This window comes from Xenopus tropicalis, chromosome 7, assembly GCF_000004195.4.
Source record: "Xenopus tropicalis strain Nigerian chromosome 7, UCB_Xtro_10.0, whole genome shotgun sequence".
In the NCBI taxonomy this organism is placed as follows: domain Eukaryota; kingdom Metazoa; phylum Chordata; class Amphibia; order Anura; family Pipidae; genus Xenopus; species Xenopus tropicalis.
Window position 1 is genome coordinate 110,776,914 of NC_030683.2, and position 144,179 is coordinate 110,921,092.

A 144,179-nucleotide genomic window follows, 5' to 3' on the forward strand; every position below is an offset into this window, starting at 1 on the left:
AAGCCCAGTTCAATGGCCAATTAGAGGCCATTTACAGTGAACACTTCTTTGTCTCTTTGATATATGATTGTTAAATGGCTTATATACAATTTACTTCTGTAACTGTGTTTTTAGCTAAAAGAAGCTCTGGAAAAATTTTGGACATCAAACGGGGTTTGAACCATTGCCTTAGAGCAGTTGTCCCCAACCAGTGGCTCAGAAGCAACACGTTGCTCACCAAACCTCTCGTAGGCTGCCAGTCAACACTGTGTTGCTCCCCAAATGGTTTAACAGTTGAATGTGGCTCGCCTCTAAAAAGGGTTGGGGACCTTTGCCTTGGAGGCTCTGTATCTTCAACAAAAAACTCTGCCCCCCTCCCCCCTATCTTTAAATCTTAGGGGCTAAACCATTGCAAAAACAGGAAAAAATCTAATCAAATCTCAGGGGTCCCCAAAAAAGTTACTCTCTTTTGAGCAAGAAGCCTCCAGGGGGATTGAATAACAAAGAAAGAAAAGAAGAAACCTCAACGAAGAGTTTATTCAGCCATGTCTAATGCAATCATGTATCCTGGTACTTATTCTGACAAACATAATATATGGATTAAATGCAAAGTAACAAGCAAGGGGGTAACTCCTTCAAAAAAGGGAATTCTCTTGGCCAAATCTGCCTCAATATTGTAAAGTAATAGAAACTGTTTCTGTATATCCCCTCAGCCCCATAAGCATTTCGCCATTGCTTTGTTAAGGGCTGCACAATCCTTACATATGTTTTTTTTTTACTAGGATTTCCATTTTTGAGCTTTGTTTATTGGGGCTCTAGCTTTCTTTGGAGTTTATTGTTTTACTTTGCTGAACCATTGCACCAGTGGTACCTAGACATTGCTATTGTAGGTTACTTTTAAGGAACATAAGGTCTTAAAATCTGAATAATAGGAACTACTTAGAAGTATGATCAAATTAAATTGATTGTTGACAATTGTGCCCCCTAACTGCAACCAAGGAACTTGCCTACCCCTGTTTCCAGCCCAAGGACACACCCGACATACACAGTATCTATCGAATACAAGCTGGTGGGTTGTTTCTTATTGTTAGGCCCAGACTGGCAATCTGTGGGTTCTGGCAAGTGCCAGAGGGCTGCTGTAAGGTGCCATAGTCACTATTTATTGGGCCTGTAGGGACTGTTTGGGCCTCTTTGTGCTTGAAATACCAGGGCCTATTTTAAATTCCAATCCTGCTGATTATTTCCCTGTTAGTATTTTTCTCATAAACTGTGCAGCATTGTGGCATAAACCATAATCCAGTTTAAAGTGGCCATACACTATAAGAGCCGCTTGTTTGGCAAGGTTGCTAAACAAGCGGTTCCTTCAACTGATATGCTCACCTATGAGCCAATGTGGTTCCTAATAAGACGTAAAAATCAAACCTGCCTGAATTTAGGCCAGATATCAGTCAGGTAAGCCTATTGGGGGTCCCCATACACAGGCAGATAAGATCCCAAATCAGTCTTAAGGAACTGAATCGGCAGCTTATAGGAGAAGGAAAGGCAAAGTCACTTGGGGGTGCCAAAATGTTACCTTTTCCCCCGGGCTGGTGCCCCTGTTAGGAGAAAACAGCACCAGCCCAGGGTAGCTGCAGCGCTTCCTACTTCCGGGTTCGCTCGCACGCATGCGCAGTAGAGTGAATAGTGGAACTTTAACAGAGAAGTCGGCTTTTCACTCTACTGCGCATGCGCCTGTCGTTTAGTCGCAGCTTAACGAAGCTGGAAGGAGGAAGCGCTGCGCTACAGGTACCCCGGGCTGGTGCTGTTTTCTCCTAACAGGGGCACCAGCCTGGGGCACAAGGTAAGCGATTAAAGTCACTTGGGGGTGCCTAACATTTTGGCACCCCCAAGTGACTTTGCCTTTCCTTGCCCTTTAAGGGCTCTGGCATATGGGGAGATAAGTCGCCTGCGAATTCACGGAAAACGAAGCCGCCGCGTATGCCATCCCACCGGCAATTTACATTTTTGCCGGTGGGATGGTATGTCGCGGACGACTAATCTCCCCGTGTGCCAGAGCCCTAAACCTGCCCTTAACATCATAAGAGGGTGGCAGATAGGCATAATTTCCTCCTACAGAGCATACCAGTTAAATCATATGTTGAACACTGATTGCTGGTGGTGAAGATGATGAATGATAGCCACAGCTATATGCTGAATAATCTACAGATTGCCTCCTATTAAGGGCATTTAAGTTTTTCCGCCTACTGAAAATATTTCATTCAACTCCCTTCCAGTCTGAGATTTAGGGATGTTAGCTGTCTGTGTAAACATCCTTATCTAACTCACCAATTATGAGCAGGCTCAAGAGATTAAAGCTAAATTATAATTATGTGCTTTTCTTTGTTTATCAATCTCCTCCTCATTTCTGGTTTTAACAAATAATTAGTTTGTAATATAAAACAAGGGAATTCAGACTATTGACTGGTTTTTAAGGGCTGTGACACACGGGGAGGTCAGTCTTGCCGCGACAAATCTCCCTTGTCGCAAGAGACTAATCTCCCTGCAATGTTATTCCACCGGCTAAAATGTAAATCGGCGGTGGGATGCAACACGCGGCACCGCGATTTGCCAAAGTTGATGAAGTTGCCTCGAGAGGAAACTTCGGTGACTTCAACAAATCACACCGCCGCATATGCCAGCCCACCAGTGATTTACATTCTAGCCGGTGGGATAACATTGCGGGGAGATTAGTCGCCCGCGACAAGGCAGATTTGTTGCGGCGCTACTAATCTCCCCGTGTGTCACAGCCCTAAGTGTAATCGCAAGCCATTTTGTTGTTCGGGCAATTTCCAGCCTGATGGTTAACAAACTGCTCCAGTTCATTTCTATGGCATTCACGTGGCCCAACCCTGAATTCCGAGATTTCTTATGTCAGAGAGATGCTTTATTGAATGGTTTTTAATAACAGACCTTGCCCGATGATATGGTCACTATAGGTTACTTTTTAACTAAAGGCAAATACCTTCCACATAAACACAACTGTACTACTTCACTAACATAATTCATAACTAAAATTCACTAACACGGGGTATTAATATACTGTGTCTCCAGCCCACAGTTTTAGCACATCCAAAGCTGCACTGTACATTCTAACCTAAAGCAATTAGAGAGGTGCTAGGCCTATAGAACTACATACCCTCACCGGTGTAGCTATAGCAGAATCAGACCCTGAGGCTGCTGCAGGGCCCAGGAGGCAGAGGAGGCCCAGTGGTGCACTGACTGCTAAACACTTTCAGTATATGTTCACAAAGTTCAAAGAAAGTTGCTTTTCACTATGTCACGCTTTGTGTAGCGTTGGGGGCAAGCTCCTCCCCACTGCCAGGGGCAATCGATAATTCACAATAAAATATGGAGCAGCTCTCCGAAATGGTGAAAACATGAATTTTATTTGTGCCAAAGACTAGGCAACGTTTTGTGTAACCACTCTTTATCAAGGTTACCTGAAACGTTGCCTATATTGTTTACAAGGCTGTCACTCATCACTCTGATGACCTATTTGTCTAGAATTTTTAAACTGTTCCACCAATCAGCACTTTAGATCTTTTCCACTAAATAACATTATTATTTGTCCATTTTTAAAATACAGTGTGACTTGCCTTTCAACAAAACCTGGATAACTGCAGGCTTAATTTCACAATACAACACATTGATATCATTTTCTCCCACCAGTGAGTCTCCTGACCCTATTCATATATAAATATATGTTTATCCATCTACAGTGTCAGACTGAGATGGCAGGGGCCCACCAGAAAACCCTGGACAATAGGCCCACTCTCACAACTTTAATTCCTCCTCTCCTCCCTCAAACTCTTTATTCCCCTAGTCTCTTTTCTCTACATACTTTATTCTATTCTTCCATCTATGAATCTTCCTTGTTTCCATACAGAAATAGGGAATGACCATGCAATTGGCCAAATAGTTAAAAGCAGGAGGGCCCACTGACACCTGGGCCCAGCGGGAGTTTTCCTGGTATCCTGGTGGGCCAGTCCGACACTGTCCATATATAGATATATATAATACGTATGTTTGCATGCATATATCTGCCTGCCCCCCCAGTACACAAAGGCCCAAACAGCCCAATAAATAGTGACTGTCTACTGCATCATACAGCAGCCCCTCTGGCATTTGCCAGAATCCACAGATTGCCAGTCAGGGCTTATCTCCCAGCATATGCAATCATACAGTTTATCAGCCTTGCACAAGTTGTACATGTAAGCTGCCCTTTATCTATGGCCCTGCATTCCATTCCCCTTCCAATCAGTGCCCTGTAGCTTTAATGACTGTGCAATGATTGCGCTGCAACCTCCCAACTTCCTCTCCGCAGCAACTTGACCCCGCCTCTTGGCCAGCGCGCAGCATTGTGGGAAAGGAATGCGCCGCCTTACTCTGCCTTTCGGCGGCTGTTTAAAAGAATTTCTGCAAAGACTACCGCTCCCACAATGCATTGCCACGTTCCTGAAAGGCAACTCCCCCCTCAAAATAGCGCAGTGGATTCTGGGATTTGAAGTGTTTAGAGCGTCTGCGAGCTCTCTGACGTGACGGATATTAGAACTACAATTCCCATCAGGCCGAACGCTCCCGTTAGACCCGCTGGAGCAGCGGGGTAAGATGGCGGCCACTGGAGGGCTAGGGAATCTCCTTTTGTTATAAGGCTGGGATATTAAGAAGAAATCCGCTAGTGCGAGTGCGGAGCAGGGCCGAAGCAGCGGATCCTAGCAGCCAGGAGCCTCTGTCAGTGGGTAGGTGCCCGCAGAGGGAGCGGCTATCGCTGGCCAACAGGCCGGGCCGGCGCTGGGAGGGGTTTTTCTTTTGGGGTAGCTGGGTGAGACTTTGGCTGTAGTGGGGGATACATAGCGTATGCGAGTCATAGGCAGCCCTAATTGCTGCTGCAACACCTTTTATATTATATGCATTTGTATCTGCTAATGGACTACATCTCCCAGCAACCCCAGGGCAACTTATGGCTGTCAGAACATGCAGGGAGCTGAGGGATCAGGGCATTAGTAATGTGTTCTACCCGTAATAATCAGCTGCGCAGTAGCAGGATTGCAGGCCTGTGATCCAATAGGATTTTACATTTGCTGTTAGATCTCTATAGTAGGACTCTGATTTGCAGAGGTTGCTGGGATCTGTCGCCTGTGCGTCCCTTTAAATGTCTGTTGCCAGTGTGGAAGGCAGATTGCAACAGTGGGTATGGGTAGGCCTGGGCATTTCATATCATTCTATGGATTTCTCTTTCAGAGTCTTGTTGTAAGTTCTTGGCTACTCTGGTGAGTGTGAGTACGCACTATACTCACTATACTCACTATACTCACTGTACTCACTATTATGTGCTCAGGGAGAGAGCAGCCATCATATCACCTGAGGTGGGAGCTTATTAGGATGTGCCCATATATCTGAGCCAGGCACTGTATGGCAGCCAGTGAGCTTGCAGTCTAGTGATGGGACTGGCGGCATTGGGGGGGTAGTGATGTGCTGTGTGTAACAAGGAACTGGGGCTGATATCAAAGTCAGAACAGCATTAGGGGCCCCCACTTTACTCTCGAACCCATTGTTTATCGCTGATACTCTCTTCTCATTGCTGTTATTATTTCTGCATGGCCCGTGTGTCCCATGATAGAGCTGCTCTGGCTCAGAACTTCTACAGCTTGGAATCTGCTTTGGGTTTCACTTTTAACCTCTAATCCTAAATCTCTTTGGGAAAATGAGGCTTAGGCTAAAGTTAGACTGTACTGCTGTACTCTGCCCTCTTAAGAATCACACACTCTATGTAACACAGTTGCACAGACCTCCTCCCTAGTCCTGAGCAGCACTGGTGGTGGTACCCAAAGTACTAGTTATGGACATATCATCCCATATGACAGTATGGAATGTAATACCTATGGGCTCACCAAACTTACTTGCAAACACATAAAAACAATATAATCTATCTGGTGTCATTTAGGACCACTGTGTCTGCTAACAAGCACTTCATTAGGTGTAGTATGATTCATTTTGGATAATTTGTTTGACGTTTAAAGGGGGTCTAGGAATAATTCAAAGTAAATATACACTTCCTTTTTTCCAAGTGTGCCTATAGTAGGAGTGGGACTGTGGCTGTGGGATAGCAGGTATAGTAGGGAGAGATGGTGCCTATAGTAGCAGTGGGGGAATAATAGCCTCTGGGAAGGGACTGTGGCTGTGGGATAGCAGGTATAGTAGGGAGAGATGGTGCCTATAGTAGCAGTGGGGGGATAATAGCCTCTGGGAAGGGACTGGGGCTGTGGGATAGCAGGTATAGTAGGGAGAGATGGTGCCTATAGTAGCAGTGGGATAATAGCCTCTGGGAAGGGACTGGGGCTGTGGGATAGCAGATATAGTAGGGAGAGATGGTGCCTATAGTAGCAGTGGGGGGATAATAGCCTCTGGGAAGGGACTGGGGCTGTGGGATAGCAGGTATAGTAGGGAGAGATGGTGCCTATAGTAGCAGTGGGGGGATAATAGACTCTGGGAAGGGACTGGGGCTGTGGGATAGCAGGTATAGTAGGGAGAGATGGTGCCTATAGTAGCAGTGGGATAATAGCCTCTGGGAAGGGACTGTGGCTGTGGGATAGCAGGTATAGTAGGGAGAGATGGTGCCTATAGTAGCAGTGGGGGGATAATAGACTCTGGGAAGGGACTGGGGCTGTGGGATAGCAGGTATAGTAGGGAGAGAAGGAAGAGCGGGTTATGAGAGGTGGATAGAAATATTTACACTGTTTTGTAGATAAAGTAACTGGAACTTCATCCACCCAATTTTACCTCCCAGCAGTACAGGACAAATAATTCAATTAAATTATGATAAAAAAATACTGCAGAGCTCCTTTTACTGTGTTAGGAAACCAGCGGGTGGTTTAATTTCATCTCATTCCAACTCATTGAGGTATCATCTACTGTTTGGTTCTTCATGTTTGTACTGCAGCGTAGCCAAATGCAGCGCTCTGCCACAGATGCACCAATTGCTCTATGAAAGAACTGCCGTCCCTCACCGTCCATGGCTACCACCCTGCCTCCCTTGCTGGGCACCCGTAATACAGGGAATGAGCAGTGGCAATTTGGGTATTGAGTGACGGCTTCTATGTTGCAGAGACACTCACTGCTGCTGTTTGGGGAAAAAGCATTGTGAATAAACAGTTTTTTTGTTCCCCCCCCCCCTTATGCTTTTGCCTATAAGGAGTTCAGGTGCCTACGTACGCTCAGACTACAGTGTTACACTCAACTGTACCAATGTAACACATTTGTTAATATGAATGTCTGTACATATATATGTGTATCCGTTAAAACATAGTCTCTTTGGTGGCACCATTGTTTTGACTGGATCATGTAATAATGCTTCAGGAAGCCGTATAACATCTTGCTTTTGCAGGATTATGCCATAAAAAAAGAAATGAGCAGATGTGAAGGGTTAGTTAATTAGCATTTAAAAGCAGAAGAGAGGGCCAGCCTGGGGCCCTGCAGGCAGATGACAGTGACCTGTTTCTATTGATCTGTGGGTCAGGCCTCGAGCTGTCAGTCATTCAGCTTATTTAGTGAACAAATAGAAGGGTCTGTACCTTCTCCAGGAGGCCTTGCTACTTCTAGGATCACATGCTATTCCAGTGATCCCCAAGCAGTGGCTCACCACCCCCAGTGGCCTCAAAGTAGGTGCCATTTTTACATTTCTGGCTTGGAGGCAAGTTTTGGAAGAGCAGAGACAGTTTTACTCCAAGCAAAGCCTCCTACTGGCCAGCAGTCCCCATGGGGCTACTAAATAGCCAATCACAGCCCTTTGGTATTCCCTAAGAATGGTTCTCATGCTTGTGTGACTCACCAATACTTTTCACATCTGAGTGAGGTGCACAAGTGAAAATGGTTGGGGATCCCTGCACTATACTATATAGAATAGAATGCCCTACACCTAGCAACTTTGCAATTAGTTTTCTTTATTTATTTTTGATAGTTTTCACATTATTTGCCTTCCACCTCTAGATTTTTCCAGCTTTCAAATGGGGGGTCGCTGACCCTGACGGCCAAAGACTACTGTTTTGTGAGCTTACAAATATAATAATATTATTACTTTTTTTTTTTTTTTACTTATCTTACTATTCAGGCCCTCTCCTATTCATATTCTAGTTTTTCATTTAAAGGAACAGTAACACTAAAAAATGAAAGAGCTTTAAAGTAATAAAAATATAATGCACTGTTGCCCTGCACTGGTAAAACTGGTGTGTTTGCTACAGTAACACTACTATAATTTATATAATAAGCTGCTGTGTAGCCCTGGGGGCAGCCATTCAAATTAATCCACTGCCTGGTTGTTAGGGTAAACAAGACCCTAGCAACAAGATAGTTACTGAAATTCCAAACTAGAGCTGCTGAACAAAAAGCTAAATAACTGAATCTACAAAACATAAAAAATGAACATCAGTTGCAAATTGGCTCATATTATCACTGTCTAGATCATATTAAAAGTTAATTTAAAGGTGAACAACCCCGTTAATTGATCTAACTACACAGTATGTTGAGTAAACATAGTAATATCTGTCATATTGGGGGAAACTCCTGCTTTTTTATCTGGGAAAGGCTGGATGAACCTTACTATGCAGGAATTGTTTCTTTATGTTTAGAGTTTGGGGTAGTCTGAAGGATATTTACTAAGACTGGTGTACTGTATTATAATTGTGCTGCCTAAGAAATAGGCACAGTGGGTTCAGCTTATTCTAATCAAAAGCATTGGAACTAAGCAACTAATGGCTCCCGTAAATGTACAGCCTTATTTGGGCAGTGTTTTGCCTCTTGTGCTCATTCTATTGAAAGATAATACATAGTTTATTCACTTTATCCCCATTCCCCTTAGGCCTGTTCCACCAGGTTGCAGTTATGGAAGAAGACAACCAAGATCCCAAACTTACTAGTCAGGATACCGATGAGGAGTCGACGGAAGAGTGCAACAGGCCATCGGAAGTTCCATCACCGCAGAAGAGCCAATCAGAAAGTACTACTCCTAACCAGCCTGCTAGACGTGGCGCTGAGGATGAGTCGTGCAAGGCTGAAGGCCTGTGCCCAGGAAGGATCTTCATTCTGGTAACTATCCTGTAACATTAAATTGGCCTTCCTCTCCTGTTGACACTACTACATCCTCTGCAGAGTACACAAGGCCCTTCTTTAGTGCCTCCATCTGTAATAAGCACACCCTAATGTGCCGTAGATTTACAGCATCACCTTGTGAGACACCCAGTGAGATTTGCAGTTTCACAAAAGCAGGACTGCCTCAGTGCGGGCAACTCTGGTTTTAGAATCTCACCTATTAAACCTTGAAAAGTAAAGCAAAGACTTTTTTTCACATTTGGCACATATGATTCATCTGTCTGATTTAATGTTTTCTACTTTTCTAGAAGGCTTTGCAGCAAGTTGTAGGAAGCAGCTTGCAAAATGAATCTAAGGTGGAGCTCTGTCAAACTACAGGTATGGCTCTCTCAATTAATTGACATATTTTTATTTTTTGTTACTTTGTGAAGGGAATGCTCATTTGTGCACCAAAAATTAATTTTTACAATGTGTCTTCTGGGTCGACTTGCTGATTAGGCATGTTTCAAAATGTTATCTGCCAGTGTGCCATCTCTTCCAGTGTATAGTACAATAGTGAGGAAGTGAAGAGGAGCAGCAGCTCTTCTTTGCTTTTTGCTGTTTCAGTTGCTCAGGCTGTCGACCCAATCAAGCAGAGCAATAGAGGTGGCAGTACCACATAAGGCCCCTGATACTTTATCTGTTCATTTGGCCTGTTGGATACTGAGAGTGGTCAGGTTGTGCATTTGCCACCTTTGCTCTCAAAGAGACAGCATTTGGGAATTTGTATTTGTAATAGTGAGCCCAGATGTATTCTGATCATGGGTTGAATGAGCATTCCCCTTCACACGTTTTAAAGTTATTATTATTTAATCCCTTTCCACCTATATAACTAAATCCAATAAATACTGAAATGTACACGTCTGTTTCTTTCAATGATCTTGGTACTGTTGCATCTACTTGAGGTGAGAATGACCACTTTTCTACTATGTCATTAGAAAATTAGTAGATATTACTAATTGAGGGGTCAGTGACCTCCAACAACCAGATATTACTAAAAACTAAGCTAAAAGCCAGAAGGGGGAGGCAAATAATTTAGAAAGCTAAAAAAAATGAACAAGTTGCTAAGAATAGAACATTCTAAATCATATGTAAAGTTAACCTAAAGAAAGGGGTTGTTCACCATTATATTATTATGGTGTAGAGCAGTGATCCCCAACCAGTGGTTCGTGAGCAACATGTTGCTCCCCAACCCCTTTGATGTTGCTCCCAGGGGCCTCAAGGCAGGTGCTTATTTTTGAATTCCAGGCTTTTGGGAAAGTTTTGGTTGCATAAAACCCAGTGTAAAGCCAAACAGAGTCTTCTATAGGCTGCCAGTCCACATAGGGGCTACCAAATAGCCAATAATAGCTCTTATGTGCACCACAAGGAACTTTTTCCATGCTTGTGTTGCTCCCCAACACCTTTTCCATTCAAATGTGGCTCATGAGTATAAAAGGTTGGGGATCCCTGGTGTGTAGAGAGTGCTATTCTAAAACAACTGGGCTTTTTTGTATTTGTGGTTTTTTAATTAAAATTTTTTGTTCAGCAGCTCTCCAGTTTGGAATTTTAGCAGTTATCTGGTTGCTAGGGTCAAAATTACCCTAGCAACCATGGAGTGGTTTGAATGAGAAACTAAATAGAAAGATTAGTAATACAAAATTACATTTTAGCCTAGCCAAGCTATTGTTTTTTTGACTGCTGAAGTCAGTGACCCCTGTTTGATAGCTGGAAAGAGGCAGAAGGCGGCAAATAATTCAAAAACTATAAAGAATGAGGACTAATCAAAGTTGATAAGACTTGGCTATTTTACAACGTACTTAAAGGTAAACTACCCCTTTTAAGAAATGCTTTAAATAATGGCAGTAAAATCGGACAGGTGGTTCAGCTGCAGGGGGGGGGGTTCTTTACTTAAGGCTTTGGCACATGGGGCAAATGGGGCACTTGTGCAAGAATTTAGATAAATGGAAGTTTCCATGAGATGCTGGTACAGGTATAGGACCCATTATCCAGAATGCTCGGGACCAAGGGTATTCCGGATAAGGGGTCTTTCCGTAATTTGAATCTCAATACCTTAAGTCTACTAAAAAATCAATAAAACATTAATTAAACCCAATAGGATTGTTTTGCATCCAATAAGGATTAATTATATCTTAGTTGGAATCAATTACAAGGTTCTGTTTTATTTCTACATAGAAAAAGGAAATCAGTTTTAAAATTCTGAATTATCTGATTAAAATGGAGTCTATGGGAGACGGGCATTCCGTAATTCGGAGCTTTCTGGATAACGGGTTTCCGGATAAGGGGTCCGATACCTGTACCTCTAATTGTCGACTGCCATGCCAGTTTCCTTTATGTAATATGCTTATTTTATTGTTTAGATTCAAAGCAGAAAGGCACAGAGCTGCCGAAGCCCTGTAGGAAAAGGAAAGTAAAGAAGCACAGCGGTGCTGGGAATGCAAAACCTCTCAGTGCAGAGAATGAAAATTCTGTATGTATCACATTTCCTACGCTCATCCCATTTACATGGCACTGTAATCATGTATAATAATAATTCTTAATTATCATCATCATTTATTTATGTAGCCCCAGTGCAGCTAAGCAGCACTTTACTAATAATGTATTACAAACAGGAGTCTTACAATCATTTAACAAACATGGGTTAGAAAATAAAAATGGCACCAGAGGGCCCTCACAAGAGCTTTAATCTGATCTTTATTTTCTCTAATCCTCTCAGATCCCTGAAACAGCAGGAAATCTCTTGGCCAGTTTTGCCGCTGCATTGGATTACATGGAAAAGACCAACACTACCATCACTGCAGGGTCTCATAGCCGCCCATATGAGGAACAAACTATCGAGTTGGGAGCCAGGTAGTAAGTAACAAATCACTTTTCTTTATTTTTCCCAACGTGTTTCATGTTGCAAAATAGCAACTTTTTAGTTGGACTTTATATTTCTTCTGCCACTTTCCAGCTTTCAATGACCCCTGCAGCCAAAAACCTATTGCTCTATGAGATCACAGTTTTAATGTTGTTACTCTTTATTACTTGGTTTATTAGTCAGCTCCTATCCTATTCATATAAGAAAAAATAAATAATGAAGACTAATTGCAGATTGCCTCGGTATTGACTGTGATATGTCAGATTTATTTATACAGTGAGGCCCAGTATACAGACCTCTAGTGTAATCCTTTCCCCTTATGAATATAGAACTGCCTCACTGAATAACTGCTGTGTTTTAAATCATCAGCGACGCAGAAGAGGTAGATGAATTTGAGCTTGTAGCTGAAATTCAGATCGGTGACATTGCATCTTATTGGAATACTCGTTCAGGGATCTCCAGGAGGGACAGACATTGGAGAATTCAGAAGTCAGGTGAGCCGGAAATAACATATCCTGTGCCTTAAGCATCGCCTAACCCCGCTTACTCATTATGTACATGCAAATGGCGTAAGATCAGGCTTGCATCTACAGACTCGCTTATTTTGTACATGCGACTTGCCCAACATGGCCACCTGCCATTATGGACAGTGAAGTATTCATTAAGGTTGTGTAGCTCCAGGTAAATAGAGCATCTGGGAGTTCACTAGTACTGCCTTGCTGTACTAGTTTTATCGATAGGGACTTCATTAAAAAATGAAGAAACTAGTAGTAAGTGTACAGTATATTTATTGGTAGTGGATGTCATTTTTTTAATTTTATATTTGTTCTTGAACCTGTTTTTGGGCTGGACTGTAATGATTGTGGTCGATGCTACTGAGCATAGGAACTAAATAATCTCTCCAGACCTTGTCAGTTGGCTCGACCTTTGTCCAATTTGGCCACCCATCTGCTAGGCCAAAACAGATTGTTTAGCTACTTGGCCAACAAGCGGATCCTAACAGACCCAATGTGCAAAGATGCCCCCATATTGCCTCCCTGTGCAGTTGTTGTACATTATAAAACTAACTGATAGGCATTTTTCTTTAATATCATGTTCTTTTCTGTTGCAGTGTGCCTAAGTACCTCAGGACTACATGTTACAAGTGGACAATCAGCCTCTGTCAGTGCAAAGGTTATGTGTAACCCAACAAGAATGGAAGGCTCATTGGAGCCTACCAGAAGTTCTTCAGTCATAAGACTGAATCCCCCACAGACATTTCACAGGAGTAGAAAACACACAGATAGAAATGCTCTACAGAATGTTTGCATTGCAGACAGAACGGACTTACAAACAAATTCACAGCTTCATACTTCTACCGAAACTGTGCTACCTGGACTTTCTTGGATTGTTCCTGATCCAAATAAATCTTTTAGAGGATCTAGAGGGAATAATGGCCTTTGTTCTGGCAGGACTACCCCAATACATGGCAATACACAAACAACTGAACCTAGTCCTGGTTCATTTATATCTTTGGGCCTTGCCCTTGGAAATGGAAAAGGGGTATCGAGTGGACAGCAGAGACCTGGTGGTTCAGAAAGCTCCACATCTAATCAGCATTCACAGCCTCCTAATTCTCTGGAAAAGGCAGATTCCAGCTCCTCTTCATCTTCCTCCTCTTCTCAAATGCCAATACTGTCTGGCAGTGGCAGTGGAGCACAATCTAACCAGTCCCAAGAACTTGATATTTATGATCCCTTTCACCCCACAGATGAGGAGAATGTAAACGGAGATTATTTATATGATGACACACCTGAGAAAGAAACAGATGAACAAGAGGATCAAAAATATGATCCCTTTGATCCTACTGGCTCCAATCCTAGCTCTTCTGAGAGCAGCCCTTCACCCTATGATGAGGACGAAGAGGATGAAGAGGCAGGCAGTGAATCACATGCTGAAGGCCGTATCTCAGAAGCTTTGGCTGGAATATACGATGAAAATAGTCTGAGCCAAGACTTTCCAGGTGGAGAGAAGGAGAAGGAAATTCAGTCCTGTGAATCAGATAAAGTCACAGGCAAGGATGGGAATGATGATAATAACGAATATGAAAATGAAAAACCCGACCAGAAACATTCCAGAGAATCCTCAGAATCCTCTGCAAAGGACAACACAAAGTCTGCTTTTGAGCCTTACAGCCCGAGTTCCAGCTTGGATTTAGACAGAGCTGATGAAGTAGAAGATGTTTCGAGGGAAGTATCAGAAGAGAAAAGTATAAAAGAACCACCACTGGCAGACTCGACTCTTAGTGATGGAAACACGTCAGAGGCAGTAGCAGAACCCAGAAGAAGGGTGTTTGCTGTGGATGTTGGCAATGATTATAGTAGAAAAGCAGAGTTTACAACAGAATCCGAATCAAAGTCCAAATTGGAGATAAAGGTTTCACTTGAATCCATTGCAAAACCTGATGTCAAGTCCTATTTGCGGATGGAAAAAATTGTCAAACTTGGAAGTGAGTCACGTAACCGCCACAAACGAAGGCATTCTTCTGAACGGAAAGAGCGTGGAGATGACTCTGACAATAAATATGATTCTGAAATTGAAGAAGGGGAAATTGTTCAGCCGGATGAAGATCGCTTTAGTCCCATGCCTTTGTTCCGTAGCCGGTGTAGGGTTTTGGACAGGCCATTGAGGATGGTTGAGGGCGATGATTTTCTTTCCCTACACGCAGACTCAGATGAGGAAGGAGCTCTGCAGATTGACTTTGGAGAAAATCAAATGGAAAACAGGTGGAAAGGGTTGGATCTAAGGAGGAAAATCACCAACCAGCGCAGGGAAAGGTATCGTAAAAAATCACAGTCGCCTCCAAAATCCAAAAGGCGTTCTAAGTCTCCATCTCCTTCCAGTTCTCAAAGTCGTAAAAAGGCTAAGCGTGAACGTAAGAGATCCAGGGAAAGAAAGAGGTCCAAAGAACCCAGGGCACCAAACGTTACATGGTCTGGTGCAAAGAAATTAAAGGATGGCAGAGATCACAAGCGCTCTCGTTCACGGTCTCACAACAAAGGGTCTCGTTCTCGTTCTAGAGATCGTAGAAGATCAAGATCATGGTCGCCCTCTATCAGTACCAGCATATCTGCCGTCGAGTCTTCCCGTACATCAGCTGAGAGGAGGAAGAACCAGAGATCAAAATCAAAGGAGAAAAGAAGAAGATGGTCTCGCTCTATCAGTACCGATCAATCTCGAAAAGATAAACATAAAGAGAAACACCGGACAGATGGGAAGAAAAAGAAGAAAAGGTCACGTTCCAAATCTAGAGATCGGGACAAGAAAACCTCCCATCACTCAAACGAGAGAAGGGACAAGGAGAAGGTGAGGTCAAGGCTTCCTGTGGATGAGCCTAAATTAGACAATCCACCTTTATTAGAGAGGAGAAGAAGAGACAGTCGGTCAGTGGTACCTCCATCAATACAAGACCTTAACAATGCTGATCTCTTTAGCATTAAAAGAACAATTACTGTGAATCCAGAAGAAAAGCTTGACGATCGAGAGGACTTGCTTAATACTCCTAGAAAAAGAGAGGTTCTTTATGACTCAGAAGGGCTTAGCTTTGATACGTTTTCTGACCGCGAAAATCTTGATGACCGTGACGGGAAGAGTAACAGAATATTTGAAAGACCCTCTGGAAAGTCAGAAACCTTAAAGAGAAGGACGCCTATAGATTTTGACAAGAAACGTGATGAAGATGATAGGGATAGACGGCTAAAATCTTCCAAAGATCGAGACAGAAAAAGAACATACACAGACGACAGTCATGAGCGATACAAGAAAAGGTTTAAAGATATTCCCGATCCAGAGCCTGAGCCTTTTAAGCTCGACAAAGATAAATTGCGCGTTGAGAAAGATAAAACTTCTAAAAAGCTAAAGATTGGTCATAAGGAAAGCAAGGGTGGATCTGGCAGGAAAGTCAAATTGCAGTCTAAAGTAGCTGTTCTCATTAGGGAAGGTGTAAGCAGCACCACCTCTGTGAAAGAGGCAGGTTCTATCGGAGTCAAATTCAGCCGTGACCGAGAAAGCCGCTCCCCATTTCTTAAATCTGAAGATAAGCTTCTCGATATAAAAACCACCCGGCCTAAGCTCGATTCAATTGATGTTAAAGAACCCATTCTAAAGCCCAAAAAAGTAAAGGGCTTGAAAACAAAGACTGGCGTCAAGAAAGTAAAAACTATTGGAGCTGCTGTGAAACCCAAAGGGCCACCTGAGAAGAAGAAGAAAAAGCTGAAAACAAAGGCTTCTTTAAAGAAGTCAAAAGCAGACAGTTGCAGTAAGGAAATACCCAGCCCAATCCAAGCCAAAGAGGAGCCTATATGGTCAGACACTGAGAATACAGAGACCAAGGTTAAACCTCCAAGCCCTCCCAAGCCAGCCATTGAGCAAGAACTCACACCTGACTCTCAAACGGTTGACAGCAGCTGTAAAACTCCTGATGTCTCTTTTATACCAGAGGAACCCCCACCAGAGCCTGAGAGAATCACTGACTTAGAGGTGGATAGTATATCTGAACCCAAGGAAGAGATACCAAGACCACCTCAAGCACCAAATCCATGGAATCTCCAATCAGGCGTGGACTGCACCACAAGTGGAGTGCTTGCACGTAAGTATTTGTATACTGGCCTTTTAATCCATGGACAGGGAACCTACAGCCTTCCAACTACAACTTTCATAGTCCCCATAGCAACCAGTCAATAGGGTAGCATTCAGAAATCTTGGGTTACCATCGGTTACAAGACCTGGAGCAGACTTTGCAAGTGTGATTACGTTATCCCTATGTACATCTATGGGCATATTTATAAAGTGTGAAGGGCCGGCAGTCATGTTCAGCATTTAAAAGGGAATTATGGCGATCTCTGAACAAATGTCAGATTTACTTGAACTCAATCTGTTCATGTAAAGGCCATGTTTCATTTACTGGATAAGAATATCTCTGTGTTTTGTCATAGTGACTGCACTGCTGTTTAAGATGGAAGAAGCCAATCTGGCAAGCAGGGCCAAGGCGCAGGAGCTGATTCAAGCCACCAATCAGGTACTTACACACAAATTCTTTGATTTAAGCCTTCGGGCCTAAATTCACCATAAAATAACAATCCAGTTGTATTTACCTAAGGTTAATGGCTTTATGCCAATCAGGTAACTGACATGAACATTTAAAAGTTCTTTTAAACCTTTAGTCCAGTGTGGGGCATCATACTCATGAAAGGGGCACAGCGACTGGGCCATAAGTGAAGGGGAGGTGTGGTGCAGGTCGGCTTCCACTAACCATAACAGTAGGGATATGGGGCACAATGATTCTGAAGGTGATTGGGAAACGCAAAGTATTCAACCGAGTACAGTAGTATTTTGTGATGTATCCCCTCTAACAGTTTTATTATTGATGCCAGTAGATTCTGCACTTCCACATAGTGGCAATAAAGGTGTTGTATTGCATAGTGTGGCAACCTCTACAGCTAAGGTAGGCGATTGGTCAATTTTACACAAATTGGAAGAGACAGAACATGGGTGGAACATGTACACGTCCATCCTTTGCATGTAGTCCAAGTGGTACCACACTGAGCGTCTGTAGGTACAACACTGAAAGGGTGGCCTGCACTGAGATTCCTGGTCAGGACAAACGTTCATTACAGTTGCACAATGATAGTAAGGTGCTGCTGGCAAATAAGGCAGGCAGAAAATGTTCTGATATCTGCCTTACAGTTTGTTTAATTTTCCTGGCCGGCTGGTTTACAGACCCAGCTGTGATTGACATGGGGGCTTTCAACCTTTCCTTCACTTAACGGTATGGCATCACTCATCATAAATAAAGAGGTAGAACAGGATACTTTTATATACTGAATGTTTTTTCTGTAGAAAGACGATAAACATTGTCTGTGTTTCCTCTCTTCTCTCAGATCCTCAGCCAGAGCAAGCCTTCTACCTCCCTGGTCTCCCAACCACCCCCACCACCTTCTATCATCACTACTCTTGGTCACTCTGCTCCATCCTACCCCCTGTACTCCGGTTTGCCTCTCAGTGGCAACTCAAGTCCCCCAACTCCAACTGGGGTATCGAACATAACCAGTCAGACCATCTCGGGGTCCACTTCAAGTTCATTCTTCAACACCTTGTCCTGCACGGAGCTGGGAAAGAGAGAAGGCAGCACAAGTTCAGAGGGCAGAGGTGAAACTGACAAGGTAAAGCTATGTACAATGTTCACAGGCACAGCCGGGGGAATTCAGCAGCCCAATAGCAGTACAAGCCAGGACACCAGCAAGGCCCCAACTGGGACCTTTTTAAAGAAAGCAAGTTCAGTTGCTGGAGGGAGGAGGTGCAGACAAATACATCTTATTTAGCAATGGCCAAAATTGGCATAACTTGGTTCCAATTGTAGAAGTGTAAGAAGTGGGATGGCTAATGGTTTGGGCCCATACATTGTCCAATATCTGTAACTCTTCTAGGGGTTGCTAAATTGGCACCTGGCGTTCGCTCATGACTGGCTAGATTTAATCTGGCAATACACGTAAAGATTTGCTCATTTGGTCAACAAAAGAGCTGATTTTTGGCCATTTGGATGCCCAAATGGGGCTCATCTGCTTGTTTGGCCTCCAGGCCAACAAATTGGTCATATTGTGGGTTTTTGGAGACCTATTGGGGACGGGCTACATCAGCACCAAAAAGCTTCTTAAAATAGATATCTGGTCAAGTTTCAACCAGATGTTGGCCAGGCTGGCCATTGTGAGGCTGCATATACAGGTTAGTAAGCTGCCAACTTTGGAGGGGCTCATTTGTCAGCCTTTGTATTGCCACCTTAAAAGATCAAGGAGCAAAAAGCCTTGGATACATGTGGAGGGCTAAATGACACCCCCTGATAGTTAGCCCTTTAGACCGGTTGATGATATAATACAGAGGATGCAGAAAGCAGTTATGACCCTGTCGCTTTTGGGTTAGTGACCTACGTGACAGCCAGTGGGATGCATGGTAGTCTTTACTTTTTATCCTGATTGGCTGCTGTCTGATGGGATCACATACAGTGGAGGAAATAATTATTTGACCCCTCACTGATTTTGTAAGTTTGTCCAATGACAAAGAAATGAAAAGTCTCAGAACAGTATCATTTCAATGGTAGGTTTATTTTAACAGTGGCAGATAGCACATCAAAAGGAAAATCGAAAAAATAACTTTAAATAAAAGATAGCAACTGATTTGCATTTCATTGAGTGTAATAAGTTTTTGAACCCTTACCAACCATTAAGAGTTCTGGCTCCCACAGAGTGGTTAGACACTTCTACTCAATTAGTCAACCTCATTAAGGACACCTGTCTTAACTAGTCACCTGTATAAAAGACACCTGTCCACAGAATCAATCAATCAAGCAGACTCCAAACTCTCCAACATGGGAAAGACCAAAGAGCTGTCCAAGGATGTCAGAGACAAAATTGTAGACCTGCACAAGGCTGGAATGGGCTACAAAACCATTAGCAAGAAGCTGGGAGAGAAGGTGACAACTGTTGGTGCGATTGTTGGAAAATGGAAGGAGCACAAAATGACCATCAATCGACCTCGCTCTGGGGCTCCACGCAAGATCTCACCTCGTGGGGTGTCAATGATTCTGAGAAAGGTGAAAAAGCATCCTAGAACTACACGGGAGGAGTTAATGACCTCAAATTAGCAGGGACCACAGTCACCAAGAAAACCATTGGAAACACATTACACCGCAATGGATTAAAATCCTGCAGGGCTCGCAAGGTCTCCCTGCTCAAGAAGGCACATGTGCAGGCCTGAAGTTTGCCAATGAACACCTGAATGATTCTGTGGGTGACTGGGAGAAGGTGCTGTGGTCTGATGAGACCAAAATAGAGCTCTTTGGCATTAACTCAACTCGCTGTGTTTGGAGGAAGAAAAATGCTGCCTATGACCCCCAAAACACCGTCCCCACCGTCAAGCATGGGGGTGGAAACATTTTGCTTTGGGGGTGTTTTTCTGCTAAGGGCACAGGACAACTTATTCGCATTAACGGGAAAATGGACGGAGCCATGTATCGTGAAATCCTGAACGACAACCTCCTTCCCTCTGCCAGGAAACTGAAAATGGGTCGTGGATGGGTGTTCCAGCACGACAATGACCCAAAACATACAGCAAAGGCAACAAAGGAGTGGCTCAAGAAGAAGCACATTAAGGTCATGGAGTGGCCTAGTCAGTCTCCGGACCTTAATCCAATAGAAAACCTATGGAGGGAGCTCAAGCTCAGAGTTGCACAGAGACAGCCTCGAAACCTTAGGGATTTAGAGATGATCTGCAAAGAGGAGTGGGACCAACATTCCTCCTAAAATGTGCGCAAACTTGGTCATCAATTACAAGAAACGTTTGACCTCTGTGCTTGCAAACAAGGGTTTTTCCACTAAGTATTAAGTCTTTTTTTGTTAGAGGGTTCAAAAACTTATTTCACTCAATGAAATGCAAATCAGTTGCTATCTTTTATTTAAAGTTATTTTTTCGATTTTCCTTTTGATGTGCTATCTGCCACTGTTAAAATAAACCTACCATTGAAATGATACTGTTCTGAGACTTTTCATTTCTTTGTCATTGGACAAACTTACAAAATCAATGAGGGGTCAAATAATTATTTCCTCCACTGTATCTGTTTGTCAAATCGCACCCTACTAGGGCATATTGGGCCAGTTAACAAACTGCTGAGTTTCAAACTATAAATGGATTTGGCACTATTTGTATTCTGATGACACTGGTGTCTTTGCAGTACCTGAAGAAGCTGCACACACAGGAGCGAGCGGTGGAGGAGGTGAAGTTGGCCATTAAACCTTACTATCAGAAAAAAGAAATCACCAAGGAAGATTACAAGGACATTCTGCGCAAGGCAGTACATAAGGTCAGCAAGAGTCAGCTCCTTAAATCAACTTCACTATTGCTTTTTATACTCTGATATTAAATGAGACTTATTCATATATCCCACAGCACGGGGTCTATATCTGGGGGGGCATTCATGTAAATGCATTGATCCTACTGTAGCAAAAACAGATTTATCATCCCGCACAACACTACATTAATTCTAAGATGCCTTTTAGCTAAAGAGTACTTGTGCTTTGGTTTATAAGGATCTTGCTTGGGTCCTAGGAGTATATCTAGAATTCCTGCTGCCATAAGGCAAGACTGGACTGCTGCTGTTGATGGAAAGGAAATATACAAATAGTTACAAGTCAAATGAACAAAAAAGAGGCTGTATATTTCAGAACTAAACCAGAATCTCATAAACGTTATATATTAAAGGGGAACTCAAGCTTAGTGTATGTTTTTAGAAATATAGACATGATTTTGCAATATAAAAAAATATGCAGCCTTTTCATGATTTTTAACAAATCATGAAATTTTGGTTCGGAAGCTGGAGTTCCCCTTTACGCACGTATTTATTCTAAGGAAAGTAAGAATGCTGTTTTTTCTTGCCCTTTATTCTCTATTTACATTACCAATTCTATCTTGTCCGGCCAAATGCAGATTTGCCACAGCAGAAGCGGCGAAATAAACCCGGTCAAAGTGAACAACTTGGTGAAAGCCTACGTCCAGCGCTACAAGTACTTCCGGAAACACGGCAAAAAGATGGAGGACGACGAAAGTAGCGGTTACCGCAGCGGCAAAGAGTCGGGGGCCATGGACAAAGCGCTACCATCGTTACCTTTAATTTGAAGAGGAGGAGGGAGGCTTCTCCGTTCACATAATCTATCACTTTAAATGAAATCGAGAAGAATCATTTTAATTGCTAGTATAAAAAGGAAGAAAAACATGAGAAAAAAAAGCTTTTATGCAAATATTTGTGAGACTTTAGAAATAACTATCTTTAGAGACGAAATTCTATGTAAGTGACTCAACTCTATGTAACAGACCTCCCTTCCCTCCGTTGGCGGCACAACTGGCAACTCCTGCTCGGGGGCGGAACCCGCGGCTTTGCTAGGTAGGGCTGTGCAGGAAGGTTGGTTGTTTTTAAATAGTCTGTCTCTTGTAAATACATCTGCGCTTCCCTCGACTGCCGCCCCCGCTTGGTTATTATTATTCAAATTATGGATTCTACTTCTCTCGCCCCACCCCCCCTTTTTATTTCCACCCTTATTATTATTATTAATATATATTTTTTTTATTTCCGTTTTGCATGATTTGACTTGTCATCACTGTTCCACCCCCAGGGTAGCGGCTCCTTGTTACAATCTGTTGCTGACTTCATACTGTTAGCTGTAATAAATTGCCATCCTGTTAGCCTTCGTCTCTGCTTTCCTTTGTGCCGGGAGCGCAGGCATTTGTTATATGGATCATAGAAAAAGTTCTGAGTTCTTGTACAGGCAGAGGTGTGAATGGCAAACACTTACACACTGGGCTCTTTGGCACCTTAAGCAAGAGTGACAGTCTGCCCCTCCCTCTGAGGAAGGCGAGTAATTGGGCGCAGGACACCATGGGATATAATGTGACGTATCCATGGATAGGGCTGAAACTGCGGTGGGTGGGCAGCGCCGGATTTATCTTCAGGGCACCCCTAGGTCGCTGCCATTGATCGAACTCCCGAACATCTCCTCCCCCCACAGGCGCGCATGTGCATACATTTAAAGTCCCATATGGAGCAGTGGGGAGAGGTCCCCATTGCTCCGTATGGGAGCAAAATTTTAAAATATCGTTGTAGCGGGGCGGCATGCCGTCCCTACATTTCTGCCGCTCTAGGCCTGGGCCTTTGTGGCCTCTCCACAAATCCGGGCCTGTGGCTGGGCTGCTCCCAGGTCCGCACCCCCTCTGGGCCTGCTGGAGAAGAAATGTGTGCCACCAGTAAAATAATTTGCTCCTGGAGGGGTTGGGGCCAGGCATTTTCTATACTGCTTGTAGAATGCAATGGCCTTGCCCCTCTCTGTTTTCTGTGGCTGCAGGTCCAGTTCTAACTCTGCCTAAAGGCTAAACAAGGGGATTTAGATCTGTGAGAGAGGTTCTCTGTTCAGATAGCTGCTATATAGCAGGACAGGGCTGCTGCTTTTTAAGAGTAGAAGATCAAAATGATATGAGTAACACTAAGGGGCACATTCATCAAAGTACGAGTTTGAATTCCGAAATGGGTAATATTTGGATTAGATACAATAATTTATGATGATTGCAAATATCACGAATATTGCTTACGAAAAAAATCGTAATAGTCACAATAATATCATATTGGCAATCCGAAAGTCACTAAATGTTCGTATCCGAACAGTCATAAACGGCGGGAAAACCTTTCTGACTTTGATCCTTCTGTGCATGATTTTGGAAGCCTCCCAAAGGGCTCAATGGCACTCTGCAGCTCCAACCCGGCCCAAGGAAAGTCTCCCATAGGGCTCAATGGCACTCTGCAGCTCCAACCTGTTCCAAGGAAAGTCTCCCATAGGGCTCAATGGCACTCTGCAGCTCCAACCTGGCCCAAGGAAAGTCTCCCATAGGGCTCAATGGCACTCTGCAGCTCCAACCTGGCCCAAGGAAAGTCTCCCATAGGGCTCAATGGCACTCTGCAGCTCCAACCTGGCCCAAGGAAAGTCTCCCATAGGGCTCAATGGCACTCTGCAGCTCCAACCCGGCCCAAGGAAAGCCTCCCATAGGGCTCAATGGCACTCTGCAGCTCCAACCCGGCCCAAGGAAAGCCTCCAATAGGGCTCAATGGCACTCTGCAGCTCCAACCCGGCCCAAGGAAAGTCTTCCATAGGGCTCAATGGCACTCTGCAGCTCCAACCTGGCCCAAGGAAAGTCTCCCATAGGGCTCAATGGCACTCTGCAGCTCCAACCTGGCCCAAGGAAAGCCTCCCATAGGGCTCAATGGCACTCTGCAGCTCCAACCTGGCCCAAGGAAAGCCTCCCATAGGGCTCAATGGCACTCTGCAGCTCCAACCTGGCCCAAGGAAAGCCTCCCATAGGGCTCAATGGCACTCTGCAGCTCCAACCCGGCCCAAGGAAAGTCACTATAACGATGCTTGAATGAATCCAAAACATTCTTACTCCGTGCGACAATACGATTTTGTCACACAAATTTTGTCGCGACAAATACAATTTTTTTGTATTTTGGACCTGTCATAGTTTGATAAATTAGTCCCTATGGGGCAGATTTATCAAAGTGTGAGATTAGAGCTTGTCATGGAAAACTTTGCCCACTTCCTTTTCATTCCTGTGGAATTTTTAGAAGCGTATTTATTAATGGGTGAAAGTTAAAATAAACAGCTTAATAATTTTTTAAAAGCTAAAGCTGCACATACTGCAAGATGCATGGGCAACAGGTGCCTCACAATATTTAGGGACAGAAAGATAATTACTGTCTCTGAGAAGCACTTGCCTTTTCACACAAACCTTTTCTAAAAATAACGGAGGCTTGGTTATTCAGTATTTAGAATAAGAGTCCTGTCTAGCTACATCTTCGGGGGTCTAACATGCCAAGTATAGATAATAAATATATATATTTTTTCCATTGACATTTGATTGTTGCATAACAGGATATAAACATTGTAAAGAGTAAGTTACAAGTAGTTTGGTGGTGACTAAACAACATATTTAAACTAAATCAAGCAGGCAGGTTATTTTGACCTTGTGACCAATATTACCAATAATCATTGTATTTATGAGCTATGCAATTGACTTTGGTTTCCAATCTGGGCTTTGTACAGAAACTGGTTTATACAGTGACTCCTGGGGGTGATCTCTGGTCCTGGTTGGTCCCATAAGATATTCCCTGTATATATTGATCCGTCTCCAACACCACTTGATTGTTCAGTAATAATTTTGAGTCATACCAGGTGGTATGAAGGTATGAATTGTAAGTTATCTAGAATAATGGGGGGGGGGGGGTATTATGTATGTATGTATGTATGTATGTATGTTATCAACGTATTAAAACATTTCTGTGGTTTTTCTTTTTTTTTTTTTGTTAGTGGTTGTCTCTAACCAGTCCATGTGAAAGACGTATTGTAATTTATGTTTGAGTAGGGTTATTGTAGGGGAAGTTGTCAAAAGCCACTGCTGAAGGATCGTTTTCCTGGCCACCGTGGTCAAACGCTCCCCCCAAACCCCTTCCTGAATATGTTAGGTCTGTCTGTTGTGAAAGTATGCCGTAAATCACCCAAGCTGCAGTGGATTTTATCGGTTTATCTGTCAAAATATTCCAATATGCAACTTCCTTCCAACATTTCTGGTCTAAGGGACACAGCCAAGACTACGACTAAGATCTGCCTGTGGAGTGTGACATTGTAAACAGTTGTCATTGGGGAGTGTACCAATATGATAACGTCTGAGAGGTGTGAGATATGAATTACCGTATATACTCGAGTATAAGCCGATCTGAATATAAGCCGAGGTACCTAATTTTACCTAAGAAAACTGGAAAAACGTATTGACTCGAATATAAGCCTAGGGTTTTGCGCGCAACGGATGCCAGACACATCCGTTGCCAGATGACAGGTTTTATTGAATGTTTCCTAAAGACTTGTGGAGGATTTTATTGACTTCCTTTACCAGCAGCACTGTTTATTAACCCAAATCTCTCCCCTTAGTTGTGAAGCTTTGTTTTATAACTCCTAATCCACAGATGAACATAAAGTGTTGTGAACCAGCTCAGCCCTCATCTTCCGTATAAGTTAGCTACAGTGGCTTGCAAAAGTATTCGGCCCCCTTGAACTTTTCCACATTTTGTCACATTACAGCCACAAACATGAATCAATTTTAGTGGAACGAAAATCATACATGATTCCAAACATTTTTTACAAATAAATAACTGCAAAGTGGGGTGTGCGTAATTATTCAGCCCCCTGAGTCAATACTTTGTAGAACCACCTTTTGCTGCAATTCCAGCTGCCAGGCTTTTAGGGTATGTCTCTACCAGCTTTGCACATCTACAGACTGAAATCCTTGCCCATTCGTCTTTGCAAAACAGCTCCAGCTCAGTCAGATTAGATGGACAGCGTTTGGGAACAGCAGTTTTCAGATCTTGCCACAGATTCTCCATTGGATTTAGATCTGGACTTTGACTGGGCCATTCTAACACATGGATATGTTTTGTTTTAAACCATTCCATTGTTGCCCTGGCTTTATGTTTAGGGTCATTGTCCTGCTGGAAGGTGAACCTCCGCCCCAGTCTCAAGTCTTTTGCAGACTCCAAGAGGTTTTCTTCCAAGATTGCCCTGTATTTGGCTCCATCCATCTTCCCATCAACTCTGACCAGCTTCCCTGTCCCTGCTGAAGAGAAGCACCCCCAGAGCATGATGCTGCCACCACCATATTTGACAGTGGGGATGGTGTGTTCAGAGTGATGTGCAGTGTTAGTTTTCCGCCACACATAGCATTTTGCATTTTGGTTTAATCTGACCAGAGCACCTTCTCCCACATGTTTGCTGTGTCCCCCACATGGCTTGTGGCAAACTGCAAACGGGACTTCTTATGGTTTTCTGTTAACAATGGCTTTCTTCTTGCCACTCTTCCATAAAGGCCAACTTTGTGCAGTGCACGACTAATAGTTGTCCTATGGACAGATTCCCCCACCTGAGCTGTAGATCTCTGCAGCTCGTCCAGTCACCATGGGCCTCTTGGCTGCATTTCTGATCAGCGCTCAACATGTTCGGCCTGTGAGTTTAGGTGGACGGCCTTGGTAGGTTTACAGTTGTGCCATACTCCTTCCATTTCTGAATGATCGGTGGAACAGTGCTCCGTGGGATGTTCAAGGCTTTGGAAATCTTTTTGTAGCCTAAGCCTGCTTTAAATTTCTCAATAACTTTATCCCTGACCTGTCTGGTGTGTTCTTTGGACTTCATGGTGTTGTTGCTCCCAATATTCTCTTAGACAACCTCTGAGGCCGTCACAGAGCAGCTGTATTTGTACTGACATTAGATTACACACAGGTGCACTCTATTTAGTCATTAGCACTCATCAGGCAATGTCTATGGGCAACTGACTGCACTCAGACCAAAGGGGGCTGAATAATTACACACACCCCACTTTGCAGTTATTTATTTGTAAAAAATGTTTGGAATCATGTATAATTTTCGTTCCATTTCTCACGTGTACACCACTTTGTATTGGTCTTTCACGTGGAATTCCAATAAAATTGATTCAGGTTTGTGGCTGTAATGTGACAAAATGTGGAAAAGTTCAAGGGGGCCGAATACTTTTGCAAGCCACTGTATACAGTAGTTTTTATACTTTTTGTGTGTGAGTTGCAACCAGTTCATTCGGGCCAAGATGCTATTTCTCAATATGTGCTTGCAGATTCAGGGCGCACTCGTGCATATATGCGGTAAATATCACAGTTCTATAGCATTAGAATGGTGGCCCTTGCTGCCCTTTGCAAGTATAGTTTGTTTATAGTTCGTTTTTTTAAATTACTGGCAAACTCCCCTGTGGAAGCATCTCTCAATCTATATATGAACTTCATTAAGAAGTGTGCAGAATAATCCACATAAAGCAGATCCATTAACAAAAAGGTATAAAACCAGTCTCACAGTATTTTGCACTCTACTCCCTTATGTTGTGGCATGTTTGCACATAATTTACATTTTGTTTTATGAGTCATTTTTGCCTACACAACTTACTTCCTTGTTTTATTTTTGTTGCACCAGAACCCCCCCCCCGTGGATGGACGTACGAGTGCTCTTTCTCCAATAAGCAATTCATTTTTTTAAAAAAGGTTATGCTTACTATTCATCAGACCCAATGTTGGTCTGCAGTTCCTACTGAATACATAGATAGCGGCACTCGTCCGTCCGTCCTCGGGGGTATGCGTGCACATCGCGGCACTCCATGCACGCACACACAGACAGAGGAGTACCGCGACGTGGATGGACGGACTAGTGTCGCTATCTATCTATTCACTAGGAACTGCAAACCAACGTTGGGGCTGCGCGGTACAGTCTGCAGGTGCAGTCTGGCGGGGGGGGGGAACCACGGATGCCGGACACTTGCTTTCAAATCAGTATACTTCAGTATAAGCCAAGGGTGACTTTTTCAGCACATTTTTGGTGCTGAAAAACTCGGCTTATACTCGAGTATATACGTTATGCAGTATTTGTAAGGTCATTTCTAGATATTTACTTGTGGGTCAAGTTTTTATGGCATGAGAGTGAGTATTGTGGCTGCGTCAACATTGGGGATGGCAGAGGTCCATGTGGTAAATGTTATTAGGATTATCTTTATGTATTATGGTTCTTATTGTGTGATAGATCTGTGAAGTCATTTTCTCTGCTGTACAGTTTGGCCAGAGAGAGAGTTTATAGGATTATTCTTATCATTGTCTGTTAGGTGTTAAAGTGTTTGAAAAGCAAAGTGTGTCAGTTGCTACCACAATTGAACATTTCTGTTTTAGGGATCTTTTCAAAATGTCATATTTCCCTTGGATCGTCCTGTTAGTGTTTATTTAACAAATCTGTACATCTTAAGGAGAAGGAAAGGTAAAAACTAAGTAAGTTTTATCAGAAAGGTCTATGTAAATACAGCCATAAGCACTCACAGAAATGCTGCACTGAGTCCTCTATCAAAAGAAATACAGGATTTCTTGTCTCCTTTTGTATCAACATGTTCTGTGTCAGACTTCCTCTCCTTTAGGGCTCCTTCAGGTATGGGACAGAGTCTGCACAGCTCTCTCCTCTCTCCCCCTCCCATCAGAATGTGTGATCTGAGCTACCGGCTAGACCTACAGCATGGAAGCTACTAAGACCGAGCTAAAATGGCAGCTGCAATCTTAAGCAAACAGAGGGAGCTTCTTGGCCTCTTTACTCAGGTATGGTAATGCCTTCTGCAAACCCAGTCCCACAGCTACATGAGCCTTGGGATAAGGATTGTACCAGAAGGATTTTGTATTTCATTTGCAATTTGTGATTTCACTTTGGGGCATTTCCTGAGGGGTAATTTTAGTTTTCTCAGGGAAACTATACATCATTTTTTGCGGACAATCTGGGCTTTCTAATGTTTTCTATATTTCTGTGTAATTCCACTCCTGTAACAAGATTTAAGGGTCTAAATACCTTCTTCTCTAGCCCCTACTCATTACTGGGCAGCAGCAATCCGGCCCCCAAACCAACATGCCCGGTGAATAGAAGTCCAACAGGACTAGGGCCCACTGGGTTTTTATTCAGTGCCCTGTTGGGCCAGTCCAACCCTGTACCCCAATATCCCAGTTTGGGTGCCAGTGTGTATGTGCTGTTTGCTGCTCACCAAGATGGCGGCTGGGAACAGCAGGGGAACAGCTAAAGGTGGGGCCAATGCTGTTAAGCAGCTCTGTAGTTCTGGACTTGCTATGGGGGCAAAAATTAATTTGGGGCAAATTCAGTGAAGTGATTAAAGAGGGGGCACTGCTGCTAAAACTAAAAATTTGCCTGTGAGGCTTTACTTTTCCTTTAAATAAAAATGTATACAATATATTCACTCAAAATGTTATTGCTTCATTCATTAAGCTTAAACTAGCATAACAATGCAAATGTGAGGTAAAAACTTTTTACCTATATAATATATAAATGGAATTTTTTTTAATCAGTGTTTTACTTGTTTATAAAATGTTAATGAGGCTTTTTTGCACCTATTGTCCTAGGATTAGACAGAAACTTGTCCCCTAACAATAGGCTGCTGATCCCCATTAATATGTTACTGATCCTCCAATGGGGCCCCTACCTTAGGTGTGAAATGGAGACTGGGGGAAACAAAACGAGACTATTACCACTAACACCACTAATACTACTAATACTATTACTCCATGACTTCCCCCATGTCCCTTAGAAGGGAGAGCATGCCCTCCAAGCTGGAGAAAGAGTCTGAGAACTGCAGGTTGACTTCATCACTATGGAGGGACGAGGCACCAGTTCTGTAGCTCAAGTCATGGACGTCCTTCATAGCTATGGGTGTGATCTAAACACAAGATGAAAATACTCAGTGACAGCACAGTGGGACACAAGGGCCCCTATTAGGGGTGTATATCGAATTGAGCACAGTAAGTCTTACTTTAACCATAACAAATGTCTTCTCCCATGGTCTGGGGTCCGGCCACATTTCTCCCAGGCACAGCCAGATTGTGTATCGTGGGGACTCTCTCGTTGTGCGTTGTAGGAACGCAGTCAGTTCTAATAAGCAAAGTAAACTTGTTGTTGCTGTGCAGTCATTAAAGGACACTAAAAATGGACAATACTCTTTGTTCCATATTACAGTGAAGTTACCACATGTTAACTACATGTCAACTACATGTCAAAATCCCCTTTATTTTCATGTTATTATCAAACCTACCAGACCTATCAGTACTCCTGCAAAGTACCCATAATGTCCTCAGAACCCTGCGATGGTACTTGCCCATTCTAATGTCTGCTTGGAGCACTCCCTGCTCTTAATGAGGGGCACTTTGCACCATGCTGCTATCCACATACTTTCTTTGACCCTTTTGGGTTTCTTTGTCATGTAATTTGGTTCTATGATACCTCGATACCCATAATAATACCATGCTTTATTGTAGATGGTTGTGGATATGTCACTGGGGAGAGACAGCTGTGGGTCGGGAGATGGTGGATATTGCACTGGGGAGAGACAGCTGTGTGCCGGGAGATGGTGGATATTGCACTGGGGAGAGACAGCTGTGTGCCGGGAGATGGTGGATATTGCACTGGGGAGAGACAGCTGTGTGCCGGGAGATGGTGGATATTGCACTGGGGAGAGACAGCTGTGTGCCGGGAGATGGTGGAAATTGCACTGGGGAGAGACAGCTGTGTGCCGGGAGATGGTGGATATTGCACTGGGGAGAGACAGCTGTGTGCCGGGAGATGGTGGATATTGCACTGGGGAGAGACAGCTGTGTGCCGGGAGATGGTGGATATTGCACTGGGGAGAGACAGCTGTGTGCCGGGAGATGGTGGAAATTGCACTGGGGAGAGACAGCTGTGTGCCGGGAGATGGTGGATATGGTACTGGGGAGAGACAGCTGTGTGCCGGGAGATGGTGGATATTGCACTGGGGAGAGACAGCTGTGTGCCGGGAGATGGTGGATATTGCACTGGGGAGAGACAGCTGTGTGCCGGGAGATGGTGGATATTGCACTGGGGAGAGACAACTGTGTGCCGGGAGATGGTGGATATGGTACTGGGGAGAGACAACTGTGTGCCGGGAGATGGTGGATATTGCACTGGGGAGAGACAGCTGTGTGCCGGGAGATGGTGGATATGGTACTGGGGAGAGACAGCTGTGTGCCGGGAGATGGTGGATATGGTACTGGGGAGAGACAGCTGTGTGCCGGGAGATGGTGGATATTGCACTGGGGAGAGACAGCTGTGGGTTGGTAGATGGTAAATATGTCATGGGAGAGAGACAGCTCCGGGATATACAAAGAAGTCAGTGGAGTACTGGGATATGTGAAGCTTCCAGCTAAAGAGCCTTGAAGTGGACGGCCATAGGATTGTACATGCCAGCAAAATGAGCTTATTTGTTTCAAATCTATTACACAATGGGGGTCATTTACTGAGACCCTAGATGCAAGTGCAAGAGCACTAAAGGGTGCAGAAGTGTGTGCCCTGCTGTTCATTTAAAACATACCTGCATCAGGGCTCTGCACCCTATGACGAATATAAAACCTGGTGCAAGGCAGCCATGCTGATATATTTAAGTGTTTATAAAGTTCTGTGAATCAGCTGTAACAACGCTAGAAAAGGCCAAAATAAATATGGTACCTGTTATAAACTGCTGAACACTGTACAGAACACTGTAGCCATATTTCTCAATTTCTCTGGATTCCATCTCCTCTGGAGTCCTTGGCACATTGGTCATGCTGTAGAAGGCCCTGCACTTGCCCCGCCTTTTCCCACATATTGCCCCATCTCGCGTCTCTACACAGACGCCATCTTCCATCCTCTCTAGGACTTGGCGTATTTCTTGTGCCGCCTTCTGGTTAGGAATCATGGTTGGTGCTGGCAGAAGCACATGTTCCAAGTAGCTCCCTGGGGCTGGACAGTCTCGGGAAGTCACACAGAAGCCGTATCGGTTGCTCACCTCAGTTTCCTTGACTAGGGTCCCGCGGTAGTAGATGCCCACTCCGAATTTTGTTTCTGAAATGGGACAGAGTTTTCTCTTAAGAATCCCGAAGCAGCAATGGAAATTGTGAGGATGAGATTAACAGAAATTCATGTCCAAATGTGGAGCTGTAGGCAGGCCTGGATTTGTGGTTGGGCCACAAACGCCCAGGCTTAGGGCAACATGCCACCCAGCCACATCTGTCATTTTGTCAAGTTATTTGAACTCCCGTGCCCAGTGCTCAGTGCTGTGGGTGTCTGTAGGAACTAGTGAGCAAGAGTGCGTATAGGGTATTGAAGGCAACCGAAAGAGTGCATAATACTGCGCCGGGGGGTGGGGGGCTTGAGGGTGCAGAAGCACGAGATTTTGAAATCTGGCACAGGCTGCATAGTGTTCCTAGGAACTGTAGCATAGCAACAACTGCTGAATCTCAGGAGGGTTTGTCACCCCTAGAGCAAATGCTCAGTGCCAAACTACATTGTCCTGTGCATTGGCTTTTGGCTGGCACAAAGGTTATAGGAATAGTTCACCTTAAAATTAGAGAAGAACCAAGTCCAGGATTCGGTTCAGGATTTGGCCAGAATTCTGCCTTTTTCAGCAGAATTCGGATTTGGCTGAACCAAATCCCTAAAATTGCATGACTTTTCGTCATGGTATTTTATTTTTATGATATTAATGTTTTTACCATGTTCTGCACGTGTGGCTTTTCAACCCCTAAGTTGCAAATTAGGTTTCAGATTTGGTCCAGGATTCAGGGTTTGGCCAAATCCCAAAATAGTGGATTCCCTGCATACCTACTTTATATTAAGTTTTAGTATGTTACAGAAAGAGCAATTTGTAGAAACTTGTCTATTGGTCTTTTTTATTTGTCGTCTTCCAACTCTTTTCATCTTTTAAACGGGGGAACATTGACCCTGAAAGCCAAAAAAAAAAATTGCTCTCTGGGTCTACAAATTTATTGTTACTTTTTATTACTTATTTTTTTCTATTCAGTGCCTCTCCTTTTCATATTCCAATGTCTCACTCAGCTCACTGCTTGGTTGCTAGGGTAGTTTGAACCATAGCAACAAGATAGATGATACCATTTCATGCTGGAGAGCTGCTGAACAAAAAGCTAAATAGATCAAAATCCATGCAATAGGATAACCAATTGCAAATTGTCTCAGAATATCCCTTTCTAAATTAAAATACCTCATTATAGAGAACCCAGCTCTTGTCTGACTGGTGCACAGGTTTAGTAAGTATCCTTATTGCCTTATGCACAGAGTATGGAGCATAACTGTATTCTGATGCCCAGATTAGGGTAAGTAGATTTCTTGCCTGGTCCTAGTACTGGTTATGGCGAGTGCAATCCTTGCCTGGTACCGGTGAATAGCTTAGTATGTACTTACTAGTGTAGTAAGACATGACGAGAGGCCAAGCACAATAAAGCTGGTACAGCAGGGGCCACAGCTCATATGGCTTGTTGGGTCAGCCTCGGCTCCAATACTATTGGATAGAGATTGATAGAGAGAGAGAGATGGAGGTGCTGGGAAACCACTTGCTCTACTAGGACCTCTCCACTCTATGGTCCCTAGCAAATGCATCTCTAGGTAGGTTCATACCGAATATATTGCCAGGGAATAACTGAGCCATTATTTGTCTATGCAGCATCATGTCCTGGTTTTCGTCCGGAACAGTCACATCTTGTGCTCCTATAAAATATAATAAGACTATGCAGTAATATTGGTTCAAGCCTTGCACAGAACACTGGCCCACTGGCAAATGGCACACTGACTAGGTTTTGTTATAGCCTGCACAGAGAGACCCGATAAATCCAGCCCATGTAGGTGTTCACCTGTACTAAGCACAGTTCTGCAGGAAGATTTGTATGGAGACTATGTAAGTGAGCATACAGTATACTAATGGCATTTCTCTATAGAGGCCATAAGAAAATCAAAGCTGTTGTTCCATGTATTAAGAGAGCACCTTTATGGCCCTATTTACATGCCAACAACAAGAAAGATTTTGTATAAAGATAAGGAGCTAGTGGCCAACCTTCGTTCAGACAATGGCTGCTCAGGCAAGGCTGAAACTGCATGCTGTACCACTAGCACCTTCAGAGAATCTTTTAAAAAAGAAATGGAATTACTGTATCATTTGCGTTTAACTTTTGTACCTGTTAAACCAATATAAAAAATGAAGGTACAGTATACTTGTCCTTTAAAGGAGAAGGAAAGGCTAATAAAGAGTTAATCTCAAGCTGCAGGCTTACCTTCAGTTGTCTCAATAGTGCCCTTAAGTCTTCCCATATTTCTCCCGTTCAGATGATCAGAAGCCAAGCAGGAAGAAAAAACGCTGAGCTGTGTAAAGAAAGTTCCCATAATGCCTCGCTCCTGCACCAAGACCCAGACCAGTGTACATGCTCAGTTAGTAAGAGTATGAGGAAGCTTCCTGCTGATTGGCTCAGATCCACATTCCTAAGGGGGGGGTGAGTTCTTAGCATTCTTGAGGGAGGGGGGAGCAGGAGAGGGGAGAGAGCTGCGTGTCTCTGGCAGAGGAAAACAGACACAACTAATCTTTTGACAGAGAACTCAGTGCAGCGTTTCTGTGAGTGTTTATGGCTGTATTTACATAGACTTTTCTGATAAAGCTTACTTAGTTTTTACCTTTCCTTCTCCTTTAAGGAGTATTACTATTAGTGTTTTTTGTACCGAATTCTTCTACAAAATGAAATGATTTCTAGGTTTCTTACCGGTTTGTACTTCATGGGCACCATAATGTGCAATCTCAGAGGCCATGGCACCACCAACCAATGCACTGTGGGAAGCTTCTTGCAGGAATAGACTGTTACTGGTATCCATACTCTCTGTGTACAGCTGGCTTTCTGCACAAAAGTACAGCTCTGAAATATACATGAAAAGGAGTTTTGACATGTCTGGAAAAGGTTAATTTATTGTAAAGTAAAACTAACATTTCAGCCCCAGTCACCTTCCTCAGGGTGAAAATTAAAAAATATATATATATATGAGGGCGCAAGAATCTTCAAGCCATCTTTTACAAAGGAAGGCCCCTTATGCCCCTCGGCCATTATATCTGCAGGGGAAAGGATCTCCAGACACGGCCTTGCCTCACAGGTTGGGAGGCTCCCATTACATATGCTCCCCAAAGAGAATTCAAGGTAAGTGGGAAAGATGGCAGCACGACCCCCCTTAAACTGTGGAACTGGAGCCCAGATAGGTTTGCCATATGGCTGGTATTTAAATCACCAGCACCGGTACTACAACCTTACCGACAATGTACTTGCCAGTAAATTTGTAATGGAGTATAAATCCCTCCTGACTCACTCAGCTGCTGATCACCCTTTATAACTATGGGCCCACCTCTGCTCCGCCTATAACCCCGCCCATTCCGCTCATTTCCTGACCTATTTACTGACTCCATCCACCTTTGTCCTGCCAAGCCCGCCCATTTCCCTGCCCCTAACATCATAACCCTGCCCCCAAATGCCATCACATCCCACCCCCGACCCCAAGGATGGTATTAGTCACAGAAAAAGGTGGCAACCCTAAGCCCAGATTGGCCTACAGTACCTCCAAAACACACAACTAAAAGTGCAAGAGATAAACTGAAGAGGAACATCATCTGGAACATCATCTGTGCTCACAGGACATCCATATCACATGCTTTTGAATCACTGTAATATGTAAATTTTTGGACCCTTTAAAATCCCAATACAGGTATGGCATCCCTTATCCAGAAACCCATTATCCAGAAAGTTCCGAATTATGGAAAGGCCATCTCCCATAGACTCCATTATAAGCAAATAATTCAGATTTTTAAAAATGATTCCCTTTTCTCTGTAATAATAAAACAGTACCTGTACTTGATCCCAACTAAGATATAATTACCCCTTATTGGGGGCAGAACAGCCCTATTGGGTTTATTTAATGGTTAAATGATTCCCTTTTCTCTGTAATAATAAAACAGTACCTGTACTTGATCCCAACTAAGATATAATTACCCCTTATTGGGGGCAAAACAGCCCTATTGGGTTTATTTCATGGTTAAATGATTCCCTTTTCTCTGTAATAATAAAACAGTACCTGTACTTGATCCCAACTAAGGTATAATTAATCCTTATTGGAGGCAAAACAATCCTATTGGGTTTAATTAATATTTAAATGATTTTTAGCAGACTTAAGTTATGGAGATCCAAATTACGGAAAGATTCCTTATACGGAAACCCCCTGGTCCTGAGCATTCTGGATAACAGGTCCCGTACCTGTACTAGAATTCTGTGAATAAGGGCTGTGACAGACGCAAAAGTTGCCTTGAGAGGAATGCCATCCCACCGACGATTTACATTCTAGCCGGTGGGATGGCATTTCGGGGAGATTAGTCGCCCGCGGCAAGGGGCGATTTGTCGCGCGCCGACTAATCTTCCCGTCTGTCACAGCCCTTATTCACAGTGATGTCAACCTGCTAACTCACAGGGGATTATTTTAGTGCACAGAAAATGTGGGCATGGCCTAATTGTCGTGGGGGTGTGGCCCAACAGTACAGCCCCTCCATGCACACATATTACGTACTTGGGGGTAGGGGGAGAAATGGTAAAACCAGTGGGAATAGCAAATAATGATGGGAGTGCGTGGGGGTCGGGTTTGGTGCTCGGACTAAGTTGACAGCTATACATTCATAGCACCACAATATAATCATCCTTTAAAATGACATTACATTTCAGATACAGTATCTGTCTGTTCAAAAGAAACCACTGGCGCATACCTGTACCATCTAATGGTGCATTATTTGAACCCACAGCCAAAATGGGAGCACACGGATTTTCAGTATAAAGGCCTGAATCTGCAAGGAAAACAAAACAATAGAGAATGCAACACTTGGCTAACTTTTATTAACCCTTTGCTTGCTGCAAATTCCTGGTGATAGGGTTTTCAATGCAGTATTGTGAGTTGCCATCCAGCTCACTGTGGATCAACTGCCACATAAATTTGCTTTCAGGGTGATAGAAAGGATAAATCTCACACAATTTGGAATGTTGGGTATAAATATAATACTGACAAATATATCAAGGGGTTAAAAAGGCAGTAACCCACCCCCGCCATTTACAACATGAGTGCAATAAGCAGGGCTTGTCCTACATACATATAGAAATATCTATATTTAAAAATTGGAAACTGAAAGTAAAGGTGCATTTTACTTCTGGTTCTCTGAGATCAATCAAATCAGCAGTCTATTGAGAAGCCTCTGTATAATGAGCTACTCCTTATCTCCAACACTAACAAAGGCTGCAACTGGGGGCAGTAAATGGCTTGCTATTTATTCATCCAAAGTTAAATGGGATTATGGTGATGCCCGGCCAGATATCCAGGGATTATGGTGATGCCCAGCCAGACATCCAGGGATTATGGTGATGCCCAGCCAGACATCCAGGGATTATGGTGATGCCCAGCCAGACATCCAGGGATTATGGTGATGCCCAGCTAGGCATCCAGGGATTATGGTGATGCCCAGCCAGACATCCAGGGATTATGGTGATGCCCAGCCAGGCATCCAGGGATTATGGTGATGCCCAGCCAGACATCCAGGGATTATGGTGATGCCCAGCCAGACATGCAGGGATTATGGTGATGCCCAGCCAGACATGCAGGGATTATGGTGATGCCCAGCCAGGCATCCAGGGATTATGGTGATGCCCAGCCAGACATCCAGGGATTATGGTGATGCCCAGCCAGACATGCAGGGATTATGGTGATGCCCAGCCAGACATCCAGGGATTATGGTGATGCCCAGCCAGACATGCAGGGATTATGGTGATGCCCAGCCAGACATGCAGGGATTATGGTGATGTCCAGCCAGACATCCAAGGATTATGGTGATGCCCAGTCAGACATCCAAGGATTATGGTGATGCCCAGCCAGACATCCAGGGATTATGGTGATGCCCAGCCAGACATCCAGGGATTATGGTGATGCCCAGCCAGACATGCAGGGATTATGGTGATGCCCAGCCAGTATCAGGGGTATCCTGGCACTACTGTGTAATCAGAAGGATACATTTGGTACCTAATAGGAAACCTTACCCTCAGCCCCTCGATTTCTTGTAATTTCAAAGACTTTGTGAGGGTTGATGGCTTCTAGACTTTTATTCTGTAACATTCTGACACCATCCATTTGCCTTAGAGCTGAACTGAAATTCCTCTTCCATGTTGATGGGTCAGGGGGGTCTGTCTCAGGGTTATACTTACCACTGACAATAGCCCAAGCCTGGGGGAAGATGAAAACAGCCACCATGAAAGTATTACATGCCCACTCGGTACAACCTGTGCCCGCATTACCCCAAGCATGCTGGGTAATAAGAGAAGAATTGCTGGAAAGTCGTCTCATTTGCTAAAAACATGTTAACTAATGAAGAGTGGGACACTAGCATCACTAGGAGATTTATAATGAGTATTTTCAGGTCTTGTGACCTTAAAAATGTTCTAAAATCCCTGAAATTATGAAAATGCAATTGCAAAGGGAACAGAATATAAATGCAATATTTAAAACTAGAATATAATACCTTAAAAATTTGGTAATCATCTTCACACAGGTCACGGCGATTGCCGTTCTTCCAGGGGACGCAGAACTGTGTCTGTTCTTGGTTCACCCATTTAAGGCCCGGAAAGCTCTGGCTATCAATCTGACTTAGCACCCATGGTAGAAAGCGTGGTTTGTGGGCGTTCATGGTAGAGAGTAGATAGGTCTGGTACTGTGGGGAGAAAGGAGTTAAATCTATAAAACTGTCTGGCACACAGCAACAGTCGGAGATAAACAGCAGCTATAATGGCATAATATGCATGTAATCGGCGGGCTCTGATCCTGCTGCCACCTGACCAAGTGCTGCTCTTTGTCCCCCCAACTGTGTTACCTCCTATACTCACTGCAGGGCAGGGGTGATTTAATTGTGTAGAGACCTCTACATTAAAGGAATACAGTCACAGGAAAAAAAAAATTATATTTAATTTAAAAATTTCACATGGGGCTAGCCATATTCTTCATTTCCCAGGGTGCCACAGCCATGACTTGTGCTCTGATAGACTTCAGCCCCTAAACTGAAGATCAGTCTGAATCTGAGGTGTGAACCATGCAGGGGGCCAGTTAATCTCAATACTTATACCATTTAAATCTTACACAAAGGTAAGCAGTCACAGCGGGCATACAGGTGGGGGGCCACACAGAGGGGGGTCGCGGGCTACTGCCCTACAGCACTCAATAGTAAGAAATCTAAGTCCGGCTTGGGACTCCTCCAGTTACATGGGAGTAGGAGAAGCAATAGGTTAGCTGAAAGCAGTTCTAATGTGTAGCGCTGGCTCCTTCTGAAAGCTCAGACTCAATGGCGCCTACACACCAATATTACAGCTAAAAATAAATTTGTTGGTTTAAGAACAAAATGTTGGTAGAGTGAATTATTTGCTTTGTGAACAGTGTAATTTATATATAAAAAGTATACCATAACAAATCATGACAGTATCCCTTTATTTATTATCACCGTTGATGTTGCTCATAGCACCCAATCTGATCTTTGCTTTTGTTTTCTAAAGATCCCCATACACGGGCCGATCTGCTCGCTTGGCGATGTCGCCAAGCGAGCGGATCTTCTCCCGATATCCCACCTACGGGTGGGCCATATCGGTTGAATCCAGGCTGATTAGATCGTTTGACCCATGTATGGGGACCTTAACTTGTAGGTGACCCTTCAAATCCAATTACTGATTTGTTGCTATGATCAACATCACCAGTGATGTTGGCTTACTACACTATAATTTATATGTGCCTAAGACCTCTCCACTAAAGAGACAGATTTCTGGTTACAAAAAACAGAAATTCAGCTCTAGTTGCCAGGGTTGGCTTAGTGCAGCCCTTGCTAAATAAAGGCGTGCCTCTATATAAAAGGGGCTGATCTGCCAAAGAAAAAATCAGGGAAGGGAGGAATTATAGATAGGGTTAACACCTTTGCAAGTTTACTGGCATTTATATTGCAATTTGCCAGTTAGGCCAGTCAAATACCAGCTGGGTGGCACCCCTACTCACAGCCAGGGCATTCCAGCAGGTGTAAAGCAGAAAGACAGGGTGCTCAAAAGACTCCATGGATGTTGCTGTTAGGGACACCAGAAATAGCAGGAATACTGGGGAGATCCTGCCCTTTATTTCAAAGCTGTGCAACCAGCTACAGTGATCAGTAAGATCACAAAGCAATTACCTTCCATGCAATATCATTTATCCCGTGTGGCTACACCCAGGATATGAATAGCATAAATAGCAGGTAGTTATTAGCTTTTAAATCCATCATTGGAACAGATACTTTGCAATAATATTTACAAGGATGTATTTGACTTTGAGTTAGAGAAATACATCTTCGAATTTGCCCCCCAGCACTGCAAAAAGGAGCGTGGCACAGGGGGAGAAGGTGCCTAGTGTGGGTAAGCTCTGGGGAGATGGTGGGTAGGGTTCTTACCTATGCAAACCTGTGCAACACCTTGCAAAAGCCCACCCTGGTGGCAAGCAGGGGTCTCGGGTAGTGGGGGGGGGGCAGTTGGCTCTGCCATGTCTCTGCACTGATGGGCATGGCATTGGCCTGTGTGTAGACACACAGAGAGGATATTGGAGAGAAAACACAAAACTAATCATTTTCTCACTGTGCCTGTCTGTACAGAGTGATTTGATCAGTTAATTGCAGTTGAAACCTGTGGGTTATTATGATTATATTTTCCTTTTACAGGAATTATACATCATTCCCACAAGTCCTTGCCCCAGTGAAACAATCTAAGGCCCATATCACATTCACACACACAGCAGTGTCGGGTATATCAGGAGCCAATGTACCTGGCTTTATGGTGCATTACACCGACACGGGGAGAACATACAAACTCCTTGCAGAAGTGCTGCCCAGTGAGCCTCTCTGCTGCCCCTATTTAGTCACTCCTTTGTGGTGCAGAATGGGTAAAAGGTGAAGGATATCTAATGTATAATTTATCATTACAAAGGCAAATAAACACTATCTGAACTTGTAATATATAATCTCTACATTGTATTTAACGAATGACAAATTATTTATTTCTGGAAGTTCAGATGCACCTTTATTCATAACCCATCTAAATGAGTTCATGCCAAAAAGGAGTATATTTTCCGTTTAAGGCACTAATTGGACACTAATAAATAAAATGGCAGCTAGCTGGCTCAGGAAATAACATGCAGTTGTTTTTCTCAGCTAATGCATTTTTTCTTCCTTTCCATTTCCTTCAGCATGAACTCTCTCCATTAGTCACTACGTGGCTGACTAACTTAGAGTTGGATCAGTATCAGATGCAGCACGGCTTCACAACTCAAAGAGAACCTTTAATTACTCCAAAGTATTTAAGCCAGCAAGTGATGGACAAGCCAACCCCATTGGATGGCAGTGGGCCACACTTACCTGGATAAGGTTTTCAGAGGAAGAATGAATAGAGAGCTCGGCTGCACGGAGTGGTGCCTTTAGTTCTAGTTTCACTTTCACAATAGTTCACCCAACCCACATCTGCCTCACCTCCCCAGCTCACTCTCAAACACACTGCCCCAGTACAAGGGAATACCTGTGGCCCTGCCGATATTCTCATCTGGTCTTTCATATTTCCACCTTGGGCCTTAAAAATATCTATAACACTGAGTATTAATTCCTGGTATTAATATATCATAAACACATTTCTGCAGCAATTTCCAGAGATTCTGCACCATTCACTGCCCATTCACTGGAACAATGATTAACCTGCCAGTGATCCCCAACCAGTGGCTCAGGGGCAACATGTTGCCCCCCCAACCCCTTGGATGTTGCTCTCAGTGCCCCCAAACCAGGTAGTTATTTTTGAATTCCTGACTTGGGGGCAAGTTTTGGTTGAATAAAAACAAGATTTCCTACCAAATAAAGCCCCTGTAAGCTGATAGTGTGCATAGAGGCTGCCTAATAGCCAATCACAGCCCTTATTTGGCTCCTCCATGAACTTTTATGGTGCTTGTGTTGCTCCCCAAGTCTTTTTACATTTGACTGTGGCTCACAAGTAAGAAAGGTTGGGGACCCCTGTTGTAGAGTGTGCCCAGGCTGGAATCAAACGTAAACCCCCAGCGCTGCAGGGCAGCAATGCCACCCACTGAGCCACCATTATATAGAGTGTTGTCTCTAATTGTTTTTATAGTGGTTCCCAGATGTCAGGTCTTCAAAAAAGCCCCTGCTAGGTGACCAATTCTGGGGATGCTGGAGGCAGTAGTCACACTTCATTATAGAATTTCATATAAAACAGACAGTCATGTTAATTTCACTGTTTCTAAATGGGGATTTTATACATGTTTATAGGATGATGATGATAATGATATATGTTTCTACGTTAATAATAATAATAATATATGTTTCTAAGTCAATAATCAGAAAGGACACAATTTATAAAGGATTATTGGTCTCCACCTACTATACAGACAAACATAAGTTTACTACTGGTATTTCACTGGCCTAACCAGTAAATCACTAGCATATTATAAATGTACAGGAAATCTAGTGGTAGTCATGCTTTCCAACCCCCTGAACTGTTCTGCTGCCTTTTCCTTTAAAATTCTCAGACCCTCCCCCAATCTGCCCATTTCACACACCATAATGTCACAGACCCACACATTCCCCCACCCCACAACGTCAACTATCCGCCCATTCCCTTAACTCCTCCCATGATGGTGCTGATCAGTGCCTCCCCCTGCAGGCTGGTAAAAGAACAGTGGAAATGGGGCAAATATCAGTCCATAAGGGAAAAAATGATATGAAATGTATTAGTGAATTCATTGATAATAATCAGTGCTGGAACTGGGGTGCGTTGCCATCCCAACACTTTTTTCACCAAATTGCATCCCCTCTGGTGGGATTGAAAGTTTCATGCTTCAGAAAAGGAACGATTGGGACGAATTGGGATTTATTTCCCATTGTCTTTCCCTTTACTCTCCATCACCCCTGCCCTTCTGCTTCATGAATCCTTAAGTAAAGGTCAAAGCCTCTCAACAGGTCAAATTTGTACCAACCAGTGCACTAACACGGAGCTGGGCCCCCATGTGAAAACCAGGGGGGTAGGGACACTTGTAAAAATAATAACATTTCTTATCTGGAAATTAAATCCTATCACCCACCATGGGAGTTTCCTGTATATATTTTATTTTGCCATGCTAGTTAGTATAACCAGTGAGATGCCAAAAGTTCGATATGATACAAATGGCATGCATAGCCATGAAGCACCCTCCAGGTGGTACTAATGTGACCTGTTGATTGCTGGTGGGCTGAGTTGTTTTTAATAAACATCAAAATTGCTATGCTTTAAAGGGAACTAAACCATAAAGTGTTGGTGGGCGAGGCTTATTATAACAGTGGGTGTGGCTTATAACTGTTGACAGGGCAAGTTTTTTGCAGTGCCATCACACATTTAGCATCCCTTTCTCACCCTGAATCAAGCACTAATAGTAATCAATCTCCTACCAGCCTACCACTATCTTCTGCCAGCCCTAGTGATTGGTCTCCCCCGAGATCCCCTATGCTCCACCAATCACCAGGGAGAGGAATTGTCAGTAATGTTTTTCAGAGATGGCATAAAGATTTGAATGATAGATTCCCCAAAGATTCCCCCATAGGTTTCAATTGAGTTTAACAAGTGGGCCCTAGTGTAATATCTGGGCATAACAAGCAATGGGACATAGCAGTGAGTTATATTTACTTCTCCTGGGAAAACAAACTTTATCTAGATATAAATGATACTGTGAAAGTCCACAATCTGCCAAGCGTAAACCTGGGCGTATGTAAGTGTTACAGTTAAAGTGATATCATAGAATGATTGGGGAATGCCCTTGGTAAATGTCATGTGGAATAGATATTGCCTTGCCTTGTGTGCCCCTTGCTGGTTCCCCATCGCTGGCAAAGATACTGCTGCATACAAAGAATGCTGTGTCTGGTACCCCTGGCCTAATATTTGATCCCTACAATAGTTCCATCTGTACCCCACTGATGTTGGATCTGGACACTACACATTGTAGTCAGAGCAAGTTTTAAGGCATGGACTGAAAGGAGGCACCCTCCCCCCCCAAACACAAGCCCTTTGGCACTTCTGTGAATAACAGTCCCTTGTTGAGTATCTATGAATTACTATTGGTGCAGTTCATCCATATGGTGCTTTACTCCCCACCAGTGTTGTGGCCTTCTGTGAGCTCAGTCTCATATCCTTGGTTGGCTACTTGGGTGTTCCACTTGTACAGTCACCCACTAAAATTCATATTTTGTAATAACCTAAACATATGTGCTGGGATTTAGATATTTTAGGCAGCTTTCAAGCTGATCATGGTACAAGTGTAGTCCATACACCACTTTTCCAACTGCTATCACTCTGTTGCAAAGAGCATGATTTACTCTCAGGCCGGCCCTGCAGCCACTCACATACAGTAAACACAGCAGCACTCTGCATCCATTGTCCACCAATATAATGTATCCCCCATAGCAGCGTAAAAGCACAATATAATAGGCATGCAATAAATATAACAGATTATAAAAAGTGAAACTTACGTGCGCGTATGTGGATCACCGAAAATATTTACTGAGCCGCGTCCCTTTTGGCCGCTCCTCTCAAGGTCATGTCTCAGATCTTTTTTCTCCCACATTAAAAACAAAGTTTGCCTTAAGCATTTTATGTCCCCAGAGAGGCTGCAACATAATGCACTATTAGTCCCCAGTAAGAATTAATTAGATCTTAGTTGGGATCAAGTACAAGGTACTGTTTAATTATTACAGAGAAAAAAGGGAATCATTTAACCATTAAATAAACCCAATAGGGCTGTTCTGCCCCCAATAAGGGGTAATTATATCTTAGTTGGGATCAAGTACAGGTACTGTTTTATTATTACAGAGAAAAGGAAATCATTTAACCATTAAATAAACCCAATAGGGCTGTTCTGCCCCCAATAAGGGGTAATTATATCTTAGTTGGGATCAAGTACAGGTACTGTTTTATTATTACAGAGAAAAGGGAATCATTTAACCATTAAATAAACCCAATAGGGCTGTTCTGCCCCCAATAAGGGGTAATTATATCTTAGTTGGGATCAAGTACAGGTACTGTTTTATTATTACAGAGAAAAGGAAATCATTTAACCATTAAATAAACCCAATAGGGCTGTTCTGCCCCCAATAAGGGGTAATTATATCTTAGTTGGGATCAAGTACAAGGTACTGTTTAATTATTACAGAGAAAAAGGAATCGTTTTTAAAAATTAGCATTATTTGCTTAATGGAGTCTATGGGAGATCCCATACTTGTACCAACTTTATGTTTAATGTCCCAGGCAAAAGAGCAGTATAAATGTAGTGCCATCTTAAGATACCTATTTAATGCCAAATATCACAGGAAAACATCCAACTCTGTACCTTGGCTACAGCCGAGTAGTGGCTAAGGCCAGATCAATGGCTAATCTGCTCTGTCCCTCACAGTTGGGTTTTTTAGTTATATACCACCTGCAGCTCTATCTGGGTACTGGGGACTACTGTATCATTATTATTACTATTATTAATACATGTTAATAAAGCACCAACATATTCAATAGCACTGTACAATCAATGGGTTTGTATACTGAATATAGATTTATGTAAAACAACCAATAACCAACACAGTAGACACAAATATTACCATAATGTGATTCAGTATATGCCCTGGCATTTCAAGTACACAGAGGCCCAAACAGCCCAATAAATAGTGACTGTCTATGGCATCTTACAGCAGCCCCTCTGGCATTTGCCCAAACCCACAGATTGCCTGTCTGGGCCTGTTGGAGGTCTAATCCAACCCTTCTGAATGACAATCATGTGCCAGCAAGAGTAAGTCTGTAATTATTAATGACAAATATTGACAGCTCAACATCATTACAAATTAATTCTGTTTAACACTTGAACACTAGACACTTGTGCCTAAGTGTGTGCCTGTGTAGGTACAGATAAACCCTAGCAGAAGGTAGTGGCATTTATTAAGCTACCAGTGCCGACAGCCAAGAGGGGATATATCAAACATCCAATTCATTTACAAAAACAACTGATACATGAGGTACAGCTCAGAGCTTACAATCTAAAGGACAAAAGGGTATAAATCAAATGGTATGGGGATCGGCAAGTTTAGAAGTCAACAAAGTGTCAGGTGTGGCACTGAGTATTGCATTTATCAGCTGGCAGTTGCATGTAGTCAGAATACTCAGCTAGATGTGGGGACGTTTCTCTAAAGAAACTTGAGTTATATATAAAAAAGCAGAGAGTGGGATATAGGGCTGAAACTAGGGGTAGGCAGAGTAGGCAAAAGGGGGGTGGGGGCGCAAATGGATTGAGGTCAGTAACTTACACAGGGGAGTGACGGAGCAACCAGCAGGAAGCAGGGGATGTAAGAGGTATGTAATTGGTGGAGGAGAGGTGGGGCAGAGTGGGTCTTGCAAGAATCCAGCTGATGCAACTTAGAGTTCCAAGAAAGTGATGCAGCTTTAGTAATGCCTTGAATGCATGTCTGGGAAGAGATAATGCGTGCAATAAAGTAGTAGAATGATAGAAGACACTTATGACCATTTTGGGGAGATAAGTTTTAGATAAAGTATGGGGCATGAACACTGCGGTGGCATGGCAGAACAAGAGTGGTTGGTATGAGCCTGGGCTGCAATGGCAGCAGTTTCTGGAGGGGAATCAGAATTTTGGAGGCATCTTGTATGCTGAACAACTGCAGGACTGAAAGAATGATGAGACTGGAGGCAGCTGGAGTGATAGTGTCAGAATCTGCTGAGAGATCTAGGAGTATTGGTAATGAGAAGTAATTTCTTGACTTAAAGGATAACAGATACATCATTGGGTTGTGTTGGGGCAGTTTCTGTGGAGTGTTGTGGCTAAAAACCATTGGGTCAAGCAAGCCATGATGTTACAGTCTTGCAGTTGTTCAGCACACAAAATGCCTCCATAAAGCAGATCAGTCAGTTGTTTGATAAGGACTCCCACAGTTTGGAGATAGGGAAAGGATGGAGATCACCAAGGCTGAATAGATGGGTTACAGCAGGGATCCCCAACCTTTTTGAACCATGAGCCACATTAAAATAATATATGAGTTGGGGAGCAACAAATGTATTCAAATAAGGCCAATAAGCCCAAATAATGATCCCTATGTTGACTGGCAGCCTATAGGAGGCTCCGTTTGACAGGACACATGGTTTTCATGGAACTAAAACTTGCCTCCAAAACAGAAATTCAAAAGTAAGCACCTGCTTTAAGGCAACATTTATGGGTTTGAAGAGCACCATGTTGCTCACGAGCCACTGGTTGAATAATAAGATAATGGTAAGATAAGATAATAATAAGATATGATGAAAACAAAACTCTCTTAACTGGCAAGGGAAAGAGCACAGAAAAGACCGAGGAATGTTTAGGGAGGGAGAATGAAGACTTAAAGGATGTTCCTGAGCAATGTCCATTTCTATAGTGCCAATTTAGTACTCAACCTCGAGGTAATTTCTTGAGCAATAACTAAAGTACATGGATGGCATGGGAAAAGGGAAATTAAGGAGTCAAAAGTAAAGCCAAATTAATGTGAATTAATAAGAGCAGTAAAGTAGATGTGTTTGGCTAAGGAGAACCTAGTATTATAGTAGAGTGTGGCAGTCTGCTTCTGACTAGGAATTGCGGCAGCAATGCCCAAGGAGATCTCTGGTATGAGCTGTATGCCAAGGCTGGAGTTGTTGAGTTCTGGTGCGTCATGACCTGGCTGAACCAAGATCATTAAGGACAGCGGAAAGAAAAGAAATGCTAACCCACCTCCAACCCCAGGTTAGGTTTTGTCAGCCATGTACTGTCAACATGGACAAATTCAAGGTAACTCTGAAACATGATTAATCCTCAGAGTTTAGGGATCACCTGCCAGTATGCACATAAACCTGGAGTGATTATTTTGGGTTGAAAACAAATGGACAAACATCATTAAATAAGCAGAGGGAGGTGAGCTGGCTGCTGGTTGGGCGGGCAGGTGTGCAACTACAGAGAAAGCAGACCTCATGATTACTATGGGGTCAGGAGGTATACTGGGTCCAGTGGGAAACAAACCAAAAAGGATGACCATTTTGGATGAAACTCTTGTCACTGTTAAGCACATGCTACCAGAAGGGCTGCATGAACTCTGGGCAGCAGTATCTGTCTCAAAAGCCATGTTTGGCTTTGGCCACATGATACACAATGGTGAGAACCACAGTTAAGGAGCAGCACATTGGTAGAGAAACTATTCATAGTCCATCATCTCCTGTAGTTCCCGTAGAACAGCCATCAGGTCATTTGTACTGGAAAGGGAGTCAGAAATTTCCAGGTTAATCTCACTGCTACGGAGAGAAGACGCTCCCGTACTGTAGCTCATGTCGTGAAGCATCTTCATCGCCACTGGTACTATCTACATGGGGGAATATAAACACATCGGCCCCATCAATGTGAGCACCAGCCATTTTTACAGGGGATCATTCCAGAAAGACCATTTTTGCCACTCACCTGCACCATGATAAATTTTTTCTTCCATGGCCGACCATCAGGCCACCGTTCTCCAAGGCACATCCAGATGTTGTACTGAGGGGAGTCCTTCCTGGTGCGTTCAATGAATGCAGTCAGGTCTAAAATAAATTAATATGACTAATTGGCATCTCAGTTTGCACACTGGAGAATTCTCTGTAATGTCTCAGTGCCACAGAGTTACAGTTGCCATGTATATTATGATTACCAAGTTCTAAAGGTGCTGGGGACCATTGGTTCTTTGTTTTCTAGTGGATGGGAAGTTATCTGCAGCAAGTGGCAGCACCTTAATTGGTGATCAAACTGCCACACACGCCACAGTCCTACCACTAAAACTCATTAATATCATGACTGTATTCCTGCATGGCAACCTCAAGCTCTGTACCCCTGTGTGGCAACCTCAACAATGTTTATCTATAAAGTGTAGAATAAGTTAATGAATCCCCATATACTGTGGTTACTAATACTAGTGCCTATCTATAACAGCAGGTACCCACAGCAAGTGAATGCTGTGTCTTCAGCAGAGCCTTGAAGTTCAGCTCCCAAGGGCAGATGGGGCTGCAGATTTGCACTTGAGGGGGGCACAAGCACCAGATGCAGGTAGGTCATCCTTTCACTTTTGCAGGGGGGCTTGGGACAAAACTGTCCCGCCCTGCTCACTAAGATTGGTTGCTCTAAAATTCAACATCTTGTTCCCCAGGGTAAGTGTTTCTTTTCAAAACAGAGCGCAAAGGCCTGCAGCAATTTGCACAATGCAGAACGCATTTTTGCTCTTTGCAAACTGCATTCTGCATTATAAATGATCCCTGTGGTTTGGACCCTGTTTCTCCAGATAGTTTTGTGTCTTGGTAGCACCTAATGCAGGTACTCTTTCTGCCTAGTTGTCATGATATCCCTATGCTGATGCCACAAGACCCATACTTTATGCCAACACAACCATGGTGGGCCATCTTCTTCTCTGCGCCTAAGGGTGAAGACACACATGGCAATAAGTTGCCGCTACTTTTACAAAAAAATTGCGCGATTAGTGGCAGCAACTTATACAGTACCCTGTGGCAGGAAAGTTGGCGTGATTAGTCACCGTGACCAACTATTCGCCCCATGTGTCTTTACCTTTAAACTGCCACCAATGAAGACAGTGATGATCAAACAGTGAGGCCTACCTGATACAAACTGCTGCAGCGTGAACAGGATACAGTAGTCGTTTTTGTCAATCTGGTTGGGTTGATTGGTTTCTGGCACCTCTGTCATGCTCCAAAAAGCCCTGCAGTTTCCTTGCCTCTTCCCACAGATCGAGCCTTCTCTCACCTCGACCAAGGTGCCATTTTCTAAGTTTTTCAACAGTTTGTGTATTTCCCCCACAACACCCTGATCATGAATCTTCGTTGGCAATGGCAGAACCACATTGTCCAAGTAGCTCCCTGGATCTGCATGTTGTTTTGATGTAATGCGGAAGCCATGTGGGTTTTTTACCAGAGATTTGCTGACTTCAGTTCCTCTGTAATATACAGTCACTTCAAATTCTGTCTCTACAAGCAAATGGATACCAACCAATAGTCAACGAATGTAAGGAAAAGTGTTAGGGTAAAGAAAAAAATCTTTTTTTTTTTTACATCATTATGATACCGCTTCCTGGGCAAAATGAGAAATTGGGAAACTGGTTTTCTTCTTCTCCCAAATGTGTACAGTTCCAGCTCAGCAGGGAATTATTTTAATCCCCCCACAATATGCAATCTTTTTTTGCATGTATCTAATGCAACAGGGCTTTGTTTCATTTGCCTGAACCCTTCTGACCCTTGGCTGGTGCTGCACCGCACTTGCCCCATCAATGCCCACCAATGACAAATGCTGGTTACCCCATGCCATTATGCCTTATTCTCCCAGCCACCCCCCCCATTTAAACCTTTCTTCTTAAAACTACTGCATTTTTCACACTCCCTACATTTCTCTGCTACTCCTCCCTTGCTGCTCCTTACTGCAATTCCATCCCTGAAATCTATTATAAGGAACTCTTCCTTTACTAAACAACTTAACAACTCAAATCCTATCTCTAAAAGCACTAGAACAGTATCTGTTGCAATCTTGGCAATACCTCACTATTGCTAATAGCAGTCATTAGTACCCTCATATTTGTGTCTTAAAGTTATCCACCCACTTTGATTGTAAGCTCAGTGGAGCAGGAACCTTCTTCCTCTTTCAGCTATTAACCAGTGACACACAATCTCTCTGAATATATGCCTATGTGTCCTATATTCTTTATAATACAGACATACATTCATTTAATCTTTAAGTCACGCTCTTCACACCATAAGCAGATTGAAAAGATCATCTTTATACTCTACATTAGAGGTCAATTTTATAAAGGCAATATTCTTACTTAATGTCCCGTCTTGGAAAAAATGATCAGTGATATGTTGCTGTAGTGGACTTCCATGATTTGTGGCGACCTCCCCCGGAAAGACTTCAGCAGGTGCTCCTATGAGTATACACAAATTCAGAGGTCAGAAAACTGGTTAGCATTAGCTGTTGTGTCTGATTCACCCACACATACACACTCTAAAGGTGGGCATAGACTGGCCGATACAAACTGCTGACATCGTCTTTCAAGACTGAATTGGCAACTTTTTGTCCTATGTGTGGCCTTTTAACAGGACTGCCCAATCGATATCTGGCCAAAAACTGCAGAGATATTGAAAGGACAGGGTTACTGTATTAGAATTATCTCTCTAATAAGGAAGCCCTCTGTTGCTGATAAGCAGCACCCCCTGATGGAACGGTGTTCTTTGCTGTTCCTTTAACATTACTTTCTGGTCTAGCATTTCCACTAACCGAGAAATGTGACTTACCCACATGCACAGGGGTTGTAACAAAGGATTGCTCGCTGTATGTAGGGATATCAGTCCCTCCAGCCCTCTCTGGGGATGAAATGCCAGAGAACCAACTTTCCTGAGTATGTGCATCACTGCATGCCATGGCTTGGTAGTCTTCAGGGGAACAGTACAAATCTGGCAAAGAAAAAGAAAAGAAAGTAACCATACAACATTGCATTTATCCTATAATATATACTCATCCCTCACTTTTAGGCTTCCAGCTAAAGCTGCCTGTGGCTTATGCTGGAAGCTGGCATTCAGTTACAAAACTGCAGATGAATGATCCCTGTTCTAGACATAACACTCACTATGTACCCAAAAGTATCCCAATGTCTCTTGCATGTCGTAATTGGCAATAGGCAAGGCTCTGCATATATCTCTGTAATGGGCATGGCACACTTTGCATATGTTAATATACCAGGGTATACTTGTATAAACGGGCATGGTGCCCTCTTTATATACCAATATACTGGGTTATCCCTGTATACATGTGCATTGTACTATATCATTACATGGAGGTATCTTTGCATTAATGGGCACGGCACACTTTGCATATATCAATATACTGGGGCATGCCTGTATAAATGGGCATGGCATGCTTTGCATATATTTTCATTGTGCTGCATTATCCCTGTACAAATGGGTATGGAACAATTATTATTAATTAAGCACCCAGCATACACACCCTGCTGGCTTGAATAACGCACACAGCATTGCCCTCTCTCTCTCTCATATGTCGCTTCCCTGCATCTCGCAGCTTCAGGATACTAACATGGAACTCCCTGTTTGCCACATGGATATAAACCCAAATGAAGGGACAGGCACTTATTGGCTAAAAAACTATAAGTGCTGGCTAAGAAGGTTCTTATATAATAATCAGTTAATAAGTAAGCAGTATAAGGAAGGCACAGGAAAGCATACTTATAATTACATTCTATAGATGCAACCAAGGTGGGCACATGGTGTGTCCAAAGCGTAAATAAGTGTGGCCAGAGGTATGCCGCTCTTGTATGCAAGCTCTCTGCAGTCCTGTCTTGGGCTTGCACCCACTGTCTCCCCTGGGTGCCGTCTGTGTCAACACATATGAACAAAATGACATGTTTCTTTGATGTTGCACATGTGCATCAACATGGATTCAGCAGTACTGACCCTCCATAGACAGTTATTGTAAATATGCGAGTAGAGACAGTTCGGCACTGCTATAGAAAGATCCCCTTGTCCTAAGGGCACTGAGTGTGGCCACTGAGAACTGGTTTCTGGCTATTAAATAATTTAAACCAGTGCTGTGCAATTTCTGTAGTAGCGAGGGCTGGAATTTTCCTGGCCTATGTGCTGGAGGGCCAATCACAGAAGCCAGTTTTGACCACTTCCTTTTTTTACACCATACCTTCTTCAAGCCACACCCATGTTATCACAAGAGCTTTTAAGACCATCCCCACATTAATGGTGGTAGCGCAGCAAAAACCCAATTGGTTGGTGCTCACTGCAGGGATATCACCCTTCAGTCATTTAGGAAAGAAATTGATAGCACAGCCACCCAAGTACATAAATAAACCCCTCAGGGACTATCTAACAACTATTCCCCAAAACAGATCCACACCAGGTTTATCTCCCACAAGTAGAATAGAGCAGGCAGAGTATGGCATAAACAGGCAGCATAAGGAAGGCAGAGTATGGCACAAACAGGCATGATAGGGCAGGCAGAGTATGGCACACACAGGCAGCATAGGGCATGCACAGCATGGCACACACAGGCACAATAGGGAAGGCAGATTATGGCACAAACAGGCACGATAGGGCAGGCAGAGTATGGCACACACAGGCAGCATAGGGCAGGCAGAGTATGGCACACACAGGCAGCATAGGGCAGGCACAGCATGGCACACCCAGGCACGATATGGAAGGCAGAGTATGGCACACACAGGCAGCATAGGGCAGGCAGAGTATGGCACACACAGGCAGCATAGGGCAGGCACAGCATGGCACACCCAGGCACGATATGGAAGGCAGAGTATGGCACACACAGGCAGCATAGGGCAGGCAGAGTATGGCACACACAGGCAGCATAGGGCAGGAAGAGTATGGCATACACAGGCAGCATAAGGAAGGCAGAGTATGGCACAAACAGGCACAATAGGGCAGGCAGAGTATGGCACACACATGCAGCATAGGGCAGGCAGTGTATGGCACACACAGGCACGATAGGGAAGGCAGAGTATGGCACACACAGGCAGCATAGGGCAGGCAGAGTATGGCACACACAGGCAGCATAGGGCAGGAAAAGTACGGCATACACAGGCAGCATACGGAAGGCAGAGTATGGCACAAACAGGCACGATAGGGCAGGCAGAGTATGGCACAAACAGGCATGATAGGGCAGGCAGAGTATGGCACACAGGCAGCATAGGGCAGGCTGAGTATGGCACACACATGCACGATAGGGAAGGCAGAGTATGGCACACACAGGCAGGGCGGAGCAGGGCAGGCAGAGTATGGCACACACAGGCAGGGCAGGCAGAGTATGGCACACCTAGGCAGGGCGGAGCAGGGCAGGCAGAGTATGGCACACACAGGCAGGGCAGGCAGAGTATGGCACACACAGGCAGGGCGGAGCAGGGCAGGCAGAGTAGGGAAGGAAACAGGGAAACCTATTATGTCTATGTAATAACTGATCATGACCACTCCAAGATAAACAGTTTGCACTGTATTTTGTACAGTGATAAAGTGCTGGAACAGCTCCTACAGTCTGTCTGTGGGGTGAACATCTAAACAATTAGGGGATTTCCAGTCTGAGGTCTTGTATGTGTATGAGGTTACCGCCTGAGGTGTGACAATGGAGGGGGCCAGTTAATCTCAGTACTGATACACTTTAAAGCCAGCCAGAGGGGGGGCGGGGGGGGGGGGGGGGGGGGGGGGGGGTGTGAGCATCCAGTTGGACAGCACTGATTTAAATGGATGTGCTGGAAAGTAGGGAGGTAACCAGTCAGAAAAATGCCTGTGTCTTGGTATTATAGATAACTCCTGTATCTGTTGTGGCCTAGTCTCCAACTTTTTTTGCACCATGGACTGGTTTCAAGCAAAACAGTTTTTCCGAAGACCAGGGGTGGTGGGTATAGACCTGAGCTTGTTTCCCTGCAACTAGATGCAGCCAGCTCCCTTGCTCTTCTAACTCCCACCTAAGTGGTGACATCCCCTGATGCTTAATAATATGGAGCTATAAGTACTTTGGTCCTTTTCGCGATCAGTAAAAAGCTTCCTGGGCACAGGTAATTGGGACCAGAGGTGGCCCAGTTTAGCACAGCCTACGGCCCAGCACTGGTCCCCGGCCCAGTGGTTGGGGACCCCTGGCCTAGCTGACATCACTTTTCAAGTTAGAATGGTTTTGGATAAAGGGTCCAATTATTTAGTGCTGTAATGCTGGGTTTTTTTCAAGTTTTTAATTATATATTATAGTTCTGCCAATAGGGGTCACTCCTATTACACAGCAAAAGTATTAAGTGGCTCATCACAGATCTCTGTTTTTCTGCGTGTAACCAAAAAAGTACTTTCACATTTCTGCAAATTAGAACAATCTAAAAAATTTGTGAATGACTTTATAGGTTGAAGTTTGCCTTCAGTTTTTATGGTTTTTTTGCGGATTTTATATTTTTCAGCTTTTTGTTTAGCATCATGCCAATATCTAGTTGCTAGGGTCTATTTATACCCTAGCAACCTGCCTGCGGTTTGAATAAGAGACTGGAAGATGACTAGGAGAGGGCCTGAATAAAAAGGTAAGGAAACAAGTGACAATAACAATAAAGTTGTAACCTCACATTATACATGAAGTGCATGTGATGTGGGAGCCTTTTCTTCCCCATTGGCATGCTATACAATCGTTGCAAATTATCTATGTAGGTTGAGCACTAAGGGACATAAAGGTGGGGAAGAAACATTAAGTGGACAGGGCAAGATTGTGCCCTCTACTTTTTTGCCAGAACACAGGGCCATAATGGCAGGAGGTGCTAGGGGCCAATGTAATGGTAACCTCAATAACATATTGGGGAGGCTTTAGCACTTCTTTCAATAATTTGGAAAACAAAGCTAAGAAGACCAATTGCAATTTGTATACATCAAAATAAAAGTGTATTATAAGATAGAGTGAATTTTTCAGCATAAAACCAACATTACAGATGGAAAGTTACTTACCTTCTTCAGTATGGGAGAGCTGTAGTTGCATGATGCCTTCTGATATGGTTACATTCTGGGAAACAAAGAGAAGAATTGTACATGCAACCAACCAAGCTGCAAGATACATTGTTGATCAAATAAGTATGTATATCTCAAATAAAGATGGGATACCCACCAATTCTAGATTGTAAGTTCTACGGGTAGGGACCACCATCGCCTTGTGTCTTTGACTCGTTACTTATTTCAACTGTATCTTGTATTTATTTGTACTTATTGTTATGCTGTGTATTTATCTATTATTATCTTAATAACACCCTGTTTGTATTAATCTATTCTACTGTGCAGCACTGCGTACATAAGTATTGCTTTATAATAAAGATATACATACATACATATCTGGGAGATAGTTTCAGCTACAGAATAGATACTGACTGGTTGATTAAAAAAGTGACATCAGGATAAGCTGGGGATTTAAACATGGGAACCTTGCCCAGCACTATATATAACTGGGTCCAACATTCTTACATTCAATGTAGATTACAGAATCGGGGTTGGCAAGTCCTATGTTCCAAGATGACAATAGAAGGGCAAGATGGTGGCAATCACATTTCACTAATGGCTAATTCCTTGCCTTCTACAAAAATTCCCAGCACTGACTGTGAAGCAAGGAGTTTGGCTTCCAAACTAATGGAGGTGTTCTGGGAATAAACCTACCGTGTTGCAGCTTGTATTGCTTATGGGGCTGTTTGTAGAGAAAAAGTCAGAAGAAGGGCTTATGCTGTCAGTCAGATAAGTCTCTTCAGAGCCAATTTCACCTGTAGGAGAAAAAGATTTAAATACATGCCAAATATCGCCACCCTGTAGGCTTTCTGCTCCACATACAGGATGGACAAGGGCAAGGACACACTTGTTTGTTGCCACTTAGGGTGGAGTCCTATCCATGCACTTTAAAATATAAGGAGGAAGGCTGCACAGGGGTAACTCAGAGTGGGGGCTGTTAGTGAAGCTGTAACTTATTGGGCATAGGCTGCTGGCCATGGGATGCAGCATAGAAGCCCTGTACCCTAATACTAATATTAACTGAGTGGTTCACTTTTTAGTCAACTTTTAGTATGTTATAGAATGGCCACTTTTAAGCAACTCTTCAATTGGTTTTCACTATTTATTTTTTATAGTTTTAGAATTATATACCTACTTTTTCTGACTCTTTCCAGCTTTTAAATGCAGGTCTCTGACCCCAGAAGCCAAAAAATTATTGCTCAGAAGTCTCTCATTAAATCCAGTCCCTGGTTTCTAAGGTCATTTGGACCCTAGCAACCAGATAACTGCTGAAACTCCAAACTGCTGAACAAATTAAACTCCAAACTGCTGAACAAATTAAAAAAACTACAAATAATAAAAAAATAAAAAAAAAGACCAATTGCAAATTGGTTATGAATGTAGAAATGTAAAATGCAATGTATATTTACTCGAGTCTTTTATTGCCCTTTAAGCTAATGTCACACCAGGTAGATTCACAGCGTCTCGGGATGAAAGCCATCTGCGCCAGTTGTCATATATGCAACTTTCATAAAAGTCTATGGGAGACAACATGGGTGATTTGGTAAATAGGTGGGGATGGGGAAACAGCAGGGGGTTTGGGATACCCATATTCTCTTATGAACAGGCAAAGATATATACAGTACATAACTGTATCAGAGCAATGGTCTCATTAGACTCATGGGGGATCCTACAACAGCTTGACTGTTTGGTTGAGTGCCTGTGTATTTAAATGACTGTTGGCCAATCACAGTTATCATCTTTATTCTTCATATACTGTATGTGTGAAAAAACTATGGCCACCCCTGTCCCATATACATAATACTTACTCTCCACGCTGATCTCTTTTTGGATCTCATAGATCTTGTGAGGGTTGGTGGAGTCTGAGCTCCTGTCCACAATTACGTTGATGCCAGCCTTGCGATTCAGTGCAGAGCGGAAATTCCTTTTCCAAACTGCCGGGTTAGGCTGGTCCTTGCTAGGGTCATAGGAACCACTGACAATAGCCCAGGCCTGCAAGGAAAGAAAGGACGGAGCTCAGCACATTATTCTTACTTTATATTGGCCATGGGGAATCTAAGGCTTGGAGTATGGTGCTCTGTATTGTTCTATTGGAGAATGGCCACTAAATTCTGCCTCAAGATTGTTTAGGGATGTTCAAAACATATTCAGAAAGTGGGTCCTACCAAAGGACCCCATAATGTATACGATGGGTTGGTCTGTTCTGATGCTATTTGTGAATGTGACTTAGGACAATGGTTACCTCCCAAAACACTCAGTAATCAAAACACAGGGCAACTTGCTATGCTTTCCATTTATATCAATGGGTATTAACCCACCCTGAGTAGCATGTATTTTTGGCACTAAAAAGACAGACAATCCAAATGCCTATTTGCCATGCCCTTATTGGAGCAAACCCTTGAACTGCAGCTTCATTTAGCTCTGGCAAAACCTGGGGCAAAATAGACTTTGCCTTGCAATGTTGCATTATTTTTATAGAATAGAACTGTCCAACACATGCCTTTTCTTTTATAGTTGGAATACTACAACTCCTGACTGCCCTTGCCGGTTAGTGAGTGCTAGGAGTGTGTAATTCAGTGCCAGACAAACCAAACAGATGCTATTGTAAATTTCAAAATATTGCGGGCACATATTAAATCTGCAAATATTTCTCCATGGGTTTACCTCAAATATTTTGACATCATAATCACATCTGTCCTGACGCAATCCATGTTTCCAAGGAATACATAACTTTGTCTTCTCTTCATTCAACCAAATCAGGCCGGGGTATGCCGGATTACCAACTTGGCTGATCAACCACGGAATTATACGTGGCTTCTGTGAGCCCATGATGGAAAGGCAACTTTGCAAGAAGAAAGGGGCATCAGTATATTAAGACAACACCAACTGGCAGTATTACTGGTACAGGAATTGTGATCTATTATCTGGTATGTTTGGGGCCTGGGGCCTTTTGGCTACTAAAAACATTAAGACATTAAAAGAAACAATTTTTCTTTTAATGCTTATCTTTATGTTTAGCTATCATCAAATATTATTAGAATCACTTGATGCAATAGAACTGCTGTGAAATGCTGTGGAAAACAGCATTCCCATATTTTGGAACTTTCTGGATAATGGGTTTCTGGTTAACAGATCCCATACCTGTAGTAAGATATTTCATTGGCTCGGCTGAGTTTGTGTCAGCCTCATTGTCAGTACAGGATTATAGAGAGAAACGAAAGAGGATGTAAAAGGAAAATATAACTAAACAAGTCAGGACAAAGCAACATCTTAAGATTGAACATTTTCAGTGGTTTTAAATTGTTTTGTAAATCAAATTGCCACTGAAAGCACTATCCGTCTGTCTCCCTTTGCACTGTTGGTCCTGTGTTTGAAAACAATGCAGCAGAAGACAGACCTGCAGCTCCTTGTATGTTAATCAGCTGTCTTCTGATACACTGTTTTAGAAGTCAGAACCACCAGTGCAGAGAACAGAAATAGACAGGTATCGCTTTCAACTTTAAAGCCGCTGAAAATTTGTAATGAATGTATATTGGAAAGTTGCTTAGAACTGTGGTTTCTTTCATTAGGTAAAATGTTATTTCTGGGTTTATATCCCCTTAAGACATTTACTGCCACAGATTTTGTTTTGCAATTGCTTTTCTCTCTGTTATTCTCACTCCCTGCACCTTGTTACTCTGCTGTATGCAGCAGTCTTTCCCATTTTCTTCAGTGGGACTTGGCAAAGATACAGGCAGGACCAGACTTACCGAATTCTAGCCGAACAGTTGCAGAGTGCAAGGCAAATCTGTGTCAGATACAGGAAAACTGGTTTCAGTTTCCCCAGAACTTCCTATTAGCGTCACCAACCTCGTGACTGCTCCTCCTGCCTCTGATTGGATAAGCAACAGACTGATGTCACTGTGGAATTCTCAGTTACTTCCCATGCCTGTACTGTTCCACAAGGTGCTCGGTGGGAATTAGAACTCATCCACAAGCATGAGATGACCACTGACACATAGTAAAATAAAGAGATTATTAGTGGGCACCAGGAATTATTGCTGTTATATATTTTGATTGCTTACCTGCTGCAGATCATAGAATCTGTGACACTGACACTTACAAACCTGACTGCCAGCTCCTTAGGTTCTATGTTTCTACATTCCATTCTTTTCTGTTATGGGATGGGGAGTGCAATAGAATTGTGTGGTGCCTAGAACATAGATGTTGGGCACCAGTTGTTTTAAAGAGATACTGACACCAGAAAGTAAATCTTTTTTTTATATCTATCATGACATTGTCTTTGCAAGAACTTTATAATTTTGCCATAAAAATATTTGCCTGATGCGTTTACATTACCTGTCTGATCCCCTGTGTTCTTCTATGAGGGGGCAGCCATATTTGTCTGTTAGCATTAGAAGCTATAACTGACAGGTTGGGAAGGGACAGTCAGGTTGGCAACACAGTCAGGTTTAGGAACTTCAAGTAACAATTACTTACAAAACCAAACCTGTCAGCGAAAAACCGTCAACACGACCTATAGGTAACTTTTTATGTATATTCATATTTTGAAAAGTAGTTTTTTCGTGGCAGTATCACTTTAAGGCTGTCCAACTGGTGGCTGCGGGCCAACCTCCCTATGTGTGGCTCCCCACTTGTCTAGCTGCTGTGACTGCTTACCTTTCTGTAAATATTAAACGGTATCAGTAACTGGTCCCCTGCATGGTTCACACCTCGGATTCAGGCTGTAAACCCCTGTACTATTCAAACATGTAATCCCCTGTACTGTTCATACCTTTTAATCCCTGCATTATTCACACCTCAGGCTCAGACTGTAAGCCCCCACATTGTTCACCTCTTCACACCTTAGGGCAGGCAGAGTATGGCACATACAGGCAGCATAGGGCAGGCAGAGTATGGCACATACAGGCAGCATAGGGCAGCCAGAGTATGGCACACACCGGCAGCATAGGGCAGGCAGAGTATGGCAAACACAGGCAGGGTAGGACAGGCAGAGTATGGCACACACAGGCAGCATAGGACAGACAGAGTATTGCACACACAGGCAGCATAGGGCACGAAGAGTATGGCACACACAGGTAGTATAGGGCAGGCAGAGTACGACACACACAGGCAGGGTAGGACAGGCAGCGTATGGCACACACAGGCAGCATAGGGCAGGAAGAATATGGCACACACAGGTAGTATAGGGTAGGCAGAGTATGGCACACACAGGCAGGGTAGGGCAGGCAGAGTATGGCACACACAGGCAAGGTAGGGCAGGGAGAGTATAGCACACATAGGCAGCATAGGGCAGGGAGAGTATGGCACACACAGGTAGGGTAGGGCAGGGAGAGTATGGCACACACAGGCAGAATAGGGCAGGGAGAGTATGGCACACACAGGCAGGGTAGGGCAGGCAGAGTATGGCACACACAGGCAGGGTAGGGCAGGCAGATTATGGCACACACAGGCAGGGTAGGGCAGGCAGAGTATGGCACACACAGGCAGGGTAGGGCAGGCAGAGTATGGCACACACAGGTAGGGTAGGGAGTGTATGGCACACAGAGGCAGCATAGGGCAGGCAGAGTATGGCACACACAGGCAGGGTAGGGCAGTCAGAGTAAGGCGCACACAGGCAGGGTAGGGCAGGCAGAGTATGGCACACACAGGCAGGGTAGGGCAGGCAGTGTATGGCACACAAAGGCAGCATAGTGCAGGCAGAGTATGGCACACAGACAGGGTAGCCATCTACCATGAAGGTAGAGATGCCACAATGCTGCCATTTCATTGCAATTAGATTAATAGGGAAGAAGCACTGAGACAGTTTATGATGTTCTGCCTATGTATGTATGCATATCTTTATTTATAAAGTGCTACAATGATACGCAGCCCTGTACAAATTACAGTATAGACAGTTAAACACAGGGAGGCCAAAATGTCATAATAAATACAAATACACAGAGATTAAGTGCCTTGTGGTATGAGACACAGTAGGAAGGAGGTACCTGCCCCATAGAGCTTACAGTTTAAGTGGTTGGGTAACATACAGGCACAAATTGGGAGGTAAGGGTGCACCAGGTATGGGCATTTGCCCTTAAGTGCAGGATTGGGCAAAATAATGTTTTAGTGCTCCAGAAGGTAGCATTTAAGTTTTATCTTAAAAAGAGTGAGTGAGTGTTCCCTACGGATGAATTCAGGGATAGAGTTCCAGAGGCAAGGAGCAGCGAGATAGAAAGGTTTAAGATGAGAGAGCGCAGTGGGTGAGGATGGCGCAAAAAGACAGAAGCTCTGAGAGGAGCGGAGGAGACAACCAGGAACGTACAGGGAGACCAGTGAGGAAATGTAGTGAACATTAGCAGAAGGATTTTGTATGCTATCCTTTGCTTAACAGGCAGCCATGCTAGAGAGATTACTTGGGGCTGAACAGGTTTCCTCTTAGGAGAGAGCAGGAGGATCCTGGCAGCAGAGTTTAAGATTGATTGCAGGGTTGTAATAATCTAAGCAGAAAAGGAGAACAATACCTATAACACCAGTGGATGCGGGTTAATGAAGTTGAATGTATTGCAAGTAAAATTTTCTTTTCTTTTAAAAGTTAACCATAGGGTATTTATCTACCAATAACAATTACCACCACTTAAACATTTCCCAGTGGATATGTATGTATGTATATCTTTATTTATAAAGTGCTACTTATGTACACAGTGCTGTACAGTAGAATACAACAATAAATACAGATAGATACAAGATAAATACAGTTGCAACAAGTTAAGATTCAAAGACACAAGGGGATGGAGGTCCCTGCCCCGTAGAGCTTGCAATCTATATGGGAGGGTAACTTACAGACACAAATAGGCGAATGCAGTATAAGTGCTGTAGGTCACAGTGGGTGACACTACAATATAAGTGCTGATTCCCAGATCAGGTTCTGGGTGAGTGCTCCAAAAGGTAGTCTTTAAGTTTAGTTTTAAAAAAGACTGGGGGAGGATTCTCTTCGGCGGAACTCAGGGAGGGCATTCCCAATGTAAGGGGCAGCAAGGCAGAAAGGTTTAAGGTGGGAAACGGCAGTAGTAGTGGGGGGGTGCAACCAAGCGGTTGCTCTGCGAGTAACGAAGGAGTCGGCCAGGAACGTACGGAGACACAAGGGAAGAGATGTAGTGAGGAGCAGAGGAATGGAGGGCTTTGAAGGTTAAGAGAAGGAGTTTGTAGAATATTCTTTGTTTAATAGGAAGCCACAATAAGGACTTTAGCAGGGGAAGGGCCTGAACTCTCCTGGATGAGAGGAGGAGAATTCTCTCAGCAGTATTTAATATAGACTGTAGGGGGGAGAGATTGGAGTTAGGGAGGCCGGTTAGTAGCAGGTTACAGTAGTGGTTACTTGTATCTTCTCTGAGACTTAGACTTGCATTGCTCTTTATCAAAAAATCAATCTAGGTTTAAAACACAATCATTTTGAGCATGGTGACAGGTCACCTTGAGTAGCAAGAGCTGCAGGAGCACAATGAGTGCTTAAGTTATAAGAATATGTTTCTAAAGGATTCGCTATTCCTAAAGTTGGTCAGATGGGTGATATGAAAGCCTCAGTGATCGTAAGAATTTCTTACAAAAAGTCATAGCAATGAAATATAATGCAAATTATAATGCATTATACTGCATTATATTATAACGCATTATATTAATGCATTATATGATGCATGACTTATTTTCAAGTACTCACTACCAAATTTCCGTTATCACAAAAGCAAAGCTGCATACTCTCCTGAAACACCGTCATTTTATTATATTTTTCTGGACAAGAGGTTAATTACACACTGACATTTCGTGCCATCTGTAGGCAAACACATCGCTAATTAGTAATCATGCAACAACCTATTTAAAACCCCATTAATGTGCTGAAATCTTCCTGTTCCTGTCTGTACCTCTTGTTGTGTCACTGAACAAATAAGGGTCACATTCTAGGCAAATAGACTGGCGGCTCTGTACTTCATCTATGAACTAGGCATATCCTTTTGCTACTGCCTTTTCTCCCACATACTCATCTATTTCTTTAAAACTGCTCTTTTTTAAAAATGTCTCCCTGATTCATCACAACGCTGTATGTATTCATATATATATATATATATATATATATATATATATATATATATATAAGAATAGAAGGGACCCACACTCACAGGACTTTTCTCAAAGTAATACAACCAACACAAAAATTTCCTCATATACCCTAAAGTGGCAGGAAAGGTGGCATCATCAGATGTCACTAGAGGGACATATCACAACATTGTGCACAAAATAAAGAAAATAAAACACATCACAGTGAACCAAACACCTCAAAATAAGGAAACAATAAGATCACAGTGAACTAAGAAAGCATCGAAAAGTCTGTACATGATACAAGAGCGTCGCAAAGTATTATATTTACATAGCATAACAATGCTATACCAATTATATAGAAGTAATACAAAGTACCGTATATACTCGAGTATAAGCCGATCCGAATATAAGCCGAGGTACCTAATTTTGCCTAAAAAAACTGGAAAATCTTATTGACTCGAATATAAGCCTAGGGAAATGCAGCGGCTATTGCTAAGTTTCAATAATCAAAATAAATACCAATAAAATCACATAAATTGAGGCATCAGAGGGGTATATGTTTTTACATATTTATTTCAAAGAAAAACAGTTTAGCTAGCTCTGTAAGTGGAGAAGAGGGTCAACAAAAACATTTCAGAAGGATACTCAGTGGTTCCAATCACAGACTGGCGAACGCGAGTGCCGGTATTTAAAGGACAAGGAAAGTCTAAAAACAACATGAGCCCACTTCATTCTATTGTCCAATCGGAATGCTCCTGTGTATCCCACATACACCAGCCATCCCACAGTCCCACATCCCCAGCCACAAAACCAGTATAAAATAGAATTAAAATAAATATTATTTATTAAACATATCATTTAATAAATAATGCCTTGTAACCAGTTCTGATGGCAGAAGTGTCCTCTTAAGGTGGAAATGGAAATGTCTTTAGTGTCTCCTGAAATCAGTGCTATGGGCAAAAAGCTATGGGCAAAAAGCTATGGGCAAAAAGCTTTGGGCAAAACGCTATGGCCATTTCTGAAATAAACAAAGTGAACCTCACCTTCTCCGCCAGCAATCTGCATGTGCAGGGCAGTAACAGATAAGCGCGCCAGTAGCGCTTATGTCACCAAAGTCACGAAGCCGGCGCATGCACATGAGGAGCAGGCGCAAGGAGGAAGTGACATGGCGGCGGCGCCGCCAAAGATCGAACACGGGAGATGGATGGTGTACCGATCCAGCAGCAGCTGGTGAGTTCTTAATGCGGCGGTTCAGGAGGGGGGCTGATGCTTTACACAAATATACCTTTCACTTTCCTTCTCCTTCTTAAGACTGACGAACGCGAGTGCTGGTAACATGCAACTCTTTTTTTAACTTCCCTGGTGTGCGTGTGTGTGGGGGGCTTTAGAGGTGGTGCGGGTAGCCTGTCCTGTTGCCGGGGGCAGCGGCAATCACTTGGAGGGGGTCTGTATTTAGTTGAGTACTCGAGTATAAGCCGAGGTCGCTTTTTTCAGCACATTTTGTGTGCTGAAAAACTCGGCTTATACTCGAGTATATACGGTACTGTATATAGCTCAAGGTAAAAAGTAGCACAAATAAGTCAAAGCAGATTGTTGAATGTGGCTGCACTTTCTTTAGAGCACAAAGGACTAGCAAGTACAAGTACAAAGGCCGCGTGCAATGGCAAATTCGATACTAACAAGGATACGCTGAGGAAACTTGTAATCACGCTAGTCAGAATGAGGTCGTTATTACATGTTAAATTGGACTTTGTGCTTCAGATAAAGCATTGCTAGAGATCAATCCTACAAACTACTTTGCACTGGTTGCTATAGGAACTAGACATACATTTAGGGCAATACTAGGGCAAGAGGCACATAGCAATGAGAATAAAACGGCAGGTCCTTCCAAAAGGATCGAATGTAGTGGGAGAGAACAGAATATAAAGAAAGATAGATAGGAAAGCGGGAGAAAGTTAAATTTAAGGAAGGTGAAAGACTTGTTGTATTTTAGGCATTCCATAGCAGGGGTAAGTGACATACAGCCCATCCAATGATACATCAGGAAGACATATAAAGCAAAAGCGTAAGTGCGATTGATTCCTCCACATATACTTCCTCCCCTTCACTGACAATGTCAAGAACCAGGGGCGACCCCACAAAAGACAGATTTCAACACCCATTCAATAAATACCAGTCACCCCTGAAGGAGGTAGTGTTTAACCTCAGCTCTTACAATAGGAATTTTACCTATCTGATTCAGCCCTAAACGCTTGCATTTGCTAGGGCACCTTCAACGGTGCCTGATCTGCGAGATGACTGATATCCACTCTTTTGTGATATTGGTCGTCTCGTCCTTCTGGGAAGGTGGAATCTAAAGAAGGAGCCAGACCAATTACATCTCCTGGCCAGTTACTGAACTGCCAGGAGAATACAGTACATGAACCCAGGATAGGGAAACAGCTTCCCCTCCCAACTGTAGTTAGCTAAAACCTTAGGGGACTGCTGACTAAAGGATAACTAAACCTTTAATTCCCTACATACATATTTATTTAGTTAGTTATACATTTGAATGTAATCACTTTAAACAGACCAGGCTACAATAAGTGAAAGACTGAGATAAGGCAGGAGGAAGAACATGACTGACAAGATACATGTTAATCTGGATATAAAGTAGGCCAAAACACAGTGCTGGAAAAGTATTGGCAAGAGAAGTAATAAAAAATAGTGGAATAGGGTAGAAAAATATGTAATGCTGCTAAAGGGGTGCACATCATTGATGAGACCATTATGGCACTAATACTAATCTGCCACAGCAAATTTTTACAGATGCCTTCAGTTCTAATTCTGAAGTTTATTAAACTTCATTAAACAGAGACATTCAATGTCAATATAAAGATGGATCTGATGACCTTTCCTTATTGGGATGATACAGTTGACAATACTAGGAGCGTAGGGGCTAGTGATGTGGAGGTCAACCTGCAACCCAAGGGACCCGCGGGTTAACACTTAGGTCAGACAGGTTAAGGTTGAAACTTGGGCAACCATTTCATGTTGGGGTTGGTAAGTACACTCTTGCTCTGCTCCCAAAGCCTTGGAACCTAAGATGAGAGCAAAGGTAGTGTTCAGAGTGGAAAGAGTGGGTACAGGTTAGGTGCAGGCCCTACAAAGGCAACATTTTATGGGTTAGGGTTGTGTGCGGGTTAAGGTTTTGCGAGTTACGGTCAAGTGCGGGTTGAGTTTTGTCTGACTAGTAAGAGGGTTTGTTTGAAGCAAGAGCATTTGCCAAGTGTTCAAAAGGAGTCCAAGTTCTTTCCAATAAGTAAAATGCACCTGTAATTGTAATATCATGGCCATATATACAGTAAATAAAATATAATACTGGACCCCAGTTTGGTCAATACCAATCTGACTTTTCTTATTTCCCCACAAACCTTTATAAACCCAATACTCTTTTGTATTTCCGCCATTAAATTGTTGTGAGAATGAGTTCCAGATGAGGACTGGATATACTTTTTTTATATGTTTTTATGATAATTATGTTATTAGAAATTCACAAAATGTCTTTGTCACATAATGGGACACCATATATTATAACTTACTTGTATAAGAAGTTGAGAGTTTTTTTTTAATTAAAACAACAGGCAAAGAGTATGTTCTGCACAAGTCCTATTCATCACACTCATGCTGAACAAGGGGGTATACTGTACATTTAATGCCTAGCCTGAAACTGTAATGATCTTGTTTCTGAGCTGAGCTTTTCCATTTTATGGAAAAGCTCCATAAAAATTCATTCAGCAGTTAATTACTGGTTTATCGCACATATAGCAATTCTGGACATTTCAGTTTTTGCCTTCTTTAAATGGAGCTTCATAACACCTGATGTCATGTCCAGTAGTTCTAGCTTTCAACAAGAATAGTATGAAAACACAGCAAGCAAAATGGGCAAAACCAATATGCTCTAAGACTAAAGACTATTAGTTTTGTTTGTTTAGAATTACATTTTAGGTCACTGCTCATCAGACATAAGTGTCTCTATTATTTGAGTAAAGCCAATTACTAGCTCTCTGATATGAAATCTGTGTACAAAAGGCAGGTTTGAAGCGATAAGAGTATGTTCCATATGGGTACATAAAAACTGCTATATCGACCTGTTGCATTTCTAGCATCCATTGGTCAATTGGCTTATCTTCTTTTCTATTAATCCCTAATTAGTTAATGTAATAATCATACTATCAGTTTTAGAATGACTAATAGGAAGGGCCATTATCTTCTCTGTGTGGGTGCCAACATTACGGGGTTGATGTAATGATGCAAAACCTGGAGAAGATATGGGTATAAATAATAAGAAGACAGTAGGATCTTTCCTGTACACACCATTAGTCTGGGAGACCATCAGCTGAGCCACAGAAGGGGTAACCTAACAGCCTCAGGAAGGTATGTACAAATGGATACCATTCTTTACAAAAAAGAGCTGAGATGTGAGTAACATATTGCATGTTTTTCTTTCATTTGCTGCTTTCTTTTACAGAGGTGTTTAACTTGCAGCGCACCTACAACTCTCTTAGTTCAAAAGAAGCCAGTTGTCTAAAATCAGTGGACATCTCTGGTCTAGGTGGCTTCAAAGCCAGTTCCTTTAACTAGATGCACCACATTTATGGTTTTCTGAAAACTACCAAATTGACTTAGCCAAACACCAAACTGAATCTAACGCCACCCACTCGTTTGACATAGGTTCCATGTTTTTGGGCACCTTAAAAGTGAGGCAGCCCCATGGATCATTAACCTTAATTTAGACCTGGAGGATTCCTTGTTTAGCTGGAGAGCGCAAATATGGTTGACCTACAGTTTTCTTGGTATGTCCACCTACCTTAAGCAGGAAGACACTTTAGGGGAATCTGTCTTTAGGCAGTTTCGGACTGGGACCCCAGGGGCCCACCATAAAACCTTAGACCATAAACCCACTCTCCAAACTATTTTTCCTCCTTTCCCCACTCAACCTCTTTATTTTCCTAGTCTCTTTTATTTACATGCTATTGTCTATTCTTCCATCTATTTCTCCTCTTTGTTCCCATTCAGAAACAGGGAATGACCATGAAGCTGGCCAAAACTTCAGGAGCATAAATCATAAAAATCATAAACTATAAAAAAATAAAAAATTAAGACCAGTTGAAAAGTTGCTAAGGACATTCTATAACATCCTAAAAGTTAACAAAAAGGTGAACTACCCCTTTAATACAAAGCTGCTGGGCAACGGAAGGGCATAAAGATACATTATCTTGTCTAATGAAAATTATAATGTATATACCGAATATAATGTTTTTACTGAAACACCCAGAATCACTGTTTGGCTTATAATGCAACACCTGGAGGTTCAAGGGTATAACTCCCCTAATTTTAGAAGTATTTAGGAGCACAGGAAGACATATACTCTCATGGCATTAAATCTGATATGCCAGTCCTTCCATAATACATTACACTGCACCATTCATTATAAAATCGTTCTTGTCATTTGTTCTTTCCAGAGAGAACCATGCATTTAATTATGGAGTCCAGAGCACTAATTATCCTTTTAGTCTTCCTGCAATTATCCGTTTCCTCCTCACTTCCTGCCAGGTAAGACACAGGGCTGGGGGCATGTGCTGTTATATTTGGTGTTGAATATAAAAAGTCTGGAGACATCTCACTAAGCAACAGACAGCAATAGGCTTATATTACGATTACAATCACCTAAGGCTTTGTTTCCTAAAGGCCTAGAGCTAGATATCCCATTTACATGAATGGTTAAACTCAGATGATGTATTACTATGCATCCACACATCATCCCATACATAAATAATAGGCCTTTTGTTCATCTGAATGCAACTCAATTTGACATATATTAAAAACGCAACTAAGTAGATGCAACTATATCTACAACCATTGCTACAGTTACTAGCTACAGTTACTAGTGTAAATGAGTCCTTATAAGGCAAGTTATGTATTTATGGGAAGGGAATTGTTATCTGTATGGCAGAAGCAAGCGCCACGTTGATGGGATGTTCACCAGTGAATTCAGCCGCGCCAGGGGATCAGCTGCTATACGCAAGATCATCAATTCTGCTCTTGCTGGGAAAAGGTAAGTATTACTTCCATACAATGGTGGTAATGTAAATATATGTATGACATGGAATTATTGCCCCCCAAAAAAGAGGCAGCATAGAGAAATGCTTATAAGTAACATAGACTAAAAGAACTAATTTTTATGGGGTACTTTTTATTTTTAAATTACACTCTACCATTTAAAATGTTATTATTGAACAAACACATGCATTTTCTAGTTGTAATATTGGTGTGTAGGCGCCCTCTGAGTGAATTGTGCCCGAGTCTGAGCTTTCAGAAGGAGCCAGCGCTACACATTAGAACTGCTTTCAGGTACCCTATTGTTTCTCCTACTCCCATGTAACTGGAGGAGTCCCAAGCCGGACTTGGATTTCTTACTATTGAGTGCTATTCTGATACCTACTGGAAGCTGCTATCTTGTTCCCTTCCCATTGTTCTGCTGATTGGCTGCTGGGAGGGGGTGGGATATCACTCCAACTTGCAGCTCAGCAGTAAAGTGTGACTGAAGTTTATCAGAGCACAGGTCACATGGCTGTGTCACCCTGGGAAAAGAAGAATATAAAAAATCAGTGTTTTTGAAAAATGGATCTCAATGCAGGATTCTGCTGGAAAAGCTCTATTAACTGATGGTTTTAGAAAAAAAAACATGTTTTCCAATGACAGTATTCCTTTAAACATTACATATTACTACTACATATTCATGGGGGGGGGGTCAAATATAGTGGTTTATCGCCAGAACTATGATAATGAATATCTCCTGGCACACGTCACACAGGCATGGGTGAGACACTACAATTGCTCATGGATGTTTCAGTCTTTAAGACTCCAGTTACATGTAGCTTCTATGATTCTTTCTGCTTTGTTGAACAGAAATCACACAGAGCAGGACCCCAATGAGCAAGAGGCTAGCAACATATTACTAGAAATGTTCAGGGGACTGTTAGTAACTTAAGTTGAGAAAAAACATGTGTTCATCAAGTTCGAACATTTGTCTAAAGGTAAAATACCCACCTGAAGCCATTTCCAAATTGTCTCAGTGGGGACCAGATCAGACCAGAACCAGGGTTAGCTCTGGACTTAGAGTTCATTTTAGTTACTGTAGTTTATTGCCTAACTTTGCCCCTGGGGCAATCTTGTATAGAGTTGAATATTAACAAGAAAAATGCCTGGTGGAAAAGTATACCCCCTTGTAAAACATAAGTTTAAGTACACCTCTTCAGTAACCAACACTAGTTAACTGGAAAGTTAGCAAATTGACTTACATAAGAAATGAAGCTGGCAAACTTACACATGACATGACTCGAAGTTCAAGTTTTTGGTCAAATAATCCCTACCAATCTTTAATCTACCTGATTGAAAGAAGATGAATATCCCCTTTTTCCCCAGAACTTTTTGGGGCGTTTTTATTAACATGAGAAGCAAACATCATCTGTGATGTTGCTTAGCAACCAATCAGCAATTAGATTACCTACAAGTTAGAAAACAAAAGCAAACATCTGATTGGTTGCTATTGACAACATCACAGGAGATATTTCTTAATAAATACACCTGTACATAGTGATACTGAAGCTTCCATTGTTGACAATGAAATTAATATTACAAACAGGATTTATATTAATTAACTTTATGTTTGACTAGGGATGTTGAGGAGAATTACCAAATAGACACGCCAGATGTGGACTATCAGAAGAAAATTCTAAATGAACTTGTATATAACAGTCTACCAGAACTAAGGTACGTCTCTTCTGATCCCTGCTTATTCCAAGAAAAAATCCTGAGAGTTTTTATGTGTTTTGTAAGACAATTTGTAATGTTAAGTGCAGAAGAACAGGTCAGGAATACAATTATTGGTTTTAATCACACAAGGTACAAGGGTCATATTCACTACTTGATCCTGGGACCTGGGGGGAGACAAAAAGAATTACATTTTGAATTAAATAAAACTATCATATGCAAAAGCTCAGGGATGTGGTTGAACAGAGAAGGGAATAGATTTTGGTGCTGGAATGGATACCTGACATTTTGGCTCAGAAATCTGCTCCTTGTGCATTGGCCTGGGTGCAGGCACATCAGAAAGCTGATTCTCAGCCTGCATTTCACCCCTGTATGACATTAGCCTTAGTATTTGATGGAAAAGTGTTGGGTTTCATCCAAGTAATAGGGGGCTAGTTTACCACTGTATAAACCAAGAAAAAGCACAATATGAACTGCAGTTGTAATCTCCTTTAAACGAATCTCTCTCAAGAAATGCATCCAGTTCATAAAAAGCTTATCAATTAATTATATTATTAATTGATAATAATTATATTATTACTATAGTCCTCAATCCCACTATGGTTACATTTATTGATATATAAGGGTTGAATTTTCAGAGGGATAAATACATTTTAACATGAAGTAATATAATATACAGATGATGAGAAGGAACACAGTCACTTGTCATGCACAGGGTGCTGCTTTTTTCACCTTCAGCTAGGTGTCAGTGCAAGACTGCACTCCATTGTGAATGTATTACTATTTAACTGGGAAATATATATATTATAATAATATTTATTAATAAATATATATATATAACATTTGCACATAAAATGATCATTCTCCTGCTGTAATTCCAATTCCAGTTACTATATTAGTCCATTGTCAGCCAGACCTCAGCCTGGAAACCACCTAGGTCTTTCTGCCTTTTCCATATTTAGCTTGGACCACAACTTTGTCATGTTGGCCCTTACCACATCTTAAAGTGAGAGGTGAGAACAAACAGCAAAAAGGCATAGGTGGTATCCTGGCCGAAGAAAGAAAGAGGAGCCCCTTGATGGCTGCCCTGGTTATCATCATTGCTCAGTGGGACTTGGATTTCCATAATGCCTAATGGTTTATGAACTGTACCTGCAGGTCAGAGGAGAGGCAGCTGACAGAACAAGAAGCAGCAGAAGATCTACTATGTTCTGCCATCCTGTATATGCTTTACAGGCCACCCTACCAGCCGCTACCCGCACACAGTGCTCAGGTACCAAAACAGCTCTGCTTAGACAGCATCAAATACAGCCTCTACACACAGTTTTTACTTTTTTGCTGTTTTTAAATTTTAAAGCTTATTACAGGGGGTCATTTATAAAGAATGGATAAATGCACATCTTGGCAGTAACCCATGGCAATCAATCAGGTATTTACTTTCACTGCTTAACCTGCAGCTGGATGAAAAAGGCTAATCACTGATTGGTTGTTTGGTTGTTGTAGCTTACTGCAAATTTGTTATAAATAACTAGTTGAGCTGAAAGTCACTCAAATGTCTTAAATTGTCCCATGTGTCATTGCCCTAAAACTCATCCCCTAACCTTTGTGAATATATATTGGATATATATATTTAAATATAGATGTAGGTAGCTAAGAAGCTGCACACCACAAAATGTAGATGATACCTGGGTGCCAGTGCAAAACTTGAATATATACACAGAGAGTGACGGCACTCACAGGGATTTGTATGCAGGATTCAAAAGTTTGAAAAAAACAAAATGAGGATTTATTTAGTCCCACTAAATAAATCCTCATTTTGTTTTTTTCAAACTTTTGACTCCTGCGTACAAATCCCTGTGAGTGCCGTCACTCTCTGTGTATATATTTAAATATAAGTATACCCAAGATTATAAAATATACTTATATATATATATATATATATATATGTATGTTGTACACTCAACTCAGTCTTGTTCATGCTTACAGTCTCTTTAGAGGTAGCAGACCCTGCAGCTGCGAGGCCCAACTACACCTGCAGTCACAGGCAGGACCCAGAATTAACTTTTTTGGTGGCCCCAAGGATGCAGTATTATGCCCTGACTGGTTTAATTAACAAAGCTTTTCATTTAAAGGTGTTTTTCACCATCAGATTAACTGTTAGTATGCTCTGGAATGGCCCATTCTTATTACCTTTTAAACTGGTCTTCATATTTTTATAGTTTATGAATTATTTGCCTTCTTCTTCAAACTCTTTCCAGCTTTCAAATGGGGGTCACTGACCCTGGCAGCTATAAACTATGGCTTTCTGTTAAAATGTATTGATATTGTTATTTTATTACTTATGTTTAGGCTCTCCTCTATTCATAACCCTGTCTCTCTTTAAAACCACTGCCTGGTTGCTAGGTTAAATTGGACCCTACCAACTAGATAGCTGTCAAAATATCAAACTGGAGAGGTGCTGAACAAAAAGCTAAATTATTTTTAAAAACTGCAAATAATAACAAAATAAAGACCAATTGCAAATTGTCTCAGAATTGCATGCATTGCAGCATACTAAGTTAGGTAAACAACCCCTTTAATATTCTTTAGGGTTACATCCCTAATTCACTACACCATCAGGCAATTCTGCACCTACAGTTTATAGCAAAAAGCAAGATTTATTCCTACTCTCTCACAATTCCCTGCAGCTTAATCACATGGACAAGGCAATGCGTGTTACTGCTTCCTGTTGGGATCGTATGACACAGAAACCTCCCAAATTAAATTCCTTGGGAATTTTCTAGATAAATGCCTGTGTCAGTAAAAACAAAAGACAAATGTACACAAGATGAATATCTACTGAAGACTTGGACATGCATATTACTTCAGCAGCATTTGAGCAATGGAAAAAAATAGCTCTTTCCACTGTAAATAATGAGATTATTTTGGGATGAGTATGTCCAGGAAGCAGATAATATAATAAGGCGATAAGCTAGGAGGCAGCTCGTTTCCCCCCACCCTGCAGAGATGCGACACGTGCCTTATGTAGCTATGCAAACAGCTGGGGGATTAATGTCTAAAGAAAATCCTGGGGGGGGGGGATCACTTGTATGCACTGCTTTGCTTGCCAAGTATCCTTATAATTATCTCACATTTGGTTATGCAAGGTCAGTACATGTGACTGTATAATATCTAGAATATTCATGTTATTCTTTGTCATTGCCTTGCAGGATTACCAAGAAAAAAACACCAGTGTGGGGGAAGAAAAACACATATAGCCATGAATATTACATCTCCAATATTACATCCCCTTTAGAATGAACTAGACCCGATTCCATATATGCCAACTGCATGCAATACTAAATTTTATTTAAATCTCAGCTTGGAAACATACAGATGGAGATGCCCTCTGCAGCACCCTCAGTATGGCAACTCCATTTGATGCAGAAAGATTGAAGCTCTGGGCCAAGCAGGTGGCACAGTGCAGACTTTTAACTTACTTGGAAGGAGGATTTCCATGGACTTTAGTAAAATAGCACAACTACACAATATCAGATAATACTGTTTGGTTTAACTCTATAGAGAAAACCTCAGCAGAGGCAGCAATATGGCATTGTATGCTCAGCAAAGGACATGTTCTAAGCTTGCAATTCTAATTGCACCTGTGAATTTAGAATTTCCAAGATCACAGACGCCATCCTGGAACAACCACTGTCACTGACTTATAACATGCTGCTAGCTGTAGTTCAGTAGAGGTTAGGTATGCATCACTGAGCCTTTTCTCTGGGAGTAGGGTTTTCTGCCCAATACATTTCTATCAGTCACAAATGAACTAGATGCCAAGTCCTACCTCAGAAGAGGTCCTAAAGGACCATGGTCTTTTTTTTACTCCTACCTAGGCAAGTAGTATTATTTAGGAATTAATAACAATGGAGGTCATCCTTGCCATTTATTACTAGTCTAGCGGATACATATTTTGGTGGGATACATTGGCACAAATACAGGTTTTATACACCTTATGTAATAAATGTTGCAAGCAAGTTAAGGAAAGAGGAATCCATTGATGACCGGGTCATGTATACTTAATTCTTGTGACAACTAGAACTGTAGGAATGAAAGAAATGAATTCAGAGCAAGGGTAGGTAACCCCCCTCAGAACTTCTGCTTCTGCAAGGATCTCTCTATCCGAGAACAAGATGCTAAATTAGCAGTTATCTGATTTGATTGATTCACGCAGTTCATGGTGGGAATTGCCTAACATACCAAGTAGCCCAATCAGTTTAAGATGCATTAATGGGGAAATATACCTTATTTCTCAGTTATCTTCTGTATAGTTTTACTATTGACATGGAAGTACGAGGGAAAAGAATATATACATTATATAGAGGTGGGTGCTGCCATTTTGCTTGCCAGAGCTGAGGCATTTTCCATAGACTTCTAAGTAAAATGGCCCTCTAATTTTGACCACTCTTGTCCAAAATAGATTAAGGCAACTAAACTCTAGAAAACTGTCCTGCTCAGGACAGGGCAAGAAAAAACATAGGGATAATCTTCCTATGGCCATAACACATTTTGCCTTGGAGCTGTACTGATGATATATGCAGGGGATCTGTATGGATTGAATGGATTTGCCCAGCCCTGGCATAAAGCAAAAAATGCAAAGTTAATCTCATGTCATTAGATGTGGTGGGGTTTGTACTGTTTGATCCAAATTGCAAGTGACATGAGCACCGTGCTAATGTACTACTAATGCTGTGGGCTTCAGTCTCTTTTAAATAAAAGATACAATTCTAACCCTATGTGCCTGCATGTTTTAATTTCTTACTTTGGTCTGTCCGTGGTTGGGGGGAAGTGACAAGAGTGGGACTGATGAAATAGCAAAGCCTCTGTGCATATGACATCAAACCTAGATGTTCATTAGTTTAACACAGCCTGGTCCCTGCAAGCCTAGATGTGTAGCCCTCTATTGAAAACTTACTGCTGGGATCCTGTGGATTAACTAGCACAGGCAGGTTTCGAGTTGAACTTGATGGACCTGTGCATTTTTCTACCTCATCTACTATGTTAATTACTTTTCAGTATATAATACATTGTATGAAAATCTGCAAACAATATTTATTTATATTTAGTCCCAAAAGATCTTAGCCTGAAATGTGGAACTGCGCAGCAGGGTTGATGGCTCCATTTTAAATCTCGTTGTTTACTATGTGACAATGACAATAAAGATATATTCTATTCTATGTCTGGTCACAAGGGGCATTTCTGTGGCTGCTGCTACCTGAGGCAGCATCCCCAATGCCACCCCCCTCACCTCTTCAGCATTGAAGCAGGTCCTGGAGTGGCTGCGTCAATGCGTTATTGTGCTCCCTGCACTGAAAGAGCCAAAGTTACATTTTAAAAAAACGTAAATTCAGCTTAGTTTTTTGCTGCCCCTGGTAACTGCGCACTTACACTGTTCTGATTGACCAACCAGACATATGCAAACTGAAAGCCAGAAAAGATTGGTTTACAGTAGAGAGGAAGCAGACCCCACGATCATCAGTGGCCCAAGGGACAGGGTTGCCCAGACTTTGAGCTCTGCTTCCTCTATTGTGAGCGGTCAGGGAGCAGGGGACATTGTGGAATTGTGGGGGGCCCAGCTTGACATTATTATCACACTGTTGGCTGTCAGTGTGTATTCACCACCATGATGATCATAGCAACAGAAGAGAGAATGCAAAGTGGCTAGACATGGAGCCACCAACCCCACTGCACGACTATGGGGTAGGGTTGGCCAACCCTGCTGTGCAACTCCTGATTTTTAGCTGAGGTTCAAAAATAGGTTTTGGATCAGGTCTTGAGAAAATGCTAGGAGCTGTAGATCAACTTCATCTGTAGGACTGTATCTCTGGTCAGCAATATTCAGTAGGGCCCATACTCAGGCACATATTGGCTGTCTGCATTGATTTTCTTAATTGGTCACCAGCCAGTCTATGAGCCTTTATAGTGGCCTGAATCACTTCCCTTCACGACCATAATCTGATCCAGGCTTGCTCAGATATCTATTGGGCAGGCTGGAAAATCCTATTAGGTGATTACTGCCCAGGTCCCTTATATGATGGGCCAACCAAGGCCAACCAATCAATAAATTTTGCCCACAATTTGAGTGCCCAAATTGAGTAAATAGTTGGCAGCCTGGCCATACAAATGAGTTTAACAGCTAACAGTCAGTGGCACTTCATTGTATAATTCACTGTAGTAAATATTTGTTAAAAAAGATAAAGAGAAATTGCAATTGCAGAAAAACAATATTGTCTTCTGCCTACCTTTCTGAAAAAATATCCCCATATTTTCTGTTATATATTTTTTCCTATTAATAACTGTCATCACCATAATATTTACTGGCCTCCCAGTACCTGCTGCTGAGTACTGCTGGTTTCTGCCTTGCCATTTCATAGTTACAGTCTTAGGCATCTCCATCTTTATGAGGGTACCAATTTCCAGCTGTTCTGTCACTATGGCAACAGTGTTGCCCTGGGAACATGGCCAGCTGAAATCAGCACAAGGAAGAAATGCGTTGGTGTAATATTGGGGATTTTCCTTTTTATTCACTGGGAAATTAAACAAAAAATGCTGAGGCATTTTTATTACTTATGTAACACTACGAGTAACAGGGAGCTCCTGATAAGATGGGGTAGGGGAGCTCCTAACCCCCCTATATTTATTAACTAGGAAAGTGTAAGGGGGATGGGTGCTTTCTGAATACAATATTTTTTTACAATTGCAATCTGGCTGGGACTAAAGCTGGGTGTATGTGGCTAGGTCGCCAAAAGAGTGCAATTTTGTCCAATTTCCCTACCTTCATACTTGGCCATATTGTACTGATTTGATCTTTTGGCACCTGGGCTTACGGAGAGCCGTTGAGGATCAAGGTACAGGTGCAGCTCATCAATGGCATATTCTTACCTGCCAGACAGATCTGGTCAATTTTTGCCCTCATATTGGTCAGGCAGTCCATTAGGAGGGCCCCATATACAGACCCAACAGTTGCCAGCTGCCATCAAGGCCTACTATCAGAGCACTGAGATGTGCCAAAACCCATTGTTAAAGCAACAAAAACAAGATCTTTGAGTCAGTTCTACGACTGCTGCCCATGTCAGAGTAATTGCTAGGCACTAGTATGGCTCAAAGTACCTAGTTCTTGGTCATCTATCTCTGTATTCTGGCTGTTCTACAAGTCCCTTCGAGCTGGCGTTCTTCAAAAGCCCTGGATTGACCTTTTTAAAGGGTTAGTTTATGTTTAAGTTAAATTTTGATGTTCTTAGCAATTTTTCAACTGGACTTTATTTTGTTTCTGTATAATTTTTTTTTTTTTAAATATTCTTTATTTTTTATTTTGAAACATTTAAATGAGGGATACAGAAGGGAAGAAGGGGTGGGGGTAAAGAAGATTACTAGTTACATTATGTTTCTGTATAATTTGCTTTCCTCTTCTGGATTTCATATAAGGGCTACTACTACTTCTTGTCAGGCTACAATTTTAATGTTACATTTTATTGCTTATCCCCAAATCATCATCACAGAACATAAAATATGAAGACCAACTACAAATTTTCACAGAATATGTCTGCCCCCGCCCCCGCTAATCTACCACAGCCGCATTACTCCCTCCCACTACTTACCGGACAATATAGGCCCAAAAGGACTGGGCCTAGCGTTTTTTTAACGGTGACCAGTGGGCCAGTCTGACCCACTCTGCTTCCAGATGCATTTCATCTACAACATAGGAAAAAAATCAAACTCAGTAGAGGTTTCAACAACTTTTTGCACTTGGTTTGTTCTGAAAGAATCTTTTGAGGAGAGAAGAGTTAGCAGCACTGAAGTTGAGGTAAGTAAGAGTTATTTCAAGGTTCTTAGAGTATGTTGAGTCAGCAAGAGCTGCAGATAAGCCAGAGCACAAGTGCCTCCTAAATCCGTGGGACCAGCAGGTATATCCAGTGGTCTAACAGGCACAGGTCACAAAAGGGGCGCTGCACTCATGGATTTGGGTGGGTGGCAGGTCCAGCTGGTGATTTTACTAGACCTTCCAACTTTAGCCTCTGCCCCCTTTAATGGAGTCATTGGCTGGGCCTCACCATGATGTTACCTGAAGGTTCAGGTGTAGGAACATAGTAGCAGTACTGAGAGTCTGGCATCCTAAGGGCATGTTGCGATTATAAGACATCCCAGAGGTCCCTGAATCATCCTGCCTTTATACAGTCACAGAACTAGAAGGCCACTAGTACTCTTATTAATTATAGTTGGATGTATAGAGACCTTTAGCATATACAGTGGTGTGAAAAACTATTTGCCCCCTTCCTGATTTCTTATTCTTTTGCATGTTTGTCACACAAAATGTTTCTGATCATCAAACACATTTAACTATTAGTCAAAGATAACACAAGTAAACACAAAATGCAGTTTTTAAATGAGGGTTTTTATTATTTAGGGAGAAAAAAAATCCAAACCTACATGGCCCTGTGTGAAAAAGTAATTGCCCCCTGAACCTAATAACTGGTTGGGCCACCCTTAGCAGCAATAACTGCAATCAAGCGTTTGCGATAACTTGCAACGAGTCTTTTACAGCGCTCTGGAGGAATTTTGGCCCACTCATCTTTGCAGAATTGTTGTAATTCAGCTTTTTATTTGAGGGTTTTCTAGCATGAACCGCCTTTTTAAGGTCATGCCACAACATCTCAATAGGATTCAGGTCAGGACTTTGACTAGGCCACTCCAAAGTCTTCATTTTGTTTTTCTTCAGCCATTCAGAGGTGGATTTGCTGGTTTGTTTTGGGTCATTGTCCTGCTGCAGCACCCAAGATCGCTTCAGCTTGAGTTGACGAACAGATGGCCGGACATTCTCCTTCAGGATTTTTTGGTAGACAGTAGAATTCATGGTTCCATCTATCACAGCAAGCCTTCCAGGTCCTGAAGCAGCAAAACAACCCCAGACCATCACACTACCGCCACCATATTTTACTGTTGGTATGATGTTCTTTTTCTGAAATACTGTTACTTTTACGCCAGATGTAACGGGACACGCACCTTCCAAAAAGTTCAACTTTTGTCTCGTCGGTCCACAAGGTATTTTCCCAAAAGTCTTGGCAATCATTGAGATGTTTTTTAGCAAAATTGAGACGAGCCATAATGTTCTTTTTGCTTAAAAGTGGTTTGCGCCTTGGAAATCTGCCATGCAGGCCGTTTTTGCCCAGTCTCTTTCTTATGGTGGAGTCGTGAACACTGACCTTAATTGAGGCAAGTGAGGCCTGCAGTTCTTTAGATGTTGTCCTGGGGTCTTTTGTGGTCTCTCGGATGAGTTGTCTCTGCGCTCTTGGGGTAATTTTGGTCGGCCGGCCACTCCTGGGAAGGTTCACCACTGTTCCATGTTTTTGCCATTTGTGGATAATGGCTCTCACTGTGGTTCGCTGGAGTCCCAAAGCTTTAGAAATGGCTTTATAACCTTTACCAGACTGATAGATCTCAATTACTTTTGTTCTCATTTGTTCCTCAATTTCTTTGGATCTTGGCATGATGTCTAGCTTTTGAGGTGCTTTTGGTCTACTTCTCTGTGTCAGGTAGCTCCTATTTAAGTGATTTTTTGATTGAAACAGGTGTGGCAGTAATCAGGCCTGGGGGTGACTACAGAAATTGATATTGAAATTGAAAATTGAAATTGATAAACCACAGTTAAGTTATTTTTTAACAAGGGGGGCAATCACTTTTTCACACAGGGCCATGTAGATTTGGAGTTTTTTTTCTCCCTTAATAACGTAAACCTTCATTTAAAAACTGCATTTTGTGTTCAATTATGTTATCTTTGACTAATAGTTAACGTTTTTTGATGAGCAGAAACATTTAAGTGTGACAAACATGCAAAAGAATAAGAAATCAGGAAGGGGGCAAATAGTTTTTCACACCACTGTAAATGCTGTTCTCTCTACACAAATAAAAAATCTAAGCCTTTATAATAGGCAAACGCCAAGGGGCTCACTATATATCAGGCTGGTAGGGGGCTGTTTTAGGCCTCTGTATACTCAAAATGCCAACCCATAAGCTCTTGTTCAACTACATTTTACTTTAACGTTATAGGTTGGACCCCCGACGTATATACTGAAGGCCTAAAGCCTGCCCTGCCCAATGCATGGACACACAGACGGGCTGCGGCGGGAATAAAGCAGAATAAGGCTCAGTGGCTATTGGCTGAGCCTCCCTGGTCTCCCACAGGAGCAGGTGCCACAGACCCCCTCACGTTTCCGCCTGTGTGAGCCCTGTGTGGGCGGGGCTTCATACTAATACTGCGGTGCGGGCTCCGCCCTGCTCTGACGTCACCGTGTCAATCAGCAGAAGAGAAAGCAGCGGCGGCGGCAGAAGCAGCATCAGCAGTAGCAGCAGTCTCATCACATTTAGCTTCTACTTCCTGCATCAGCCACAGCGAGCAGCCTCCATGCCAGCCATGGATCCGGGTACCCTCCTGGACAAGCTGGAGAGTGGCGACCAGGAGCTGGTGCAAAAGGCGCTGGCAGAGTATAACCAAGAGGTGAGGCGGGGATGCTGGGCTGGCTATGATTGGGCTGGCTATGTCTGAGCTGGCTATGGCTATGGCTGAGCGAGAAGCGTGTGCTTGGTGGGCTCATTGACCCTATAGTGGGGGTGGGTGAGGCAATGAACAGCAGCTCACTGAAACCCTACAGATAGTTACCGTATGTACTGCTGCCATTTGTGTCTTGTGGTAGTAATTGTAATATCTCCTATCTGGGGCCCTCCATCTGTTGTTGTTGAGCTGCAGCTCTAAGGTCCATTTCTTTTGTTATGCTGCTAGTGATTTCTCAGCAAGAGCTGGTGGGAGAGCTTATTGTATATAATATAAATATTATGAGGGAAAGGTATTTGGGGGTATATAAGAGGCAGGGTATATATATGACATATATGGGAGGTATATAATGGGAAGGTATTTGCTGGGGGTTAGTGATGGGAAAGTATAAGGGGCTATATGAGGCAGGGTACATGAGAGTTAATGAGAGCAGGTATATGGGGGCCAATGTTCCCTCAAATTCATTTTTGATTATGTGTGCAAAAAAAGATTTTGCGCACAAATTTGAAACTTGTGTGTGGATTTTTAAAACCAGTGTGCTCAGGTCAGAATAAATACAAAATTCTTTGTGTGCACCACAGTCTGTAGGGCGCACAGATGAGAGGGAACATTGATGGGAGGTATGTAAGGCAAGGTGTATGAAGAGATATATGGGAGGCAAATGAGGTAAGGCATTTAAGGGGAAGGTATTTAAAGGAGAAGGAAAGGCTAGTAAAGAGTTAATCTCAAGCTGCAGGCATACCTTCAGTTGTCTCAATAGTGCCCTTAAGTCTCCCCATATTTCTCCCGTTCAGATGATCAGAAGCCAAGCAGGAAGAAAAGACGCTGAGCTGTGTAAAGAAAGTTCCCATAATGCCTCACTCCTGCACCAAGCGCAAGACCAGTGTACATGCTCAGTTAGTAAGACTATGAGGAAGCTTCCTGCTGATTGGCTCAGATCCACATTCCTAAGGGGGGGAGAGAGTTCTTAGCATTCTTGAGGGAGGGGGGAGCAGGAGAGAGTTGCTTATCTCTGGCAGAGGAAAACAGACACAACAAATCTTTTGACAGAGAACTCAGTGCAGCGTTTCTGTGAGTGCTTATGGCTGTATTTACATAGACATTTCTGATAAAGCTTATTTAGTTTTTACCTTTTTCTTTTTCCTTTAAGGGTAAGGTATTTGAGGGGGTATGCCAAGAGAAAGTATGTGGGGGGTATATGAGCCAAGGCAGTAAGTTTATAGGAAGGTATATAATAGTGAGTTTATAAGAGAAGATATGAGGTGCCTCAGCTTTTAGCAAGTTGGAAAGAACAATTTTGGTTGGGGGCTGCCATGTTTTCCAGCATCTATTCCGGGTTCCTGGTTCTGACTGCCTAGCAGAAGCATGAGTAAGACTGTACAGCGCTGCGTACCCTTGTGGCGCTTTATAAATAAAGTTATACATACATACATACATACATGAGTGGTGAAAGCTGATCCTGAAACCAGAAACAATGGCTGACACAGCCAAATCTGGCAGCCTCCAACCCAACTATGCAGTTTGGGGACATACTTTCCCTTGAAGATGTTTTGGGTATTTTAGTTGTGCACTCTGGGTCAAAATAATTTTCATTAAATATTGCCATATAAAACATTGTTGGGGAGCGCCATGTTAAGACAGCCTATAAGTGAACTGAGCTGGACTGGCAAATGCCATAGGGGTTGCTTTAAAGGACAACCCAGAATATAGGTTTTTTTTGCTGAATTCTAAGCAACTTTGCCATATACATGCCATAACATATTGGAAAGTTGCTTAGAATTATGTTTTCTTTCATTAGGCAAATTTTTATTTTTGAGGTTTGACATGCCCTTTAAGTTTCCAGGGACCAAAGTCGCTATTTATTAGGCCTAAAGGGGTCTGTTTGGGCTTCTCTGTACCTGAAATGCCAGGGGCTCTTTAAAACTCAGTCTGGACCTAGTCTTGAGGCCATAACTATGTAAACATGCAAACTTGGTAATAACTTTTAGGGTAAAGAGACACAGAGCTACTAGTAGCAGCTACTTGTAGTGGCTACTAAAAGACAATGCTGATCATCTCCTGATAACAGTCTCAACATGTGTTTTAGCAGAGGCAATTCTTAGTATTGTCTATGGCAGGGTATGTTTTGGGCGTTTAGTAGCTGTGAAAAAGTAGCTGCTACTAGTAGCTCCGTGTGTCTTCACCCTTAAGGTAATAGGGAATGTGTTAAAGAGCATGGCACTAGTGATGCACAAACAGGTCTAAAACCTATGGTTTACCTGCAGGTTTGTGGGGGTTCAGGATGAAATATTGGCATCCCTATTGGCTGGACCAAGTGTGGTAACACCTATAGCAGTGATTCCAGGATGGATGTCAACAATAATTTCCTGGGTGCATCCCTGCCAGTATCACTATGCTGCCCTAGCTCCTGACCAGTACTGCCCCAGCTCCTGACGGATTCAGGCTATATCAGATAGAGCTTAGCCTTACATGTGACCCCTGATTTTTAGATTTGGCTATAAAAGTGTTTACACAGCATCAGAGGGGCCTCTTGGGAGATAAAATTATGGTTAAAGCAAAGAACAGAGGGACTATTATGTTGTTCCAGAACTGTTAGCTATTTTCAGCTTGTGTGGCTCTAGCTAAACAGGGTTTGATAGGTACCAGTAACATACATGCAATATGGCTAGTTATACCAGGGCCCAGGATGTGTTTTTAGCATCTTGGAGGAAACCCACACACATGGGGAAAATTTACAAACATGTCAACAAGCAAAGTTTCATTTTTTATTTTTTTGACCAGTCGTGTTGATCACCCATTGAGTTTAATGGCAAATGCCTGGTATGGAAAATGTACCGACTGAGAAAGTGCCATGTGACATGCTGTGGTATTAATTAGGCTTTATTTTTCCTATAATTGATACTATTGTATAAAATGTAGACTCCGGGGATGGGTTTGTGGGACACCAAACCAGAGCATGACCAAAGTACTACATGCTCTAACCGCATTAACCACCATTTAATCACCAGCAATCAATATTAATTCCCATGTTGTCTTTTTTTATTGTTTATGACCTACTTGGAACATCTATCAATGATTTCCCCACTTCTTCCATATCCTACTTGTGCAATATATATCCCCTGTCGCTGAGATAATTGGGCTTATTTTGCAGCGTGTTCTAAAGTACAGCCAGGTTTAATGGAACTCTGCCCTGATGAATGGGACAAACCAATAGTTCTGCTGAACATGCAGCCATTTTTATAACAAGAGCATTCAGACCACAGTAGTCAGAGATCCTATCTGAAACTGAGTGTTCGCATCACTACAGGATTTTGAGCCAATAAGACTCATGCACAGTAGCTCACAAATGGAGCTTTTAATCTCTGGCCTAATATTGCCATATTGTAATATTCTATTCTTAGGTAATACATTAGCCTTATTAGTTCCCTTCTAGAAATATGAGGTATTCAGTGGCCAATCAAATCTTTAATATCAAAGACCAAGTACATCCCCTTTAACACTAAACTGTTCAGCAAATTCTTGCTTCAGTTAAGAAAAGGCATGGCTAACAATGTGCACATCAATAATTAACAGCATTAAACACCGGGGAAGTTGTCTCTGCATGAGTCGCTTCCACTGTAAATGGAATATTCAAGCTCAGAGGAAATCAAACAGAATATAATGCATAACAGCCATAATAAATCCCTCTGGAGAGAGGGGCATCTCTTATTTTTATGTTATTTAATGGAAATTCTCCATAAGAATTCTCTGGAAAGGAGGTTCTAGAAAGAAGTGGAAGAGCTTTTAGTGCAGCATGGAGATTTCCCTCCTGAGTACCACCATCGCCATGTGTCATGCAACTGATCATGTATTATTTATAAGCGATAGTGCTGGGCAGAAATATACAGAATAATCATAACGTTATGATGGAACAGGAGAATGGGCCATTCTGAAAAAAAAAAAAAACATTTACAACAGGGATGTTCTGTGATTGACAACTCCCATTTGCCAAGGGTCCACCGGGATAGGTAGCTACAAATGTAGTTCCTAGTCCCCATCGACCTAAAGATTTTATTAAAAAATCCATAGAAGGTCAAACATGCATTGAACATGTTTATGGGGGTTGTGGGGGGGATTAAAAGCAGATTATGCTTAGAGTGCATTTTTATGTACAAAATCCTGGCTTGGGTATTATAATGCTTAGAGAATGATTGCCTGCTTTTTAAGTAGTGGGACATATAATGTGGAAGACCTTAGGGGTAAATTACTGATGATGAAGAAAGGTGCTAACTTTTAGTATGTATACATTATACAAGTATACATTGTTCTATTCTTAGTAACTTTTTTGTTGGTCTTCATTATACTTCATTATTTATTTTTTGGATTATTTGCCTTTATCTTTTTTCTCTTTGTGGCTTTTAAATGAGACCCACTGACCCTGGCAACCTATATTAAGTCATGTAAGGCTACAATGTTATTGTTATTGTTACTACTTATCTATTCAGCCCCCCCTCCTATCCATCATCTAGTCTCTAATTGGAACCAAAGCTTGGTTACTAGGGTAAATTGGACCATAGCAACCAATAGCTGCTGACATTCCAAACCAGAAAGCTGCTGAACAAAATACTAAATAATTTAGAAACCACAAAAAATCAAGACAAATTGCTAATTGCCTCCGAATATCACTGTCTACATCATAGTAAAAGTTAATTTAAAGGTTAACTACCACTTTTGTGCCCAATATCTTCCTTAGGCAGCAACGTTTTCCTATGAGAGAAACTCTAGAGATGGATTGGAATTTGCTGCCACGAGGAAGGAAATGGGTGGTGGCAGTTAGAATCTTGCATTTCCCCGCAGGCTTTTGTTACTCTTTTTTTGCTGGGCATTATGTCTATATCACACTTACAATCCAGTGCTTTTCAGACTAAAGAGAGCCTTAGAAAGACTGCCTACTGCAAAACATGGGGGACTACATCAGGGCCAACAACAATGTGCATGACCCTCGAAGATGCACGCACTTTGTGCTGAAATCAGTGCTGTGTCGGCGATTGGCTGGTTTTATGTTTATGTTTATAGTTAAGCAAGCTCGATAGTGTCAAAACACTAAGGCGTCAATACCACTTTACCTGATAGCTAAGGTGAGGCTTGGGATGGCAAGTCAGGTTTGTTCTTTCTATTCTTCTGTTCTGACTTCCTGACTAGTGTTCGTTTGCTAGGGTAAGTGGGACCTTAGCAGCTAGTTGGAATTCCAAGCAAGGCAGATGTAAAAGACACAGTATTTTTCTCATACCCCATATTCTGCATGTAGTACTGTCTTTTTAACCAAATGGAAGCATTCCCATTGCTTAAAGGAGACATACATTAAAATTAAGAATGTACCAGTGCATTGGTCTCCTCTAAATAGAGAAGGATTGTTTTGAGAAATTCCCCCCAAACCCTACTAGTTCTGCCCATCTGTTCCACCTTCTGCTGGCTGAATTCTCTGGATGTACAGGGGGGCCAGCGGCTCTCAGTACAGGCACTGTAGGATAGGAACCAATCAGCCACTAGGCTGACCTGATAGGGAACTGAAGCCTGTCTTTGCTTGTGTGACTGCAGGGCTGTGATTGGTTCTTCCCCTCCTACTATACTTCTGGCAGGGACCGTTAGGACACGCCCGCCCCTCATTTGAAACACAGACAGACATCTGATAGGATCTATAGCTCCAATAAGGGCTCTGGCACACAGGGAGATTAGTCGCCTGCGACAAATCTCCCTGTTTGTCGGCAACTAATCTCCCCGAAATGCCATCCCACTGGGATTTCACTGAAATCACGCCACCGCGTATGCCATCCCACCGGCGATGGGATGGCATTTCGGGGAGATTAGTCGCCCGCGAACAGGGAGATTTGTCGCAGGCGACTAATCTTCCCGTGTGCCAGAGCCCTTAAGGGGCCATTTTTACATATATATTTATTTTTAGAGCAAAGTAAAACCAGCACCATATATTATTTATAATTTCCTATGTAATTAAGGTTTTTTTTCATTTATCTAATGTCTCCCTTTAAAGGGGATGTAAACCCCCCAAAATAAAAGTTTACCCACTCACAGAAAATGTAACTTTCCAATATACATTGATTAAACATTTGCAGTGGATTTAAAGTTATGTTTTACGTTGGTCCCTTTTTTTTCTTTTTAATTTTGAAACAATGTAGCAGAAGGCAGCTGGTTAACAGACCTATGAAGAAGCATGCAAGAATTCTGCTACATTGTTTCAGGAGACAGAATCATGAGTGGAGAAGGGGGACAGACGAGTATCATTAAAACCATTCAAAATGTGAAACAAATGTTTAAACAGTGAGAGATTTTCTTTTTAGTAGGCAGTATTGTATCTTTGGGTTTATATTCCCTTTATGAGGGCATGCTGCAAATTGACATTTAGCAGCAGGGGTTACAGATCTATGCTGTGTTGTATGTTACACACATGTTCAGACAGTGTGTATAAATATTGTAAAGCGTTTCAGCAGTCACACGGGGATTCAGCATTGTTGTGGTGGTGGAGTAAATAGCGTATGATCTAGACAAAACAATGTTAAACCTTCCAAAGCAGTGCATTGTGGGAATGAACAATGAGTGTTTCCTCCATTGTGCTGTCACCCTTCTGTGTCTGTCTGTTTGTGTTGCCAACTAATGACGCACCGAGTTAGCAGAGCATAAAGAGACTGTGGGGTAAATGCTTACTATTATGACATTTATAGACTAACGATCCGCAACTCCAGACACTTTTGATCTACAACTCCCAGCACCTCCTACAACCTTTAGTAGTTTCTTCATTTTGTCCTGCCTTTTTCTGGCCAGCTGGTCAGATAAGCAATAGAAAGGAGAATAAATATGTAGCCGCACAGAGAAATCTGCTTTTGGTTGCCAGGCTCACTGTTTCCTGGTAGGCAGTTAAAAAGGCATCACAGATTAATAAAAAAAAAATAAAGTTGCTTAGATTAGGGCTATCTGTAGCTAAAAGAATGCAACACACACATCTGGCCAACTTTATCTATACATAAGATCTTATAAGAGCCACAGTTGGAACACTCACTGACTAGTCCCAAACTGTCTGGGTGCAATGTCTGGAAGTCTATTCATAGGAAGCAACATAACCATATTCAGTGCCTAGCTGGAGTGGAGTACAGGTCACCACTACTGGTTATATGGAATTTCATTTCTGATGAAAAAATAAGCATTACCTCAGTTGTCACCGTCAGTCATGTATCTCATTTAATAATTTTATATCGCAGTCTTGCTCTCGCCAAGCTAAGGTTTGGTGCTTAATGGTTTTTCATGAATAATTACAGTATTAATCTCATCTATACATAATATCTTTATAATCTTACAGTGGTGACCATTGCAAAACTATAACATTTTTAGTTTTAAGACATTATTACTGTACTAACATTGCTGATTTGCAGCCTGGGTTGGAAGGGAAGGGTTTGCGAGTGTGTGTGTTGTCCTTGATGGACATTTGTTGGTTCAGTAATCCCTGCTACAGCTTAGCTCATTACATAGCAATAATAATGCTTGTGTGACAGAAGTGGCCCTTATGTACATTAACCCTTACCTTAGGGAGTGTGGGTGAAAGTGTGCAGGGTTAAACTACGGATATATTTATATGATATATAAATATAATGTGCATCAGTATGAATGTGAGTATACTGTGCTGGTATTATTACCTGTATTAAGCGGCCTTGGTTTAATCTGAATTTATGCTGTTGGTCCTAATGAGTTTATGAGCAATAATCTTCTGATCCACAGGTGCACTGGGAGGGTCAAAGTGATTACAGTTAGGATGAAGATACACAGAGCTACTAGTAGCCGCTACTTGTCGTGGCTACTAAATTTTCTGGCATTTAGTAGCCGTGAAAAAGTAGTTGCTACTGGTAGCTCTGTGTGTCTTCACCCTAAGGCTGATGCCACACGTGGCGTTTTTACACTGCGTATTTTCTCAGCCTAAAAACGCAGCACAAGCCACACCTGACTATGGCATTTTTCAGCCTAGTACTGGTGATGTAGCAAATCCTGTTTCCATGGTGCTAATAGTGCGAAATAGTAAAAAACGCAGTGTATTTCCGCTAGGTCTGGCATCTGCCTTTGTGTATACATAGGAATAGGTTGCTGTGCAAATAACGGCGTATTTCGACGCTTGAAAAATCCATGGTAAGGCGTTCTCTAGCGTATTTACGCATTGTGTGGTTTCCTTCAAGTCTTTTCAAGTTATTTCTATGGATGTTGATTTTGTGCGTTTTTCAGCCGCCGAGAGAATTAGAAAATACGCAGCGTAAAAACGCCACGTGTGGCATCAGCCTAAAAGTCTATAAAGAGGCAAATTTAAGTGGCAGCAAAACAGTGGCAGCAAATCAGTGGCAGCTTCTTGTCACTTGTGTCTGTGGCAACACTGTGTCGCCATTGCCAGGAGTCTTTGTTATTGATGTCAATACTAAATGTAACACAGAAAACATTCTAGACATTCATTTGATAGAGCTTTTAAATCCATAGGAATTTACACACCTTTGGAGAAAGCGGCTTTGAGTATGGAGATGTGCAAATGTAGCAGCCTAATAATATTCTATAACTGTGAACTTGCCAGAAGGTAAAACATGACTCTTGGCTAAGTCACTGCTTAATTGGCTCTATTAAAGAACAGTCTAGGCCACAGTTTAATATCCTGCCATGTTTCATCCCCTAGTAATTTGATTTTCCACCTGCATTGCGATAAGGTTTTTTTTTGTATATACATAAAGTATATTTTGAAATTGTATGATGAGGAACTAGGGCAGCTGCCTTTTGGTCCTGGACATTAGAGTTGAAAATTAGATAGAAAGCCAGCCGGTTACCCATAAAAAACAGAAATTTTGCAGTTTATGGGTAGGACTTCGGGTCGGGGCCGGGGCTCTTAATCTAGGCTAATTTTGCTTCTTTTTTAAACTTGCCGCTTTCTAATGATGTCACATTTGGTTTGTGATGTGATCATTTCCAGCTTTAAGGTGTTGTCACTTCCGGTTTCATTTGCTTCCATTGCTCTACCTGCAGCTGTCTGCACAAAATCGAACATTGGTTGCTGTGCTATAGGTTATATATGTTATAGCAGGGGTCCCCAACGATTCTTACTCGTGAGCCACAGGCAAATGTAAAAAGACTTGGAGAGCAACACAAGGATCATAAAAGTTAATGGAGGAGCCAAATAAGGGCTAAGATTGGCTATTAGGCAGCCTCTATGCACACTATCAGCTTACAGGGGGCTTTATTTTGTAGTATATCTTGGTTTTTATCCCACCAAAACTTGCCACCTTGTCAGGAATTCAAATATAACTGCCTGGTTTAGGGGCACTGAGAGCAACATCCAAGGGGTTGGGGGGCAACATGTTACCCTGAGCCACTGGTTGGGGATCACAGTGTTATAGATTATTGTGTTTATTGGTATAGGGTATAGTGTTGATAACTGCTCCTGTTCATAGATGCAGAGAAGCCCATTTCTTTCCAAATGGTCAACAGTACCCAACTGTCCACTCCAAATGTGGCCTTTTGTTACCATTCCTTTTGCTTTAAAGGTTAGAATACTTCCCTAGCACCACCATTGCCTTCCATTCTGGGCTTCAGTGACAGACACACTGTTGAACAAGTTTTACATTATTAAATCCCTGTTGGCTTCAGTTCTCTGTTATAATCATGAAACAAACATTCAGCATTTCACGTTTTTCAGGTATGTGGTGGTTCTTTCTGTAGCCTGAAAGCCTTAACAGCGAAGTCCCCAAGGTGATCACTGAAAGCCGCGCTGTGCATGGACATCTCTCTTTCAATTCACTTTGACAAACAATTTTAATTGTTCCCCAGTGATTGCTAAGGGCAATGAAATAGATGTCTTGGCTGTATAATTGTTTTCATGGAAAACTAGAAGAGTGTTTGAAGTCAGTCATCTTTTTAAAGGGCAAGTGACAGTACATGAATATAGTTCCTTAAGTTCCTGTGACTGGTCATTAACTCATTACAACTTCTATAGGCACCATCTCTCCCATGTATACCTGCTATCCCACAGCCACAGTCCCTTCCCAGAGGCTATTATCCCTCCACTGCTACTATAGGCACCATCTCTGCCATCTATACCTGCTATCCCACAGCCACAGTCCCTTCACAGAGGCTATTATCCCCCACTGCTACTATAGGCACCATCTCTCCCTACTATACCTGCTATCCCACAGCCACAGTCCCTTCCCAGAGGCTATTATCCCACTGCTACTATAGGCACCATCTCTCCCTACTATACCTGCTATCCCACAGCCTCAGTCCCTTCCCAGAGGCTATTATCCCACTGCTACTATAGGCTCCATATTTCCCTACTATTGTATTGCAGACTCTGCATCACGACAAACAAACTTGCAGCCCTCGATCTGGAACTACATCACTTTACATCCCTGGGCAATAAGAGGCTAGAGGGTTGCAAATTAATTTCCCTGTTCTCAAATAGACATACTGTTACAACATTCAATTCACCTCTTCCAGTTGATAGAAGGGATCACCTTTTTATAAGGCTTAAGATTAATTTTCATTCTAGCCTGTAAGATGCTTGATGGCATACAGGTTTATTGCATGCAATAAATTGCTTGGTGCCTCTTTTATTAAGTGAAGGCTTGCTGCTGATTACTGATGCTAAGTACTCACGTCAGCAGTTCACAGAAGAGGATTTTCCCGTAGGGAACTGAAATGCATGCATAAGAGGGAATACGAATGCACTGTGCATTTAGTTGGGAAATGTGCTATGAAATGTATTTTCTGAAATGTCTCCCTAGTATAGTGAGAAAATGTACAATTAAAAGGGAAAAATGTCTGGGTTGAATAGGGAGTACATGTGGAATACAGTGTTTTGTTTGGATTATTTTAAAATGGGCATTAGAGAATGAAGACAATTCGCATGATATAACTGTAAGCATATCCTTGTTAGATTATGGGAAAAAGCCCTTTTATAAAACAGGAAAGGATAAAGTAAATATACATGTTAAAATAGGGAGAATGGGCTGGACAGAGCGGGATTGATAGAATTGATCAGATTGGATTAAATGAGAAGAATGTTTTGGATTGGCTGAGATGTATACAGAATACTGTAAAACAGAATGGCATGATTATGCACGGTAGAATATAAGATGCTTTGGATAGAATGAATGCAAGTAAAGATAAAATGATATACAGAACAGGATGGTGAAAGTTAACCTGGGATAGAATTGTTAGTGTTTGTATGAAAGAATAATGAGTTTGCATGGGACAGAATGATTGTATAGGGAATGAAAGAACAGAAGAGTTCATGTAATAGAATGATCAGCATGCACGTGATATAATGGTGAGTGGGATAAAACTGGTTAGAATGAGGAATTTGTGGGACAAAATGGGATAGTATGATGAACAACTGCAGATAGAATGGCATGACTATAACATGATGAAATAATGTGCTAAATAGAACTGTAGGGGGTGTGCAAGATGTATCATGAGCATGTATGGGGCATGAAAGAAAGAAAGGCCTTTCTCTGGCAGGGCATTTTGTGTGGTTTTGTTCACTTTTTGGAAATTACAATGAGACCTTTAAATTTAGAATATTACTACTCAAAGGGGCCCTGCTGACTAATTTGCCTTTTTCTTTTTCTCTTTTTAGAATTCACAGTGCTTTTTCTTCAATGCAGAGCAGAGGGAAGAACGAAAGGTAAGTAGTTTGATAGAGGGTGCAACTGTACCTCCCCCCAATAGTTTTAAATGGAGTTCTTCTGATAGATTAGTACATTTACCTGGTTAGATTAACACTGAGAAGAGAGCTTACAATCAGATGTCTTCTGCATTTTTCTTACTTAAAATATCATTGTATTTACCTATCTTTTTTTTAGGTTACTTGCAGCAAGTAACAATTTTTGATTGGACAGTCCCATATCACAGACCCATTTGGGCTGAGATTAAAGGCATATGGCCGACCATGATTGATTGAATCATTGCTATATAACTCTGCACATATGATGGTATGCACTGAGCTCATTTAGTTACAAAGGTTACTAAACTATGGGATGGCCTTGATTTTAAGTATCTAGATCAATGAAAAGGAATGGGGCATCCATTGATCCCCAACCAGTCGCTCGGGGGCAACATGTTGCCTCCCAACCCTTTGGATGTTCTCCGTTCTCAACCAGGTAGTTCTTTTTGAATTCCTGGGGGCAAGTTTTGGTTGAATAAAAACAAGATTTCCTACCAAATAAAAGCCCCCTGTAATCTGATAGTGTGCATAGAGGCTGCCTAATAGCCAATCTCAGCCCTTATTTGGCTCCTCCATTAACTTTAATGGTGCTTGTGTTGCTCTCCAAGTCTTTTTACATTTGACTGTGGCTCACAAGCAAGAAAGGTTGGCAGACCCCAGACTTAAACACTGGGGTTCTAGAAGTATAGCAAGGTGAATGTTACTATTTTTATTTTGTCTATAACTTTTATCCCTGGGAGAGGGAGGATGGAGCGTGAAGCTGGGAGAGGGAGGATGGAGCATGAAGCTGGGAGAGGGAGGATGGAGCGTGGAGCTGGGAGAGGGAGGATGGAGCGTGGAGCTGGGAGAGGGAGGATGGAGCGTGGAGCTGGGAGAGGGAGGATGGAGCGTGGAGCTGGGAGAGGGAGGATGGAGCGTGGAGCTGGGAGAGGGAGGATGGAGCTGGGAGAGGGAGGATGGAGTGTGGTGCTGGGAGAGGGAGGATGGAGCGTGGTGCTGGGAGAGGGAGGATGGAGCGTGGAGCGTGGAGCTGGGAGTTTGGGAGGATGGAGCGTGGAGCTGGGAGAAGAAGGATGGAGCGTGGAGCTGGGAGAAGAAGGATGGAGCGTGGAGCTGGGAGAGGGAGGATGGAGCGTGGTGCTGGGAGAGGGAGGATGGAGCAGGGAGAGGGAGAATTCAGGAGCGGGCTGTAGTTTGACCCTGCAAGCTACAGCAGGGAGGATGCAGCAGGGAGCTGGAGGGAGTTATAGTTTTAGGACTATAGCCTGGCCCCCAACAGGTCTAGGGACCATGAACTGGCCCCCTGTTTAAAAAGTTTGAGGATCCCTGCTCTAGATAATTTGCTTTGTCCATTGCATTGATAGACCTTATAAAATATTCCTCCAGTTATTCCAGTGTATGGAACATTGGGAGCAGGATAATAAAATTACAATGCCTTAGAAAGTCAATGTCAACGAGGCCCTTGGGGGGTAATGTAATAACAGTTGCAACACTTAGACCAAGTCTTCTAACCCATAGTGGCCAATTAGATGCACAAATCAGTAAATGCTGCCTGCTGATTGGGTGCTATAGGGAAAATGGAGCAAATTGTGCATCTGTTGTTAAATTCCCTCTATCCAATAGACTGGCATGCATCCATTGGATGTGTATACTGGTTAGCAGTGTTGGGCTGGCTGCTGTTCAGGTCTCCATTTGGATGATATTTCAGCATCCCTTTTTAATTCCAACTCAACAGAAGAAAAATGAGTCGCTAGGCAGGGTTCAGAAGCGCTCCCTTCTGCATTGTATGTGAATAATAGCAGCAGTGGGGAGAGAATCCCGTGGGTGTATGTAATCACACAAGGAACAATACCTGCCTGCAAAAAACTCTCTTCCATTTGCATTATAAAGCAGAACTTCATAAGCAAGACTATGGGGAAAGGGAATTTTCTCTGTGCATTGCTTTATGTTCAGTGATTGCCTCATGAAGCCTTCACTTATTAGCTAGCAATTTATTCACTGGTATTGGAACAGCTTCACATCCTTTATGAAAGACTCCCTGAAGAAAATACATATATTTCATGGGAATAGATACCCTTTTCTAATGTTATTATTTGTGCCGGTGTTCTGTAATACATGTCACCTTACGTTATTCTACCTAATGCCATATTTATCTTCTCTAAATAGTTATAAACATGTATGGGAGCTGCTGTGTTGTTGCTTATGCTGATGTACATTGAGATTTTATAGGTAAACTGCAGTGCAACAGTGCCCCCTGTGGGAACAATTTCATTTAAAGAGAATACTTGCTTTGGTCATTTTGTCCTATCTTTTACTTTGTAAAGCAAGACAATGCATTTTAAAATTAGAATTTGTTCAGGATACTTTCCCTTGAAATCAAGGTTTTGGGGTGGTTTAAGAGGGTTAAACTCAAGGGGAAGATTTGGGGTGCTTGCTTGTTGTCTCTTATGTATACCACAGGAACTATTAGAGCCATGACAGTGTTCTCACTAGTGGTATGTGGGTCGAAGAAAAGTCAACCTGTGCCCAACCTAACCTGGCAATCCACCTCTGTTTATATACCTGCGCTCGCCCCTCCTTATCTCTGATGTCACAAAGGGGGTGGGGCAGGCACGCCTATAAATAGAGGCTGCTGGAGGCGGAAGCACGGCACAGGTTAGGTATTTCCAGACATTTAATAAACAAGCCATGTTCTGAGAATTTAAAGGACAAGGAAAGCAGAAATGAATACTAGTATAGTTTTACTTGTACAAATAATGCTAGAGATGTTACTCCATGATAGCAATCTCTGCAAAGCCAAACTGTTGTAACCACTGTGAGACGGCCATTGCCACGTACTTTATTACCCCAGAGTGCATTCAATAATGAGGTCGGTATTTTCTATTTTTGCTTCTTTCTCTACATTCCAGTCCCTCCACCTCTCATTTCTTTTATCTCTTTCTGTATGAACTGCAGCGCCAAGAGTTGGAGGAGGTAACATTAGAGTAGTGTGACCAAAAGCTTGCACTCTTCCCACACATTGCTCCTTCCCTTAGCCATCTGCAGCTCTTCTGGCTTTCTAGCTGATGCGCATGGCTTGTCTGGAGCCAAAGATACAATTCATTTCCCTTGATAGTAAATCTATGGGAGTGATGGGGTGAAGGCTCTAGGTGCTGTATAGAATTGTTATTTGTAATCTTTTTTATCTTAGGAACCAAAAATAATTTCCCCATGATGTTTAGGGTGGGTTCCTCCTGTTCTCCTTTAAAGGAAAACTATACCCCCAAACAATTTAGGGGTCTATAACAATATATTGCATAAGCTCATATGTAAAACCCTGCTTCATCTAAATAAACAATTTTCATAAAAAGATACTTTTTTAGTAGTGTGTGCTATTGGGTAATCCTAAATAGAAAGTTGCCATTTTTAGAATTAAGGGCCACCCCCTCGGATCATAGGATTCACAGTGCACACAAACAAGCCAAGGCACACATACATTTTAGGTCACAACGGCCAATGAATGGACAAAGCTCTGTCTTTTACTCCCACCCTACTTTCTGTAAGGGCTGTAACAGACGGGGGGGATTAGTCGCAAATCTCCATTGCCGCGGGCAACTAATCTCCCTGAAATGCCACCCCACCAGTGAATGTAAAACGCCAGTGGGATGGCATACACGGCACAGCGATTTACCGAAGTTGCGGAAATTGCCTTGAGAGGAAACTTCCACGACTTCGGCAAATCGCGGCACCACATATGCCATTCCACCGGTGATTAACATTCTCGCCGGTGGGATGGCATTTCGAGGAGATTAGTCGTGTGGCGACTAATCTCCCCGTCTGTTACAGCCCTTACAGTTAGAGCTGCATTATTTCCTGTCAGCTGATCTCTGAGGGAGCACACAGCCCATCACTAAATGGCGGCTCAAGGGAAAGGATGTAAAAGGACAATATTTACTGATATATATTCCAGTTTGGCGAGATTCTTTAATAGGTCACTTAACATAATATAAACTATCTGTTGGTTAAGTATTCATTCTGGGGGTATAGTTTTCCTTTAAAGGGCAAGGAAAGAGCTTTATATATAATAGTACCCCATCAGAGGCCTTGCTCCCTCATACGTAGTAAATTAATATAATGCAGTGAGTTGCTGTGTGTTCCTGTTGCTTTACTACTTGTCCAGTTGCTTCACTTCCTGCCCATGGCTCCTTGCTGCTGATTGCCGAATAGAAGCAATGTGGTCTTGTTTTTAGCTTCCTATGCTCCTGGTTGGTGGTACCAGAGATAAAAAGTGTAGCAGCCAGATGTGTGGGTGGTGTAGCTTGGGTTCGGAGCCTCTGCCTATCATGTTTCGAGACCTTTTTCTTCCCCTTAAAGGACATGTAAACCCACACACAAACATTTAATTAGTGAACCGCCTCTTTGAAATCTTTATATACCTGGCACTCCTTTTGTTCAAAGGTTAATTGTAAGGTTGCAACACCCCCTTAATCACCTGGGATTCTTTCTCCTCACACTGGGCCCCCTCCCTTAGGAATTTACTTTGGCTGTTGGCTCCTGAACATGGTCATTTCTTCTCAGCTCAGATTACTAAACACACCCTCCAGTCAAACAGCCAATGATGAAATTGCATTGCTGGTTCCCATAGAAACTCTGCTCTTTCTGTCTGCTTCAATTTATTTCTCCTAACCTCCTCTCCTGAGCTCAGCTTAAACGTTATAGTGCTCAATAAAAGCAAAAGCTTTTTTATAAAAGACAGTTCTGCCTGTGTAAGCCTGCATTCTTGATGAAATTTACACTGAATAAGGGTATTTGTGGAGTTTGTAATTATTGGCTTATTTCTTGCTTTCCATGAATTATTGATTTTACCCTTATTTCCTGCAGTTCTTCCTATTGCCATGTAGCGCTGTGGTACCGTAGGCTCTGGGTGCTAGGAACAGCAACCCCATAAAGCACATTAGAACTTTAACTGGCTCCTAAATCTTCTACTGGCCTAACTGTTGCTAGGTTTAGTTACCCTAGAAACGAGACTGCAAGTGAGTAACGGTAATAGCTCCAGGTTATAGCTTCGGCTATTGCTTATATGTTAGAATGGATGAAGATATGGGCAGTGTAGAAAAACAGTAAGATTTGTATACTGAGTAGTGCCTATAAAACTGTCCTCTTCCCCCCACCCATCGATTTTACATTCTCCACGTATAGCCTACTATAGCCTAACTATAACTTCATGTAAAATTGCTTAGGGTGCTGTTTTCCAGTTTGTTTGTTTTTTAAATACATTAACTTATTTTAACTGCCTGCCTCCACAAGTGAACTTGCTTGTGTTTAACAGATGGTGAATATGCCCTTTAATATAATCAGCAGTTCCTATGAGCTGCTACGAATAGGTAAGTTTGAAATAACAATAGCTTTATATTTACCACGGGGAAGATTAATGTGCTCAGTCCGGTAGTAATTGCGGATCGGGGGGGAGGGGGGTTCGGTGCTGTAGGTAGTTGTTGCATAGACCCTATAGGAGAGGTGCCACGCAATTCTTTATTATAGTTGCTGAGCAGAGAGGTCAAACAATTGATCCTATCCTACACCTTTCCAATATACATTCATTCAAAAATGTCAGTAGTTTTATTACATCTATTTGTAAATATAATTGCAGTTACAAGCAGCATCTGTCAGTCCCTTTCTGCACTGATGGTTCTGCCTCATGAAACAATGTAGCATAAATCAGCATTTCAAAAGCTCCTCATGCAGTCGAGCATCAGAAAATTGGCTTGTGGGTGTGCATGCATTACTTGCGGTAGTGCTTATGTCAGCCAATCAGAATCCTGAATCAGATTACATAGACTACACATGAATATATTCTTTTTATATTTAATTTTACTACTACAGGTATGGGACCCCTTATCTGGAAACCCATTATCCAGAAAGTTCCGAATTACAGAAAGGCCATCTTCCCTAGACTCCATTATAAGAAAATAATTCTAATTTTTAAAAATGATTTCCTTTTTCTCTGTAATAATAAAACAGAACATTGTACTTGATCCCAACTAAGATATAATTACCCCTTATTGGGGGCAGAACAGCCCTATTGGGTTTATTTCATGGTTAAATGATTCCCTTTTCTCTGTAATAATAAAACAGTACCTGTACGTGATTCCAACTAAGATATAGTTAATCCTGATTGGAGGCAAAACAAGCCTATTTGGTTTATTCAATATTTAAATGATTTTTAGTAGACTTAAGTTATGGAGATCCAAATTACAGAAAGACCCCTTATCCGGAAAACCCCAGGTCCCGAGCATTCTGGATAACGGGTCCCATACCTGTAATTATGAAGTAGCCGCCATAATAAAAGGAGCAGTGTATCAATAAAACATGGCAGGCAGCATTCAAAGTGGAACAAAAATATAGTAAGTAATTATCAAATAAAGGAATGACCTGAAGAAAGAAGAGGATAGTTTTAAAGGTCAAGTCAACCCAAAATATCATTCTATTGCCTAATAAAAGAAAGCAAAAGTCTAAGCAGCTTTGCAATATACATTCATTACTAATTTGCAATGGTTTTTGAGTTATTTGTATATATAATTGTTATTAGAAGTAGTGTCTGCCTGTCCTTTTCTATACTCTGCCCTGGGGCCTCTTACTTTTGAAACAGTGTAACACAAGCCAACAGACTGACAGACCGGACTTGCTGGGAGAGACTGACCCAACATTGCAACATTGTTTAAAAAGTAACAACTAGGAGTTCAGCAAATGCTGCTTTCAATAGCAATTACATTTACAAATAACTTTTAAAGGGCTACAATATTGTAATAAATTCATATTGGAAAGTTTTTTTGTTTATTGGGCAAAAAAATATTTTTGGGGTTGACGTGTAAGGTAAGTGTGTAGAAAGCAGCTATAGGCTTTTTCTGTTCTCTGCCCTCTTGGTTCCCAACTTCTGAAACAATGTAGCAGCTGATTAACAGGTCTAGGAAGATGAATATTGTATACATAATAATATATAATAAATGGGTTGTTACTGAAATAAATAAGCTTTTCTTTCTTTAGGTATAATAACACACTGGGGAAGAGTATCTGCATATAAATCTTATTCTGAGGTTTCTGCCATAGTCTCCTTTAGGTCAGATTTTGCCCCAAGGTATTGTAATATATCTGAAGGGCTATGGCAGAAATGCTGGTTTATATGATGTTGATAGAGCTTTGGCAGGATTTTATTTTCTTGGTAGAATACAGTATTTATAAATAATGTTTACGTTATGGGTCAGGTTGTAGAAGAGGTACTCTCTCACAACGAATGTAAAGTTGCTTAATGTTCCTCTGAGCACTTTTGCAATTTACATGATTTTATTTTATCAGCAGTTTTTTACTAAAAAATAATGACTCTTAAGCAACAGTGCCACCTGCTGTTTATTTCAGCAGGCCAGACACATCCGGTAGAAAGTTCTTGAGACAAGAAAAGTCTGCTTAGAAAATAAAGTTAGTGATTTGGGAGGAGTCATGGGACATCTATCTGGTCAGCTCTAAGCAGAGTAACATTGCCAGCACTTCCATGGCCAAAAGAAAACAGCAGGTGGCGCTGTAGTTTTACTTGCATGATATATACCTGCTGAAGGCTAGAAAAACAAGCAATTTCATATTTATTTCTTTAGAGGGTTTACTTTTCCTTTAAACATATGCAACAAGGATTAAATAATTATCCCCCATATATAATAAAAGACACTAAGTTTGCCCAGGAGCAGTAACCCATATCAACCAATAGGATGTTTGCTTTTAAACAGATGACCAGAAAATTCTACCTGCTGATTGCTGAATACTGAACTCAGCCTAACTAGACTTTGCATTTTATTGGAAGTGCTTTTACTAAGATTTCAATCAAACCTTGATACTTAGATACCATGTATAAATAAAGTCAGCTCCGATAAGATGTTTAATATTATTACAATTGTGATCCCATTATTGGTTTATTGCTTAACGCTTTGTATTGAGCATAGAACTTTGGTTTCATTTTATACTTTGTATTAGTTAAAAACGTTATCCTTTGGTTCGTCTGTAAATTTTATTTCTTGTAAATCTCGAGAGTGATAGAGATTGGAAAACGGCTGTAATCATAATTTCACTTGTATAAAAACAATAAATATAATTTTAAAAAAATGCATTTTTTAAAAATAACCCCCCAGAAAGCTTTAGGCACATAGTTACATAGGGTTGAAAAGAGACCAGAGTCCATCAAGTTCAACCCATCCAAATAAACCCAGCACACACAACCTATACTTACCTATCTATCCACTCACATACAGACCCATACTGACCTATCTATCCACTCACATACAGACCCACACTGACCTATCTATCCACTCACATACAGACCCATACTGACCTATCTATCCACTCACATACAGACCCATACTGACCTACTATCCACTCACATACAGACCCATACTGACCTATCTATATACTCACATACAGACCCATACTGACCTATCTATATACTCATATACAGACCCATACTGACCTATCTATATACTCACATACAGACCCATACTGACCTATCTATACACTCATATACAGACCCATACTGACCTATCTATATACTCACATACAGACCCATACTGACCTATCTATATACTCATATACAGACCCATACTGACCTATCTATATACTCACATACAGACCCATACTGACCTATCTATACACTCATATACAGACCCATACTGACCTATCTATATACTCACATACAGACCCATACTGACCTATCTATACACTCATATACAGACCCATACTGACCTATCTATACACTCACATACAGACCTATCTATCCACTCACATACAGACCCACACTGACCTATCTATCCACTCACATACAGACCCACACTGACCTATCTATACACTCACATACAGACCCATACTGACCTATCTATACACTCACATACAGACCCACACTGACCTATCTATACACTCACATACAGACCCACACTGACCTATCTATACACTCACATACAGACCCACACTGACCTATCTATACACTCACATACATAAACTATATCTACAACCATTAATACTAACTGTAGATATTCGTATCACATGAATTTAAGCTTTAGGATTCTGTTCAGTTAAGCAGAAACTGATTACTCTGTTACTAGGTAAGTCCTTATGACATAGTCCTGGAAAGGGTCATGTCTTGGGTCCTGCCATTTCATGTTTGGACTTCATGCTTTTCCCTTGTATGTGTTTAGCATGATCCATATCCGCTAATCCCGTGATCCTTTGTGTGTTGCACCTTGCTCCTTTAGTGTTTCTCCTTCTCCACTCATTTGTCTCTAACACTTTGGGTTCTTTGTTTCATGGTGGCCATGTTGTTTCTTTCTTCTTTCTTTTTTTTTCTCTTTGCATTTTTACTCCCCCTTTTACCCCACCATGCCTTCAGTTCAAGAAAAAGAAATTTCGCGACTGGGTTCCAAAGTCCGACTCAGACTATGATTCTGATAACTCGGAGGATCCCGATGTCAAACAGCGACAGGTGAGATAAGGAAGATGCAAGGGTGGTATTAGAGGTGTGCAGGCCCTTGGCATTGGAGGAAGGCTGGGGCCCCCATCTAAAAAGGAAGATGAATGTATGAAACACAGCACCCAGTGTTCTTCGTCCCCTAATGAAGAAGATGATGTTTTCAGTTTGAACAAAACAACCTTGATCCAGTAGTATCCTGAACTGCTCCTCAAATGGGGTTGAACATGCCAAGTCAAGCTGGGCTGTGTCAAATGGCCTGACCAAATCTATCTATGTAAAACCACCTTACGGGGGAACTAAACTTACTTAGTCAGCATTGGACCCCTGCACAAGCACCCCTTATGAATTGCCATAACCTTGTTCTCCATTATGGCCTTGCCCCTCATACCAGTCTTTCTACGGCGGTGGGTTAGACAGCCTGATCGTCCTCTAGTACACATGCTCCTTGTCCGTCAGTTGACTAAGTGGGTGTAGTTCTCCTTTAGTCCACTGTGCCCACTTGGTTGCATATATATATTTATACATCATACATACATACATACATCATGATACCATGTTATATTTTTATGTTATGCATTGCATTACTGACCCAACCTTTTCCATTCTGTTGTCTGTTTTTTTTTTAATTTTATTTTGACCCAATATTTAATTAATTCTTCACAAAAATAAGCAGTTCAAATGCAGAATTAACACCATAGAACATTCCGTTATTCAGATCCCAGTCTTAATAAGTCCTTGGAATTTTGAGACATGTCGTTTATTCAGGGCATGCTGTGGTGCAGATGCAGGAGAATCCTGCTTTTAACACCCAGTACTTGCCAGCCTGCCGGTTCTGATGACAGGATAGGTACATTCCGAGGATGCCTATGTGCCACCCACCACCTGAACACAGGCTGCACCACTTTGTGCCTGTTTTTGCACTTGTGCAAAATCAGCCAAATAAAATGTAGATTTAGAATACTTCTCCTAATTGCAGAGCCTCATTACAGCCCTCTGTGTTTCTCTACTAGAGAGTGGGTAAAACCGGGTGCACCATTATTCTTTTCTAAATCAATAATTCTTTTTACAAGCACCATCTGCCTCTGGCAGCCAGTAGAAACACAGATGCGCATAGATTATCTTGTTTTCAAAATGGGAGCTAATCTCTGCTATTGGTTGTCCCTTGCCAAGTGCTGCCCTGAGCCGATCATGGGAACTTTGGAAGTCCATTCATGGTCTTTGTTCTGTATACAACGTATATAGCCTGCTACAGTGAAGGCTTGCTTGTGTTGCTTGTTAATGTGGGAATCAGTAAAATCCAATTTTGGATTAGTTTGTACTATGTACCATGGATTAATGTTGTCTCTTTTTTTCTTTTTTTAGAAACTTGGAGAGTTGGTGATAAAGTTCCTAAACCGGGACTTACAGCCATCTTGTCAGATGGCCTGCCTGGAAACCATCCGCATTCTATCCCGGGACAAGCATGCCCTGTCTCCGTTCACCGGTCGGTCAGCCATACAAACGCTGGCCCAGTATGCAGGTTTGGACTACTCTGAGGAGATGGAGATGCCAAGCATCCCAGATGGGGAAAGCGCCGTAGAAGCTTTAAAGGGTCTGTGCAATATAATATACAATAGTGTGGAGGCCCAGGAAGTGGCTAAAGAGCTGCGGCTAGTGTGCGGCCTTGCTCGCAGGCTCAAGCTGTACAATGAAACCCGGTCGTCCCACGAGAGCAAGTTCTTTGATCTCCGACTGCTATTTCTGCTTACGGCTCTCAGTGTGGATATGAGGAAGCAGCTCGCCCAAGAGCTGAGGGGTGTCAGTCTGCTAACCGATGCGTTAGAGAGCACCCTAGCTTTGAAGTGGTCCGATATATATGAGGTCGTAACAGATCGTCTTGCTCCACCTCTGGGCAAAGAAGAGACAGAGAGGGTGATGGAAATCCTGAAGACTCTTTTCAATATCACATTTGATATTAGCCGTAGGGAAGTAGATGAGGTAAGTCCCATTACTTACACTGACAAAGCCATTTTGAATTCATTGTCTCCGTTCTTGAATGGGACATAGAGACATGCATCTGGCAAGTAAGGAGTACAAATACCAGGGAGAAGGTACATCATGGGTAAAAAACATCGCACTTGCATATATTTTCCACACTCTGTAACCTTGCTGCCCATAGTTAAATGAGTGAAGCACTTCCAAATGCCAGATGAAAGGTGCAAAAAACAGGAGCAAGCCATCTTGTTTCATGCACCTTGCACCCTTGCTCGCTGTGGGAGCAGGTCCGTGTGCGCACTCTTTCCAAAATATTTGGGTTCTGCCTGCAATCTGTTGAGCTGTATTCATGAGGGGCTGGCTGTGGGAGAAACATAGACATCACCCATCCAGACAGGCCCATATTGGCAATCTGTTGGTTCTGGCAAATGCCATAGACAGTCGCTATTTATTATGCTGGTGGGGGCCGTTTGGGCCTCTGTGAATTGGAAATGCCAGGGCCTGTTTTGTATCCCAGGCTGGGCCTGCATCACAACATGCAAGTTAGGGGATGGTAATAGATACACGTTACAAAGGAGCCCTTACCACAAGCACAGTGACAGGCAGTAATGGTAGGGCGCCTTAAGCCCACCAGCTCTGCGCGGCACCTTGCGCTCGATAGGTGTGGTTTCCAGTTGTGCCATCGATTCAGGTACTCTGGATGAGCACAGAAGTCCGAACCCATCCCTTAGTTCTTTGCTCTAGCTTACCGTCCAGGGTATTGGTAAATAGCTTCCAGTGTCTTTGACATTTCTACTGATGTTTTTCAGTGGAATTAATTTTTATTTAGCCACCCCCAATGGTGCAAACTATACTGCACCTACAACATATTGCTGTTGCTTGTTCTGCACAGGGAGCATTATTTACTCAAACGAGTTTTTATACACAAATGGCCACAAATATCCTCTTAGCAGCAAGTTGGATCATCTCGGGCCTCTGATCAGTTTGACAGCCATGTTGCTCCCTGGTGGAACTGCAGCAGTCAGGATGCCCTACCAATTTGAATGCTTATCATTTCTAATGAATATAAAGCATTTTGGATGCTGCCAATGTCTGAAGAGGACTGTCCAGAAATGCTAATCCAAGTGGTCCCTGCCCGACATTGCCAGCATCCGTGGGAAGGCCATTTTGTCTTCGGCAGTGCTTTCAAATGGTCAGCCTTGGTTTTAGGACCCAGTGACCATGCACCTCTAGTGGCAAAATTGTAATGACAAATCATTTGATGAGTGCAGGTCCTATTCATTATAAGATTCTAGGTTAATACATTTTAGATTTTTTTAACTATTAAAAACCTCTAAAATATATTCTTATAAAAGGATCTTAATGATCAGTTATAATTGGCTCCTAGTAATATCATTTGTGTCACATGGTTATTATGCCAAAGAAATTAATCTGTGTGACTACAGTTTTATTTTTATATTTTATTACTTATCTTTCTATTCAGGCCTCCCCTTTTGATATTCCAATGTCTCATTTACCAGACTTGAGATTTTTACCCGCCACCATTGCTTCCATTCACACAAATAGGAAGCAGCACAGTTTGTCTGATACCCATTTACTGTTGTGATGCCAACCTCCGAATTCACTGAGGACTGATCCAAATCCCTCTGCCTTGGGAGGTGCCGTAAACTGTAGATTAAACACTTTATTTAAATATTGTTTCTCTTGATGGCCTGAACATAATTTATTCATGTACATTACCTGTTCCACTGTCTTTACCTACACTGTTTTTGCTGTTCTGTGCAGGAAGATGCAGCACTTTATCGCCACCTAGCGGCTATACTTAGGCACTGTTTACTCAGACAGTGTGATGGAGAAGACCGAACAGAAGAGTTTCATGGGTAAGTTAAAATTAGATCTTTATAAGAAACATAGCAATCGCTGATAATGAAATAAATTATTTTTAACATTGTGCTCCCTTTTTGGGTGCAGAAGGGTAAAGTCTTGTCTGGAAGAAAGTGGATTACTGCTAATGGTTGTCTGGGCTCTCTTATTTCCTGCATTGCATTGTAATTAGCCCTGTTCAAGGGCCAGACTCTGTTAAAATTACGATGTCTTACAGTGAAGTCTTGTGAAGCCTCTGACCAGAATGGGGCCATAAAAATCCTTTGATGGGTCACATCCAGCCCACAGGCCACCAGTTGGACAGCTCTGAATTAAATTAATGTGTATTGGAAAGTTGCTTAACATTATCTTTACTTTCATGATGCAAAAAGAGGGCTAAGAGGCTTTAGAACAAACATTGAACCCCAAGACCAGCTGCTTAGCGATGTAGTCTGCAGAATGATTGCCTTCATTAAGCTGTTGAATAGTATTTTACATATGTTTAAATGTTGGTTTGGGAAACCTCTTTCCCAAGGGTGTGTTTCAGGTAATTGGAAAGTTTCTTCTGTATTCTATAGGCACACTGTCAATCTGCTGGTGAACCTGCCACTTATGTGTCTGGATGTGCTGCTGACGCCCAAAGTAGAGCAAGGATCGGTGGAGTACATGGGAATGAACATGGATACAGTGGAGGTCCTTATTCAGTTCCTGGACAGGAGGTTGGACAGGGTCAGTGATGTGAGAGCTGAATCTGTATCTTTCATTAGCATAGGTCTAGGCCAGTGACCCCCCTCTGTGTGGCCCACCACCTGTCTGGCTGCTTTGATGGCTTACTCTTGTGTAAGCTTTAAATGGTATCAGTACTGTGATTAACTGGCCCCCTGCATGGTTCTCACCTCAGATTCAGGCTGTAATCAGGCTGTATTGTTTAAACATGTAATCTCCTGTGTTGTTCACACCTTTTAATCTCTGTATTGTTCACCCCTACAGTGTTCACACCTCAGGCTCAGGCTGTAATCACCCACATTGTTCCCCTGTTCACACCTCAGGAGCAGTAGAAACCCACAAATAATCCCTGCACACTACAAAAAGAACATATACTGAGGTTGCTGCAATTAAAAAGTTTTTTAATATATAGTTATTGTGCAGACTGTAGGAGCAGTGCCAGCATTGTGTCACTGTAGGCTGCCTGTGTGTGCCATACACATAGGCAGCATAGGGCAAGCAGAGTATGGCACATAGTGGCAGGGTAGGGAAGGCAGAGTATGGCACACACAGGCAGAGTAGGGCAGGCAGAGTATGGCACACACAGGCCAAGTTTGGCACAAACCAGCCAAGAATGGCACACACAGTGAAAGTATGGCACACGCAGGCAGGGTAGGGAAGGCAGAGTATGGCACACACAAAGGCAGGGTAGGGCAGGCAGAGTATGGCAGGTTTTTGCTGTACTACAACCATTAATATGGGTATGGTCATGTGATAACATGGGTGTGGTTTCAAGTGGGTGCGGTTTCAAAAAGGGGAGTGGTCAAAACTGGCTTCCATTATCGGCCCTCCAGGTCGGAAAAATTCCGGCTCTTGGTACAACAGAAGTTGGACAGCACTGGTCTAGGCTATCAGTTTCATGGCAGATTTGGGTCCTTCAGACCGATTCGGCGGCTTATCTGCCCATGTATGGGCACCCCCGATAGGCCTACCCGACCGACATCTGGCCTAAAATTTGCCAGATCTCAATCAGGCAGGTTTGATTTTTCCTGTGAAATCAGCTTGTTAATGCGTTCCTCTGACGGCCCATATACCCACACTTTATGTAATTAAATATATGATCTGTGACTAAACTGCCACTAAGATCAAACAAAAGTTCATCCTATAGTTTAGATGTAAAGGCAGCAGAATCCTGCTCAGCATTTATGCATGCAGAATGCTTTGGGTTATATGCAACCATACACTGCAAACCAAAATAAACTGCTTATCTGCCCTGCAGCATATAGTTACATAGTTAGTTACATAGTTACATAGGGTTGAAAAAAGACCTGTGTCCATCAAGTTCAACCCATCCAAGTAAATCCAGCACATCTAACCCACACCTACCAATCTATACACTCACATACATAAACTATAAATACAACCACTAGTACTAACTGTAGATATTAGTATCACAATAGCCTTGGATATTCTGATTGATCAAGAACTCATCCAGGCCCCTCTTAAAGGCATTAACAGAATCTGCCATTACCACATCACTAGGAAGGGCATTCCATAACCTCACTGCCCTCACTGTGAAAAACCACCTACGCTGCTTCAAATGGAAACTCCTTTCCTCTAATCTAAAGGGGTGACCTCTGGTGCGTTGATTGTTTTTATGGGAAAAAAGAACATCCCCCAACTGCCTATAATCCCCTCTAATGTACTTGTACAGAGTAATCATGTCCCCTCGCAAGCGCCTCTTTTCCAGAGAAAACAACCCCAACCTCGACAGTCTAACCTCATAGTTTAAATCTTCCATCCCCTTAACCAGTTTAGTTGCACGTCTCTGCACTCTCTCCAGCTCATTAATATCCTTCTTAAGGACTGGAGCCCAAAACTGCACTGCATACTCAAGGTGAGGCCTTACCAGGGACCTATAAAGGGGCAAAATTATGTTCTCATCCCTTGAGTCAATGCCCTTTTTTATACAAGACAGCACTTTATTTGCTTTAGTAGCCACAGAATGACACTGCCTGGAATTAGACAACTTGTTATCAACAAAAACCCCTAGATCCTTCTCCATTAAGGATACCCCCAACACACTACCATTCAGTAGATAGTTTGCGTTTATATTATTTCTACCAAAGTGCATAACTTTGCACTTATCAACATTGAACCTCATTTTCCAGTTTGCTGCCCAGTTATCTAATTTTGTCAAATCGCTCTGCAAAGCGGCAGCATCCTGCATGGAACTTATAGTTTTGCACAATTTAGTGTCATCAGCAAAAATAGAAACAATACTGTCTATGCCCACCTCCAGGTCATTAATAAACAAGTTAAACAGCAAAGGACCAAGGACTGACCCCTGCGGTACTCCACTAACCACACTGGTCCAATTAGAAAATGTTCCATTTACAACCACTCTTTGTACTCTATCCTTCAGCCAGTTCTCTATCCAATTACAAATATTATGTTCTAGGCCAATATTCCTTAATTTGATCATTAACCTTCTGTGAGGTACTGTATCAAACGCTTTAGCAAAGTCCAAGTAGATGACATCAACTGCCATTCCAGCATCAAGGTTCCTACTCACCTCCTCATAAAAGGCAACTAAATTAGTCTGGCAAGATCTGTTACGCATAAAACCATGCTGGCACAAACTAATAGTATTGTGAACTGCAATGTATTCAAGTACCCTATCCCTTATTACCCCTTCCAAAAGTTTTCCTACTACTGATGTCAGACTAACAGGCCTATAGTTTTCAGGCTGAGAACGGGATCCCTTTTTAAATAACGGCACCACATTAGCAATCCGCCAGTCTCTCGGCACCATGCCAGACCTCAATGAATCCTGAAAAATTAAGTGAAGAGGTTTGGCAATCACAGCGCTCAGCTCATTTAATACCCTGGGATGAATCCCATCCGGCCCTGGACCTTTGTTTACCTTTACATGTTCAAGTCTCTTTTGAATTTCCTCCCGAGTGACCCACGCGTCAGTAGCTAAATTACTAGAACTGGGCATATTACAAGGGAAGCCTTCATTATCTGGCTCCTCAGATGTATAGACAGATGAAAAATAAGAGTTCAAAATTTCAGCTTTTTCCCCGTTTTCATCAACCAACGTACCCCCCCGTGATAATAAAGTTCCCACCCCTTCTTGCTTCATTTTTTTACTATTCACATAATTAAAAAATAATTTTGGATTCTTTTTACTCCTAGCTGCAATATCCCTTTCCATCTCTATTTTAGCTTGCCTGATAGCTTTTTTGCATGCTTTATTTGCTTCCTTGTACCTGATGAAAGTTTCCGCTGTCCCAGCTAACTTGAATGCCCTAAAAGCACGTTTTTTCTTACCAACCTCGACAATAACACTTTTATTCAGCCATAAAGGTTTTGCTTTGCGATGCCTCTCCTTGCTTACTAGGGGGATATACTGTTGTGTATACCTACAAAGCAATGTTTTATATATATATACATATGTTGTATGTATATCTTTATTTATAAAGCGCTACTTATGTACGCAGCGCTGTACAGTAGAATACATTAATACAAACAGGGGGGTTATTAAGATAATAATAGATAAATATAAAGTATAACAATAAATACAACATACAGTTGCAATAAGTTAAGAGTCAAAGACACAAGAGGATGGAGGTCCCTGCCCCGTAGAGCTTACAATCTATATAATATAATAGCATATGGCTTTTATATGATATGCAATGACATCACTCACTGTGAATTTACCCATTAATAAATTATTATATCTTGCAGGGTCACAAGCTGCGGGAGACGCTGACACCAGTCCTCAACCTCCTTACTGAAAGTTCTCGTGTCCATCGTGAAACAAGAAAGTTTCTCCGTGCTAAGGTGAGTCCATCCATATTATATATTAAATATATATATATATAAATAAAGTAAAGTAAGATATAGTAAAGGTCAGGCCATCGGATCTGCCCACAAATAGGCATTTTAGCACCATACAATCTGTCTTCGTAATTTAAATTGTTTCATGAAAATCTTTACTGCTTTTACAGGTTCTTCCCCCTCTTCGTGATGTAAAGAACCGCCCAGAAGTGGGGAATACCCTGCGCAACAAGCTGGTGCGCCTGATGACTCACGTGGACACTGACGTTAAGCACTGCGCTGCGGAGTTTCTCTTTGTACTATGCAAGGAGAATGGTGAGTAGTAAACCAGACACTGGTACCTGTTTACTGCCAGAGTAACTTCAGTGCTTCCATATTGTCTGCTTTCAGCTTTCTTTTAGCGATCAAAAGGGAAACCTTAACCAGGAGTGTCCTGTACTCGCCCCTCTCTGTTATATATCATCTGCTCAGTAATCATGGCTAATAGATGCGCTGCATGTCCCACAAAAGGCTCCATCATGTCAGTCAAGATGAGAATGTTTCATAACAGGGATGTTTACCCAGCACTGTATTTCTTGTATCAGCTTCATTTTATAAAGAAAAACTGCACCCACATGTATATACAGGAACAGCACTGTTATTTATAGGGTGATGAAATAACAGACAAAGCAGTGAGGTTCCTAGTTCTGCTGGGGGGACCTGTTGCTTCAGTATCTACTTTCTTCCTCTTCATATCTCTCTCTCCCTCCCTGTCTCTCTATTTCTCTACAAGCTACTGTATTTACTAACAGTGCAATGTATCCAGGCTGACCCTGTTTCCCCTATATGTAGCATGTCTTTAAGTAACAACCCATCTGCAATTAAGTGAATCCTATACTAATGACTATCAACAATGGGTTTGTTTTAAAGGTCCCCATACACCGCCGATTCTAGCTGCCGATATCGGTCCCTTAGACCAATTCAGCTGCTAATCGGCCGGTGTATGGGCACTACCGACGGGACTGCCCGACCGATATCTGGCCTGAAATCGGCCAGATATCGATCGGCCAGGTTAAAAAAAACCTAGTCGGATCGTTATAATTTGATCGTTTGGCCCCAGGTGTATGGGTACCTCCTGATAACGCCCAGGTGTATGGGTACCTCCCGATAACGCCCAGGTGTATGGGTACCTTAATTGGAGAGAAAAAGGTGCTTGCTAGGGGACATAATTACTAAAGTACATTTGAAGATATAGACAGATAGCAGGGGATTTTTTCCCCCATAGGAAAGAACAAAGAACCAGAGGCCACCCCTGTAGACTTGAGGAACTGAACTTCCACTTGAAACAGTGTAGGCGGTTCTTCATGATGAGTGACAGCTGTATTTTCTGTTGACTCTTTATTGTTCACTCCTTCATGATTGTAAATATTTTTGTTCGAGTAAACTAAGGCTAGATTCTTCCTTCTGTAAATACTGTATTTACCTACCAAAGCAGTAGTTATATGCAAAGCAGGATATTTGTTAGGGAAAATAGCTGTGATTCTAGAACGTATTATACCTCCTTAAAGAGCAACCGTGACATAGGTTTTCTCTACAGCCTTTCCTAATGGAAAATATTAAAGTTAACATCTAAATATATTTTTTTAAAATTTTGTATGGTTAAAGATAATGTACAGGGCTCAGCACTTCTGCCTTGCAGCACTGGTGTTCAAATCCCACCAGAGCACTATTGCTATGTATTAGGAGACAATCTGCCTGTATGAGTGTGGTAGGGACCTTAGATTGAAGAACTTCATCTCCACTGTTTCAAGAGTCAGAAGCAGAGAACAGAAAGGAACAGGTAGATACTGCTTTAAACATCCCTTACATTGTCAAATAACTTTATAGACAGATATAGGAAAGTAACTTAGATTTACAATTGTTTTTATTACACACAAAACTGTTTTTTGGTGGAGTTCCCCTTTAAGAATTGAAGATTATTAATTCTGATTTTTCCCCTCCCCTAGTCTAAGCTGCTATTGTCTTTTTTTCTTGAACATACTACTTCTACTAGCCCACTGCTACAAACCCCCTTTGTGTTATAATCACAGGATAGGTAGGTACTCTTAGCAGTCTGGCAGGCCCAGACTGGCAATTTGAGGATTCTGGGAAATGCCAGAAGGGCTGCTGTAAGGTGCCATAGACAGTCACTATTTATTGGGCCTGCAGAAAGCTGTATGCTCCTCTGTGTACTTGAAATGCCATATTTTGAATCCCAGCCCGGACCTGAGTCCAAGGTTGTGGCATATCGGTTTGACTGACATAATGAAAGTCACCAAGTAACTTATATTTCTATACTTCTCCTGGCACACAGTGTCCCGTTTTGTGAAGTACACCGGCTATGGCAATGCTGCAGGACTGCTGGCTGCCCGCGGACTTCTAGCTGGTGGGCGTGGAGAGGGGCGTTACTCAGAAGATGAGGACACAGATACGGAGGAATACAGAGAAGCAAAACCCAAGTGAGTTGGTTGATTAACAATAGCAGGAGCACTCACTGGTTACTGCTTCTTGGCGTACTACACATGGTTTCCACCCCCGGATAGGCGCCACAGTCTCCTCTTATCAGTCCTCAGCATGGGGCACCAACCAGGCAGATTGATGTGTCAAGCCTGTGGTTTTTAGTTGAAGCCAGTTACATCTCCTTGATGATTTTACGTGACTAATACAATTTTTATATTTGAATCTGCCTGGTTGGTGCTCCATGCTAAGGACTGATAAGACCAAGTGAGTTGGTTGCCTGTGCATTACATGGATAGTACATGTTAAAAATGCATTGATGGATACAGGATTTGGAAAGAACTGCGGGGAAAAATTCAGATGCAGCAGACCTTATTGAAGCATCTGGTCGACATGGCCTAACCCTGTTCCTTTCTAAAATGTATGGGGTGTGTTTGCCACGACCATTGATAAGGTTTGCTTCATCTGAATTTTTGTATAATAAAGTGCACATTAAGATACCTGCTCTGGTTCCCAATAACCTGATGTCCTATAATCATACAGACTTTCATTAAAGGGATTCTGCCCTAGTTAATCACTCGTTAAAAAAGCGGTGCCATAGTCCTGTTAATACTGTACTTCCAATCTGGCAATTCATGTAGGCACACATTATGCTTTGTCCCAGTCACTGGAGACTGGGATGGGAGCTGGGAGATGTTTCCCACATTGGTGGAAAGGGTTTACAGCAAGGGAAGGCTTTGAAGGGATGTTGTTCTATGCTAACATTTTAAAAACCTGAGCTACCAAAACATTATCTTAAACTGGAAATCTATAGGTAGGAGATAAAGAGCAGGTTAATAAATAATGACAAATAGAAGCTTATGCCCAAAGCCAAACCCCAGGCATGTTCATGTTATTTTCAATACTGCATTTTTTTCACCTTATTTGCTGCAGCATCAACCCTGTGACAGGGCGTGTAGAAGAGAAGCAGCCCAACCCTATGGACGGAATGACCGAGGAACAGAAGGAGTATGAGGCCATGAAGCTAGTGAATATGTTTGACAAGCTGTCCAGGTATCCTGTGTGTGTATTCAAATCTCACTCTTCTTATGATGCATAGGACTATAACATGGCACAGGCATTGCTCTAGATCAGATTAAGTAGCATTTAGTATGAAAATCCTAGGATATAGTTTTCCTTTTACTAGCGCAATGTCATACAATTCCTTTTGAACTACTTAACTTCACTTTAAATTAAAATTATTTTTTATGTCCATGTCTGAACCAGTCTACTCACAGAAACTAGAAGACAAATGAGAATTGGGACCTTGAGAGTCCTACAGAACCACTTTAGCTCTAACTTAAATCTAATAGTGTTCTGGAGCTCCAATAGCTTTAACCAGTACTAACAGGACTCTGGCACCCTACTAGCTGGGACTGGCACCCCACTAGCTGGGACTGGCACAGTGCTCTGGCACCCCACTAGCTGGGACTGGCACAGTGCTCTGGCACCCCACTAGCTGGGACTGGCACAGTGCTCTGGCACCCCACTAGCTGGGACTGGCACACTACCTCACTAGCCTGGTTGAACACTAAACAATTTATAGCCTTTAGTCAGTTGCTAAATTCATGCAGATGGAAGTGGCGATGACAAAGTACTTGAAGCTTTTCAGAATAACTATGCATTAGGAAATTATATTATTATTTTGATTTTGCAGTAGTAAATAATGTTGCCTTCTTCCTTAATGGTACAGGGAACAAATCATCCAGCCCATGGGAGTGACCTCCGACGGCAGACTGGAGCCTCTAGATGAGGCTGCGCAGAAGATGCTCCAAAGGCAGGAATCCTCAGACCTCGAATCTGACTCAGACTAAAGACCTCCCAGTAGGAAAAGCGCTGAATCAGAGATCCGCGCCAAGCACAAGCCAAGCCGCTGCGAGAAGACCATGAACTGTTATACAGAATCCGTAAAAAAACACAAGATAACCTAGAATATTGTAGATGTTTCTCAGAGGCCTCGGCTGTAGAAAAGTCACAGGGACGCTCAGTGCAGCCGGCCCTTTTTGTGGGCACCCAGGCAGTACAAAATGTGAAGAGCTTGCGAATGAATAAATGCCAGTTTGGGTACTAGCTGCTGTGTATAGATAGACCTGTCTGTGTCCCACGTATATGTAGAGCGCTGAAGAGCTACAGAATCAAAGGAGACTTTGCTGCTGTTATTGCACAGAACGTTCTCGCGTGGAAGGAGCTTCCATAATACATGGTTATTTAGCTGTTCCTCCAGGTTTTGATATCACAATGGGCACCAATGCTTAGAACAAATGAAGCTTAATAGAACCCTGGAAATGATACAAAGAGAAGAATTGTTTACAACCTTCTTAATAAAGACCAGTGAACCAAATCTACTATTCTATACTGTAGTGACACCACCATGATGATGTCAGCGCAAATAAGTAACCATTAAGCCATTCAAGATGGCTGCTGCTTCATTATACCAAATTTAGCATATGTTCTGATACATAGCACAGCTATGTCTGAATATTGGGGTTTAGTACCTTTGTATCTGGGCTGATATGGGAGACCGGTCTGTATCATATTCATAATAAAGATACATTGTGAGTTTATCTTCTACTTCTATGTTCTGCCAGATATTAATTACCTGACGATGGGGCGGTGAAGGCTTTTTAGAGACTGACCACTGCGGTCCTTCCATTGAGTTTCTATGACTGTAGCACTCATGTGGGAGAGCAGACTCTAGTGCTTGTTGGGAATAGCTCCATTTTGCCCCACCATTAAAACAGCCACATATTTGAGTTGTTATTCCTGGGAACTTGGTGGTCATGTCATAAGTCCTCTTCCGATCTGCTGGCACGTAGTGATACCTTTCATTTCCTGATACCTTTCATTTCTTTTATTGCTTCCTAATCATTACTCTGTATAAAGTGCACGTCTCCCAAATGTATGAAAAAGTGCATTTTTAAACTTAAAAGAAGGAAATATATCTGTATGTTGTGCAGTGCGGCCCTTACTGGCAGTGTGGGCTTGGTGATCAACATTATATTGAAATTTATATTGACCAAGATGGGCAATAATCATGCATGGTGGCATGCATTAGGAGGAGGTAGTTCTATATCTATTCTGTTATCCAATAGAGTTTGGTCAGCTGATATTACCCACCACCCTTTCTTGGGGAAGAGAGGACAGGAGGGCACAGAGCTAGAAAGCTGGTGGTACTGCTTAGGAACTGGGAAATGTTGCTGGTTAGAGAGTAGTGGTGGATGTAAAGGAAAACTAGAGCCTTAAGGTGGCCATACACCGGCAGATCCGCTCGCTTGGCAATGTCGCCAAGTGAGCGGATCTTCACCCGATATCCCCACCTACGGGTGGTGATATTGGGGAGGCATGTCAGTGAATTCGATCGTTTGGCCCTGGGGCCAAACGATCGAATTCTGCAAGTGGCAATGGGGCAGTCGGTTCGGGGTCCGCATCAACGAGCCGATGCGGTCCGCGATCCGATGGGGTTTTCTAACCTGGCCGACCGATATCTGGCCAATTTCAGGCCAGATATCGGTCGGCCAGTCTGATCGTTTCTGCCCCTACACGGGCCGATAAGCTGCCGAGTCGGTCCAAGGGACCGATATCGGCAGCTTCTATCGGCCCGTGTATGGGGACCTTTAGAAAGAAAATGGCTTAAAATGCTGATTTTACATACTGTACCAGCCCAGAGGTCCAGCAGCCCTATAACAATAATGATCCGTGTCTTTACAGTTGTCCACAGCAGCTCCCCATCTTCTGATCTTGTTAGGCCACCTTCTGAGAGTCAGTGACATTGCACATGCTCAGTGTGCTCAGGGCTGCTGGTTGAGAAGCTGAGCTTAGGGGTCATCAAAATTCTCAAAACAACAGAAGTATAGGTTCTGTCATAGAAGCTGATGCTACAGGGCTGAATGCACTGGGCAGATATTGTATATAATATGTGATCAGAGAGGGGGGAAATATATGGACTGTACTGTGGCCCAGGGAAGAAGAGAGGCCTTGGGGAAAACATTGGCTTAGAAAAGAGAGAATTTTAGTGCTGAGGGTTTGGAAGGGCTCCGTGAGCTGCATGGACTTCAGTTGCTACGAATGGAACATTTTAATTGGGCTAGAATTTGAGGTTAGGTACCATCTCTTATTGTAGATTGTATAGAAGGTGATCTAAAGCTGGCCATTTATGTCTGGTGTGTATAGCAAGTTGGGGGCAAGTTGGATAATCACTTGATTCTGTTGGATGGAGTTTTATCTAATCGTACGGAAAAATTTTAATTGGTCGTCTGTAGCTCTGCTTCCTGGTGTTCCAATCATTTGGGCTGTCAGCCTGAACAAACGGGACAATACCAAAGTGGCCCTACATGTGTGTGTGAAATTTGTCTGTTCACCCCATAGGCCACTTGGTATGGTGCTGGTTGGCCGTATTTGCTGTTACAAAAGCCCCAGTGGTCTGGGATGTAGCAGATCAGGTAAATATAGATATATGTTAGGGATGCACAGAACCATTCTTTTCTGGGTTTGGCTGAATCCCCAAATCCTTGGGTATGGATCCGGCCGAATATCGAGCTGTATCCGAACCCATGGCTGGACAGCAAAGGCGCAAGTGGTAAAGCCAGTGTGTGTGCAAACCCTGAATCCTGCTAAAAATGCCATAGGATTCAGCAGAATTCCAAATCAATTCTGGGATTTGGTGCAATATGTAATACAGTATATATAAGGATAATGTAGAAGTAAAGGTGTATGCTATGTTGAAGGCAAAGGGGAAGGTTAGAATGAGAACTGATCCCCCTATGTAAAAGAAATACCCTGTCAACTGGATTGTATAGCGTGCTGCTTGGCCCCTACCAGTTTTCCCCAGGGGCCAAGCTAAATTCAGCAATGCTGCTCCTGATATCAAATGTAAGGCTAGGAATTCCAGGGTCCTGCATATTCTGACTGCTCTCAGGGAAGCTAATTAAATAACGTGATGCTGTCACTAACGGAGAGAAATCCTCCCAAACCAATCACATCTGTCAAGTGAGTTTGCACTGACACCAATACAGAGCTTCAGCTTTGGCCCCAGGGCCCGTGTGTACGCCAAGGAATTCTGCCTCGAGGTCAGTGAACTTGGCTTAGATCTGAATCAATCTTGTCTTGGCCTGGGGTGATTTTATTTACACACATATCACCCAAAACCAATGAATTTTGCAGTGGCTTTCATCTTTACATTATGTATAATGGAATCCTTAGGCATGGTATGAGGGGGCTATGATCTGCACCGTCCTCTATAGGGACTGGGGGCTCAGTGAGATTCTCACTGTGAGGAATATATATAGACTCAAAAAGGTCATTTGGAGCTGTCAGGCATGCTGGGAGTTTTAGTTTCTTAACATCTTGCCCACAGCAATTATAAATAGATAGTCCCAGATGATATATGTTTTTACACAGGCCCAGGGTTGGGCAGATGGGAATTCTCCTAGGCTGGGGCCTCCTCTGATACTCTAGTATAGTTGGTCAGTCCAGCACTGGCTACCAGGGTGTTTTTGGACTGTGGAAACCATAGTAACTGCAGCCAACCCAGACTGATGGAGGACATAAGGAACTCCAACCAGTGTTGTGCTCTAAAGTGAACCCAAGGCCCCAGTGCTGCCAGGGAATACTGCCATGCATATGAGTTTAAAAAAATCCAGTCATCCAGCCAAGGAACTATTATCACTTTTTTAGTGGGGCAATTGCACATGGGGCAGGGCCATCGTCAGATATTATTACTTAACACACTCCCCTTCCCTGGGGGCACCTGTTAGACCACCACCCACCTGGGCCCCCAGGACAATGGGTCCTACCATCAAAAGTAGATTGCAGCTCTAGGCTCAAGGCCAATCTGGATCGGAACTGATCCAGGTGCTTCTTGGCTTGACCTGCCTGATCTCCCCCCCCCCCCCAATCATGCCCCTATTCTGCCCCTACCTCCCCCCCAAATCATGCCCCTGTGTGGCCACTTTGAAGAATTTCAGGTGATGTTTCTATGCATTCCAATGGAGCAGGTAAGTGAGGATTTGGGTGCAAATTACCGATGGGCCTGTTACTGTAGTTGACTGGGCAAAAGGAAATTAAATAAGTGTGACCCCCGAAAAGTTCATGTGAGTTGATGTCTGCAGCTCTGCTTCAAAATATATAGCCAAATAAATGTTATGCCCGGTCAATCTTCCCAGTAAAGAACACCCACACTCCACCCACTCCCCTGCAAGCCCCACCTACTCCACAGCCTGCAAATTGGACTTTTCCATCACCCAGGGCCACCCTCTGCCAAGGGGCCCCTGACTGGGCCCCCCCTATCCACCCCCGATGGTAGCCCTTGGCTGAGTAGGGGGGTCAGTCTAAGATTCCACATGTTTCCATGTTTGTTGCCTCCATGTTTCCCTAATGGCCGACTAATACAGGATAGAGTTATACAGTATATTGTATTATTGTATATTATTTTAAGACTTTCCCTGTTGGTTCCCATGCAGATACAGTACATGCTGTTGCCAGTGAAACACCTGTAACGACACTAAAGCTCTGATTTTCGGCACCTGCTCCTAACGTTACACTCTAATTACCAGCACTCAGCAATGTGTTAGAGGTCAAGAGCTTTGTTTTGGCGTCTGCAGGGGGATCATGAACGGATCACAAATGACACAAGGTGAGGCCAAAGGATAACAGAGCTTTAGAGCTGTAAATGCATTTGCCATTGAAAGCAGTATTTGGCTCTCTCTTGGTTTTTTTTTGTGCTGCTGGTTCTGACTCATTGTATCAAGAGTCAGAACCAGCAGTGCAGAGAATAGAAACAGCCATCCAGACACTGCTTTCAATAACTGATTACGGTACATATTACATGAATGAACGACTGTGTGAAAGCTGATCAGAATAATGTTTCTTGCTGCTAAGCATAAGGCAATGGATCTGACTGAAGGTGGGAGAAAAGGTTCCTTGTCTGAGTGTTAAGTGATGGATCATGTGAACTTATCAGCTGCCCAGCAGCCATGTCTCATCTGGCACCCAGGAAATCAAGAAGATAATGAGGGCTGTAATGCTTGCTCTGTGCCTGCGGGGAGTCATAGATAGTGATAGACTCTGAAAGGATAGAATTATTCAATACAATATTCCTGGCAGTGCTGCATACTCCCTTGTTGCGGGTGACTAATCTCCCCGAATTGCCATCCCACTAGTAAGAATGTAAATCGCCGGTGGGATGGCATACACGGCGCCGCGATTTCCCCAAAATTGCGGAAGTTGCCTTGAGAGGAAACTTCCGCAATTTTGGGAAACCGCGGCCCCGGGTATGCCATCCCACCGGCGATTTACATTCTAGCCAGTGGGATGGCAATTCGGGGAGATTAGTTGCCAGCGACAAGGGTGATTTGTCGCGCGGCCACTAATCTCCCCGTCTGTCACAGGCCTTAATGGGGGAACCAATTTACCAATAGGTGCCCTGTAATATCACCAGCTGATCTGAGGCAATCACTATGGCAGCTTCCAGTGTTATGTATCAATGTGAATGTGCAGAGAACAAATGTATGATGATCCTGTGTTACCCTGCCTCCCCCGGCGCTACAACGCTTACAAAATAATACATGTATGAAGCCCTGTGCTTAAACATCAGTATTATTTTCCTTTAATCTGTGCAAACAGAAAGGATACACAGGAGTCACTGGTACAATGTGGCTGAATGAATGAGTGCTGTTATGAATTCCTGTAAATAAAGCCCTTTGTCATTCTTCTATATTTACAGAACCCACGCTGTTTGTTTGGGCTGCGGGACTGTGCGCAATGTGTACAAAGCTGGCGTGTTGGCACTCACAATCCTTGAACCAAAGACATCGCTTCCTTGTCTTCCAGATAACGGCGGTCATGAACTGTTCCACGGAATCTACGAAAAACCTTATCGGCTCAGGGCGCAAACACATGATTATTTATGAATGTCAGTGGAAAGGAGCTGTCTATTTTTAGTGCGCTCCTGAGTTATTCTCTCACGTGCCCCCTGAGGCGGTGCATGGGTTAGAAGTGCACAAACACCCTAAACCACTTCACAGCTCTCCCTACTAGATGTTATCAAACAATCCCTCTCATCTGTTATTGCGCTGGGATGGCGGGGACAGGCAGGCAGAGAGTCTTGCCCCCGGTACTAATAATACAGGTTGGAGTAATACCTGAGGAATGTTTTGAATGTCCGCAGGTTGTGACTTGCCGCCTTTAGAGTGGGGCACACACAGCGTACATACCGATACTCATTGCTCACAGGCAGGCGGAACCCTAGGAATGAGTGGGAGACAGGGAGAGTAGGTGTTTGCATGGGGCAGTCATGTGTGCACAGAAAGCATAACCACAACAACACTCAGGCTCATGTCCACGGGGAGATTTAATCACTGCGATTTTTAAAAAGTGAGTTCTAGCGATTTCTAGAGATTTCAACAACAGAGCGATTCTGTTTCCCACAAATACAGGTGTTGTATTCCTCGCCCACAATTAGAAATTACATTCAGTGCAATGGGGAAATCACAGCGACTTCCCGCTCACTGGGTTTTACTTTCAGCGATTCCAGTTGTTTTGAATGACAATGATTGTAAAGTCGCTAGAAAAAGGGTCTCATAGCGATAAGCGATTTGAAGTAGCATCATCGGTAGGTACTGGCGACTTATATTCTTCTCTATTTACAGACAAAACGACCTACTTGACACTGGAACTCGCGTTTTAAAAATCGCAGCAACTAATCTCTCAGTGGGGCATTGGCCTTAGGGTGAGATTTGGGCTTAACAAACCAATGAGAACCAGGCCAATCTGTGGGTTTGGGCAAATGCTAGCGGGGCTGCTGTAAGGTGCCATAGACACTCACTATTTATTGGGCTGGTATGTGCCAATGGAGTTGAAGGTAAAGGCGGTGGTTGGGGAGGTTAGTGCTCAATGGCCACAGCTATGGAAGGAGAATGATCAATGGAGAGGTCACCAAATGAGCAAATCTTTCCCCAGTATGCCCACTTTGGGTAATATTGAGTTGATAAGCCAAAAAATCAGGTCACAATGATGGTGATACAGGCTGTCCGGCATGGTGATGGGGTCTTTGCCCTAATCAGATTTTTTAAACCTGTCTTATTGACATCTGGCTGATTTGCAGCAGATATCAGTTGGGAGGTACATTGGGTGGCCAATATGTTATCAGCCACCTATACTTGGTAAAACAGTCTCTGCTTCAGCCAAACCCAGGAGCAACCATACAGTCAAACCTATCTACCCAGTTGGGCAACATTTACCCCCTCAATAATAGCAACAATTAAAGCAGCATTACTGAATGTAGAGAAAGATGGAGGAAATGCAAAAAGCAGAGACAATAGAAGCACAATAAACAAGTACACAACCTTTTTTTTGTACAACACCTCAAATGGGCAGGAGGGGGGATGCTTGGCCAGACACTGCAGGCCCAAATTTGTTTTTTCCAAAATGAGCAGAAGCAGTCTATGGTGGCTCCTGTGGTGGGTACATCGGGGCAATGGGGGTTGGGACAAGATGTACTTGCCTTTGGCTTGGTGCTAGTACCAGGAGTCCAGCTTATTCCTGCCCCTGTTTTCTGCATTGCTCTCCATCTATAGGAACATTCCTATCTGTCTCTCTCCAGGCATTGCTTTAACTGAAGGACTTTAGGCAGAGGTGTGAGATATCCTGTCAAGTCCTGTAAGTCAATATCCTGCTGGGTCATTAACCCATTCTTTCCCACTCCCAAGTGGAAGCACTGGGCCATAAATGTTGGGACGTTACGTGGGCACTTTATGGGTTAAATATTTTAGATTTGTTTATTAAACAAAAGTGAAATAAATGATTCTCTCACTGTGGCTGTGTGGCTCATAGATTCCCCTTTAATACATATATGTACTGGATATTACAAAAGGCATTTGACCTCAATGAGTGATGGAAAGCGGAGTTACTGCCAGTCTACACAGGGGCTATTAAGTAGCCAATTATAGTTCTTATTGGCACCATCGGGAACCTTTTTCATGCTTGTGTTGCTACCCAACACTTTTTCAGTTTAAATGTGGCTTGCAGGTAAAAAGGTTGGGGATCCCTGCTGTAACCCAACAGCCCTAAGAAAAAGTAAACTGTTTTGGTCAAAACCAAACAGGTGGCAACCCTATTCAAATCTTACTTACCTTGGATGAAGGGGGTCAAGGGGGAACCTGGGGGATGGGGGGCTGGATTGAGGGTTCTGCTGGATAATAGTCCCCCCTTCTGCTGCAAACTAGCAACATCAGTAAATGTTAATAAAAATGTGCACAACAGGCTCCCCGAAAAATTTCTTTGCAGGGGGGAAGGGGCCAGGCACTTTCAAGACACACCACTGTGTGTGACCTCAATCAGAAGACAACTGACAGATGCAAAGAACACACAAACAGTGGTGTATCCTCTATACAGCAGAGTCCCCATCCAAATAGGGGCCTGAACCACAGGGTCTTCTGTACAGTCAGCCCCCCATCCCAGCCACTTCTGCAGCTTAAACTTTGCCGCTTGCCACACATATGTGAGTGTATGGGTGGGGGCTGAGGAGGGTGCACACTGCCCCCCTCAAACTTTTTTTTCAGGGGTGTTTATCCCATTCAGGTTTTACCAATGAGTACAACACTGGAAAATGAAAGGGGAAATCTAGGTGTCTGCTCTCTTCTGCCCAGTAGGAGGTGATATTTGAAGGTTAAGCTATTTATTTCTATGATGGCTACTTTGTCTTGTGTAGAAGGATAAACCTATCTTTATCAGGTCTGTTATCTACTTAGAGCTGGCCATACACGCCTTCTTCCAACGAACATTTGGCTATCGGTCCTACGTTTAAATGCAATGATCTGAAATTAGCATTCAGACTGAAATTGTAGGATAAATCGGAGGATGTTCTGAACATGAAATAGTTGGCAGACACCAATCATATGAAAGTGGCTCCCATTGTAGGTCCCCCAAGGATATTGCACGTTACACAATACATGAGCAGATTTTTTCGTTTTCCTACCAAAATTTTCTAACCTGTCCAATTGACTAAACGACCGACGCCATAGTATGAAAATTAATGGGGCGATAATTCGGAGCCCCGACACAATTCAGAAATTGAATTGTAGAAAACTAGGTTTTGTATGATTCTATCGGTACGTGTATGGCCAGCTTTAGGCTAATGCCACAGGCGGCAAAATCTGCCCCTACACTTGATACATGTGATTGCCGTGCCTGCACTCGGAGCCACTGTGTCGGTATATGCAAGCAGTTTTATGCCCAATTCCACTGTGTGTGCCAACGCAATGGCTCTGGGTGCAGGCACAACAATCAGATATTTGAAGCATAAGGGCAGGTTTTCAGCCTGCGCTTAATCACAGGCCAAGAATTCCCACCCCGTTAGCCTTAAAGGTATATGGGTAGGGCCACATTTATAAACAATATGCCCTTAGGCTGCCGTGCCCACTGGCTAGCTGATTCGCTGCCTTCTGCTACATTGAGAAGAGATAAGCAGACATTGCTTTCAACTGCAAACTGGACAGTTGCTTAGAATTATATTTTCTTTTACCCTTTTGATTTCAAAGTTGTCCTATGCATAGCCCTTTATGTAGGTATTATACCCTTATACCCCCCCCCCCTTAGGAGTCTCTTGCCAGTGTATAATATAAATGGCTGCCAGACTGCATATTGGCCATGGGCAATGGTGGGACCCTGTGCCTTTTTTATCTAAAGGCGTGTGGCTCATTCTGTTCAGTTCTGGCTGATAAATTTTCTGAAAGTGCTTTAGTTTCTCCCCCTTCCCCCAGCCGTTTGCGTGCAGGGAAATGTGAATGTGATACACCCCGGGGGGTGAGGTTGGTTTTTTTTAGAGTAAGTTTATCCAGTTTATGACCAATATATCAAACTTAAAAAGGGCTAAGAGAGTGCAAGCAGGTAGAGCAAAGGCAAAATTAAAAGAACATTCTTGTGCCGAGACGCTTGCAAGCCGGGGCAGGCCCGTGTGTGAGAATGGAACTGGACAGTGTGACTGATCTCTCCGCATTTTCTCCCTTTCCATTTTATACTTGCTATTGCCAACCTGCCCCTCTGCAGTTACCTGTTTCTTAACCTTGGGTGCCCAGATGTTGTTGGACTACAGTTACCAGCTTCAGTTTAACTTCAGTTTTAATTCTTTAATATATGTTGAATAAGTTGTAGTCCAGAAACATGGGGGGACCCCAATACACAGGGAGCTGGAGAGGAAAATGACTAATATGACAGTTGATCTTACTACTGATATTAAATGGTCCCAAGCGATACACAAGTATACACAAACACACATTCTCTGGTCACCAACATGGTGGTCCAAACAAGCTGACCCAATTTTTTGACTTCCACGAAAATATATGGATCAAAAAAGGTTCTTATGGAGACCCCTGAAAGGGACCCCATCAACTGGTCAATACAATCTATAACAGGATTTTTATACCTGCCACATAGATTTCTGCCCAGGGTTGAGCAGGCCATCATACATGGGCCAATAAACTAGCAACACTGCCCGGGGGACCTGGACCTGTTATCTAGAAAACGTGGGACCTTGGTTTTTCTGGATAAGGGGTCTTTCCCTAGTTTGGATCTCCATACATTAAGTCTACATTAATTAAACCAAATAGGATTGTTTTACCCCCAATAAGGATTTATTAGATTCTACTTTAGATCAAGTACAAGGTACTGTTTCATTATTACAGAGAAAACGGAAAAACTGGAATTATTTGGTTGAAGTGTCTATGGGAGATGGCCTTATCATTATTCTGAGCTTTCTGTATAATGGGTTTCCAGATAACAGATTCCATAGTTCCCCAGTTTATATCAAATGGTTCTGTAAATCCCTCTGTCTGCATACCACACTGAGAGGTGAGGGGTAAAATAATCCTTAATGATCCAATTAGTTTTCACCAGACTTCTTGCTGAAATTGGGGTGTCAAAGGTCTTATAGTTTACACCGTTCCAATAACTTCTTATAAATGGTGAGGTGCATTGAAGGATTGTTTGGCTTCATTTGATCCTGTCCTGTTTTACTCTCACCCTCTTCTTTGGTTGGGGATCTCTTGGATCCCACAAGATTCCAAGATTCCAATATATAATCATTTTTTATTTGCAGTTTTTTAATTATTTCCCTTTTTGTTCAGCATCTCTCCAGTTTGGAGTTTCAGCAGCTATTTGGTTGCTAAGGTTCAGTTTACCTTAGTAACCAGGAAGTGGTTTGAACGAGAGACCAGAATATGACTAGCAGAGGAGCTGAATAGAAAAAAAAAATTATAAAAAGTAAAAATAACAAGAGCAATAGTGTTTTGGCCGCTGGGGTCAGTGACCCTCCATTTAAAAGCTGGAGAGAGTCAGATGAAGAAGGCAAATAATTTAAAAACTATAAAAAATGAATAATGAAGACCAATTGCAAAGTTGCTTTGAATTGGCCATTCTACAACATAATGTTAACTTAAAGGTGAACCACCGCTTTAAGTCAGCACCATTTGTATTGATTGATAGTGAGTTCCATTCTACCCTCATTTATTTTAGAGATGGCATCCCTTCCCATCTGGGAACCCCTCCCCAACACCCCTACCCACCTTCTGACTTAATTCTTCTGAGCAGAGGAAATACCCACCCACGGATATTGAGCATTATGCCAATTAATACCTTTTATTTGGTTCTAATTGAATAAAAAGTCTTTTTTGAGTTAGTGTAGGCGAGGGTGGCAGTTTAAGTACCATTCAGTCTCCCAGTTGGGGGGAGAGGAGGGAGAGTGGGACAATGCCTGTCTGTGTAGTGCTAAACTCCCTCCAGTGTGTGGAAGGTTCCTATTGTGCTGTATATATATATATTTGCCCCTGCCGTGCTTTATGTTACCCCCCCCCCCGCAGAGCTTCTCATCAGTGCAACCATTAAGATGATTTCTCTTGCCCCATTACCTGTTTCACCTCAAGATCAGTTACAGTAAAAAAATATCTCCTTATACAACACAGTTTTACGTTTTTTAATTAGAAAAATAACAGTTTCCGAAAAAACACTCTGTGTATGAAAACAGTTTTATCTACAAATAAATAAATGTACAGTTCGGTTGTAATTCCAAGGGGATACCATGGGGTGCAGCACGGCCCCCTTTTGGCATTAACTGAATGGCTTACTGCTGTAATTACACTCACTGTCAGTCCTTAATCGTCATGAAAAGGCACGAGAAGCTGGTTTTCTGGATAGAGAAATATTTAAGCAGTGGGGCAATTTCTCAGTTCCTGATGGAGAATCCGGTACATTGACACATCCTCTGCGGTTGACTGCTTGTGAGCCATTAAGGCACTAATGATGTGTTTCATGGAGCAATTTGCTGAAATAACTCTGCTAGGTTTATGAACTCCGAGAATGGAACCCTCATCCATTAGACTGGACAGTTACACTTGACCCTGGAGACTCCTGGCGGGTCCTTTGTGTTTTCGTTCACTGCTTGTTTTACTTTGTTGCTTGCTTTTCCTCTGTTGGCTTCACTGCAGGCACAGGTTTTAAGTTGGACCATCTACCATCTAACCGACAGTCCAACAGATTGGTTTTATCAAGGAGTAAAAGAAAGTCACACCCCAAGATCCACACTTTGATGTAAAGCAGTGATCCCCAAACAGTAGCTCGGGGCAACATGTTGCTCCCCACCCCCTTTGATGTTGCTCCCAGTGGCCACAAAGTAGCTGCCATTTTTAAATCTCTGGCTTGGAGACAAGTTTTGGAAGCATAGACACAGTTTTATTCCTGCAGGGCAGCAGGCCACTTTAGGCTGCCAAATAGCCAATCACAGTCCTTATTTGGCACCCCAGGAACTTTTTTTCATGCTTGTTTGACTTCCCAACACTTTTTACATCTGAGTGTGACTCACAAGTAAAAAAAAGTTGGGCATCCCTGGTGAAAAGTAATTTCTTTGAGGTAGATTATTATATATATTGGAATGGCACTGAAGGAGTCAAGGCAGTCCTACAAAGATGAGCGGGGGTCAGGGCAAGCTGCCCAGTGAGGGGCCCCCATTTTGATGGAGTCAATAAGCTGGTGATTCGGCAATCAGCGAGGAGCCTCTCACTCTCCTTCTCAAGTATGGTGCTTCTATTAACCCCCCCACAAATAGGAACATCTCCGGCAAGAGTAGAAAACTGGGGGCCACAAGTGCAGCCTGGAAGTACTACTTTGGAAGTATCCCCACGAGTCTTGGGTCAGACAGGGAGTGGGGAGCGGGACTGGTTTACAAGGGCTGGGGCCACTGGGTTTTTTTCTAGTATGACCCTGCGTTAAACTCCCACAATGCCTCTGCTGACTTGATTACACTGTCCATGTATTGTTATTTCTTCCTCTTATACAAGTCTTACTATGTTTTCTATCTGAACATAAAACAGTGGTGCCTGTGTATTTATGCCTATGATCTGGGCACTAGGCACAGTCTTTTACTGTATTTTACAGAGGGAATTGTATGGAACTTGTAAAACTCACTGATCAATAATGGCCCCAGTACACTGTACTCTGTATATAGGGAGCAGCATGATGGAACAGGGTGACATTTTTGAATGGTTCATAGTTTACCCACTGGTGTTGGTGACAGCTTATTAACATGGTACATCAGGGATTTTTAAAGAAGGTTCACCTTTAAGTTAACTTTTAATATGTTATAGAATGGCCAGTTCTTAATGTTTTAATTGGTCTCCAGTTTTTATCGTTTTGAATGATATTTCTTCCTCTTCTAACTCTTTCCAACTTTCAAAAAGTTCACTGACCCCGTTAGTCAAAAACCCATTCCTCTATGAGGCTACAATTCAATTGTTATTTCTACTTTTTACTACTTATCTTTCTCCTATTCCTTTTCCAGCTTCCCATTCAAACCACTGCCTGGTTGCTGGGGTAATTTGGACCCTATCAACCATATAGTGCTAAAATGCCAAACTGCAGAGTTGCTGAATACAAAGATAAATAATTAAAAACCCCCAAACAATAAAAAATGAAGACCAACTGCAATTTTGTTTCAGAATAGAACCCACCATGACACACTAAAAGTTATTCTAAAGGTGAACAACCCCTTTAACTTATGGTTCAGAACCCAAAAATGGATCCCCATTCTGTATAGGTCAGGTCCCTTTGATCCTGTTATTACAAACTATGACTTCCTATGCCACTAAGACTAGGGCTACCTATGGCAAACAGAAAACGGCATTCCAAATGAGGGGCATAAATTATTTTCAAAGTCATTTTTTTTTACATTCCCAGACTTAACCAGGTCCCACAAGAAAGATATTACCGCTGGGAAGTTCAGTAAATACTTTGCTATGACAGCGAATGTCTCCTCCCATCCCACCAGCTCTCTGCTGCAGTAGTTCTACTACTTTCAAAGCAGGACCTAGTAAGTAAGTTTGGTGCCACAGGGGCTGCCAATTAGAATGAGGAACGCTCAGAGGTCACAAGTCACCCCCCACCGAGTTGCCCAATGCTGCTGCATGTTGTAATGATGCAACAATACAGAATTAAGCCCATCTGACAGCGACGGTTGATGCATTTCAGCCAGAGAAAGGTACTAAGCCAGACACAAAAGGCTTTTTATGTGCACATTGTTTGTGTGCAGTATCCACCCTCTGTCTCAAGGCTTGCTTCTTTACGTTTGGGTCTGTTTACTCATGGATCCATTAGCAGGGTAAATCTGACTCTGAGCTTCAGTCCTTTTCTTGTTGCCTGCGGTGAATAAAGGCAATCGGCAAACAGCTCCTTTTCAGATCCATAACAAAAAAAATAGAAGAGATTTGAGCATACAATGGATCTCTCTCCAAAGAGCTTCTTTAGACGTTGGTTTTGTTCTCTCTCTGGGTTTCGGCAGCCATTACGATTTGGGCAGTGTTCAGAACATGGCCCATGTGAAACCATATTAGAAAAAACAGATACAATACTGATCTAATATATATTTCCCCTAGTCAGTATTAAATACAAGTGGCTGCCTGCCCCAGCGGCACTTTTAAGGTCATATATAAATATTTATATATTATTTCATGATCATTCATATAATATGTTCTTGTTATAGTCCAGAAAGAGTCAGTCTGCTGTCTTCTGCTCCTATATGGTGACCTGTAGGGAGAGGGAGAATCATGCATTAAATTATCACAAGTGGAAGAAATAAGTACTGGCTGACAAGTAAGTCTACATGAACATAAATGCCTTCCAAGACAACTTAGATGAAATAGGAAAGGTCTACAGGAACCCATATTAGTTGGCAAGGAAGTCTATATAAGTCTACAGGAACTCATATTGGTGTCTTGGGTGGCACATCTTCAGGAACTTATATTAGATGGCAAGTCTACAGGAACTCATATTGGGTAGCAAGTCTACAGGAACTCTTATTGGGTAGCAAGTCTACAGGAACTCATATTGGGTGGCAAGTTTACAGGAACTCTTATTGGTGTCTTGGGTGGCACATCTTCAGGAACTTATATTAGATGGCAAGTCTACAGGAACTCTTATTGGGTAGCAAGTCTACAGGAACTCATATTGGGTGGCAAGTTTACAGGAACTCTTATTGGTGTCTTGGGTGGCACATCTTCAGGAACTTGTATTAGATGGCAAGTCTACAGGAACTTATATTGTGTGGCAAGTCTATAGGGACTCTTATTGGGTGGCAAGGTAGACAGGTTGGGTGGCAGGTCTACAGGAACTCATATTGGGTGGCAAGTTTATAGGAACTCTTATTGGGTGGCAAGGAATACAGGTTGGGTGGCAGGTCTACAGGAACTCATACTGAGTAGCAAGTAAGTCTATATGAACCCATACTGGGTGACAAGCAAGTCTACAGGAACTGGTATTGGGTGGCAAATCTAGAGGAATGCATACTGGTTGGCAATGAAGCCTAAATAAACACATGTTGGGTGCCAAGTCTACAGGAACTCGTATTGGGTGGAAGGTCTCTTGCCGGTCACTTGCTGCCCAGACGTTCTTTATTTAAACTACTTTTTGGAAGGCACTGCTACCAACGAGTAGAATCCTTTAAAGATAGGTGGTAAATTCTGGCCATTTTAGACAGTATTCTAAATTAGCATAATAACTGGTTAAGGGGATGGAAGATTTAAGCTATGAGGTGAGACTGTCGAGGTTGGGGTTGTTTTCTCTGGAAAAGAGGCGCTTGCGAGGGGACATGATTACTCTGTACAAGTACATTAGAGGGGATTATAGGCAGTTGGGGGATGTTCTTTTTTCCCATAAAAACAATCAACGCACCAGAGGTCACCCCTTTAGATTAGAGGAACGGAGCTTCCATTTGAAGCAGCGTAGGTGGTTTTTCACGGTGAGGGCAGTGAGGTTATGGAATGCCCTTCCTAGTGATGTGGTAATGGCAGATTCTGTTAATGCCTTTAAGAGGGGCCTGGATGAGTTCTTGATCAATCAGAATATCCAAGGCTATTGTGATACTAATATCTACAGTTAGTACTAGTGGTTGTATTTATAGTTTATGTATGTGAGTGTATAGATTGGTAGGTGTGGGTTAGGTGTGCTGGGTTTACTTGGATGGGTTGAACTTGATGGACACAGGTCTTTTTTCAACCCTATGTAACTATGTAACTACTATGTAACTTCATCCTTGATTCATTTTTTTAACTGTCAACTGGATCACAGGTGCCTAAGGTGCCCAAAGTCCCTTTCTGCCCTACTCACTGTTTAGGGATGGTATGAGTTATATATCACACAGGAACAGCGAGTTTGAGTGGATCTATGGAGACCGGCATACAGAACACTCCCAACTCTCCTGCAGCCAATAAAATACTCTCGCTGTGCTGTTAATAGGAGGACAATATGTATAATTAGGGGAAAAAGAAGGCACACTGTGAAATCTGGGGCCACAAGGGAACTGGAGCATTTTAAAGGCAGCCAAGTCAACCAGTGACCCATGACGGGAGATCCGTATGTGCCCTGGAACCAGCCTTAATAAGCAGCCCTCATTGTTGCATGGCTTGGCGGGAAAGCCTTCTAGTTCATTTTCTCAAGAGGGAATGTTAGAAGCAGAAGCCCCCCAGCGGTGCAAGGAAGATCCCTCTGTTTAACAACACTTGTCAATTACCTCCATTTCTTGGAGCCACATCAAGCAGAACAGTGTTTGACAGCTTCGCTTGCCTAGAGGTTCTGCAACAGCCACAGCCTCTTTGGGCAGACAAATACCTTCACAATTATTATTATTATCCAATCAGCTGGGGAGTAGTGGCCGCTAACATGTTTTCCCTAATCAATAACGCCTCATCTAGCTATGGATTTGTAGCTTAACATACTTTTAATAAAGTAGTAATTTCTATTGCAAAGTAGGATCTGTCTATCCTCTGCACTGCTGGCTCTGACTACTGAAACTTTAAAAGATGTCAGCTGCTTAACAGACCTGAGACTAGGAATGCAAAGCATTATGGAATCTGGAGTTGTGGATGAGGCAGAGCTGGTTTCAACTGCCCTTGCTCTTGTTGCATTCGTACAATATATCCTCCATCACCAAGCACCCATCAGATGTGGCTAGTGCCTAGCTAGTGCTAAGTGGCCATGTAGCCGAGCCCTAAAGGTGAAGCAGGACTGCCCAGTGGGTTCTAGTGCTGAGGAAGGGGAAACATGGTGTTGCATAGTGTGAGCAATGAGGTCTGCATATGAATAGGGGTAACACGTAATCATAATACCCAGGCTATAACCACTAAGATACACGCGGCGATTAGTAGCCGCGACTTTTTTAAGTTGCAGTGACTAATCCACCTAGGAGATTAGTCGCAGCAACTATACTCTAACCTATGGCAGGATAGACGCTGCGATTAGACTTTCTAAAAAGTTGTGCTGACTAATCACCCTAAGGGCAAAGACACGCGGAGCTACTTAGTAGCAGCTACTTGTCACAGCTTCTAAACACCAGAAAATCCCCTGCCATAGACAATACTGAGAATTGCCTCTGCTAAAACACACGTAGAGACAATTATCAGTAAATGATCAGCATTGTATATTTTAGTAGTAGTGACAAGTAGCTGCTACTTGTAGCTCCATGTATCTTCACCCTAAAAAGGTGCAGCCCCATCATTTTTATGTTTGAGCTGTGCGTCACATGAAGCTGACTATATTCCCTTTTAGTGCAAAGCCCCTATTTCTGTATGTGTTGCACAGATTTTCTCATAGGGTAACCCATAACAGAATCCATCCCTTTGTGTATGCAGTGTCCATCAACTCATATCTATAAATGCTGACATGGATGTTACATAGCAAAACCAGTTGCATTACGGTAAATACACACCATGTGCCGTCTGCCTTTACACCAGTGCCCAATGCCCAACGCAGGTTATGCTACAGCATAACCTGGATACATCCCTGCACTAGTGTGGCTTATATAGCAAGTCAATTTAACGCTGAATATTGGGGGCAATACACCTGCAAAGAGTTCTGTGCATCTCTATTCAACTCTGCACTTCCAGCATGTGTGCGTATTAAAATCCATTTGTGCAACCTGCTACGGGAGTCCTAAAAATGCCAACAGCTCCAGGTGGGCAGTAGTTAGCGGGACCCCTAGTGTCCATTTGCACAGTTTCATCAGAGGCCGAATGGGCACATTGATTCTTGCCAACTCAAGTCACAAGTAGCATAAGTGCAAGCACCTTTGTAAATAACATTATTACCTGCCTAATCTATAAGCACCTTGCATTTGCACTTATGTTAGTTACAAAGATGCTTTCTGACTTATTGGGAAGCTCCTTTTTGGATTTGCTTTGGCAACTGTCCAAAACCCAGTTGGGGTCATTTTTGGGTACATCCAAGTTATGGAATATGGTATTTAATATATGACAAACCTAAACAGAGACCATAACCTGAGGGCACTAGGAAGTAAGTGTCAGTTCTAGCTGGCATCTATAGGAATGGCAAACTGCATTATTGTTATTACTTGAATTAGCATCATTTGTCTGAAGCAGAATTTCCTGGCAACTAAACACTTTTAGTCAGTAATAAAGACTTTCCAACATGGTACAGAGAACTGCAATGTAACCTATATAGCCCTGTACTGAGGGTATTGTATAAGTCTCTATAAAGGGGACCAGCTATGGCCACTGCATTCCATTTCTGTTTTGTTCACAACAATAACTTTTATATACAGTAAAAAACAAAAATGTGAAATCCTAGGTGCTCCTGTGATGCATGCAGTGAAGTGGCACCCACCTTGCAGCTACCCCATTCCCCAGCCATGCAGGGTTAGAAAGAAGTCTGTCTCTGCGATGCTGCTGTCTCCCCGGGAACTGTCCTCTGAAGCACAGGACGAGCAGGATCCGGGGGACAAAGCCAAGGAGCCCGAATCTACCGAGCAGCTGCTCCCACAAGGCGAGAGGCCATCGGAACCGGCTCTTCCCTGCCCCTCCCCCGCGGTTCTCTCCATCAGAATGGACTGAAGTGCTCTGATATATTCTACAGCTGAGCGCAAAGTCTCTACTTTGCTCATTTTCTTGTTTGGCCCCTGAGCCTGGGGCACATGCTGCCTTAGTTTGGCGAAGCCCAAATTCACCAGTTTCACCCTGTTCCTCTCTCTTTCGTTGCGCCTCTCAGAAGTAGCGGAGATGCCGATTGCGTTTGGCAACGATCCGCTGCGCCTTTGGCACCGCAGCCTCTGCGGAGATCCTGATTGGTTGGCCACTTTGCGCGGAGCCTTGGCAGGTCTCTCGGAGCCGGGCTGCTCCTCCATAGCGGAGGAGGGAGGTGCGACAGGTACAACAGGTGTTGCTTTGCGCTCTAATGTGGGACCAGAAGGAACCTGTTCTCTTTGGAAGGACTTTCCCTTGTTGTGTCTCCTAGTGGTGAATGTGATGAGCTTTCCCTCTCCTGCCTTGTATCCTGGAATGGGGCAGGATCTGTAGAGAAGTGGTAACTCCCCTGAGCCGGTCATGACATGCCTCCTTCAATTCTTTAGAACTTCCTTCTGCATGGTGCATTCACTCCCAGCCAGATACCCCCCCCCCCCCTCCCAGCACTTATTTAATGCTGCTGCTTTCACTTGTAGCCCTGACCCCTCCCTCTCTTCCTTGGGGGGATAAAGGAGAAAAATAATGCCTCCTTAGTAAATAAAAAGTGATACTAGTTTCTGTGAAATAGAATAGTATATCATTGGTCTGAACTGGTCTAAGTACAATTCTGTGGAATAATCTGCTATTTTATAGGAAATACTGAAACAAGCTGTATTTTTATTAGTAGTAGTAGTAGGGTTTAGTATTATTATCATCATCCTTTGGATTGCACCAACTGGAGTGTGTGTGGAGAGGGGGGCTGGAGTACAGTGGGCTGTGACCTGGTGCTATCATCAAGCCTGGCAGTCTGTGGGTTCTGGCAAATGCCAGAGGGGCTGCTGTAAGATGCCATAGACTGTCACTATTTATTGGGCTGGGGGGGCTGTTTGGGCCTCTGTGTACTTGGAATGCCAGGACCCAGGCCCAGACTGGCAATCTGTGGGTTCTGGCAAATGCCAGAGGGGCTGCTGTAAGATGCCATAGACAGGCACTATTTATTGGGCTGGGGGCTGTTTGGGCCTCTGGGTACTTGGAATGCCAGGACCCAGGCCCAGACTGGCAATCTGTGGGTTCTGGCAAATGCCAGAGGGGCTGCTGTAAGATGCCATAGACAGGCACTATTTATTGGGCTGGGGGGGCTGTTTGGGTCTCTGTGTACTTGAAATACCAGGGCCTATTTGGCTCCCAGTCAAGGCCTGTTTGTTATGTTGCTTCTCTCTGCAATGAATGTTGCCTAGTAGTAAAAAAATATGTTCCTTTAGGTAATACCTCTACTAAAGTTGGCCGTACTCAGGCTGTGTATATGGCGTGCCTATGCACAAGGTTGAAAATCCTGTTGGGTGAGGGTCACATTGATGCACTGATATGGCCCTCACTTGACTGGTCACATTAGGACCGATTATATGATCCATTTGTTGACCAATAAGATGAGCCCGTTTCAGCCTAGCATGTGGGTCACCAGGCCCAGATTTGTGGCGAGGCCTAGGGCAGCACAAATTTAGGGTGGCATGCCGCCCCTCTGCAATGAAAATGTAACATTTTGCTCCCATACGGAGCAATGGCGACTTCTCCCCATTGCTCCGTATGGGAGTTGAAAAGCCGCGTATGTGCACTTGCAGCTGCGCGGGGGGGGGGGGTTTAGAGGTTTGTTCGCGCATACCCGCATGGGGGGGGCAGCCTCTGGGCGCTGGGATTTGAAATCTGGCGCTGTGGATCAAACGGATCTGCCTGTGTATGGCTACCTTTATACAACCTAGCACAGTGTTTTATACTCAAAGTGCATTATCTCATTACAGTTTATCATGTATTTAATTGGTACCGTCCATGTTTATGAAAATAGGTGCTTTCGATCTGTGTTGAAGATATTTATGTTGCCAAACACAAATCAGAGGCAGTGGTGCTGCTTTGCTGTGGCTTTTGGGAAATGTGTGTTTGCTGACAATACAGGTGGGAAACGGTACTGCAGCCTGACAAAGCGATCAGTACAGGTATGGGACCTGTTATCCAGAATGCTCGGCACCTGGGGTTTTCCGGATAAGGAATCTTTCCGTAATTTGGATCTCAATGCCTTAAGTCTGCCAAAAATCATTTAAATATTGAATAAACCCAATAGGCTTGTTTTGCCTCCAATAAGGATTAATTATACCTTAGTTGGGATCAAGTACAGGTACAGTTTTATTATTACAGAGAAAAAGGAAATCATTTTCAAAAATTAGAATTAATTGCTTAAAATGGAGCCTATGGGAGACTTTCCATAATTCGGAACTGTCTGGATAACGGGTTTCCAGATAACGGATCCCATACCTGTACTAGAGCTTATTTATAACAGCAGAGCAATGAACAAAATGCAAAATTTAGACAAAAATTGCCATGTTTTATCCTCAGTGTTTTTTTTACCCAAAATTCTACATGTTCCAAGAGAATCCCTTCTGCCTCCTATAACAACCTTGAGGGCAGAGGCAATGGCTCAACCCCAGCTATACTTGGCTCTGTGCACTACTGATACATGACTGTCCCCATAGGTCCAATAAATAGTGACTGCCTATGGCATCAGGCTTGGTTCAGAACAATATTCCTAGAATTCTTGTGGCTTGTCCTTGCCGTTATGTTCATCTTCACTTCCAACTGTTCTGTATCACCTTATACAGTATCCTTCAGTTTGGCCCAAGCACTGATCGGTCAGACCACTCTAAAGGTCAGGCCACCTTTACTTTTAAGGGGACCTATAGTGAGAAGTGATGCTTTTTCCAGGGACCCCTGACTCTCATCTCATTTATAAGAACTTGGCTTTGGCAAGGAATTGTGGCAGAGCAGTTAGCATTCAGCTTGGGTTCTTTGGGTTTAATTCTGACCAAGGCAATCTCACCATGAAGCTCAACTGCCCCATGTTAGGGGAATTAATTTCACTGTAAAGGCCATTTCCTTATACTGATAAAGATTGTGCTTAATTTGGTGTGAGAAACTGTATCTATGAATATAGGTTGGGCAACCTGCTGCGTTCCGAAATTCCCACTACAGAACTGTTATGTAATTCTTCCAGCAATTTCATAGCAAGAGGTAATCAAAATACTCTAAAAACAGAAAGTTTCATTGACTCTGGATAGAACAGACCCTAATGTGTGTGAATGCGATAGTGACCTTAGATTGTAAGCTCTGCTGGAGCGGGGACTGATAGGAATGATGTATAATCTCCGTGTAGCACTGTGCTACATAAATAAAGGATAATAAATACATTTCTGCCCTGCTCCTCAACTGAATTTCATGTTTCTCACCTCTGACATGCAGGAATTGGAGAATAACAGCCATAATTTAAATGAATCAGATCTGTATGATAATGCCCTTTTATTCTCTCTAGAATCCCTGACTGGTATGGGCTGTTTCCTATCCGAGCGCAAGGGACCTTTGACCTGTGTAATTAGTGTCCCTGTGCACCATCCTGCCGTGCCTTTAGTTCCCCTGTTGCTAAGGGGGCATTCAGAGCGCTGAGGGCTAACAGCTGGACTCCCGCCCCCTGCAAAGCCTTCCAGCCTAATTGTTTTAATGAAGATGGTCAGGGAGCTTTGTCCCGAGTGCCAGCGCCAGACTGATACATGGTGCTGCCCCTATGTGCTGCTATTTTTCAAATACGCTTCATTTGTCGCTTTGTGCCTGAGCCATTGCTCTAAGGAAAGAAATAGAGCGGGCTTGTATTGATAGGCTCCTCTGTGGCCAGCCCCTTCCTTCTGTTCAGCCCTGGAACATACAGGGGAAAGGGAATTTAAAGCTGACACTTGGTTAAATACAGGGCCGCGTTCAGCATTGTGGCCGCCAGTTTGAATGCACCGGCCACTTCATCATTTCTACATAAAGGGACCAACTTGTGCCTTCAAACAATCTGTGCCTTCGGGGAGGAAAGCTTTCTCCCGCCAGGGCCGCGCCACATGGGGCTTCTTTGTGAGCAGAAGTTTTAGCCCAGGCCAAAACGATGTCTTTGCAGAACTTAAATATTTGCTCTGAGAGGACTTTTATTAAGATTTACTAGGAATTATTGTCCAGTTGCACGGTTTTTGCTTTTGGTATTCCTCTTCTGTAAACTCTTAATCTGGGTTCTTATGACAAACCAGAAGTAAATGATAATGCCCAGTATGCAAGTCGTACGCGGCAGCCCCCCTGGGATGGAAAACATTTAGAAGCTACAGCAATAAAACAGTATAAGCAATAAACATTCAAATCTTTTAAAACAAATTGCTGTTTTACTGTGATAATAACACTGTACCTTGCACTTGATGCCAACTAAACAACCGTATTGGATTTATTTAATGTTTACATTATTTTTAGCAGACTTAAGGTATGGAGAGCTAAATTAAGGAACCTCTTATCTAGAAACCCCAGGTCCCGAGTATTCTGGATAACAGGTCCCATTTCTGTAAAGAACCAATAAATCCTGCAGTGCTATACAGAGATTATACCTAATTCATGGCTGAGTCCTTCCTGTTTCTTGCTTTCAGACTTTCCTTTGGCTGCAGGTAAATATCACTGGAACTGCTCTTTAACCTGTTCTTTGAAGCAGATACAGGACCTCTGGACTCTGGAGAAGAGACAGGAATGGCCTTCCTCTTGCTTCAAACATGATACCAAATAACAGTCTGTAAAATAATGTTGTTAACATAGGGCACACATAGCAAAACTCTAAGGGCTCTGTGCCATGGTTACTTAGCTCTGATTAATAACATTTGGACATTCCAAAGGCAACTGCCAAGAGTCATCCAAAGGCTGACAATTTCAATGCTGAGTCCAATCCCAAAGTTGCCAAGTAAAGATGATAAATCACAGGACACACACATACATAGCAGGAATGAGCCTTGGCTGGCAGGACCACACCTGATGGCAAGTGGCTAATAAGATCATTAAATCATGCCCTTTTCCATGGTACAAGCTCCTAATATTACTGGCAAACAGCAGTACAAAAGTGGAGCTAATTTAATAAGTTCCACTTGCTTTTTCCAAAGCAGCGGATCCCAATGGCACAAAAGCCTGGGGATTGAAAGAATGAGATTCCCGCGGTGGTAACTGCAGAAACAGACTTGCTTGGCGAGAGCTTATTGTTTGGGTGACAAGTGCTCAAAGGAAGCACTGGCCATCAGCAGTTACATTGTGCTTCTCCGAGGCCGTTCTCTAATATATGCATTCTAGAGACTGAGTATTGGCCAGTCATCACATCGCTCAAAGGTCCAAAATCCTGTCCAGATTTCCTAATTAGGAAAACCAAGCAGGCAGTTTTGACCAGGACAGCCCTTATGGAAACTGGACTGTCTGGGTCAAAATCAGATAGGTGGCAAGCTTATCAAAAACCTTACATTTGCGAATTTGTCATAATGAAACATTAAAATTCGGGCACAAGGAGTGCAGCATCAGGAGGCACGGTGAAGGCAGTAATGACAGAGCCTTGTAGCCTCCTGTCCCTCCCTAACTTGCCCATCTGAATGTTGTGCAGTTTAGGGGAAAGGAGGGGAGGAGGGGCATAACTACCTGTACAGCAGACCCCTTGACATTGTGCTTGAGCCCTAATATACCTGGGAAATAGCAGTAGGAGCACTCATGGGGACTGAAATGCATCAAATGAAATGCAAAAATGTATCGGTGTAAGTTGACATTTTGGTCCTACACAGAGGACCTTTCTCAAGACATCAAGAATACTTCTTAATCACCGCTATCCACAATTGCAGAGACCCTGTCCTGTATGGTCTGTCCTGTTGCCAACACCCAGGCAGCATTAGGCAGAGTTCTCAGCTATAGCAAACAGGTGGGCATTCTAATCAGAGGCTAAAATGGTAACAATGTCAAAGTGTGACCTAGTATAGGAACCCATGACATCCAGTCAGCAGTTAGAAGAATGGAAACAACCCAAGTATTTTTCAGTAAATTCAGGTCCTGCCCAAGTTGTGTATGAGATTTACCTGTCTGTGTAAGGCCTTTACATAATTGGTATGTTTTAGTGGGTCAGTTATTTGGATGCGACTCGAGGAAGGACACACAATAGCAGGATTTATGCCATACCTAAACAATGAGTTTGTCTAAAAAAGCAATTAGCAAATTAATCTGGGTTCCTCCTAGTCTGTTTTAGCACAGATATTACAGGTATGGGACCTGTTATCTAGAATGCTTGGGACCTGGGATTTTCGGAATAAGGGATCTTTCCATAATTTGTATCCTCATACCTTAAATGTACTAAAAAAATCATTTAAACATTAAATAAACCCAATAGGATGGTTTTGCCTCCAATAAGGATTTATTATATCTTAGTTGGGATCGAGTACAGGTACTGTTTTATTATTACAGAGAAAAGGGAATCATTTAACCATGAAATAAACCCAATAGGGCTGTTCTGCCCCCAATAAGGGGTAATTATATCTTAGTTGGGATCAAGTACAGGTACTGTTTTATTATTACAGAGAAAAGGGAATCATTTAACCATGAAATAAACCCAATAGGGCTGTTCTGCCCCCAATAAGGGGTAATTATATCTTAGTTGGGATCAAGTACAGGTACTGTTTTATTATTACAGAGAAAAGGGAATCATTTAATCATTAAATAAACCCAATAGGGCTGTTCTGCCCCCAATAAGGGGTAATTATATCTTAGTTGGGATCAAGTACAAGGTACTGTTTTATTATTACAGAGAAAAGGGAATCATTTAACCATTAAATAAACCCAATAGGACTGTTCTGCCCCCAATAAGGAGTAATTATATCTTAGTTGGGATCAAGTACAATGGACTGTTTTATTATTACAGAGAAAAGGGGAAAAAAATTAAAAATTAGAATTATTTGCTTATAATCTGGGAACTGGTACTTCTATCACAGTGTCACTAACTGCAGTTGGAATCATACCTTGAATTTATTTGTATTTATTATCATATTTTGTAGTTATCAATTATTTTAATAACCCTGTCTGTTATATTAATTTATTATTTTACTGTACAGGTATGGGATCCCTTATCTGGAAACCCGTTATCCAGAAAGTTCTGAATTATAGTCCATCTCCCATAGACTGCATTATAAGCAAATAATTCTAATTTTTAAAAATGATTTCCTTTTTCTCTGTAATAATAAAACAGTACCTGTACTTGATCCCAACTAAGATATAATTACTCCTTATTGGGGGCAGAACAATCCTATTGGGTTTATTCAATATTTGAATGATTTTTTACAGACTTGTTATGGAGATCCAAATTACAGAAGATCCCTTATCCGGAAAACCCCGGGTCCCGACCATTCTGGATAACAGGTCCCATACCTGTACAGCACTGTGTACATAAGTAGTGCTTTATATACATACATACATAATGGAGTCTATGTGGGATGGCCTTCCCATAATTTGGAGAATTCTGGCTAATTGGTTTCTGGATAATGGATCCCATACCTGTATTTATAACAGCTTTAATTCCTTAATTAATGGTACAATACTCTTCTGGTGTTCTTCAGCTAACGGAGCAGCACCCCAGAGCGTGTACCCATGCAGTTTAGATTCTCATGCAGTAGACTGATGTTCTTAACCTTTTTATTTCCAGCTGCTGTGGCCAATATGGGAATCACACATTGCAGATAAGGGGTTAAAGGACATAGAAGTCAAAACATTGGCACTTTGAAAGGAACCCCTGCCTCCCTAGTGACCCAGGTCTTTAGCCTTCATCTCCTCTTTTGTTAATGGACGAAGAAAGTCCAAACTGTAAGGCACTGCTGAGTGATCCCAGTTTGTAACCTCTGTCTTGCAGGTTGCCACACCAGGTAGCCTTAATTTATCAATAGACTGGCATCACGCATGGGCATTGCTCTGTATTTCCTATTAGGCTCTGCAATATCGGGAGTGGCCAGATGGCGCAAGACTGGACTACTGCTGGGTAATAAAGGGCTACCTGCCCCAGCTTATTTTAACAAAAGAGGATCACTGGTGGGGAGATGGAGGTTAGTGAGTGATCACTGGGTGGTACCTTACAAATTGGCATCTAGTAGTTTTGCCTTTCATGTCCTTTAAAAGATGCAACAAACTGGCACAGTGTTCTCTGCAACAGTTGCGCCCATCAACATAGAAACTCCATGACACCCATCTCTTTTGCCACCTCCTAATCAAGGCACATTGCAATCTGGAAAGACTCCATTATCTCTTCGTATTTAATGTTTTTCTACCTGATACCGTTTATGCAAGGATATACATAACACACATAACTTATAAAAACAATAAAAATTTTTGCCCCCATCTTAGTTAGGCCTCCCAGCATATGATAGCGCCCCTCCCTGAGCATTCCTGCACCTCTAGAGATCTGCAATCCTTCCTTTCCCTTTCATATGCACAGGCTGATCAGGAAAAGGCTTCCGGGGTGCCGAAATTCCAATGAAAAACAAAA

General features: G+C 42.6%; 5 protein-coding genes across 14 annotated transcripts; 3 read left to right on the top strand and 2 right to left on the bottom strand.

Annotated features, from left to right (window-relative positions):
- Nucleotides 1-4,458: 4,458 nt before the first annotated feature.
- scaf1 (SR-related CTD-associated factor 1) lies at nucleotides 4,459-22,267 on the top strand. 2 transcript variants are annotated; one of them, XM_004916277.4, is made up of 11 exons: nucleotides 4,459-4,757; nucleotides 8,873-9,099; nucleotides 9,411-9,480; nucleotides 11,502-11,611; nucleotides 11,858-11,991; nucleotides 12,371-12,495; nucleotides 13,113-16,628; nucleotides 16,975-17,057; nucleotides 17,920-18,201; nucleotides 20,763-20,891; nucleotides 21,515-22,267. In XM_004916277.4, exons 2-11 carry the CDS (start codon nucleotides 8,896-8,898, stop codon nucleotides 21,701-21,703), a joined length of 4,842 nt encoding a protein of 1,613 aa, XP_004916334.2. In that variant the 5' UTR covers nucleotides 4,459-4,757; nucleotides 8,873-8,895; the 3' UTR covers nucleotides 21,704-22,267. The 2 variants fall into 2 exon arrangements, with proteins under 2 accessions (XP_004916334.2, XP_002940283.3); XM_002940237.5 differs by having other exon boundaries at nucleotides 4,461-4,757; nucleotides 11,858-11,994.
- Nucleotides 22,268-29,613: 7,346 nt separating this feature from the next.
- On the bottom strand, nucleotides 29,614-59,859 carry irf3 (interferon regulatory factor 3). Its single transcript, XM_031906540.1, has 19 exons — nucleotides 59,465-59,859; nucleotides 58,380-58,557; nucleotides 57,524-57,707; nucleotides 56,370-56,470; nucleotides 55,674-55,728; nucleotides 51,465-51,623; nucleotides 50,996-51,094; nucleotides 49,782-50,147; nucleotides 48,601-48,719; nucleotides 48,342-48,505; nucleotides 41,480-41,564; nucleotides 38,588-38,776; nucleotides 38,109-38,292; nucleotides 36,794-36,871; nucleotides 34,764-34,913; nucleotides 33,634-33,723; nucleotides 31,690-32,064; nucleotides 29,984-30,102; nucleotides 29,614-29,890 (listed from the first exon to the last, which is right to left on the bottom strand). Exons 2-19 carry the CDS (start codon nucleotides 58,542-58,544, stop codon nucleotides 29,732-29,734), a joined length of 2,841 nt encoding a protein of 946 aa, XP_031762400.1. The 5' UTR covers nucleotides 58,545-58,557; nucleotides 59,465-59,859; the 3' UTR covers nucleotides 29,614-29,731.
- Nucleotides 59,860-68,134: 8,275 nt separating this feature from the next.
- Nucleotides 68,135-72,951, top strand: sct (secretin). Its single transcript, XM_031906541.1, has 5 exons — nucleotides 68,135-68,204; nucleotides 69,293-69,383; nucleotides 69,784-69,885; nucleotides 71,508-71,603; nucleotides 72,762-72,951. Exons 2-5 carry the CDS (start codon nucleotides 69,301-69,303, stop codon nucleotides 72,949-72,951), a joined length of 471 nt encoding a protein of 156 aa, XP_031762401.1. The 5' UTR covers nucleotides 68,135-68,204; nucleotides 69,293-69,300.
- Nucleotides 72,952-81,922: 8,971 nt separating this feature from the next.
- On the top strand, nucleotides 81,923-116,879 carry ric8a (RIC8 guanine nucleotide exchange factor A). 9 transcript variants are annotated; one of them, XM_031904934.1, is made up of 12 exons: nucleotides 81,924-82,137; nucleotides 93,839-93,886; nucleotides 96,881-96,898; nucleotides 103,326-103,418; nucleotides 104,769-105,383; nucleotides 107,166-107,260; nucleotides 107,822-107,981; nucleotides 111,702-111,797; nucleotides 111,965-112,109; nucleotides 114,127-114,271; nucleotides 115,203-115,331; nucleotides 116,002-116,879. In XM_031904934.1, the coding sequence occupies exons 1-12, from the start codon at nucleotides 82,045-82,047 to the stop codon at nucleotides 116,120-116,122; spliced, it is 1,758 nt and encodes a 585-aa protein (XP_031760794.1). In that variant the 5' UTR covers nucleotides 81,924-82,044; the 3' UTR covers nucleotides 116,123-116,879.
- Nucleotides 116,880-131,296: 14,417 nt separating this feature from the next.
- ascl2 (achaete-scute family bHLH transcription factor 2) lies at nucleotides 131,297-136,196 on the bottom strand. Its single transcript, XM_002940244.4, has 2 exons — nucleotides 135,462-136,196; nucleotides 131,297-131,372 (listed from the first exon to the last, which is right to left on the bottom strand). The coding sequence occupies exon 1, from the start codon at nucleotides 136,177-136,179 to the stop codon at nucleotides 135,469-135,471; it is 711 nt and encodes a 236-aa protein (XP_002940290.3). The 5' UTR covers nucleotides 136,180-136,196; the 3' UTR covers nucleotides 131,297-131,372; nucleotides 135,462-135,468.
- Between the last annotated feature and the right edge of the window lie 7,983 nt (nucleotides 136,197-144,179).

What these genes read in the sequence shown, in the direction of transcription:
- scaf1 (XM_002940237.5), top strand. Translation starts at nt 8,896, where the DNA reads ATGGAAGAAGACAACCAAGATCCCAAACTTACTAGTCAGGATACCGAT. An exon ending in CAGGAAGGATCTTCATTCTG is followed by an intron (nt 9,100 to 9,410) that starts GTAACTATCCTG and finishes CTACTTTTCTAG; the next exon opens with AAGGCTTTGCAGCAAGTTGT. An exon ending in CACAAGTGGAGTGCTTGCAC is followed by an intron (nt 16,629 to 16,974) that starts GTAAGTATTTGT and finishes GTTTTGTCATAG; the next exon opens with TGACTGCACTGCTGTTTAAG.
- irf3 (XM_031906540.1), bottom strand. Translation starts at nt 58,544, where the DNA reads ATGGGCTCACAGAAGCCACGTATAATTCCGTGGTTGATCAGCCAAGTT. An exon ending in CCTCTGAAAACCTTATCCAG is followed by an intron (nt 38,777 to 41,479) that starts GTAAGTGTGGCC and finishes TTCTCCCCACAG; the next exon opens with TACCAGACCTATCTACTCTC. An exon ending in TGTTCAGCAGTTTATAACAG is followed by an intron (nt 30,103 to 31,689) that starts GTACCATATTTA and finishes TTTGCTTATTAG; the next exon opens with AACTGACTGCGTTCCTACAA.
- sct (XM_031906541.1), top strand. Translation starts at nt 69,301, where the DNA reads ATGCATTTAATTATGGAGTCCAGAGCACTAATTATCCTTTTAGTCTTC. An exon ending in TCCTCCTCACTTCCTGCCAG is followed by an intron (nt 69,384 to 69,783) that starts GTAAGACACAGG and finishes TCTGTATGGCAG; the next exon opens with AAGCAAGCGCCACGTTGATG. An exon ending in TCTGCTCTTGCTGGGAAAAG is followed by an intron (nt 69,886 to 71,507) that starts GTAAGTATTACT and finishes ATGTTTGACTAG; the next exon opens with GGATGTTGAGGAGAATTACC.
- ric8a (XM_031904934.1), top strand. Translation starts at nt 82,045, where the DNA reads ATGCCAGCCATGGATCCGGGTACCCTCCTGGACAAGCTGGAGAGTGGC. An exon ending in CCGATGTCAAACAGCGACAG is followed by an intron (nt 103,419 to 104,768) that starts GTGAGATAAGGA and finishes TTCTTTTTTTAG; the next exon opens with AAACTTGGAGAGTTGGTGAT. An exon ending in GGTTGGACAGGGTCAGTGAT is followed by an intron (nt 107,982 to 111,701) that starts GTGAGAGCTGAA and finishes TATATCTTGCAG; the next exon opens with GGTCACAAGCTGCGGGAGAC.
- ascl2 (XM_002940244.4), bottom strand. Translation starts at nt 136,179, where the DNA reads ATGACCGGCTCAGGGGAGTTACCACTTCTCTACAGATCCTGCCCCATT.